This window comes from Lissotriton helveticus, chromosome 1_1, assembly GCF_964261635.1.
Source record: "Lissotriton helveticus chromosome 1_1, aLisHel1.1, whole genome shotgun sequence".
Classification (NCBI taxonomy): Eukaryota; Metazoa; Chordata; class Amphibia; order Caudata; family Salamandridae; genus Lissotriton; species Lissotriton helveticus.
In genome coordinates, this window is record NC_136057.1 from 1,211,317,774 (window position 1) to 1,211,461,952 (window position 144,179).

Here is a 144,179-nt window from a genome sequence, read left to right on the forward strand (position 1 = left end):
CACTGGCAGTTGTGAAGGACATCGGTACAAGTGGGCCTTTAGTGGAACCACCAGCAGTTCTATGTCCATAGATTGAACCAGTTGCATTCCTGAGAATCTGTCCAGGGCACACTCGAAAGTGCACAGTAGACAGCAGAAAACTGACTGCATGCAGTGAAGGAAGAAAAGGTCGAAAGGAAAGAATCAGTCATTGTTTAGTTGCTGGAGCAAGGACTGCATCATTCTCTAAGGACACAGGAGGAGATGTGGCAGTGCCATCCCCATTTGGCTACGTGAGGGAACATCCATTGCAGAGCAGATACAATAAAACGAGAGTCCGGACAAGTAGGAGCAGCCTCAGTCGTACGCCTCCATAAATGTGTCCAAGAAGGGAGAGTATAAAAGATGGAATAACTCTGAAGATCGTCTGGAAGGTGCTAACCAACCAGAAGCCAATTGTCTTTAAAAAAGTGCAGTACCCCTGCGGTATTAGAAATTTTAAAAATGTGGTACACCATTTCCCCAATGGGAAATTAGTGTGGAGTAACAACTGTTTCTCTGAAGAAACCTTGCAACTTGAAGAACAAACATCTTCCTTGCAGATGTTGCGGCCAAGTCCTTCTGAAACAAAGAGGCTTTCAGTCTGCTTTAAGCATTAAAGTTCACATTAGAAACCTTAATCAAAGGTCGAACTGTTGCAACCCTAGCTGTATGAGGAGGTGAAAACAGTACTTGTGCACCACAGAGAGTAAACTCAGAAACTGTTACCAGATAGGAAATGCCCAGTTTCATCCCACAGCTGTCCTGGTCGTTCAACATCAAATGCTGGACAAATTATAGCAAAAGAAAAGAAAAAATGGAAAAAGGAGGGATAAATAACGAAGTATTAAACAAATAGGGGACTACAGATTCTCCTATCTGGGTGGCCTAAGTCCACTATTCTAATACTGTTCATTTAAATAACCATCACTATACAAAGGGGAATGTGATTACATTTTTTATTTTCTGTAATCACAAACGGTTATTTTCCGTACGTTTTTTTTTGTCTTTCTATATCAAATTTACACACTATACACCATTATACATACATATGTACACAAATATATACATCAATATAAACACAAAACAACACATCAATTTGTACATAAAACAAATCACAGGTATTCTCTTCTTCACCCAGCAAAAAATACTGTTTTGTGTCCTCCTATACAATGTAGAAGGTACACATAGAGGTAGTCTGACACAAATGATTCCTAGCGTAATTCCACAGAACTCCTGGAGCCAATCCAATGGCGTCCTGCGTGAAAACTCACAATAGTGAGAAAATCTTACCAAGTAACTTGCTTCGTGTAGTTCAAAATACACAAAGTAGGCCGGGCGGCGGAGGAGAATGGGGGGGAAACCTTGCAGGAATCCTGCTCCAAAATCACACTGTCAATCAATGACCAACTTCACTCGAAAAAAGCTCCAGTTGCTTACTCCACAACGAGCGGGCGCCATTAAGGTAAATCAATTACCATCATGGACAAATTATAGCAGCTGGGGAACCCTTCAGATAACACAACAAGTTCACCTTGGATTCATTACTTGCGCCGTGAAGCATAACCTCCCTGCTAACTAGAGAATGGCCAATAGTATTCTTGCAGTCTCTACCACTAAGGAAAATCTCAGTGTCACCGTTCGTACATCTCTATGTGAAAAGTAAGATCCAGGACTTGTGAACAAACTCCTTTCCTAGTGCTTTATATCTGCCCACTAGATGGTGTTGTAAGCAGTATTTAAAGTGAAATGTTGTGACTGGTAGAAATAAACCGGTGTATTAACCAAACAGCTGATGGGAATTTCTGCAATAATAAATGGTAATTTCTCCAACATTTTTATCTATAACAATGTGTAGAATGTATCTTTCCTAGCCATCGTGGTCTGTTCTTTAGTTAGATTGTATGGTTAAAAACAAGCTACTGACGTTTAGGTTTTTCCATGGAACATGACTAGTGTGTAGTGCCTGTAGAGTTCAACTTAGTAGCATAATTGAAGTAAGTTGTGATTGCTAATACAGGCGCTATACGGACTGAGGGGACACCACGTCTGGGCTCATTTTTTCTGCTTCTATCACTTTGTTTATGAAACCTGGAAGAGGAATCATGAGAGACTGCCTTTGACTTCACGATAATTAGTCGTTAGGTTCATTTGGATTCTCTCAGATTGAGGTGCACATCACATGGTTGGTGCACCTCATATTCATACTCATTTCCATTTGCTACTGGAGTAAAATGTTACTCTCCTCGCAGTATTGATAGTTCATTCTAGTACTTTTCCAAGCCCAGCAGCATATACGATTTCATAGGATTGAATTCACTTAAGGATTATTATATCATACGCATATGGACAATTCATAACAGAAATTTACAGAGCGGACTGCAACCTACTGGCCTTTACACACCGCCAGGGATTTGTCATTCGATTCTTGCCCTGAAGAAGTCCCGTCTGGGACGAAACGCGTTGGCTGTTCATTTTCTTTCTGTTGATAAATAAACCATCCAAACAAAACGGACTTCTGGACAATCCTATTTGTGATTCCGAGATAATTGTGTTTGAGCACTTTTCTAATTTATGGTGCACCTGTGCTTTCATTTAACCTAAGTTGTGATTGCCCATGTTGAAAAGAGGACATGTCACCCTGCATGATGTCAATAGCAGACAATACAATATTACACAGAGAATATATTCTATTGGATAAGGTCATATCATTGTCTACTACTGCTAATGACTTTTCAGATTTGCTCTGTCAATCTCACACAGGCTCTCAGCATCTTCCTGCTGCAAACCTTTCCACACTTCATTGTATGTAGCAAAAAGAAAGAGCTGTTGATGTGGTTTTGAAGGAGAATGTAGTAAAAACTCCTGTAGACCCATGTCATCAAATAGAAGGGAAAAGTGCGGTTTCACCTCAAACAATGTGAACATTTTTAGCCACGCTAGGCACAACTTTCCAACACTGTATGCTGTTACTATCCCTGTGTGTTGAGTCTGCACATAACATGGGTATTGCATTTTAATCGTAAGCCCTTCCGTGTTGTCTCGAAAACATTCCTGACATCCATTAGTTTCTAATGGGCAAACTAACCATCCCTCTGGATTAGAACAAGAAGAATTGGATGTTCCATTTCTAAGCATGTTGTCAAACGTTTGCTCTATGAACTGTTGTCAATTCTTAAAATGTGCAAATGTGGGAATATTTTATGTATTTAAATCCTTTATCTTGGCTAGGATGAGTAAGGCCATGTGTTGCAGTTTTATTCAGGAAAATCAGTTGTGGTGGTGTGCAGCATGCTCTAAATAAAGCATCTTTCACCTGAACCTGCCAATCTTTTGTACGCCATATAGACTTTAAAGCAAAAGTGTCTCTCCAAAAGTCAAATCCTTGTGTCAACAACTTGGAAAATAAAAGATGCAGAATAAATCAACATTGTATTAGTGAGCAAAGTTTTCTTCGCAGAAGAAGGTGTTATTTTACAATAATATGACTCCGGGTCAGGTGAATCATGGAATGAAAAATATGGAAACTTTTGTCTAAATGTTTTTGAGCTACCCTGTGGTGGTGTAGGGCATTTTTCCCATTGTGTATGGGTAAATACTGCACGAGGAGTACTTGCCTCATGTAAATATTGCTGACCATAATGGTGAATACAGAACATTTAATCATAATTAGATGTACCATCATACATTTCTTCACTATTGAAAGCAGTATAGTGCTTTAAATAAGCAAGCATTTCATATACTGTATGAATGTCTCAATCATCAGAGATCGCACCATGAATAATAATATTGTTTACAGAAATACAGAATACATAAGGTATTTGCAAAGTTAAGAGACGTGTGGCTCAGGGGTTAGAGGCAGCAGACCCGGAAGCTGAGATCGGTCCTGGACCAGGGTTCAATTCCCCACCTCGGCGGGTCTTGGGCTAAAAATTCCACGGACTCGATAATTCTCGCCCCGGTGCCTCCTCGACTCACGGGTTCACACTCTGCGACTCTGGGCAATAGCTTGCTTAATCTCCACAACGGCCCCTCGCGGCGGGATGCCTGACTTTCACCTTGTGGATACCCTGCTATCTCACAGGGGAATACCAGGAAGGGTTCCCTAAGCAAGCGCCGGGACACCCACTGCGGGTAGCTGTGCGCTATATAAGCTCAACTACATTTACATTTACATTTTCAGTCGATCCATTCTGAAGCAAGGAAAGAAACGTGAAACTTACCATGACTTGCCACAGGGAAAATATAAATTTCCTGGATATACAGTTTTACATCAAACAAGGTCAGATACAGAGCACACTTTTTAGGAATGAGACCGCGTGCATTTCAATATTGCACGCATCCAGCGCACATCCCAGGTCTGTCATAAATATTATCCTGTTAGGTGAGATGACAAGGATCAGGTGGAACTGCAGTGAGGAAGAGGCATTCAAAACCCATATTAGTGCATCAAAAAAGAGATTTGCCAGAAGGGGATATACACACAGGATACTTGACAACGCTGAATATAGAGGTTGTAAACTAGATAGAGATGACACACTGAGGGACAAGCCACTCACAAGTACGACCAACAAAAAGCCAGATTTATAACCCAGTATACTACACACAGCAGCTTGATTTTTAACATCTTATGTATGAACTGGCACCTCCTCACAGAAATCCCAGGGCTCAGGGATGCTGTTGAGGTTAGACTATCCACTACATATAGGAGTGGAGAGTATTTAAGAAATTATCTTTGCCCTAGCTATGTTGTTACACCTAAGAAGACACCAACCTGGCTACCTACGCAACCTAAAGGTTTTTACTCCTGTGGGACGTGTAATGTTTGTCTATGGGGAAGAAATAAGACCGTGTCTTTCTGGAATAACTCTTCCAAACAATTCACAATTGGCCATTTCCTTAATTGAAACACCTCACATGTGGTGTATGTTCTTGGCTGCAGGTGGAGTATTGTTTATGTCGGCAGCACTATTCGCTCCCTTAAATTGAGGATACCGGAACATCGCAGGGCTATAAAATCCAAAGACAATAAGTACCCTATCACTACCCATTACTACAGTGAGCATCCAGATGATTTAACCTTTTGGTTTCATGCTATAGATCATGTCCCTGTGCAAACCAGAGGAGGTAATAGGGAGCATCTAGTTAGGCAGACTGAGTTCAAATGGATTTGCTGATTGAGGGCTACCCTTTTGGGGCATAACACTGATGGAGAGATGCATTTCTATTTGTACAAATGGATGATAATGAATAACTTTGTGAGACAGTCCTGTTTTGATACATCCATTTTGTTGTGCGTCTTATGAGTCCCTGATGCAGTTGACACTTGCTTTTCCTCTTACTACTCACAAACTTAAGGAGTTCTTGAATCGATTCTCAGACCTTACGATACAGCTTGGTGCTTTGTCAAACTGAGGCACTGTAAGGAGTTGTCTAGTAATACCTCTATTTGCCTGTGTGTTGATTTTTTGTCTCTCCTTCTCTTTTACTTATACACTGTCCACTCACTGTAACTGACTGCACATGGATTATAGCTTTTCTATACATAAGAAGTTACCTATATTGAGGACTAGTTTGTGCAACTTTAATTGGAACTTTTGAAATCATTATTATTTTTCTCATTAGCTTTGTGGAATGAGTTCCTGTACAAACAGAGAACCGACACTTATTAATTAAAATGGTATTATGTCTGACTTATTATTAATTGGCATATAGTAGCCCTATATAAATAAACAACTCTATAGATTTGTAGTACGACCAGGTACCAATCTAATTTGGCCTTATTATTATTATATTTTTTTTTACTTTGCCGCTTCATATTTAAAGATGGCGACTGCTCATCCACTTAGGCACTGATACATAGTGGTTTAGCCCTATGGTATACTGAGGCTAACTAGTTATAACATTCTAATTAGAGATGCATAGGGCAACTTATGACGTTACATAAATATATTACGACACACCCGCTTTGTTCAAATTGATATAGGAACTCCTCGGATATTTTTCTTTTCGACCGACATACAAGGCATATAACAAGTGTACTGCTGTATTTGGAATCTAATGGAATCTAATGTTAGCAATTTCGTCTAAAATAGTTGGTATCTGGTTTTAGTTTATATATAATTACGTGACCTTTATACATACAATTTTGGTACAAGATTGTGATCCAGGACACATTTCCAATATGGCGCCTGCTAAGTGGTGACCGTTGCTCGCCAGCAATTCGGCTCACTGCTCACAGTGTGATGTGAGGATGACACAGAGCTTGTGCGATTCGGCCCATGCCCCTACTTATCACCGCTTGAACATGGCGCCGGCTTTCGAAACTTCGGATGAGGAAGTGCTGCTGCTGTCGCTGTATCAGAGTAAGGTGAGCGTACACCATGCTGCTAACCTTTCGTGTTTGGCCATTGCCTGTGAGTTTTAGATGGGGTTTTAAGTTATCACCAGTTTTTAGTTACCACCAGTTTGGAAAGTTGAGGGTTTTAGTCGAAGCCCGGGGCAAGTTAGGTACCGTAAAAGTATATGCGCTGCCAATGTGCGCTTCACTATGAGGCAGCTCCACCGTGGCTGGGTAGTTGTTGAGGGTGCATTGTGAGTATTAATATGGCATCTTTCTCCTCGCTTTAACTATTCTCATTCGGGGTAACCCTGTTCTTTTCTAGTGCACCATAAATAGCGTTATTGCGAGTGTATACATGTGGTATCCCGGGACACTACTTTTTGATGACTGAATGTTTGCTTATGTATTTAGTAATGGTTGACGCCACATTGTAACAGCCTAATTGAGAATATGTGTCCCCTTTACAATAGGATACTGGCCACTACAGAGGCCACCAGAATTGTGGGGTGTTAGAGGATGTTACTCAACCCATAACTGCATTACAAGTGATGTCGAGGTAAGACTTTGCTTAGAGATTCATTGACTGTGAGGCTTTGTAAGCATTGTTTAACAGATCAGGATACTTTTTCTTTATAGCCATCTGTTCCAAATGGATATATGTTTCTTTGGTATGGCCTGCTTGGAATTATGGTCCTCTGATGCTTATTTATGATATTGAGTGTTTATCTATTTATTTATGGCTTGACTCACGATTTATGTGGTGTGAGAAGCGTCTAATGAAATTAAATGTCCCCCCATTAGGATTTGGGCCACTTTCAAGGTTTGCATGACTGTAGGGTACTGAATGAAGCCGCAGAATTAGCAAGAGCATTATAGTTATTACTTGAGATAAGACGCTATCCTGAGATTTGTTTTGGGATTGAGGTTTTTCGGGTGTACGTATGTGTGGGTGCTCACTTATGGGATGGGTACTGTATATGACGTCCCATACAATTGAAAACAAATCTTCTATTATTCTCCTCACTAGATCCCAGGATATTTTCCATTTATATGTTTTAAGAGATCTTTGGTTCAATTACGTAGGCAGACCGTGCCTGGATCTTTATAGCTAAGGTGAGAATCATGGTCTATTTCATTTGATCTTCTCTGGGTTTGGATGGTTATCTAATTGCAGTGCATAGTTACATATTTATATGCACGTCTAAGTTGGGATAATAGCCTTTTGTCATTGTTGTTTGACATTGTGTCGCTCCTGGATGTAGGTTTTTCAAACCTTACGCTCTCTCTTCTTGCTGTATTACATTTTAAATGTGTAAATATATATAGCGTACCTTAAATTGGATTTATATTGTACATAATTGATGGAAAATCTATGTCGGGTTTTTTACATAAAAGTATGTTGTGTGTCACGTTAAATTCATTGTGACACTTTTATATGTTTATTTGTTTACAGTATTGTCCTGTATTTTAGGATGTTTATATACATGCAATGTGAAGTATTTATTCTTTATAGTTTTGTCCTGTAACTTATGATGTCTTTACATATATGCTATGTGTAGTCTTGATTTTTGTGCCGTTCAGTCAATGTCATGTGCGTTCGTATCTTTAATGTATATACATATATATTGTTTATGTATATTAGTGTTCTTGTTTTGTGTTCAGTGTGATCTAAGTGTTGTTTTTGTAAATGTGTTTTTTCAGCCCTGATAAAGTTCTAGCTGTGAAACGAAACGCATTGGCTGATGTCCAATTTTTAACTTCTACGACAATAAAGATATTTGTGGATAAACTTGGAGCTAATTGACTTTGTCCTGGTGCACCATCCCTTTTGCACAAAGAAAATAAAAGTTACCAAATTCAACAAAGTAGCCAAAGGCTGCTTGTCCAAAATTGGGAGGCTTGAGGACATGTGCAGAACTGGTAGATGACTTTAATGATGGTATGTTGCAGTAGACATCATCCTCGTTTGTTTGCAGAATTGAAATCTGTGTTTCCGTACATGATGATAGTGTGGCATTTGTTGATGTAACAGGAAGAAATTATACTTCAGTATTATCCATCCCCAGCCAGGGAGAAGAAGCTTCATCATCGGTCAAAGTTTCCAACAGGACCTCCTGTAGGGTAGTTAGGTGCTGCATAGATTAGGTACATATATAAGGAGAGGTTTTCCCACTGGGTTAGCTCAGTGGCCTCTGAGAGCATACATATAGGGATCCAACTGGGTTCAGAGAGGCATAGAACTGACAAATTCCCCTGCAGTAGTGAGCCATTGTCCATGTTCTATTGCCCTAGGCAGGAAAGTCCATCAAGGTATTCATTAGGCTACCCTGGCTTCAGGATGGAGAGGGGGGTCATGTTGGAAATGGCCAAACAACCACAAACGTTTTGCCTTCCTCCTCTTTTTCAGTCCTAGTTTTTGTTGGCTTTAGGACTTTGAGTACTTTATCACTGCTGACCAGCGCTAAAGTGAAAGTGATCTCTCCTCTGAACATGGTATAATTGGTTAACACCTGTTTGACATATTTTGTTTACTTGTAAGTCCTTGAAAAATGATATACCATATACCCAGGGCCTTTAAATAAAATGCTACTAGTGTTGCTGCAGCACTGATTTTGCCACCGAAATAAGTAGCCTTTCAAAACTATCTCAGGCCTGCCATTCCAGAACCTGTGTGTGCAGTTTGCTGCCACTTCACATTGGCATTCAAAACCCCTTGCTAACCCTTCTTGAACTCCCAAAGCTTCCCCTGTGCCAGCTGTCAACTGTATCGGAATCTATATCCCTAACAGGACTAACCTCATGCCTCTTAGGTCTCTCACTCAACATACAATCCCCCCCCCATCTATTTTTGTCCCCACACAGACATTCTATCTGCAAGACCTTCCTTACCTACAAGTCCTCCATACACCGCACTTGGCTTCCCCACTGAACCTGGCCTCACCCCTCAACCCATGACCACCTATCTTCAAGCCTCTTTAGAATCTCGCCTAGACAAGATTTCACTTAACCTGCTCCATCTCAAGGATGAAATACAGAGACTTCTATCTATCACCTCAGAGTTATTTCTCAATCAAAGACCCAATGGATCCATAAGGAATCAGAGTAGTTCCCAAACCTTCACGCTGCCTGCCCACATACATCACACCCCTCATCTTAGTTGGAAAATTATACACACACCTAACGCCTGCTCTCAACCCAGGAGATTGATCGAGAATCTAACTTACAGTGACATCCACATCCTCCTCCTTACTTATATCCCCACTAAAGGTACCAACAAGGTCTGTCTGGGCCAATCCAAACCATTTAGGGTAATCCTTACAAAGAACCTAGTTACAACCCACAGTGTTAAACAATGCCAATCTCAAGCATATAAACCTCACTCGGTCTGACACAGTCAACATCAATACCCACCTGAAATGCATGCTCCTCAACTGCAGATCAGCGGTTAGTCATGTGCCTGCTATTTATGACCTGATCCTCACAGTCGAGTTTGCTCTCATTATCCTTATGGAAACCTGGCTAAACAATTAATCTGCTCCTCTTTTAGACATACTAGTCCCCCCCTAGTCACAACATCAATTGGCTGGAGTGAACTAACGGACCCGGTGGGGGAGTAGCATGCATCTACTGTAATAACCTCTCTGCAGCAGTTAGAAACTGCTGCTCTTACTCCTTGCAAGTATCTTTGCAACAATATTGCAGCAACAATAGATTCATTTGCCAACTTCACGTGATCTACCATGGTCATGGATGTCATCTCAACAAATGCTGATCAAGTTACCCAGATCTTCCTTGGGGACTTCAACCTTCACTAGAATGACTTGAATTGTCATGCAGTGAACAGCTTTGAATATTTTCTATCAGACCCTGAGTTGACCCAAATTGGAGGAAGCCCTACTCACAACAAAGGTGAGACCATAGACTTAATCAATGCTAAAACAGACAACATCAAACTGGAATCTATTTTACCCTGTGACTGAAAAGACCACTACCATATCACATGCCTCATCAATGTAGCTGTGATCCCTAAAAGAGCTCGACTAAAGAAATCAAAAAAATTGAAAAGAAGTTTGGGGAACTTAAACCTTAATGAATTATCTGCCCTAAGTAACAACTCCCTGACTCCCTACGTGGACATGGTAGCTGTTCACAACCTCACAGAGCACTACAATATTTTTATCTTGAACTCCTTGACTCAGTTTACCCCTACTACTAAAATAAATCCACCAAAATTTCTAAACCTTGGTTCAAAGAAAACCTTACTACCGAAAGACGCAATCTGAGATTAGCGGAAAAAGCCTTGAGATACTCACATTCCATTGAACACCTAAAACACTTAAGATCAGTGAAGAAGACTTACAACAAATGATTCAGAAGGTCATAAGTCAAGTTCTTTAAAACCCAGCTAGATCAAACTAAAAATTGACCCAAAATAGTTTTGAACTTGTCAAGCGACAATCGAATAATCAACCTAACCCTCCCTGTGCTTTGTCCAACACGCTACGAAACTACAAGAAATTTGCTTCCTTCTTCTTGAGAAAAACGGAATATATTGAAAATGATCTGCAGTCAGCAAGTTAGCTCCTACTGGATATTCTACACATCATTCCGCAACCCTCCCCAGATTGCCAATCCTGTTGGTCTCACTGGGCATTATCCCAAAAACAATGCCCAGCAGTGGTCATCTCGCCAGCACCTGATGCACCTGCTCAACTAGGTTGTAAGACGATAGTCCTAAGGGTGAAACGGCCTGCCCCACCCATGCTTTAAAGAACACCACTGGGTCATATCCCTCTGCGCTCTCCAGAAAGCCAACAACTTGTATATTGTTGCAGCATGACCTCCCCTCCGAGTCCTCCGCTCTTCTCTCTAGTTCAAGAATGTTAGCCATGAGGGCTTTGACACTACCTACAACCTCTGTCACCATAGTTTGAAGCATATTAAGTGCACCCTCAGCCTGCACAGCATGTACAGTAACCTATCTTTGATCATCTTGAAGCAGCCCAAGTTCCACTGACACAATGTCCACCCTGCCTCTCAGATCCTGCCGAGTATTAGCGATGGCTGCCAGGTTTTTGTTTAGCTTGGTGTCTGCATTAGCCATGTGTGTTCCAATCTGCAATGTGGGTGCTAGGCCTGGGCATAAAACTCTGTTTGCTCCGCTTGCGGAGTTTGCAGAATTTAGCAACTCCGTGTTCTGCAGAGGATGCAGAGTTAACGATAATATGAGTTTCTGTTGGTGCTTGTTACATCGTTTCACATGTGTGGGAAGCCCAACAAGACTTGCTGGGTACTCACGAGCACCCACAAGAATTTCAAGCTGCCTGCGAGCTTGCATAAGAGTTGTTCCTGCTAGTGTGGCTTTAGTCAACGTCAGCAACTTCTGGTGTTTGTTTTGTGTTGTAGGCAAGCGTGATTCAGCACGATTGACCGCAGCTGCAACCTGGAGAAGATTCTGTCCTCTAGAAGCAGCTAAATCCCCTCAAAAATACAATTTGCAGTTAAAAACGTCTCAAATGGACTGTTTGTGTTGGTTTTCTGTGCAAGGAGTCCTTTTTTTATTTTAATTTATTTTCAACACGGCTTCTCACAGTGCTTTGTCTACCTCCTGGTCATTTCTCATCTGGATCTGGAGATGGAAGTATCACTCTGTTCGTCTGCTGCATATATACCATTGGCTTTCAGGACCCTGATTTTGTGATATTACGAGTAAGTTAAAAAACGATAGTATAAGGGTGTTGTTTGTTTGATAGAGGGCATACACCAAGATTTATATGTACCTTTATTTGATTTTTAAAATGTATTGGGGTGGGTGGCCTGCATTTTCAGTAGGGGCCTAGTTTTCCCAACTTGATGCACATAAAGCATTCAGTTATATCTGTATGTTGTTGCTCTGTTGTATCTTCCCTGAGTATACATGAAAGTTTATGTTGGTGTGGTTGTACGAATGAATACAGTGTATTGCTGTTAACTATTTATAAACAAATTAACCACACTAAATTATTTTGTTTGTACTACTAATTCAACTGCAACAATGCCACATTCCACTGATGTTCTTCTTGCTTGTTTGCTTTTAGGTGCACAAGTTAAGAGATATCACCCACAGTACTGCCTACAGATGGCTTGTGTATGCTGTGATTCATGACCACACATCACAGACATCTCTTCAGCTTGTGAAGCTAAGTGCCACCGCCAACTGACAGCTTCAAGATGGCCCAAAGAAAGATGCTACCAACAAAGTGGCCAGTGATAAGAAGGTGCTTACCACCACAAGTATGTTGCCCATGACCTTTTGCAGGCAAAAACGTGTGCCTGCCACACTGGCCTCCAGGGAGCAAGCTAGGTGCGGAACTCCCACATCAGCAGCCCCACCCAACCTAGACCAAGCCATGTCTGGCCCAAAGCCAGACACACTAATCATGGCACTGCGGACGAGCAGCGACGTTGAATTGGAGTTAACTCTTTCGCAAACTAGCACTCAATCATTGCCGGAAACTCAGCTAAGCGGACAACAACAGCCGCAGTCAGCGACAGTAGTTCCTCCCAAAGTAGGAGCACTTCAAGATATTGAGCTACAAGCTGAGGAAGCAAAATAAGCCCCTCTTTCAGAAGATCCATTGTCTTCCAGATCTCCAGCAAGAAAGAGAAGGGTACTTCACATATTCTCCAAGCCTCCCTTCTGATGATCAAGACTCCACTTGGATGCCACCTCAGCCTGAGACAGGCCAGGAGATGCTAGTGAAACGGAAGGTTCCTGAAAGCCTTAGAGTTATGGATGAAGAAGAGGAGGAGGATGACAATGACACAGTCCTCATGTCTGTTAGCTCATCCCTAGTGGAGAGCGATAGTACCCCATATGAACCTCCTCTCAGGGATTCGGCACAGATACCAAGACCACTGGCTTCTTTATTTCCAAGGTCCCACCTGTGATGTCCATCCGCAACAACATCAGTAGAAGTAGGCACTGCAGAGAGGCAAATGTCAAAACACCCACCTACCTCCACTTCTTCCGACATTGGCAGTGGCACTAGTTTACCTCCCAAGTTTGGAACTTCTTCACTGTTCATTTCACCCATCCTTTCTCCTTTCATCCTTTTTTTCCCTTTTCTATCACCCTATCATTGTTAAAGTTCATAGTGAACCTTTGTTACTGATAGAAGATGCCATTAACTACTCAACTCCTACTGCATCTGCTAAAGCAGGGTGTTCACAAGTGAACACCCTTGCAGTGAGTATATTACTAATTGTCAATAAGCAAGCACTGTGACTTACCAACGCCCGTCCCTGGTGGGACACTCCTTCGATTGCCTCTGCCGTGTCTGCACCACTGGCACTCTCTCTGCTGTTCTCCAACAGTGGTGGTCTGTGTGACTAGAAAAATCATTACACATTTTAGGTGCCAGAGACACCTCTCCCTATTAATATGTTTAGCAAAAATACAACTACAATGCACCACTACATTTCAGTTACAGTATCTTCTACCAAAATATCACATTGGGCATTTTGTTGGTTGCCAGTGTTTACAAAGGCACAATGTCAAGCCAACCAAAAACTTCCTGCAATGGAGGGGTAGAGCTATGATGAATCTGAGTTATTGAAACACAAGGAAGGGGTACCATAATTGGTCAATAAAGGACAGATGTTGTAGGTTGGCAAATGCAATGGCGCCGTACTCCTCATACTTCCAGCAATGTTCCTCTGTCATCAACTGCTGGTTTACTATGATAATAATTAGGGCTTCCGGTTTTATGGTATTTATTATGTTGCCATGTCCGTCTGTATTTATCTGTATTTATTTTGTGCTTATCTTATCTGTATTTATCCATATTTATTTTGGGTTTTGTGGAAAAGTTAAGTTGAAACTAGTATATTTCCACATTTATTTAACCAATAAATATGCACTCTTTCTTGATTGTCTGCCATGTTTCAGTGCTATGAACACCTGCAGAAGATAAATCAGTGCACTCATTTGGAAATATGGAAATTTCAGTATCAACCTTATACATATCTACTGCTGTTAAAGCCTCTTTACTAAAATTCCTTTTTTTAACCCCCTTTTCCATTAATACACACATCTTTTGGCCTGGCAGTCATGGCAGACAGTATTTAGGATTACTCAAAAAGCAACAAAATTTCAGTTTGTATCCACATTTAAAATTAAATATAGACAAGAAAATGAATGTTTTCTGTCTGTATGTATCTGTAAAAATCAGTAAAAACGGAAAACAGGGAGCCTTAATAATAGTACATACACAACATTGGGGGATCCTTCATGACCATGGACACTCTCTTATTTTACTGTTTGAGGATGAGCAAGAAAAAGAAAGCCTTCTTAACATTCATAGAATACCTTACTTGAGCATGCCATCTTTACAGTAGAGTACCTGACCTAAAATGGGATTTCTGAGTCTTACAGTACCATCAGTGCTGAAAAAGCAGAAGAATGGAAGCTACAGATGGATTAGAACAGACAGTGTGTAGTCAAGTACAGAAACTTGAATTATAGAACATAAGTAAATAGGATAATGTAAGGATAATAAGAATTTAGGAAAGAGAATGAGGAGGAGTTGAAAATAAATTTGGAGATAGGCACAGTAAAATGGAGGAGCAGTAAAAGTTAGGGAAATAATAATAATATTAAAAACAGGAGGACTTACTGCGTCCACCAGAGCCATCTGCTGCAGCACATGTGGAGGCACCTCTAGATACCTCATCCGCCTCAGTGGTACCAGGCCTAGCCCTCTTGCCCCTGGATGCAATATAATAAATAAATTAAATTAAATTAAAAAAAGATTAGTGCTACAGTTGATAATCTCCCCAAACATATTTTAACAAGGAAATGCAAAGCAGTAACATTGAACTTTTCTATGTCAGATCGTCTATAGTACTAATATCACGAACCTGTTCCTAATTTCCTAAACCTAACCACTTTCCAAATGTTTTAAATTACATTTTGGAACTGCCTATGAATTGCAATTAATGATCCTTGCTTCTCATATCATTCTCAGTTTCTCAACCCCCTTTAAGGGGGCTACTCAATCTGCATTTTTTTCAATGCATAGATGCATGCATACTACACACCACTGGGGTATTGCTTGGAGTTGGGACTGTACAAGCTACAACAAACAGACAGGCAGTAATGCACAGTGAAGTGAGAGAATGCTAACTCAATAATACTAATAACAACCACTACCTTAGTAACAGAATAGAGAAATCTCTGCATGACTTCTCAAATATTCAGACCAAGCAAGTGCCAATTAGTAGGATTAGGTATCGCTGAGCACCTGTCTAGATGATGATCACATAATATTTGTAAGTGAAACTTAACTTACCTTCGAGTGTGAGCAGCATGCAAGAAATAACTACACAGTGCCTGGGGTACTTTCAAACTGTTAAAGAGGAAGGAAATGGAACATGGTAGAAGTACTTAGGGTCCAGGATCGTCGCAGACAACGTGCATCCTACCCGTTGCTCTGCTCAGCTGGACTGTGAGCGCTCTCAAGAGATCCATCATTTTAGTAGCGTCGGGTTGATATTTTTGGTGTGCTCCTAGAGCGGATCTAGGACTCTGTGTGCGGAGAACAATGGGTGCCATATTGGGGCTCGTGGAGATACAAAAACAGGGGTCATCTTGGAGTGGTGTAGATGGCTGGTGAATGTAAAAAGGGGTTGGGATGGAGATGGGGTTGTGTCAAACACATCAGCCTGATGCTACTAAAATGATGGATCTCTCAGGAGCGCTGACATTCTTGCCATTATTCCTCTAGACAGTACAACGTAGTGCGCAACTCCCCTTTGGCTTATTGTGGCCCTTTCCCTTGTCTCTAGTGGTAAGATACCATGGAGCTTACATTTGAATTACCCGACATAGCTCATGAGAGCTGTAGCTAACTGCTGATTATTTTGAAACTCACCACACCAGTGTGAATGTATGTGTGACGTTACAGCTATTACCACACTTTGCCATAGCCGCCATCATAACAGTGGCATATTTTCTGAGTAAGAACAAGCCTCCAGCTGGCACCTATGTTTGATATTGTTGTGCCTCAATGAGTTTTGGATTCCATCCTGTCCCACATAAGATCAACACTCTAAATTACTTAGCCTTTCTTTCATGACCGCCCACCAATTGCGATCACTCACCCATACCATCCACCTTTTGAAAGCGATCCTGATGCACTGCCAGACTAGCAAGGCACTGTACTCGAGCATGTAATCACCTGGCATGCTTACCCTATCAGGCACAGACACCGTAAATTCAGGGGCGGCTGGTGACATTTGAAAGTGGTGAGGCGTAAAAGTTTGAGTTCCTATGGCGAGCGAGTGTTTGATTGAGTAAGGTGGTCACTACTGGTTTTGGTGTTCTGGTGCTGTGTGGAATGGTGTGGGACGATCCCTTCCCGGTACTGTGTCATTAAGTCCATTGTTTTCTAATTTCTAAAGGCCGTCTATTCCCCCTGGGCTTGAACACGTAGAAAGGTTTATCCCATTACACTGTCTGAGACTCCAAGTCACTGCATTGACATATAGGTGCTTATTAAAATAATGTGGAAATAAATCAAAAACATTTCGTAACACTAAATGAAATCATCCTATTTATTTTTTTACAGTTTTATATAGCGCTAACTCGGCCCAAAGAAGGCATTGAAGCGCTTTACATGATCACCAGTTACCTGACATTATGTAAAAATACCTAGCTGAAGGTCACTTAACAACACATAGCAGCATGTAGCGCTCTGTGAACAAACATGCTTGCGGTAGTCATTTGAAGGTGAAAACCCATGATGTATAAAAGCCCTGTATATCAGTCGTGGGGAGAGAGGGGGGATGTCGCACGGGGGGGATTAAATATATAATAAAACTTACAACACCGCCGGTCCGGGTCTGCACCTCCTATGCTCCTCAACCCCTTGGCGCCTTCACATCGTCGAATGGCACTGGCAGCCCCTTGCAGCCAATCCTGGTGCTGCAGGGGGACAGGTTACTCTGCGCCCGCAGCACGCCCATTAGGAGCCCGAACTTGTGTTGCTGCCTGTCTGGTGACAATCATGTCAATCATCATGACGCCAGACCGCCCACCCCCTTCAGTCTCGTAAGGGGGTGGGCAGTCCGACGTCATGCTGACTGGCATGCATTGTCAGTTCTCCCTCGGCGTCTCCTGTGGGCGGCTGCGGGTGGGGGGGCTACGCCCCCACGCCCCTATGGACGCACCGCGGCCTGCGTAAATTGCATAATGCATGCACTACTGTTGTGCCTCTCATCCCTTTCCTCCCTGTGAGAAGTTGGCCTGGTATATCCTGTCCACTAGTTATAGTGGGCATCCTGTACCAGTCCAAACAACCCGTTTTGATGATTAGGTTAAAGACAACCTTTATTGAAAGCTATCCTAGTGGTAGCTATGGAGAGCATAAGTCTTGAAGGAATATAAAGCAGCTTGTTTTAACAGTCCATAGCCTCATGAATGACCAAATGAAAGGAGAACCACACACGGAATATAAAAAATACATGTATTTATTTCTAAACACTCTCTACTAACCTCTTTATGAGAGCAGAGAACCAGGCACACAATATTATAGTACTAGAACAACAGTAAATAGCACCATACACAGTCGGCCCCGGGGGAGACCAAACCATATGTTAAGAAAGTGGTATAACAACCACAACTTGACTAGACACAGTGCAAAGAGCATGTAGAATCGCTGGGACCCCAAGGAACTACCCAAGGTAGTGACACAGGGGACGCGTGCAGTGTGAGAACACAGCCGCAAGCTCTGTACAATCCTATAGGAAAGTCGTAGTTGGAATTCTAAAGATTAAGGACACTTAAGAGAGGACTTTGAGCAAACCCTTTCAGACATAGAAGGTTCTAAGGCCAGCACCCATGTGAGCACCGGAGTACTCATGTTACCTAACCAGGGAAGCCGGGTGCATAGGTGTCAAATGGTGTTGGGAATCTTCGTTATTTTTAGTGGGGAGATGCTGCAAAGTGCTGCTGCCGTGAAGATGAAAAGTGTCCCGCGTGATCCAAGCCTGGATGGGAGCTGAGAAGAACCTGAATGTAGAGGGGGACAGAGTCTGAGTCACTTGCCAGTGACCAGGTGCTCAGTAGACGAATGCCCACCGATGTCGGGTGCTTCAGGTGAGAAGTGGTGAAGCTTACTCTGTAGCCACGGGGACCAGGAGATGTCGATGACAACCAGAGTCTACAGGCAAGCTGTCCCACAAAGGTTGTTGAGGGCTGGGGGGGTCAGTGTCCGGATTGAACACTAACAAGCCTTGGCAACTGCAACCCATGCGGTCAGAGGAAAGACCCTTTGTTGAGGACCAGCAAGGTCCTGGGGACTCCCCAAGTGATGGAGAGTCAGGACACTTCTGGAGCAACCAGGTAAGCCCACAGAAAGTTAAAGTTGCCTTCACAGGGACCCTCAGGCCAGTGGACCAGGGATCGCAAAGGGACCTCAAGAGGAATCACAAAATACCAGCCCACGGGGTCTGGACTATAAGTAGCCCAAAGCACAGCTTCAGGGTTTGCCGGAAAGCAGATGCTTATGCAAATGGACATGGTGCCAAGGGGTACCGGTTGCATGGTCCCCACGAGGGATACGGGTCTCAGGTTTGCTGAGCACACTAGTCAACTTCGGGGAAGCTTGGAAACTACCCTTCAGTGCTGCAAACGACTTCGGAGTCCTCAGGAGCTTCGGAGTTGCAAAACGGTGAGATGTGTCTTTGGTGCCTGCTTAGCATGGGAGTAACTCCTTTACTCCAAGGGAATTGCTTCAGTCATCTAGCGCAGTGTAGATCATTAAAGTATTTGTTTTCTGTAGCAGAGTTTCGTCCAGGTAATCTAAAGTCCAGTAGCCAGGGGTTCTTACTTTATACCCAAGGAAGGGATGGGACAAACTCTGGGGACCCACCTATGGGAGGGGCAGGGAAGAGGGGTGGCTACATCCATATCCTTTGTCCAGTTTCGCGTGAGCTGGGGCTGTAGCCCCTGCAACCGGTCTGAGCTGGACTATGCACAGGGACACCAAATGTGCCCCCAGCGCAGACCTCAAAGCACTCTTGGAGTGCACCCACCCAACCCTAATACACTAAAGCCTGTCTGGGAGGTGGTTACACCTCCCTGTGACAGGAAATCTATTGTCCAGCCTTCCCCTGCCGGAGTTTCATCCAGCAGCAGTAGGGCAACTCGTGTCTGTGGCTGGCAGCATCCATCTTGTGATGCCAGGGTCAAGAAAGCTGGTACTGGGTGTGCCGGTGCTGTCATATTTCTCCCTCTAGGAGGGTGGAATCATACCTCCACACCAGTTACTGGTGTGGAGGTATGATTCCAGGGTGTTTGACACCAAACACGATAGTATTCTGTGCAGCCATTTTAAAGTTAGCATTTACACGAGGATATAATGCACTAACGAGTATATGGCATGGCTGCATCACAGAACAACCCAAGAGAATAGATTCCGAAGGCTGTACAGGGGCACTGCTCATGCATGGGCACCCTCTCACATAAAACCCAGCACCCTGCCTTCAGGATTAATAAGGCCTGCCATAGGGGTGACTGATAGGTATATTTGTGCAGTGATAAGGTAGATATAGTGAACCTATATCTAAGTAAGGGGTACATGCACTACCTTACACAGGTTGCAGTAGCAGACCTGTGGTGTCAATTTGAGTGGCCTCTCAGGGGTGGCATAATAAATGCTGCAGCCCTTGGGAGGCCTCTGGTGTACCTTTGCCCTGGATATATACTATACCATATACTAGGGACTTATGAAGGTACCCCAGAATCCAATCTGGAGTGCAACTAAAGTACATGCAATCAGTTTATAAGAGAAAGCAGCTGGCTGGGGTCCTGAACAGCAGGATCCCAGCCAGGCTAAGTTGAAAACAGTGAAACATCAGCAAAAAGTGGGGGTAACTATAAGAAGCAGATCCTACTCTCCTACACTCTCATCCTCTCTTTTTTCCTTCTAGGTCGGTAAATTTGTTGACCGCAATAAGGTATACTTTATAACATATTGCGCATGGAATAGCACAGCACTAAGTAAGACATGTGCATCCCCCAGAAGTAGTTTAGTTAGTTTCTTTTTCACTGTCCTGACGAATTGCCTTGATCTCTCCTGACTTTATCGGCAAGAAACATGTTGACCACTATCTATACCCTGAGATAACGTGGACCATTATATCCACCTATGCCTACACTTGTTTTTAACATAACATAGGGTTTAACACATTAAAACTTAATACAAATCCCTAAGAGTAATTTATTTAATTTTTAGTACTCTACTCACAAACTACTCCCTCACCGTCACACACACACTTCACAAACGGCAGCTGTAAAGAACTGCGGCAAAGAACCCCCTCGCGGGGCCCGTTGGGCATTGCAGCACCGGCCCAACGAGGAGCTGCCCAATGATGAAACATGAAACCCCTTGGGTGTGTGAGGGCTCTTGCTCCCGAAGGATCAGATCCCTCAGACTTGATCCTTCAGGACTCTACTGACTGACCTTTAATAGGAATTCCACACCTTCTTATTTCTAACTCACAAAACTATGCATAGCGGAGCAGAGTTTTTTTCACTTTTCGTTGGTCCGAATATAGCCTAACTATGTGAATTCCACCCAGGCCTAGTTGCTGCACAGTCCAGTCCATGGCCTCCGGTTTCCAGGTGTCCCACAGGGTGAGCGTTCCCAGCTATCCAGCAACCCATGTAGAATAAGGGCGTTGTCCTCAGTCCAGTTGTTCCCAGTGGATCTCAGGGGCAGCAGAATAAACAAAGGAGGGAGGGAGGGGACACAACACATCCACTATGCCAATTTCATTCATTGGTCTCCTATTCTCATGAACCTGCCTTTCCCCTGGTCCTGTCACCAGAACCAATCAGAAGGCAGCACAAGCAGCCCTGACAACAAAGGGGCCCACCGTCCGGGTGCAGCACAGAGGTCAGAGTGATATAGAGTTCTGTACAGACCAGTAAAAACACATCTGCATTGGGTTCTGGGCCTGCCTCACACCCCAGGCCAATAGGACCAAGGCAATCGGTCCGGGTGGGGGCAGGAGCAGTCCTGCAGCACCCGTGAAGAAGGGCTAGGTTCAAGTGGGGCCACTGCAGTAGGTAGGCAGTCCTCCAAGGCCTCTCACAGTCCCCCTATGCTTAGGAAGCACCCCTCCAGCAAAATGTTCAGCCTGGTCAGCCGGTATCTGTCATCAAGTCTGCACCTGCTGGATCCACCTCGCTCCTTAATAAATTATACAGATGGTGATGGTCCATAAAGGGGGAGGGCACAAGCAGTCCCAAAGCCAGAGCTTGACCTTAATGAGGAGTGAAAACTGTTCCCAGAGTATAGAAAATAGATTTGGTGTGGAGAAGTGTTTTTATCCCCTTGCAGGAAAAGCAGAGAGGTGTGTCCAGGAATTTATTTGACTTTGAAAGGAGCAAAGTTAGGAAAGTCCTATCACAAATAAATGTAACTGGAACCTGGAACAAGGTTAACCTGTGTCATTGAGGCTGACAGCAGCATGGCTGATTCCAACCCAGTGGAATTGGAACTGCCCCCAAAGCCAGTTTGGAGTGGACACATAGAAGAGACTGCTCATTTCCATTGTCATTGAATCTTGAATTGTTGGAATGAAGTGCAATGTGGAATTGTTTGCAATAGGGTAAACAGGAACTGATGAAAAATGGGAAAGGTTATCCATGGAAATATTTGCCATACTGGTTAGGGAGGAGCCAGGAGTCACCATCTGCAACTGGCTAATTCCAACCGTAAATAAGGCATCTCAAGAAACCCACTTCAGATCACTTTTTGAACCTGTAGAAGAATGCTGACCTTTGTTTGCTGCAGACTGAGATGTGCTTGTAAGAGTAGACCTGCACCCTCTTGCACGCAGGACAAAGAAGCAGACTCCAGTGGGCTGGGGGCTGACCTTTGGAATGGCTACAGAGACACAAGAGGAATAATACACTTTTTCATGGATGGTCATATGCCCAGTCACTTCTGGACTTGCACTGGGCCCTGCCGAAGGCCTTTGCTGCATGACGATCTAAAGTTCTGAAAGCCTCCGACGCCTAGGATCAAGAGGTGAAGATCTGATGAAAATTAGGCTTACCACTGCGAAATGTTGGCACTTAATATATTGTGACTTCCAGCCGCCGAAGAACTGGGACAGATCTACAAAGCTGAGCAAGCAGAGATGCAACACTCGCAGGCTGAAGAAACAGATTTGTCCTGCTAGGAGCTTCTCTGCAGCAGCAAATCTATTTCCTCAGACCGTCAGCAACAAGGCATCTGTCATTGCAAACCATTCTTCGGTTACAGCCTACTGCTTTTTCCAGCTGAAAAATTCCAAGCTCTGTTTAAAAGCCTAAGGGCCTAATTTATATTATGGCTGGAGGCCAGTGTCTCCATCAGGGAGAAGGAGTAAATTATTCCATTGCTCTGATGGAGGTGCCACCTGTTGTATTTAGAAATGCCTGCCAAGGTTGCTGTAATTTCTAAAGCATTGGAAGGACCAAAAATCAATGGCGGTTCCCGTCAGTGCTGTTTATAATTTTGTGCAAGGCTCCACCATGTTGATGGAGCCCTACACTAAACTGTTTTCATTTTGTATTTTCAAAAAGAAAATCCTGAAATGGGATATTCTTAAAAAAGAGAGAAAGTTCCTCTCATCATGAGAGTCCATTCCCATGGTGAGGAGGGAGAGCATTTAGCAGTATTCACTGCCTCTTACCCCTATGGTTTTTGGGCAGTGAAAATTGACCTCTCATTCCATCCATCTTAATAGTTAGTCTCTCTGTCAGCCCTAAAATCTGCAGGACAGTCTGAGGGGTTTAATCACAGTATAGACAAAGGAGTCTCTGCTGTGATGAAACCTAAGGCCCATTCACATCTAAATGTTGAGGGCGGACCATTATCTTCATGCTATAGATACTCTGTCACTGCTGCGCTGGAGCATCTATACCACCAAGATATGAATCGGGCCCTGAGTGCCAAGGTAGAAATCTTGACCAGGCGAATGTGCTCAAAGTTTCTGACTGACACATCAAAAACGCTGGGTGTGAAATTTTACTTTTCCCACTCAGAACGTTGCCAGTCAAATGCAATGACATGGAAGAACAGAAGAGGATGACCTAGGTTAAGACCCTGGGGGTCCATTAGTGACAAGTAGCCAAATCCCCCCCACCTCACCCAATACCTATGAGGCAGACCAGAAGTACATTAGAAGACATAGGCTCATTGAAAGCGGATATAACTTTCTGACAGAGTTGATTGGAATGAAGACACAGGAGTAATAGACTTACAAGTCCACAGTAAGGAACCCTTTCAACTTGGAATTTGGTCCTGATGAAGGCCCAGACCCTTATGGGCAGTAGGGGTTGAAACATGTTGACTGTTCGCAAGTATTATTAAGGATAATTAACACATCTGTATACCATCACTACTACACTTTCTTATCTTACCCCTGTATACTTCAACCATATTAAAGTGCCTATATTTAGATACAGGAGGTAATTTTGCACACCACCGCACAAATCTCACCAGTACTTTCCCTCGGAAGGAGGCAGTACTCACCTAGGGAAGCGAGCACCCAGGTGGGAAACCCAATGATGACCACGCCCAACATCACAACATAGTGGTGATCACTTACATCACCAATGGTAGAGATTGGTTGAGGGTTTCGGGTCATCACTGGAGATAGCCAGACCCTGGGGAACCAGCAGAGATCATTAAAAACCTTACTTAATCACTATCTTATTTCCAGCTGAGAATTTGTCTTCCATTTTGCAGAGTAAGTCCAAAGGTAAAATCCTTGATCGGGCCGTCCCGCTTGTTATATCTCACCTCAGGATCCTTTGCGGTGGGCCATCAAAGTGTGCCTAGGTCTCAGTCTAGTACATCTATAGCTATCATTGGTGCTTTTTGGTGCTAGTTTCACTCAAAACTTTTCAAACTCATATCGCTGATTTCTTTTTTTCGTGTAGCTCTGGTGTCATTTTGTTTATTAAAATGACTCTATCCTTTGAATTCAGTTTGGGATTTTTATTGTGCGGAGTTTTGCCATTATTACTGATTTGGTACTGCATAAATAATGATGTACACATTGACATATAATCTTTTTTGGCCCACCTCTACATTACTAAATAGTTAAAACAGCCACTGCTGATTGAATTAAAACACTTTAAACATGTTCCAAACTGATCTATGTTGAAGGAGTGCACAGGAAAAACCATTCATATACAAACAGTATCTGAACAAAACACTGTGGCGCAAGCCTCTAAATCATATCTATGATATGACGCAAAGCCAGTCTGCATGTCTTCATAGCTCTTGAGTAAGACAAAGCAGCACAAATTGCTGCCTTGCCTTACTCTGTGTCAAGGAGGTGCATTCCATGGGTGTGGCAGTGGGTTTTCCCATGCAACACTCATGGGTTTTGACGCTGTCCCAGATTTACTTAATCCTGTAAACCTGGAGCAGTGCCACACTTTTACGCCTTCCCAAAGCAGGCGTAACGAGGAGAAATATTTTTATTTCTCTGCGTTTTTTCCTCTTTCCATATGTGTTGCAATCTCCAGTAATCATAGAAAGAGGAAAATGCATCTTTGGATTGTTTTTGTGCAGGAATGTGCCCCCTCCTGCACAAAACCATTCCTGCCTACATTGACCCTAGTCATCAAATTGTGCGCCTGTGCACTGGAAAGAACAGGAATGCACCGTATTTCGTAAATACGGTGCATTCCTGCCCTTTCACATTGGTGTAGGGCAGTGCACCAAGACTTGCAGCTTTGCCCTACACGAATTCCCCATCAAAGAGGCTCTATTTGAGCAGCACTCTATACCACCATTAACAATGCAAGCGCTGCATCCAGTCAGAATGAAAGAGGCATTGCTCAAAGAAGGCGGGATAAAGTCTGCTTTGTATGGAATCCATCAAATTGAATCTGATTGAATGCACAATCACTCTAAATGATATATAGTTTATTATTATTCTTCCTTCCCAAATGCTTTCACAAGTTGATCTATTTACAATCCATTTAATTCTAATCCCCTCCCCACAGTTTGTGCCCTTTTTACTCATTACCCAGGCGCCGTTTTTTTGTTGATTTGCTGAAGAAGAATACATTCAAACAGGCCAAAGGTTATATTTCCAAATGGCTCAAGACCCCCTGACTCTACTCTCCATTACAAGCTTTTTAAGATTGGCAGTCAAGCTAAGAGAAACAAGAGAGATCTGTTGAAAGGAGCCCCCAAGAAAAATACGAGTAAAGACTGTGGGGAGGGAATTAGAATTACATGGGTTGTAAATAGATCAACTTGTGAAAGCATTTGGGAAGGAAGAATGTATATATACGATATTGTTTTAAATTGTACTTTTATGGTGTTTTCTAACGCCGAATAAAGCTTCTTTGATGATGATGATATGTAGTTGGAAAGTAAAGAGTAGGTTTGTGAAAATAAATGTGTTTAACCCAATGAAATACATTTAAATCTAGAACTTTTCATTTTTACCAAAGGCTGTATATTTTGTCCTAACAAAGTAGATTTTAAGTTGTATGCAATATACAGAAATATCGTCTGAAAAACATTTGTATCCCAAATACAATTTACCTACATATCGCCCCATTGGGTTTAAGTTTTATATTTATGCCCCCGAACAAGTGATATTTTTGCACAGTATTTTAAATGCAATATTTATGTCAGATGTTTTTCTTATTATACTCTGGTATCAAATCACGTTTTCAGATCCATTCTATATTTATACTGTAACTGGACAATATTATATGAATAGAACGGGTGAACTGACCACAAAAGAAGCCACATTTATTTAGTGAAAATATATTGCTTTAACATACCATGTACTATACAGGCAATGAAAGCCTATATATTGATACAAGATTATTCCATACTGTTGGTAACATACTTATCTCTGTGATTCAGTAAATGCAAATGGCCCAATTCAGAAACTGAGTTTTTGTAGTATGTAAAGTAATACTACAACAGTACTACTTACTACAATATGCAATTCACAAATCGAGTGTATATCTTCTCCTCCACCTCCCCGCACATAGGTACGTTTATTATTTAGCAGTAGATGCATGAGGGATGGGGGAGTGGCTTCAAAAGGGGTATACTTACTACTAAATGGAAGGGTTTGGAGAGGAGTAGGGAGGGTTTTAAGTTGAGACATGCACCCATCCCAAAAAAAGTAAGTCCATTGCTATTCAAAAACTTCACTTTTAAAGTTACTACATCCAAAAAGGACCCCGAACAATAGTAAAGGTACTTTAGCTCACACTTGACCTACCACTGGTACTGCAAAACCCTCCCATAGAAAATGATGGAGGTAAGGACTTAAAATAAAACCCAATAGGAAATAATGTTAAATTAATTTATTTAAACTAGTTAAAAATATAAATACATTTAATTTATTTCAAACATGAATCTAAATAAAAACGTACATATTATTATGGAGCGGCGTCTACGAGTGGATCCCCGTCCTCACCTATACATAAACCAAGCTGCTGTTCGCGTGCTACTCAAAGGTGGACACCTTCGAGCATTGATTTATACGCGGCCGTCCAGCCGCGGAGTATGCACCACCCCGGCACCCTGGGGGTCACTAAAGTGAAGCAGCAGTCGTACTTGGAATCGAGGACGGGCCCACTTGTGGAGTCCATACAGGACTTGATTGTGTGCTTCCCGGACCACACTTCCCAGAATGCACAGTCTCATTTGAGCCTCCCATCGGTGGGTGTGTTATATATTAAATGGGGAAGTGGGTCGGCGGTTGCGCACACCGCTTCCGTTAAAGCCCCTGAAGAGAAGCAAATGGAGCTTCGAAACGCGTCGGGCAGATCCCGTACGGAGCGGCGTCTACGAGTGGATCCCCGTCCTCACCTATACATAAACCAAGCTGCTGTTCGCGTGCTACTCAAAGGTGGACACCTTCGAGCATTGATATTATTTTACTGTAGCATATTTAATATTTTTTTAATTAAAAAAAGTATCACTCACTTTTGTAGGAATTTTTTTTTTCAATTCAATCTTCAGAAAAATAATTCTAATTTAACTTAGTATATTCAAAATTATTAAAGTTTACATTCAAAATATGCAGACTAAGTATGGTCTAAACAATATGGCTGCCTTTTAGTTTTACAAGGGCAAAACATTGTTTGGAATGGTGGTCAGACTGCCAGTGATAGGCCGTCAGTGGCAGTCCGACCGCCATCAGCATAGCAGTCTCACAGACGCTATAGGATGTGGTCAGTCCAACCGCTGCAGTCTGAGGAACCAACCGGCATGTTCGACATGCAGTTCGTAAACCATACAATAGAGGCGGTGCTTACGCAGGCACTGCCATACGGATAACGATGTTCCTTTCTGACAGCCTTTCTATGACAATACGACTGCCATGGAAAAGCTGTCAGAAAGGGACTTTGGGGCCCCTAGCAGGACCCCCAGCCCCCGTAGGCCTCAGCTACGAGGCTCAGGGAGGCACTTGTAAATGCATTTTATGACCGTCTGCACGGTGGTCGTATCCTAATAGGAAACATGGAACAGCCACCTCATAGTGGGATGGTTCCTCCTCCAAAAACTATGGCGGAGGGACTATCGTCCAACCGCCATCATAATTAGGCCCTTAGTCTGTGTTCTGGGCTTTAAGGGAAAATATAGTGTAGAACAGTATATGTTAAATCTGTACATCTTTTTTTTATTTCGGCAAGTCTTGCAGTACTTTTTGAAATATATAAAGCAATAAAATTACTTTTACCTACCTTTACATACTTAAATAAACTGAGTAACTCCTTCCAATACACTTATAAAACAGTTGTACAATATATAGAACACTTGGGGATGGTGAAATATTCTGTTCTGCTTGGGGAATTGGCTACATTTTGATGACTCGCGGTTAGTCTTGTAACACAGACTTCTGGCCAAATTCCACCAATCACCATTCTAATACACTGTACGACATGCCACCCTATGAATTGTCACTATACTTTACTGTATGACATGCTACTGCACTGTGTGCCACTCCACAATACCCTCCTACAATATACACCATTCCCATCTAAGCCACTCAACTTTACTCTGCTTTATGATAAACTACTCAACTCTATGGCAATCCACACACCTGAACTCTACCACACTCTACTACACTGTATGGCCCTCCACTGTGCAACACTCTATTTCAGTCCATGTCACAGTGCAACATTATACTCTACTCTATGTCACTGTAGGACACTCTACTCTGCAACACTCTACACAACTCCCTCAATGAAACTCCACTCCAATGTACTCCACTCTACTCTATGACACACTACCCCCCTCTACTCCACTCTACTCCTCTACTAAACTCAATGCCACAACACTCTATGACACTCCACTCTCCTCCTCTATACGATATTATCCAAAAGTGTATTACACTCCATGCCACTCCGCTGCACTCGGTGCCTGTACACTCCACCCTAAAACAGTCTACGCCACTCTATGCCACATTCCAACATATGCCACTCTACAACACTAATTCACTCTATGGTACTCTGCACAACTTTAGTGTATGGCATGCCACTCCACTCCATGACCCTGTACTCCACTCTATGCTATGCTACTCCACTTGACTCCACTATAAAACACTTTACCCCACACTGTGCCAGTGTATGACACTCCACTCTACACCACTCCACTCTACAGCACTCAAATCCACTGCATGCAACTCCAGTCTGCAACATTCTGCTACATTCTATGCCACTCTTTTACACTCTTGGCCCCTACACTCCATTCTTCAATGCCCAACTCCACTCTGCACCACTGTATGACACTCTACTCCACTCTAAGCAACTCTTTCTACACCACCCTACCCATTTTACTCAGCTATACTTTCTGACTCACTACTCCACTCTACTACACTTTATGGCACTCCAGTCTATGCCACTTGACTCTAAGACACTCTATGCACTCCATTCTATCACACACTCTACTCCAGGGGTCTTCAAACTGGGGTTGGGTACCCCCTAGGGGAAGGGCCTCAAGTGATCCCAGAGGGGCACCATGCTCTGTCCAAAAGAAGCATTATGCTGATAGTAGTGCTTTGTTTTAAGTTTAAAAGAATGAGCGGGAGTAAGCCACTCTGTAATGGGTCATGACTAATATATTTTGTTGTTTATTTCCAAGATGAGAGTATGTGTCATAAGGGAAGGGACTTCAAATATTCCTTAAACTCCCACCTACATTTCTAATAATCACACTGTGGATACCTTTATACGTAGTAAGGCCTGATGACCGGAATAGGAACATTTATATTTATTGCGTATGGGTTTTTTTATTAGCATTTTCAAAGACATACAATGCCTAACATGTAAAACAACATGCTGACCATAGTACAACAACATCCATCATCCAGTATATTGCAATTTGTCAATGTCGCCGCAAGCTGTCCACTGACATAGTATAGCTATTATGCACAGTTAATCAACTTGGTACGTATATAAGTAATCAACCAGGTAGTTCCAGTAGTCTCTGGGTTTGGAGCCAGTGGGCAATTCCTCCTCATAGGTTCGAAAGGCGACCTTGCAGTATGTCATATCTTGAACCCACTGTTTAATTTTGGGAGCTTTTCTACTACCCCAACATAGCTATATTCTGTGTTTAGCTAGAAGCAAAGCAATGATGCAGAATTTGCGCTTAGTAACGTGCACACCCGGAATAATACCCAACAAACAAGTACGAATATTACACATAAGGTTAATTTCCAACATAACACTCAGCATCTCGACAATTTTTACCAATACTCATGTATTGCTGCACAGTACCGTGGTAAATGTATGAGTGGGTCGTCTAATACCTCATTCCACTTTCTTAACACTTTGTGTGGTGCCAGCTACATCTGCTTGCAAAGTGGCATACAGTTTAGAGACCCTGTTCGTGTTGTGAGGTTCGGTAAGAATCAGCTGTAGCGCCAACAATTGTGGTGGCTCCACAGGATGCGACGGGTACAATTTCTTGATCGCACCCTGCAGTCTGTAATATGTAAAGCGAAACAGCAGTGTCTGGTTGCTAATGTATGCTAGTTCATTGGGTGTTCGAAAAGTGCCATCCTGGTACAGCTCCCCCATAGTGTCAATTCCCACCTGTTTCAACAGACCCATGCCTACCTCTTCTTGGGTAACTGAACGTTCTGGGTGATAGTGTAACAGCATTGCAGGGGCATCTAGTGGGAGTTCATGTGCCAGTGTACCCATCTTGCACCATGCTGCATTTGTCGCATCTATAGTGTTGATATCACGACTATGTAATGGAGATCAACGATGTGTTATGACAGCAGACAGTGGTATTGGAAGTACATCCCCTTCCTCAATGGCCACGTGAGCTAGATAGGGAACTGGGTGATACCAATAATGCGCGTATTGCACTTGCGCACATAACTAATACAAAAGAAAATCTGAGACTTTAAAGCCTCCGCATGAATAAGGTAATGTGAGAGCACGCAGTTTATTACGGGCATGTTTGCCTGCCCATATTAGTCGATTTACCATTGGGGATAGCCTGTGAAATACCACTGCTGGGGGAGTAATAGGGATATTATGAAAAAGATACAGAAATTTAGGTAAAATGACCATCTTGACAATGGCCAGCCGATCAGCCAACGTTAAGGGTAATTGAATCCAGCGTCCTATTTTATCCTCCATTATACTAATCGCCCTGCCATAGTTTGTGCGAATCACTACTTCTGGGTCCCGATGATACCACACTCCTAAGTATTTAACAGGTTCTGATTGCCATTCTAGCGGGAACTCAGTTGGGTGTGGATGTGTTGTGTCTGTCAATGGTATGATGAGAGATTTGGACCAATTAATTTGAAGACCAGATTGACGTCCGAATTTAATATATTCCCTGAGTAGGGGGGCTAAATGAGTCTCCGAATCCCGCACATACAGCATCATATCATCCGCATATAGCGATATATGCACTGGTTCCTGCAGGAATTGAAATGCAGAGTAGTGATGCTTTTGTCGGATCTTACGTGCAAGCGGTTCAAGGGCTATCGCAAATACCATGGGGTACAAAGGGCATCCCTGCCTTGTACCTCTTGCAATTGGAATGGCCTCAGAGATGTAGTTATTAACCTTTATACGTGCTGTAGGCGTAGTGTACAGAATCTTCACCCATTGTAAGAAAATGGGCGGAAAGCCCATCCGCCGCAAAACAGTGTGTAGATATGACCATTCAATAGAATTAAATGCTTTTGCAGCATCAAATAGAACTGCAACTGCCTTTGTATTAGGGGTGAAATAATGTGATATTGCGAATAGTGTTCTGGTGTTGTGGTTGGTGGCTCAAGAAGGTATGAATCCAGATTGATCCGGTAAGATGAGATTAGTCATCAGCGGTTGTAGTCGAACAGCAAGAATTTTAGCCAAGATCTTCGTATCTACGTTAATTAAGGACAATGGTCGATAAGATTCGCAACACTCTGGGTCCTTGTTGGGCTTTAAAAGGGCGATTAACATGGCTTCTCTCAAGGTGGGCGGTAATATTTGCTGGTCATGGGAATCACCATACATCTGAAGCAAATGGGGTGATAACTGGTCTATGAATGCTTTATAAAATTCACAAGTGAAGCCATCAGGGCCTGGAGCTTTACCGTTTGGAAGCTGTTTGATAATTTCAGTTACCTCTTCCACTGTTATTGGCAAGGATAAGTAATTTCTTTGTGTGTCCGAGAGCCATGCTATTGTCACATCTTCTAGATATTCCATGACTTCAGAGGGCTGGGCAGTGGGTTGTGACATATATAGTTCACCATATGTTCTTATAAATTCGCGCAGTATTCCCTGTGCGTCATGCAGCACCTCCCCATTGGCATCTTTGACTGCTAGAACCATTTGTGGTGGACGACTCATACAAATTTTGGAAGCTAATACCCTACCAGGTCGGCACCACTCTCCATAGGACCTTGCCATCTGCCGTTTCGAGATATATTTAAGTTCATCCTCTGCGAATGTCTGGTATTCAGACATTACAACCCTTATATTGCCCAATATTTTGGCGTCTTGTGTGCGCTCGTATTCACGCTCCAGGTTGTTTAGTGTGGCCTCCCATGTGCTGAGTTGCCTACGTATGTCCTTTAATATACCTACATTAGTGCTTATACATACACTCCTAATGGTAGCCTTAAAGACTTCCCAGAGTATGCCAGAGTCCTCAGTGGTGGGTTCATTTAATGCAAAGTACTCAGTGATGGCCTGACTAATAGTGTCAGTATACACCTGATCTAATAATGCTTTCGCATTGAATCGCCAGATATAGGGGGGCGGTCCATAATGTGGCACTATTATGGACAGCAATACAGGATTATGATCCGATAATGTTTTGGGTAGATGACATATATTTAGTGTCCAAAGCCATACATCTTCGGTGCCCAACCAGTACTCTATACGAGACCAACTATTGTGCACCGCCGAAGAATGTGTAGCTTCCGTACACCCCTGATTACGCGCTCTCCAAATGTCATGAAGGTGTGTTTCGGTCATAATGTCCTGCAACATTCCCACTGCCTTTCGGTGTGGTTCTGTTGTAGTCCCTGATCTGTCCAGATTGTCATTCAGAGCAATATTGAAATCACCCCCCCAAAGTACAGTAATGTCAGCCAGGTCATTGATTTTACGCCATAGTGTATGGTAGAACTCTGGGTCGTCTATATTGGGGCCATAGACAATCAATGCCAACCGCTGCCCCCTTAGTTTCCCCATGACAATAATATAGCGCCCCTGGTCATCTGTGATGGTATTGTCTATATGAAATCGCGTCCCTTTTTTGACCAAAATCATTACCCCCCAAGAGTATGAAGAGTATGACTAACTGTACATAGACTCCGCACATTTACGCCTAATGTTACTTTTGCAAGTAGGTGCAAGGTGTGTTACCTGGAGGAGGGCAATATCGATATGGTGCCTGTCAAAGTACGTAAATATTTTACGATTTTTTTTCGGGTTGCTAAGCTCCCTGACATTCCAAGTGATCAAATTTAAATATAATGGGCTTAATTTAGCAATAGCCATACTTAGTTATTAACATATGGCGTGATATATTGCTCTTCGCGTAATTTGTGCATATAGCGTTCCATATTAAAAGTCCAGCAACATTAAATATTGTGGTGTGAATCTGGATATTCGCGATGTTTCTCAAGTACCACAGTCAGCATAACATTTCCCAACCTGTTCCCTCCCACCCCCACACCCACTTCAGCATCCCAACAATGCCAAAGCCATAGCCTTATTTGAAAAAACAGTATAACGGAAACCTTTCTTGGGGAACTCTCGCCTAGGGGGTCCGCCAGGCGCACACAACTACATCCATCGTAGTGGATGTGGTCAGGTATACATTAGTAGTGCAGACCAAATATTACCGGAACAAAACCATCATTGCAAAACTTGAACATATAATAAGCATAGTTGAGTAGCGAATGAAATTAGGCAGCACCGGTTCCCCCTGCCCAAGTCATACATCATAACAAAACATTCAACGTGAGGGCCTGTAAGGAGGAGAATGCAAAAAGGCTATATCCAACTCCACCCGCTACTTGATACCAATAGAGCAGCACTAGGGTTCTGAGTGCACTGTTCTATGTCTAGTATCAATACATTCCCACCCACTGCTAAGGGCTTGCGTTTAATGCATCATGGTCCAATTGTATACCAAATACTGTCTACAGAGTTCAGTAAATACAGTTCACTGCCATTGATTCACCGAAACTCAGTGCCCATGGTCGCTGAGAAGTATGGCTCAATGGTTAGAGCGGCAAACCCTGATGCAGAGGTCTAGCCCGGGACCAGGGTTCAATTCCCCGCCTCAACGGGTCTTGGGCTAAAAATTCCAAGGACCTGATAATTCTCGCCTCTGTGCCTATTTCAATCATGGAGTCCCACTCTGCAACTCTGGGCAATAGCTTGCTTAATCTCCACAACGGACCCCACAACGCTAAGCATGCCTGGCCTCCACCTTGGGGGTGCCCAGGAGTGGACACCTCACAGGGAAAGCCAAGGTGGGTTCCACAGCGGTATTCGTACAAGCGCTTTGAGACCCTTGCGGGTGAGTAGTGCGCTATACAAGTATCAATTTACATCACATTACATTTACATTACATTCTTGTAACAAGACAATATATGCGTAGTTCACACATTACCACCTTGTGTAGACCGTGTTGCCACACACTATCCGCCAGTTGCTATACAGATACATGTCTGCCATGCATCTACATTGGTCCATTTGGGGAATAGACAGCGTGCCCATCCGGCCTCAATATCCCATGGGCAGCCAGCTACTACTAGTTCAATGCACATAATAGGAGGCATGAGTATTCCGGCGCCGCTGTAAGTTGCAATGGGTGAAAAAATATTAAGAATAACACAGATTATCTGATGTCCAAATCCAATGCACTCTGAATCCTGCTGTTTTTCAGTTCACTGTTGCTCTTTATGCTTACTAGGTATTTTCTTAAGGAACTCCTGTCCCGCCTTTGGTGTCTAGAGGATGGTAGAGCGACCACCCCATGTTACCTTCAGCCGGGCTGGGTAGAGCATTGCATAGTCAATACCTAAGTCACAAAATTTCTTTTCTACAGGGTTGAAGTCTTTTCGTGCTAGTTGGACTGACATGGTAAAAACCTGGGTAGAATGCTAACGTGTTGTCCTGGTAGTTGACTTGCTGTTTCTCTTTCTCCATCCTCAATACTACATCACAATCCCTATAGTTGAGGATACGGGCGACAATAGGTCTCGGAGCGGCGCCTGGTGGCGGTCTTGGAGCCAAGGATCGATGCGCACGCTCCACTATCAGGACCGGTGAAAACTTATTGGCGCCAAATACTTCACGAAGCATGTCTTCTACGTAGGTCTCCATCCGCCCCGTGTTTGTGGACTCAGGGACTCCTGTAATTCTGATGTTATTACGAAGGGACCTGGCTTCCAAATTCTCCGCCTTCTTTTTAATGACCTCCAGTATCTTTGCCATGTCTGCACACTTACTCGTGGTAGCATGTGATTCGTCCTCGACTGCAGTTATCCGATTCTCTGCCTCATCTAGACGTTCACTCCGTTTGTCTAGTTTCGCAGACATGTTGTCAACCCGCTGAGCAAGGGAGTTTAGTTTCCCATTGATGTCTTGCAGACTGCGATGTATGGCTTGCAGAACAATTTCCACGGCGTTGCCTGCCACAGTCTCAGTTTCCAATTCAGTGTCAGCGTGCGCAGTTGCGCCCTTGGTCTGTCGTTTCATTTCAAATGACAATTTTGCTTGTTGTCTGTCTGGCTTGCCCATTGTTATATTTGACACCACCGCCGAAGGGTTAGTACAGTGATGTATATGATGCCCGAACTAGTGGGGCGTGCCGAGGTATGTTGCATCTCCGAGTAACTCAAATTCAGTCTGGACCCCGCCACCAGTCCAATAGCACCGACTCCACAGTGCAAAGCACTATTAGCCAGTAGAAATAATGGGAGACAGCACACGTTATTGTATTTTGGCTGGTCTGTTCAGTTGCTTCATGGATGTCCAACAATTACACTGCACACACCACCTCACATTGCCTGAACAACAGAGGTACCGCCATCTTCACTGCAACCACACCAGACTGGCATGGCATTCCAACTTTGCAGAGAGTAACACATTAAGCGTAGCTGGGTTGATTATTGCGATATTTCACACGAGATGGGGTCCATGCGCTGTAGTACACTAGTAGTATAGAGCGCGGTATCTCTCACAGCTCCGGAAATAGCTGTGTGCACATGGTAGCATGCAGCAATATGAGCGATTGTTGCCAATCCTCGCAGCCAGATTACCTTTCCACAGCGTATCGCCGTTAGATTCTTACGCGCGGTAACACCTCAATCTGTGTCAGCAGTGATAACACACCTACGCTGTTGGTGCTATATAGCAAAGTGAATAGGCGAGCGGCAAGCTGACCCGTATGTTAGAAAAGTTCTGCTACTTACACGCAGTTAGGAGCTGAGGAGCTTAGTAAAGAGTGTCCTCCGTCATTCCTCCGTTTCTGTGGTCCGCCATTTTGTATGTATATATCATGCAGCCCGCTGATTATACCTTAGGATGTATTCGCCAGCGTATATGGGGCATTCCAGTGGGGGGTACAGCCTTCCGATGTTATGGGTGAACTAATTGTAGGCACAATCTACCACATCTCATGCGCTGTGGTGCAGTAACCCGGTCCACTCACGCTCTGAGCCGCCATCTTGTACGCTCCGGACTGCCCCAGCCGCCGATCTTTCAAAGCCGATTTTCTGGCTCCAGCAGCGAGTTACAGTTCCGCTGTTGCAGTCTTAGTGGGGACTGGTCGTTCCGATTAATAGAAAAGTCGACAGAATTTCATTTTATGTCCGCACCGAGTGTTTTATGGCCAGTAATTGAACCTGACCGGCAGTGCGCCCACTAGCCCCCCTTTATTGCGTTTGGTTAGTTAAACCTTTACTATATACAATGTGATAAAACCAATTCACCCCATCAAAATAGACCAATCTTGAATGTTATAAAAGTACGGTAAAAATAAATCCATAAAATACAAAATTTATATTCAAGTGCCTTCAAATACTAGCAGCAGTCTAATTACATCTAACAACTGTAGGAGGGAGCGAGAGCTTAAGTGTAGAAGCTAACTGGTCAGCTGAATGGGCTTCCTGGGGAGATATCTCAGGGTCTAAACCTTTTATATGCAAGATAGATACATTTCATCAATAAGATGTATAGAGCTGTATGTTCTGGGTTAAACGCTGCTGTAATGCTCTGCCGACAATAGGACTCCCAGCCAGTTCCACTCAGTCCGGAGACTTGATTTACGCATGTCCAACAAGGCAGGGCAAGTGCGCAGAATGTGCTCTAGGGATTTGTTGGACTTGCCACAAGCCTTGAATTTGGTTTCTTCCGTTGGACGGCACCAGTGGCCTAGATGTTTCAAAAATAGTCACTCACCCAGTCTGAGACCCATGAATCTTAGCTTGAAAAGATTGGAAAATGTACAAGCAAGATATGGGGAAGGAGAGGCTGGCTGCTACGAGTTAATGACTGCCCATGCATGCTTGCGTTTTACTAGGATTGCTCCGTCTGCGGGATAGGACGTTTCTTGATACTTAAATTAAAGGCGGATTGGGTTGGGTTTAAGTCCAGACGTTAGCTCCTGGACAATAGCTGCAGTCAGATAATAACAGTTGGTGTGACCCAGCTAGCCCGCTGGAGTTGACATAAAAAGGCCTCCAGAGGTCTCGCCCTGGCCATTCTCATCTTGTGGCATAGATTAAGGAAGCCACCGGCATCTACCGCTCAGTGGTCGAAGAGTCCAAGTTCCAATCTGATCTGAGCGGTGGATGAAGACTGTGGCGGCTGCAGGACACATTTGTAAAACCTTATTGTTTGTTGGTTCAATGCATTGCTGAACTTGCCAGAAGTATTTCAGAGCCATACAATAAAGCAGGAGAAATCGTGCCGCACATGACTTCCAACATCGGGACTAGGCTTGGGGCTATTCATTCTCAAGTAATGCAATCAGCATGTAGTCACTGGGGTCAGATCGGGTACCTCCCTTGTAGATGGGGTGCATTATTGCCCCACACCGTGAGTCAGGCATAGTTGAACTCTGCAAACAGTAATCGAGAAGACTAGTTAACTGAATGAGGTATTAAATTTAAAGAGGGCCTGTGGCAGACCATTAGGACCTGGAGCCCCATCTGACCTTGCCTTTGTTATTATCTGGACCAGTCTATTTGATGCAGGTTGAATTTCTGTGTTGGAACAGAGCTGATGACCTTGAGTTTGAGGTGGATGGTCTCCGGATATTGCTGATGTACTTGTTGTGGTGTGGTTCGGAGGGTGGTGCTTTCTATCCCTTGCATACAATTGACTGATGAGAAATGTGGTCCATTCTAGCTCTGTGATGTTTGCCATACCCAGGCCACGGTTTCCATTTGTTTGTTCACCAAAGCCCAAAAATATGTTGGCTGTTTACTTGCGCTTTAAAAAGTGCACCAGGACAGCTGCAAATGATTTTGTTTCTCTGTATGATTTGTCCATCTATAGTTTTTTGTGCTGTTTTATAGGCGGTGATTAACTCTGTGGCTCATTGCATTCTCTGAATCACTTTAAGAGCCTTGTTTCGGACTTTATTTAAAGCCAAGGTCTGTATAGAAAGGGAAATTGAATTTGAGTGAACGGACTGGGGAACATGGTGTTTGAACTTAACAAGTATCCGAGCAGCGAGATTTAACCAGTCTGTTGTCAGGGTACCGGTGTTAGCATGCGTTACATTTTAGACGCTTTAGTTTGTTGAATCGGACGCCGCAGTGTGTTGCCCTAGCTGATTCATGGTTGGTGGGTTAAGGGTAATAGTAATTATTTGAGAGCGGTAATCACTCTCTGTATGGTTATGGGAAGGCTTTGTATGGCCCATGTTTCCTGCAGGGCAAAGAGTCCTGGGTTGTTAGAAAAGCAAGTAAGTCTGGAGTGCAGTTTCTGTTGGAGACAGCAGATGTTCCAGGAACACAGAACTGGTAAGGGCTGTGTCAGGCTTTTGGGAGAGGTTTGGATTTTCGATTGGGAACCACTGATGTTCCAGGTGCACAAAACTGGTAAGGGCGACATTGTGCGTCTGGAGGTTGGATTATCGATTCAGGTTGAGCGACTATCAAAGAGAGCGGCAGGGAGACAATTACAGTCAGATTTCATGTGGGACATTGCAGTCATGATCTGAGGTCTGCCATTGGTGACCGCACGGCCTTGAGCACCCATTAAGATCGAGTATGGTGTGTTTGAATGTGGCTCGGGAGTAAATAGTGGTTTAACCAACACAGTAGGGTATCTAGTCCCGATGTGTGAGCGGATTTTAATGCCCCATTCATTGAAGGTTCCTGGAGAGGATAGGAGAATTTAAGCCCAGGTGGGTGAGTTGAACAATACCAGAGTGTTTTCTGAAGTTTGCAAACCTCTGGGGGGAAGGAATTTGATGTACACAATGTCACATCATTCCAGCGCACTAAACCCAGGAGTTGCTTTTAAGAGTCATAAGATATTGCTCCTGTTTAGGATGTCATGTGGGCCTTTAGAGTGATACTCCGTGATGAACAAAAAGTTGACATTTGCGGGATGAAAAGGTCCTTCCTGAAGCTGATCACACATCTAGTTGAGGATTGGCCTGCCAGTGGAGGCCTAGATACGTTTCCTGGGCTGTATATTTTCCCACCTTTGGACTGGTTGGTGTTTACACCAGTTGGCCTAGTGCATTGCTAATTGTAACTCTTAATGACTCTTCACAGGCCTGGGTGATACCTCTGAAAGCCTGTAAAGTGTGATGTTGTTGTTCCAATGAGAATATTTCAACTACCTGTGGCCCATGTGGGCTTGCGACGACATAGGAGATCCATGATATTTATGCATCTTGGTCTGTGCCCAGCTGGCTAGGCTGGTGAGTCTGCAGACTTTCCGTGGAAGTTTGTAGCTTCATTAAAACAGCAGTCAGGCCTCTGACTGCAGGGACCCTGGGAAGGGGATGTTGCTCTTGAGGAACACCACTATGTTCCTGTAGCATGTATGCTACATCTGTGTTTTTGTGAAATGCAGGTTTTGTTGCAAAGTGCTCTGCTCACAGCTGCTTTGACCCTGCTCTGTATGTGTTGCTGCAAACAGTGGAAACAATTTGCAAGAAGTGAAAGTAGTGTTGCCACTGAGTTTGTGTCATTGTTTTTGAAGACTTTTCTTTTCCAGTTACTGAGTGGGTGAGATGGTTGTTACTCACCATTAATGGTCAATTTAACAGCAGAGGGCTGGCAGAGATCCAAGATTACGTCGAATGGCCGAACTTAGGGAATCCTGTCATAATGGCTCGATTGCGGGTAGACTGTATTGTGATCCTCAAGTACAGAGATTGAACCATTAGAAACAGTGTTGAAGACTATGCTGTTGGTTGCCACAGGGCTAGAGTCCAGCTGCTGAACCAAGGGCCCCTGCCTGACAATTGAGGGACTGTTGTTATTTTTACAATCCTTTGTCAATGCGATATTACAGAAGAGGAGACCAAAGCTCTGTTGGAGCTGAAACCTGTTTCCCGACTTGGGGGCCGTACAAGATCTTTGAGAAAGAAAGATATCTCCAAGAGAGACTGATCATTAGGTTCTGTGATTCTGGATTGTTGTATGGGTTCCCCTATGCCTTCCGTGCTAAGTGATTTTGTGGGCAATAGTTGTATTATATTCCCAATCAGGGACCTGGCCCACTGGTGGACTGATGATATCAGTAACATTGGGGATGTTGGTAATGTTGACAACACGTGTTTCCATCGTTGGAGCAGACTGTGATGTGTTGACTAGTTTCCTATGGGTTTTACTTTGGGAGCCTTGTGATTTCTAGGTAAAAAGATGTGTGACCTGAACTCTGTTTCTGTAGAAGCAAATACAAGGTCTGCTCTAGTGGCTTGTATTGAGAAGGGGTGATTACCAGAGAGTGCCCAGGAAGGGAGGCTGTTTGGCGTTGAGATTGGCTTTGAGACTGTTGCCTTATGCTGGCCCGAGTGGACGTTTAAATCGTCCTGAGTTGAGATTAGACTGTTTTTCAGAAGTGGGTGTACTGTTGCCTCTTCTTTAACCCCTTCGACGCTCATGACGAGCTGGGCTCGTCATGCAGTAGCCTCCTGCTACGCTCATGACGAGCCCAGCTCGTCATGTAAAGTGCATCTGCTGCTTTTCCAGCACAGGGGAAAAATCCCCATAGCGTTCAAGGTGTTAAGCAATGGTAGTCTCTCCTCTAACAGTTCCAACTTGTGGGAGGGTTGGGGGCTACCCACTCCACCATGTTATTTTGTAAAGAAGTCCAAAAGAGTTTTTGACACTGGGTGAAAGGTGCCTATTGGACTGCTGGTATTCTGTGGTGTCTTCAAGGGTTTATCCTGAGTTGTAATTACGGTCAGACAGTCAAAAGTCGTCTAAAGGCCTGAGCCTAGTTCAGGTGATTGAGCAGAATTTTATGAAGGTAAGCACTGTAAGGTGGAGTCAAACTCATTTGGCCGGGTTCACTGTGTTGTCTCTAGTTCCCACTGTACCCAGTTTAGTTTTTCTGCCATTCCCTCCTAATTCTGCCTGATCACATTGCTCTTATTTGTGTGAAAAGAGACCAAGAGCACTGCCACACCTCCCCTCTGCCGGTCGGTCCTACTTAACTGCCCGAGGGAGGGGCACAAACATGCTAGTCATTGTTCCCTTGGGTGGACTTTACTACTGTGTGTAAGTATTCCGGGGGCGTACCTTGTTACCCTGATGCACTCTGAGGTACCTTAAGACACGGCTTGCATTGCAGGGGGCTCTAGCCCACCAAGCACCCAAAAACCTGCTGTGCTGCACTATACTCACTGTGCTCACTGTTAGTGCCAACATGTGCCGTGGTCCAAATCTGTCACTGAAGCTGAGGCTCCCGTGGATGGCTAAGGCTGAGTGCTGCAGGCAACTGGGGTGGTGGACGAATATGTAGCTTAAGCAGGAGTGTTGATGTAAGCCAAGTGCTGTTGCTGCTGTACAGGTGTACCCCATCGAGGGGGCGGCAGCAGCCTTCCTGGTTCTTCAGTGTTGAGAGGACAGGAGAGCAGGAAGCAGTCCTGCTAATGGGGCAAGCCACGCCCACCTAATGTTGAGCGCTACAGCAAACACAGGAGGCACCTGTGGCTCTAGCCTTGCCTGCCTCTCCTGCCTCCAATGCCCAGCCCTAACTCCAGCCAGTTATGCTCAGTGCCCAGCCCACAGAAGGAAAGAAACATGCCAGCGCCTGGTGGAAAAATGGGGGCAAGGGCGAAATCCAAAGGATGTGGACGGCACCCAAGCTGTCTGTCATGCTGCCACGATGGGGACTGGGGTCTTGAAATGAAATGAAATGAAATGAAATGAAATGAAAAAGGAACTTAATTAAGCGCACTGTGGCCAAGCGGCTTCCTGGCGCTGGGAGAGGAAAGGGGGGAGGGGGGGAAGGAAAAAGGGTAGGGAGGGGGAAAAAACGGATTCAGCACTGCAGACGATGGGACTAGCCGGGGAAGGCCTGGAGAAAGAGAAAAGTTTTTAATGCTTTTCGGAAAGCCGGGTAAGTAGGAATTGATCGGATGGAAAATGGGAGACTATTCCAGTACTGAGGGGCCAGAACCGAGAAACGGGTGCCACCAATGCGGGCTTTACGGTAGCGGGGAACTTGAAGAAGAAGTTGAGAGGACGAGCGAAGAGTGCGAGAGGGAGTGTAGGGAGTGATCAAAGAAACAATGAACAGAGGGGCAGAGTGGGTGAAGGCTAAAAAGGCTAGGCAGGCTAATTTGAAGGAAGAGCGAAAGCGAACAGGGAGCCAGTGAAGGGACTTGAGAACGGGCGTGATGTGGGAAAATTTGGGGAGGTGAAAGATGAGCCGGGCGGCCTGATTTTGGATGGCCTGGAGCCGGCGCATTTCATAAGCGGGGATGCCAGAATAAAGGGCATTCCCGTAATCAAGACGGGAGGTGATGAGGGCTGAAATGATAGATTTGAGAGCGTCAGTGGAAAAGAAGCGGGAAATTTTTCGGATAAGGCGGAGGAATAAAAAACAAGATGAAATTACAGCGCTAACTTGGGAGTGGATGGATAGATCACTGCTGACTTTAAGGCCTAAAGTGCGAACAGTGGGAACTGGAGTAGGGGGAGTGCCTAAAGAAAGAGGCCAGTGAGAAGGGGACCAGGGATTAGAGGGACCACCAGTGAGGACAAGCTCCGTCTTGTCGGGGTTTAATTTAAGGTGGTTCGTGATCATCCAGTCCGAAATGAAGACTAAAGTGGAACTAAAGAAGGAAGAAGAGTCAGGAGTGGAAAGATCAAAGATGAGCTGGAGGTCGTCAGCGTAATTATACACGGAGACCCCCAGCTCACGGAGGGAAAAAATGAGAGGGTAGATATAAAGATTGAAGAGTAGAGGGGAAAGAGAGGAACCTTGGGGAACCCCACACACAAGAGGGCGGGGAGGGGCGGAGAAGCCAGCAAGCTGGACTGCCTGGGACCTACCCTGAAGGAAGGACCTCAACCAGGAGAGTGCTACCCCCCTGATGCCGGCTGCGCTGACACGGTCGAGAAGAATGGCATGATCAACCGTGTCAAACGCAGCCGACAAGTCGAGGAGCACCAGCGCCTGGGGGAGGTTGGAATCGGCCCTTCCCTTAAGCTCGTCCAAGACAGCAGTGACGACCATCTCGGTAGAATGACCCGGGCGGAAGCCCGCCTGGTGGGAAGCCAAGAGGCCATGCTTCTCAATATGTGAGGACAGGCAGGAGGTGACATGGCTTTCCACAATCTTCCCCAAGTAGGGAAGGAGGGGAATGGGCCTGAAGTTGGAAGGTGAAGAAGAGTCCAGGTCTTGCCTGCTGTCTTGCTCCTGGCCCCCCTACCACTGATCACCAAGGGCTAAGGGACAAGGGCAAATTGCCGAGTGCCCCTTACTCTGCGCCAGGAGCCATTCGCTGAGACTTAGGTGTGTGACGTCACTGCTGTGCAACTGCTTGTATGACGTCTCACGGGAAGGAGTCTGCAAGGACCTGCATGAGAAGAGACTGTCAAGGGGGAAAGAGGCCCATCATGTCCCTTACCAGAATAGTATGTTTGGGAATCATGTATTTGATTGCACTTTTTAAAGGGGTAACCATACTTAAATCTTATATTTAAATAAGTTAAGACATAATAAGCATTTGCCAATTTAAGAAAATGATTATGAAAATTTCGGAGAGGTTCCTGATGATTTTTAGTTTTTCACTGGGGGGGCATGGCTTTAAAAGGTTTTAACACCACTAATCTACTCTATGCCACACCACTCTACAAAACTATACCCCACTTTACACTCACTCTGCTCTGCTACGCTGACCACAAGTTTAAGATTCAACACTCCATGACACTCTATTCTGCTCTATTTCACCCTTCTCCACTGTACAACACTTTACTCCACTATATGCCACTCTACAAAACTCTACACATCTGCATTTATGCCACTCCACCCCACTTTACTCCACTCTACTCTATGACTCATTACTCCAAGCCTTTCCACTACTCCTCTATGACACTCCACTCTACCACACTCTACCACAATCTACCACACTCTACTCCACATCCCTCCAGTCTGCAACACTCCACTTCACTCCATGCCACTCCACTCTGTGACACTTTTCAACACTCTACCACATGCCTCTCCACTCCACTGAATGACATCCCACTCCAACTTATGGCACTTTACTCAACTCTATGCTATGCGATTCCTTTCTACTCCACTACAATCCACCCTACTCTACTATACGACATGCCAATCCATGACACTTTACTCCACTCTATGCTTCTCCACTCTATGACATATCACTACACTCAATGCAATTGCAAAATACAACCCTCTACTACACTCTATGCCACTTTATGACACTCTACGCCACTGTATGTCCCTCCATTCCATGCCACTCTCCTACACTGTATATTACTCTACAACACATCACTCCTTTTCTCTCTAAGACACACCACTCCACTGTATGACACAGGACTCTGCTCTAGGACTCTTTCCTCCACTCTACTCTATGGTACTCCACTTAACGACACTCCACTATATGACTCTCTACTCCACCCTACTTCACTCAACACTACTCCACAACACTCTACTACACTCTATGCCACTCTACAATACTCTATTCAATGACACGCTACTCGTTGACACTCCACTCGATGATGCTGCACTCAACAACACTCCACTCTACAACACTCCACTCCACTCTAACACACTTTACTGTAGTTACAACATGCCACTTAACTCTATGCCACTCCAATCTAGAAGACTCCACTTCATTGTATTCCCGTCCCCTCTACACCACTATACTCTAGTCTATGACACTCCACCCCATTGTTTGATACTCCACTGTACTCTATGACCGGTCACTCCACTGTATGCCTATCCACTTTAGAAGACTCTACTTGACTATATGGCCCTCTACTGTATACCACTCTACTCCATCTCTACTTCATTCTACTCCACTCTACCACATACCAAAACAGCTTACTGTACGACACACCACTCTATAATAGTTCACTCTATGATACTACACTGTATGACACTCTGCTCCACTCTACTGTACAATACTCTACTCCAATCTGAGACTCTACTCAGTGCCACTCAACTCCATTACACTCTACATCATGACACTCCAGTCGATGACACTCCACTCTACAACACTCCACGTCATGATACTTCACTCAATGATACTACACTCAACTCTATGCCACTCAACCGTACTCCATGATATGCCAACCACTCTACAGCACCCCTCTTTAGAAAACTGTACTCCACCTTATGCCCCTCCAATATTTGTCACTATGCTCTACTCTAAGACATTATATGACACTACACTCTATGACACTCCACTATACAACACTACACTGTATCACAATCTCCACCACTCTACTTTATGACACTCCACTGGACAACACTCCACTTTACGGCACTCTGCTGTTCTCTAATCTACTCCAATCTTTGCCACTGCACTCTACAGCACTATACTGCGATGCCACTCTACCACACTCTACTCTACAACACTCCACTCAATGACACTCCACCCGATGATACTCCACTGAGTGACAGTCCATTCAACAACACCCTACTCTACCAATTAAAACATATTTTCATAAATGTAAAAGAAAATTGAAATTCAATTAAAACAATGGTTAAAGCTTAGCTATAGTGGGGAAAATGCTAATAACCTTCTATACAAAACCAACTTAAACTACACAAACCAAAGAAAGTTAACTTGCAGTTATAACTTGTGCCCTGTCCAATACTCATGCACCTCTCTACAGAGTGTTGTGAATTCTCCAGCCACACTGCATTAACTGTAGCTCATTTAAGAGGACACTGTGTGTGGTAGTAGACTGAGTTACACTGCAACCCAATATATCACTACATTTTTGTACCTTATAACTTTAAATGTACTGAAATAATTTAGATCTACTACCGTAAAGGACCCTTTCCACCCCAAAATTTGTATTCCTGCAACTTTTTTGCGAAAATCCGACTTGCCATTTGGTGCTAGGAAGTCATCACTGATGACATCATCCAAGCTTCATTTTTCACATATTCCTCTATAAATTAGTATGACATTAGTGGCCTGCAAGAAAGTACAAAATAGCTCAGAAGAAAATGCAAGCACATCTCCTTCAGCCACTCCACCGGACTTCATTGGATGAATCACAGCTGCGTCCACTTCAGCTTCAGAAGAACCACGACCCACCACCACCCGCAAAAGGTTCCTCGCAGGAGCTGGAGCAAGATCACTGCCGACCAGCTCACCACCTCCCTCAGCCTGAACCCTCCCGCCAGCGCAACGGACTCCAACGAAGCAGCCCGCACCTTCACACAGTGGCTCACCAACTGCGCCGATGACCTCACACCACTGAAGAACCCTCCCAGCAGACCCGGCAGCAAGAAAGCCTCCTGGTTCACCGACGAACTCAAAACATCCAAGAAAAACTGCCGCACCCTTGAAAAAGCCTGGCGTCACGACCAGACCACAGAAAACATGACTGCCCTCAAGAACGCCACCCGCAAACACCACCAGCTGATCCGCACCACCAAAAGGACAACATTCAAAGAACGACTGGACAACAACACCCACAACAGCAAGGAACTCTTCAGCATCGTCAAGGAGTTCTCCAACCCCAACGCCGGAAACAACGACATCACACCCTCGCAATACCTCTGCAACTCACTCGCCACCTTCTTTCACTGCAAGATCGCCGACATACACAACAGCTGCGGCGCACAGACCATGCACCCAACCACCGAACCAATCCCCCCACCACCACCCTCTGCAACTGGACCCCGATCAGCACCGAAGACACCACCCGCACGATGAACACCATCCACTCCGGATCACCAACCGACCCCTGCCCCCACCACGTCTTCAACAAGGCCGACTCCATCATCGCACCCCAACTCCGGGACATCATCAACATCTCCTTCAACACCGCCACCTTCCCGGAGAGCTGGAAGCACGCCGAGCTCAGCGCCCTCCTGAAGAAACCAACAGTGACCCCACTGACCTCAAGAACTTCTGCCCCATCTCGCTCCTCCCTTTTCCTGCCAAGGTCATCGAGAAGACCGTCAACAGACAGCTCGCCGCCTTCCTCGAGACAAACGGATCCATCGACCCTTCGCAGTCCGGCTTCCGAGCCAACCACAGCACCGAGACCGCCCTCATCGCAGCCACAGACGACATCAGATCCCTGCTCGACAACGGGAAACAGCGGTCCTCATCCTCCTGGACCTATCTGCAGAGTTCGACGCTGTCTGCCACCGCACCCTAGTACAGCATCTCTGCAACATCGGAATCCAAGGGAAGGCTCTGGAGTGGATCATCTCGTTCCACACCAGAAGAACCCAGAGAGTCCGCCTCCCCCCGTTCAGATCCGAGAACACCGAAGTCATCTGCGGCTTACCACAAGGATCCTCACTCAGCCCCACCCTCTTCAACGTCTACATGAGCCCCCTCGCAGCCATCGCACGCCAACACAACCTCAACATCATCTCCTACGCCGACGACACCCAGCTGATCCTCTCCCTCACCAACGACCCCGCCACTGCCAGAGCCAGCCTACACGAAGGGATGAAAGGCGTCGCCGAGTGGATGAAGAACAGCCGCCTGAAACTGAACTCAGACAAGACGGAAGTCCTCATCCTGGGATCATCACCCTCCGCCTGGGACGACTCCTGGTGGCCCCCTGCCCTGGGCACCACCCCCAAGCCAACGGACCACGCACGAAACCTGGGCTTCATCCTGGACTCCTCCCTCTCGATGGCCAGACAAGTCAACGCCGTATCGTCATCGTGCTTCAACACCCTGCGCATGCTCCGTAAGATCTTCCGATGGATCCCCACCGAAACCAGGAAGACAGTCACCCAGGCACTCGTCACCAGCCGACTGGACTACGGGAACACCCTCTACGCGGGAACCACTGCCAAGCTACAGAAAACACTCCAGCTCATACAGAATGCCTCCGCACAGGTCTTCCTGGACATCCTTCGCCACAGCCACACTTCGACCCCCCTGAGAGACCTGCACTGGCTCCCCGTCAACAAGAGGATCACGTTCATTCTCCTCACCCACGCACACAAGGCTCTCCACGACATGGGCCCGAAGTACCTCAACAGCCGCCTCACTTTCTACACACCCACCCGCCAGCTACGATAGGCCTGCCTCGCCCTCGCCGCCCTACCACGCATTCGCAGAGCCACCGCTGGAGGAAGATCCTTCTCCTACCTGGCGGCCAAGACATGGAACTCCCTCCCCATCCAACTACGGCTGACCCAGGACCACCTCTCCTTCAGGAAACAACTCAAGACCTGGCTTTTCGAGCAGTAACGGACCTCTCCCCCCAGCGCCTTGAGACCCTACTGGGTGAGTAGCGCGCTATACAAAATTGCTGATTGATTGAGGCATCATTAATTCCATCACAGACACAGCTCCCTTAGGTGTGGAGAGCATGGGGTATGTTTAACATTGACTCCAAACCTACAACATCTGTTTAGAGAGGCCAAGGGGGACATAATAGAATATTTGGTAGGAGCGGTGTGGAAAAAGTGGAATACTAGCAAGTTGGCACACTATGAATTCAGTGAGCGTTGTGGGAAGTTAGTGGCCTGGAAGAAGAGGGTAGATTGTGCTAGAAATAGAATTAAAGAAATAGAAATTAAAGAGGCCAAAGAACGCTGTTTAGAAGACCCAGATATTGGACAGGCCTTTGTTAATGTCTTTCAAGATGGATATGCTAATGACTCAACTGATCCAAAAGAACAAATAAATAACTAGTTAAAGTAGGATCTTCCTCCAACATTAAACTGAGATTTGCAACAGTATTTTAATCAAGAAATGAGTACAGCAGAAGTAGGCAAAATTGTTAGAGGGTTAGAAAAAAGTGCAAGTCATCAGGACCTGATGGCATACCAAATGAGCTATATAAAGTCCTAAAAGACGAAGTTACTCCTGTCTTGGCTAATCTAATAAAGTTATCAAGCAAAGTGGTTTAGGATATAACTTCCTCAAGGCAATAAGAACTATTTAAAATACACCAACCGCCAGGATATTAGTCAAGGGCAGCCTCACATCGCAGTTTCAAATAGGAGGAGGTCCACACCAAAGGGGCCCATTGTCTTGCTTAATGTTCAATTTATTCATTGAACCACTTGCTAGAAGGGTTAAAATAGTACAGAAGATCATACCTTTCCAATATCATGAGAGGATTAAAAAACAGATTCTTTACACGAATGATCTAAAGATTTACACTCAAGATTATATGGGCTCCTTTCCCGTAATTTTAAATATTCTAAATGAGCATTGGAAGGTCTCTGATTACCTAATTAACTAAGATAAAATTGCACTCATGACTTGGAATGGTCACGCTGACAATCCATTAGAAAAGAAAGAAATCAGCTATTTAGGAGTACGAGTGTTGAAAGACCTGGATAACATGGCACAAATACATTTCAACTGACTTATGTCCCCAACTTAAAAACTCCTGCATCTATGGGCCTATCTTCCCCTTTCTATTTTAGGAAGAACTAACTTAATTAAAATGATGATTTTTTTTCAATTCATTATCATTACACATCAGAGTAGAGTGGTTTTAAAAATGACAAGAGGAACTCGGTAGCTTAATTTGGGCCAATAATAACGCTAGAATCGCCTGGAAAAAACTATGCAAAAAGAAAACTGATGGAGCCACCGCCTTTCCAGACTTTCAATTATAATGATGGGCCTTCCAAATAAAAAATATCAGGATACTACTGACAAATGACTATTATTAGAAGTCCCCACATTACCATATATTACCAAAAGACCTTCCTGAAGAAGGCAATTACTTTCTTTTAAAATGTGGCCATCCAAAATATTTCAAAAAGATCAGATTTTTTCTATAACATCACTGAAAGCAACACCGCAAAATTTCAATTTACATTATTGATTACAAAAGTGTGCATGGCAGGGGTGTGCAATTTTAAGTTACTTTAAGGCATGAGTTATAGTTAATTGAGATAACTTTAACTCGTAAATGTCAGTGGTTACAATGTCACTGATATTTCACCTAGCTATAACATAAGCATAACTATAAAGTAAGTTCAACCTTTGTTTTTTTTTAGTAAATATATATTATGTATATTTATATTTAGGGCCATGTTTCCATAGGAAAAGCGTTTTTTGACTTGCCTATATCTTTTGGCGCCGTTTGGCAAATCTTCACATTCTTTCCCAAAGTGAACTTCCATAGAGATTTTAGACACAACTACAGCCCAAACCACTGGATGGAATTACAACAATTTTAGCAGAAAGGTAGCTCCTGGTCTAGAAAGAAAACCCATTTTGTTTTTTGGTGGAAATCCATTCAGTAGTTTAGGAGATAATATTGAAAATCAGTTGTTTATCTAGTGACTCGAAGGCTCGGCAAACCTTCCCTATCTCATGCTGAGATTTGATTGGCTGCGAACACTTCAAGCTGGAAGTGTTCATAGCCATCTTGTGATTCAGCTTCAGACAAGTGCCAGAAAAAGAACAACAGGTGGGCAATGAATTGTGCTCCGACAGCAGAGTTTGCAGAGTTTTGCCCACTCCTTGCTCCACGTAGAGCACGGAGTTCCGAAAAACTGAGTTCATTCTCTCACACAGGTGAACCCGAGTGTTGAAACTCATATGCTAGACCTTCTCCTGGTGAAATTTCTCAAAGCCGGCAGTTGTGGCAAGTCACGACTGCTCAAATTGAGAAAAATGCTGCTCGCATTCACTAGTTTTTGAGATATTAAGTGAGAAACAAATTTGTATATATGGGGACGTGTATCCTCTGTGATCCACTCACTAAGGATCCACAAACCCTCTGCGAGTGCAAGGTCCTGATTGGCTAGCAGCACCTTCACAGAAAAGTTGTGGCCACCATTTTGTTTGTCGCATCGGCTGGGGTGAGAAAAGAAGAGTGCAAAAAACAGATGAGGTGTCAGGATACACGTATCCTGACCCATAGGACACATAGAGGGAACCCTTAGGGCCCGCTCATGGGCAAAATATTCCCAACTTTTTAGTTTTAATTTCTGATCCATGGATAACGTGTGTGCTAAAAAAAAGTAGACATTTACTCGAAAAAACAAAGGATACAGGGACATTATAGTTATTCTTGAATTTAGATCCACAAAACCATAGAAATTCAGCAGTTATAGTTATACTTATATTTAGACTTATCTGAAGAAACTATAATTCATGCCATTAAGTAACTAAAGACAATGAGTCATCTTTTCTTAACAAAAATCTAACTATAAGTATAACTATAACTGTTGAATGTCTATGGTTTTGTTCGACTAGATTCAGAACCTAACTGTTATGCCCTTGTAACCTTTGTTTTTTTTCTGTGAAGATATATGTATGAACAACAACAGGGAAGTTAGTGGGTACATATATTGCATTTCACATTCGAATGTCTCTTGACTCTTATTGTAGTATCTTGAGGTTTTTGCAAGAAGGATTTTCGTCCTAGTTTTGCTAGGCATTCATTTTCTTCCATAATGTCCAATTTGAGCAACATGTTTGATCTTTAAAGGTGAAGGCTTTCTCGAGTGCCTGGTATTTATTGTCTGCATTACCCAGAAGACATATGCAGAAAAGGCTCTGAAGGGCACTTTTGCAGGATGTGATATTCCAATCTATTCCGTGTGCTCTTATTAAGATGTGATTTCTTCCTGAACAGCTAACACGACGCAGAAGACATCAAATCATTTGAGAACTTTGCCCAAGATCTACGGTGACCAGCTTTAACTCAGAAGTAAATGCTAACTGCGGTATTTAGTGCCAAAATGGTATTATTACTGCTGAGATAATTAATTTCACAACAACACCCCTGTCTGGAGGAGTCTTATTTTCCTGCTTCCAAGCCTAGATTTAATTTTCTTATCTTAATCGCAAATGACATTATGGAATTGCACTTTTTCATCATGTTTACACCTGCCATCCCTAATGCATTACCAGGTGTGAGATTTATGAGCGGGGCGCATGAGGCCTGCCACAGTTAATCACATTTGCAACCTCCCAGATAAAGCGCAGAACGCTCCCTCCATGCCACGCGCTCTACCGCGCGCGCACTGCAGAACTCTCGTCTTCAAAGAACGAGTCCGGGGATATTTGAGGCTGTGCATGGATCACTTATTGAATTTGAAGTCGTTAACGCATCATTAGTGTGAATTTTGAACAAACAGGCAAGCATTTATCAAGAGATAGCAGTAGTAATGCGGCCATTAGATTGGCCTCTGATTAGCTCCTTTCTCACAAACATTATTAATACGTTTTGATAATGTATTGCTTTACGGGAAACTGCACATATCGCTAACACACAATGCTAACTCCAAAGGAGGAATTCCAATATTTTAAAATATCTTCTAAGAGGTGGGGTATTTCCCACATGTAAACAGTTACTCATTTAAGTATTATTAGGTTTGTCACAAGGGATGCTTGTTTTGACTGAAAATAGAATGAGAGGAGCAAAGCTCTACAGAAGGCATTTCTGTTTACTTCGTGAAGAATGGAACTTTCCCTAAGGGTTCCCAAAAGGATTCTTCTCGACTGAAACATATGTCACTTATTTTAGGAGGGAGATTACATTCTAAGACTTGTTTGCAACCCTACAGGCAACAGCATTTTTGTCACCATGACCACTTTTAAAATATGTATGTACATTACTGGTAATGGTGTTTCAGAAAAAGAGACGCGGACCCATAGGCATGGAATTTAAGAGACGTTCCTTTTGTTAAAAAGAATATAAATGTATTTACTATTAACATGCAATGCTTGCTCAGTACTGGATTCACGAAGGATCTTCCAATGGCATCGTTGAAAAAAATAAATCTGCGTGGCTGCATGTAATTGAACAGTTTTACCATTATGCAGTGTAAATATCCCATAGACCTATATCACGAATCAAAATATGTCAGCGTTATAGTGGGCTTAAATGCACTTTCATTCACGGATGAGTGTTGCTTATGCATGCTTGAACTGTAACAGACAGGTTTGCTTCAGCTGAAGGTTTAATAAAAAAGAAGCCATGTCACAAGTCTGGCACGTTTTTTCTCACTCTGGTGTGGTAGACAAAAAACTTCAAATGATAGATTCACGTAGCTGTCTTTATGTTGCTCAACCACTTAGTTATAAAAAATATTGATGTGTTATCATTTACTTGGTTGACAGTGGTACGACCAGCTTCAAAAGTATATGTTTCTGCATGTTGATCCCAGAGCTTTGCCTTCCGCTGCTGAACCCGTTTTTCTTGGCATTAGGACACTGTTCACTTTACCCCTGCTCAGCAGTGCTAAATTGCTCATACTTTCTCCCTGAAAAATGGTAAAATTGGACAATATCTAATTGGCACATTTAGTTTACCTGTATGTTCCTGGTACATGGTACTGCATGTACCCAGTGCCCGTAAATTAAATGCTACTTGTGGGCAGCAGCCACCCACTAAAGTAGCATTTTAAGACACGCTCAGGCCTGCCACTACAGCCTGTAAAGCAGTTTTAAAGTGCTATTTTGACATTGCAATATAAACCTTTAACCAGGCATAAACCTGTCATTCTAATCCTAATAAGTCACCCTAAGTTAGATCCTAAAGGCCCATAGGAAGAGGTTGCACTGCATTTAAAAAGTAGGATATGTGTACGTATGTTTAATATGTCCTAGCAGTGAAAAACCCTCCTAAAGTCATTTTTTACTGCTGCAAGGCCTCTCTCCCATTGACAGGCTGTGAGTTACCTTATTACATTTAATAAATGTTAACGTCACATTGGAAGCAGATAGAGATATGCTGTTTGTATTCAAATGAGTGGTATATTTGAAATCCGCATTAAAGATGAAGCCAGATTTTAAGTTCTAGTTTTGAACACACCACCTTTAAAAAACTGTCATTTTCTTGCCCAAACCAAATGTGCCTTTCTGTCAGTGTCCTAGGTCACATGACTGAGAATGTCGTATCCGGTCTGTCGAGGAGCGTAGCTGCTGATTCTCCGATCGGGCTGGTCATCTGCTCGTTTTAAGGCCACTTATTTTTTATCATGCCGCCCTGAATCGAAAGTTTCCGACTCCCTGTAGTTACGCTGTTGAGGGTTCCGGTGCACTGATTTAATATGGTCCGGACTCTGCATTGACCCCTGGGGCCCTTCAGGTTTCGAATCCTTAGCTTCATCGTGTATAGCTGTCATTTTATCATTTCCTACAATTTGTCTGTACCCCTGGGTGATTGTTTATGCAGGACCTACGACAAATATTTAAGTCCTGACCGTCCTCATCATTTCTTTGGCCTTTCCGGATTTGAAATCCTGTCTTGTCCAGCTATTTGTGTGAATACTGAGTGCGAACTTTACTCGCCTTGAATATATATGACTTCTTGAAGGCCCTTCTTGCAGACAGTTTCTCATGATAAGTTTTGCCAGCCTTGATTGTCACTAGGACTCCTTCCCAGGATTGGGTTGTTGGATCTTGGAAGACCACGCTTATCCATTCCATCAGCACCTTGCGCCCTGATGAAGGAAGCCTGAATTGGCACTGTTCCGAAACGCGCGTCGGCGCTTTTCTTGGATGTTTCCTGTTTGAATGTGAATGTGAGTTTTTGTATGGGTATGATTTTGGGTTGACTGGAAGAGTGAATGAGCTGTGTGCCAATTTTTATTTTTTCCTTGTTGTCCTAAGGCTGTGTTTATATATCTAGGTTGTATTTATTACGATGACCTTATACAAAATTAAGACTAAGAAATGTACTGTATATTAAATTTCAATAACTGAATTTATTTTTCTATGTTAATAAAAAGAAACATTTGATATATATTTTAGGTCTTTTGTGGGCGTTTTTGGCCATTTTCCTTCATTTAGAGAGTTGTGAATACCTCCCCCTTAATATTGGGAACCCCCCTTCCATGTTTTCTTGACAAATGACTGAGAATGACACTGTTGTTGGAGTTTGTACATTACTTCCAGACAGTGAGACAAAAGAGGCTGAAGCGTGGACAGGATGAGCCATTCTAATAGGACTGCTGGGGAGGGGCTGTACCCAGTCCCACTTACAAATCAAAGGGTTTTGCCTACAGCACATACAAAGCAACCTGCCACCAGGTCTGTCCTGACTTTTTTCATTCCAGATAGTTTAGAGGAGCCTAGACTGTGGGAGGGGGAAGAGCTGACCAGAACACTTTTTGGGGGTAGAATAGGGGATTCCTCCCTCAAAAAAGGGTGCCACCAGTTATAGAAAAGGTGTCTTCAGAATCTCTCTTCACAACACTTTTTGGTCCTGTGGACGATTGAGAAGAAGGACACCCTGCTGTGGAAGGACTGCTCTGCTGTCTAAAAGAAGGAATATTTGACCTGCTTGCCATGATCACAGGCTACCCTGAATGACTCCGTGGGTAAGCTGGCTGACCTCTTGTGTGATGTACAGGGTGACAACAAGCTTCCAGAGACCTCTCTGCAACTGCGCAGTTGACCAGCACCAACTGGACCTGCCTGAGCACTGCTGTTGGCCTCTGCTGTGACGAGTTCTGATCCCCAAGAGATTCCCCACAGGGCCTGGATCCTTGGCTCACATTAGAGAGCATTCTCTGGCACACTAAAGGTTCCATCAGGTCTGATGCAAAGCGATGCACGACCCTGCAAATTCATGCAGCACCAAAGTGAAGGCTTCACCAGATCCAATGCAGAACATCGCAAAGGCAAGAAGAGCTGTGCCGCACAGGACCGAATAGAAGGCTTTATCAAAACCGGCCACCAGGGATGTTAAGCACTGCAAAACCTTGCCACACAGCTGAAAGCGTCATTGGAATGGACAGCGCGCAACACTAAGCCCTGCATAGCCTCACTGCACAGCTGAGCGCTTCATCACAACCAAAGCAGAAGTCGCAAAGCCTTTTAAGCAATGCTGTGAAGTCCTCACATCAAGGATATAATGTACAACTTCCAGTGGGCCAAACTTAATACTGTGCTCAATCAGTGCTTCTTTGTAGTCAGCCTAAAGTTGTGAATTTTTCCCGGTCCAGCATGACTTAATTCCCATAATTGGCAATTTGTGCTTTATGGTGCTATTTTACCTAAAACTTGAAAAATCAATATCCACAGTTATACTAATTTGGTTCTGTTAGTTTTGGAATCATTGCATCTATTAACATGTATTCTATTGTTTTTAAATTGATTTAAGATTGTATATGCATTGTGTTTCACTTTATTATTATTTCAGTGCTGCATAAGAGCTTTACAAATTGCCTCTAAGTTAATCCTCATCTTTTTGTGCCAAGCAACCAGAGGGTTTAGCATAAGTTAATTTAGTGACTTTTGTGGTTCACCCTAACAAGGATTATGCTTGTTGCTTGACTGTGACTTTCACCCCTCTCAACCAATAACTCAGTTTCTTACAGTCTCTCACACATTTCAAAATCCTCAGCTAGAGACTGAAATATCTGGAAGGGATCTATGACCTACTGACAAGCAAACAGCTGAAAAATTAAGTACTATTCAATATTTTAAAATTAGAGCAGGGGCAACAGTTGATCTAGTAAAAACATTTATATCCCACAGTAAATTAAATCTTAATGATCCTTTATTATCTGCAGATCAGTGAGACTTATAGTCTGGATCGAAATTGGTAATTGAAATTAATTGAAAGGAAATATGTGTGTATACTTGGATCCAAAGTAAGATCAGCATATGTCTCAGAGTACATCCTGCACACACACATATGAACACATATTTGCAGATTGCTGCCTATATAATTCATGGATTTACTGACAGTTAAAAAGTTATATGTCTCTCCATTGAAGAAAAAAGACAAGTCCACTGAACAGTATCAGACCCTAGTGGTTTGTTATCATTTTGCGCTAAGTATGAAAGGGATCAACATGTATTTTCTGTTGTAGTTGGAGAGTAACGTGGCTTGCCTTGATGAAGAAGATAAACTCCCTTCAGAACAGGACTCTGTTGCACCATCCCACCCTCAGTTGTGCCTTATGAGGTAGAAGAGGATGATATGTGGGTTATAGATGGCACTTGGGATGAAGCAGAGGAACCACACACGGAGTAGACAGTTTCGGACACCTTCACTCACTCTTTAGATGAGAAGAACTTGACAAGTCATTTTTTAAGTTGTATAGGGAAGCTATGGCTTTCTTGCTTGCACTCATTGGAGGCACCATTCATGGGGAAGCTTCTAACCTCAAAACGTGACAATAGGTACTCACAAAAGTGCAGACATTGAAACTGATCCATGCACATGCATTATGGCATTGTATTGCATGGAATAAGCATATGATGTGTGGAACAGAACAGAAGCAAGGCTTCTTAGTTGGTGGATGATCACATGACAAAATGTAATACATATTCTTTGCATGCAGCTGCAGCCTTACTTACATTTCGTAACAGCACACAAGTGTGGCACAAAAGTTTTTGTTCTGTGATAAAAACCCACAATTAAAAAAAGTCTGTTTCAGAACTTCTCGTTCTTATTAAAAAAACAACTATTTCTTACTTCAAGTGTTTTTTTATAAATATACTAGTATCCAACATGAAATAAGCTATTGCATTTAAAACCTGGCCTATTAATAGAACCAGCATTTACTCAATTAACTTTCGTAAGTACTAGCTATATGCCACAGTGATATGGGTGAATGCAGTGAACATTAGGCAATGTCCACATGAGGCTTTCCGCCTGGCCATGTGGAAATGGCCAAGAATGACACAGGCTTCTTTTTCTTTTTCTGTTTTTGTTTTTAGTCTTCATTCCTTCTCTAATCTCAAAATAAGCACCTTGCATGCTGTGGTGACCCTGGTGCCTAGCGGATTGGACATACTTCTTCAAGCAACAAAACATTGTTTATTGGGCTCCTTCTCGTACGGCTTGCTTCCTACGCTGGATGCAGTGGGAAGATGTAATCATTGGATCAGTCATTTTACCAAAGTACTCAGTAGGTCCCATACAGAACCACCAGCAGCACTTCTTGATTCTCTCTTGTCCACCTTTTCAATGAAGGCCACTGAGCTTCACCACTCCTGCCATAAAGGTGCAGAGCTTTGGGTCCATAAATTCCAGATTTCCCTTCTTGCTATGAGAATTAGGTAGAAATTCAAGTGTCTTTGTTTAAATTGACACAATCCATTTAAGTCTTGTTACCTTATCCCATTACCTTCACCTCAGTACCAATCACGTCAGAAATAGTCTTACCAACAGCAAGCCAAAATTCCTCGAACTTTGAACAAGTGGCAAACATATGCATGTCATCTGCATCAGCTCTTTCACACCGCCTACATTCGGAGTCATCATTTCTTTTAAGTTTTGCCAACTTTTTCAGAGTCCAATAGATGTGTGGAGAGTGAAACAATGGTTCTGCCTTAATACAGCGGATGTACCTATCATATAAAGTGTAGATAGAGATACTTGCCATAATTCTTCCAGCTCAGGACCTGGCAAGTATCCTTCTCATGCCAAAAAAGGCTCTCTCATCTTTTCGTTGGCAGCTGTAGGTAGATGTGAGAACCATAATGCCACTTCCTTCTTCCTTGCCTGTGAGTTTTAAAGATCCATTTCCATTTGATTTAGGCTTTTACTTATCCAGTCCCGATTTTTCATCCATGAATTTATTTGAAATATTTTAAATCTAGAGATTCTCTTCGGTCATGTAGTTCCAACACTCCCAAGTCTAGTTATGATCTTCTTCTAACATCTGCCCACATCTACTTATACCTCTCCGTCTCAAAGGATCTGTGAGGGAATCAAACATAAATTCTGGAGTGCCTGGAGAGTCCCATATATATAACTTGATGCATACCTAGGTTTCGGCGTAAGGAGAATAAATAGCTTTGTTTGAGTACAGTATATGCTGTGTCCCATTTTGTTAACTTTGCCTAATGTTTGTTTCAATCCACCCCATCAAAAGCTGCAGAATAGCGTGCAAAGTATTTATGCGGGTATGGGGGGATCGAGCAGGCAAAGAGGAGCTGTATGCCATGTAAGTCAGAGCAACAACATTAACTAACTTGGATGACTTTTGTCTGAGTCCTGTTCAGTAAAAAGTGATTCATTTCTCCCAATACGCCCAATCCTCAAGTTCCTGTAACAGACTTTTAGCATACGCTTTTTACTCAACGTCCAATCGGGCAATTAGCCAGTATTTTCCTGGATCTGGGTTGTTGCCCTTTTTGTAGATTGAATGGGGAATGGACCCTTGCCATGATTGTGGCACTTGAGCATTCAGCAAGCATTCCTGGTAAAGTAGAGTTAGCTAGGTCGCCAAACCTCTATATCCACTTTCAAAAGTGACTACTGTAGTCCTAGTTTGTCTTGATTACTCTTTTAACAGCTGCCTCATTAATTAAAAAGGTGTCATAGTTTTGGTTCCCCAGACAGATTTTATGGGCATTAGTAGCTGCGGTATTGTGTGTGTAGAGCCCTCAAATGTGATCAATCCACATCCACTTTACTTAGGGGACACTGTTACTTCTCATTAAAGTTTTCTTTATTTACGACTTAACGTATTGCCCAAATTTTGCCTGATTGTTGTGGCCTAGCAAGGTCTGTTTGTAGTGCCATCCAGCTTACCATATGTTTGGCCTTTGCCGCCAAAAGAGTTGTGTGGTATACTTCCCTTAAGTGTTTTACATGAAGCTCTGTCACCTTGTTCAAATTATCCTTGGTATCAACTCTTACTGCGGCTCTAAAGACCAACTTACTTTCTTTTACATCAAAGGTATACATTTGATCTATTCTAGGCACTGTCTCCCTCCTTGATGTTGTTTTCCAGTTATCATTTCCTTTTAAATCATTGTGTAGCGAGTTTATTGTTATGTCCAACTTCAAAATATTATTTTTGGCTGCTGATGGTTGACTTCAAGGATTTCTTTAGGGAAATATTTTTTTCCAAATGATGAAATAAGCTAGGGAGAACTTACTCCACTTTAACCACTTTGTTAATTAATGTTTTTCTCTCCTTCTGAGGTTCTTATTACCTTAAGCTGTTCTGATAATTGATAATCAGGTTGAAAGTGTGTTATCAGTGGGAAATGGTAATTGTTTGTGCATTGGATTACTGGGAAATCTTTCCATGCCTCAGAGAGGAAAACCCTCACGAACATGTAGTCCAGTGTTGAGATACTTTTATTGTTTATGTGCATTTTTTAATTGGTCACTTGCATTTTTGAAGTGCTTGTAAAGTGTTTAGGTTGCAAACTTGAGGGCAATTGTGGACATTTGTTGCACGGGTTTCCAGACCAACTAGCTGCAAGCAATTTATTTGCTTAGCCATATTGATCAAATTGAAAACACTTGTCAATATGTTTTCATATGTTGAAAAACTGCAAATTAAACATTGGCTTATAGAAGCCTTATACAATTAGTTTCCTGTTGGTTCTGTGCAAGTTTAAATATACACTGATGAGTAATGACAGTTTGATAGTACTACCTAGATAACATCCATTAATTATCATTGCTTGAAATGAGGGATGTTATAAATCTAATAAGGTTTTTGAACTGCTGTTCTCCAATGAGGGAGAGCTCAGGCCCTGCCCTGATTTTATCTCTTCACACCCAGGAAGACTTCCTTGGCTAGGGGTCTTCCTCAAGGCAGAATACCATCTCAGCCTACACTGTCCAGACTCCACAGCCTTCTAGCCCTATTAAGGATTTAAGGACACGTGTGGGTCCAGCAGGAGTCAGGGGATTTCCCAGCAAGAGTCATCCACAGGACTAGTACACAGAAGTTCCAGTAGAACCCTCTTCTCCAAGATCCCAAAATCAGCACACCACTCTAATATCGCCTAGAAGTCCTCTTTTCCATTTTCAGCCCTTGCTTCTCTCTCTTTAAAGAATTCAAGAGTCCCTGAGTCTTTTTCTCCAGCAGAAGTGAGGAGCCTTGTCTCAACCAGTTGGGCTTTCTTCTTCAGGTTCGGATTTCCCCAGACACTAGAATGTTCTCAAAAGTCTCTCCCTTGTTTAGGGGTTTTACAGTGGTTGTGAAAAGTTTCAGAAACATCCCAATCTAACTATGTCCCATCATCACTCCACTGCATCCCAACCCTCCTGCATAGAAATATAGTACTGTTCAAGATGGCGATTTCAAGTGTTCAGTGGTCACAGCTCTCTCAGAGGCTTATGTTCTTCCCCTAACTGACACAGAAGACTGGAACCTTCTCTCCAAAGCTTTAAAGAAAATTCCCAAAGCAAATTATATGCATGTATAATGACGAACAGAGGGTTGAGGAAAAAAGCAGTCCGCACTTGTCAACAATATCCGGGAAGTGAGAACTGGTGCTGGAAACCAAGGAGTACATCCCTCTCTACTCCATGTTTTGGAAAAAGTTCCAAGCCAACATAAAATACAAGCGGTCCTGCACTCAACAGTAAAGTTTGTAGAATTCAATTGAAGAGTAGTCTTTATCTATTTGTTGAAAAATTTCCAAGGCAATATAATGTCTTTTATCCAAGTAAGGTCTTCATTAATTTCACGTTCACAATAAGACAAGCCAGGCAAAATAAAATCCAATAGCCATGTGTTTTTCTGTAGTCCTGAAAAGGTTCCTTCGGGACAAAACGCATCGGCTACTGGATTTTATTTTGCCTAACTTGTCTTATCGTGAAAGTGAAATTTATAAAGAACTTACTTTTCAACATTTTTCGACGAATACATAAAAACTCCTCTTCAATTGAATTCTAAAGACTTTACTGTTGAGTGCGGAACCACTTTGTATTTCATATGCATGTATGTATGTGAAATATGCGTATTAAATCGCAGGAGACCAGGGGATTAACGATAATCACAGTGTTAATGGCTTGCAAAGGACAGAGACCACCATCCATGTCACTGCATTTCAATTTGTTTTTTTTTTAAAGAACCAGTTTTGCTTAAATGAATTGGTGCCACTTTAGATAAAAAAAGTTTTCCATTTTAGAAGCGTTCTGGAGGACCAGTCAGTCATTTTTCTGGCTCACTGCCTGCTCTCCCTGTATCTGCAAATCAGTTGCAACCTCTGATAAGGAGTTCATAACTGGTCAATGCCCTATGACTGCAATTTCCATCTCCTTTACCTAGGACACTGACAAATATAAATCGATCCCCACTCTGTCTCCCACATACCATGTGAAAATGTGTAACTGAAATTTTCTCTAAACACTAAGCTGTTTAGCACATATAACCACCTAAACTGTCTAACTGTCTTAGATACAGTAACTTACCACTGTCCCTCCAAAATCAGACAGTCAATACACAAACAGGCAAAGGCACACAGAATGGTTAATCAAGAAAATGCCTACTTTCTAAAAGAGGCATGTTCAAACCCACAATTTAAAACCATATTTACTAAAAGATGTGTTAAACAAATTCTGAGTTCAGAGAGCCTGAACTTCATTTCTCTATCTTGTCCCAATGGGAAGTTATACTTGTAAGATGTTATAAAGTATCTCCCATGCTATCCTATATAACAGATAGCCTTTCAATAGTGATAAATGACATTGGCATTATTTCACTCTCAGTACATGTTATACACATCAGTACCTGTCCTACCTCTCATATACACTGCACCCTGCCCATGGGGGTACCTTTGGCCTACCTGAGGGGTGTTTTACATGTAACAAAAAAGTGATGTTAGGGCCTGGCAAGTGGGTGCACTTGCCGTATAGACATGGCAGTTCAAGACTGCACTCAGACATTGCAGTGGAAGGTCTGAGTTACATTTGCAGGGCTGCTTAGGTGGGTGGCACAATCAGTGCTGCAGGCCCACTAGTGGCATTTGATTCACAGGACCTGGCACCCCCAGTGCATTTCACTAGGGACTTACCAGTAAATCAAATATGCCAATCAGGGAGATCCAATTGTAATAACAATTTGCATAGGAATCACTTGCACTTTGTCAATGATCAGCAGTGGCAAAGTGCCCAAAGCATCTAAGCCAGCAAAAATGAAATCCAGCACAGCATCAAAAATACAGGAGGTAGATGCAAAAAGTATGGGGAAACCACGCCAAAGATGCCAAGTCTAACAACATATCACTCCTGGTTTTCTAAAATGTGTTTTGAATGCTCTCCCTAAGAAACATTGTCTCTCCTATCACTTTTATCCCAGTCTTCAAATGGAATATTGGGTTGCCTTATAATTGCCTTGTAATTGATTTCACTGTTCGGCATAAGGGGCATACTATCACTAGGGAAGTTCAAGATCTGTGCCAGAGATGATATGAGGTATTTCTGTCACTCTGTTAGGATTTAATGGACAGCTTAGAAAAGTCAAGCACGAATTACAATTGTGAAAATTCCCTCAGGACGTAAATTGAGAAACCATAAAAGATTTTAACACATGCCTCGCAATACATCCCAGTGGAGATATTCATTACAGTGAGCGCCTACAGCTGGTATGAAATTTATTATCAAGGTAATTAATATACACAGTAATGTTTTTTGTATGTTATTCATGAATAAAAGCATGAATGGAGGAGGGGAACAGACTTTGGTTAGGTAAGGTGGGTGGACAATACATGATGGGGACACACACATACCCATGCACACACGCACACACGCGCACACACACGCACAAAGTCTCTCTCTTTCTCTCTCTCTCTCTCTCACTTGCTCTCTGTCTGTTACATTGGTCTATTTGGCCACTCGGGCGTCAATGTATTTAAAGCATATTAAATAGCCATCTTGAAATGTTGAAAAAGTTACTTATGAATCATTGTCTAAAAAAGAGCAGAAAGTTTTGACATAAATCTTGGTGCATATAACCTCACTAATGGTTCCAGAGATAAGAGAAGTAATGCATGATAGACACAGTTTGTGCAATTTTGGAATAGTCACACATTGTGTAATAACATGTCAATAGTTAGCAAGCGCTCATGAATCTAGCAACAAATAACATTTCAGAGTGTGTAACCATCTGTAGCATATTCTTAACTTTTGCTAAGCATTTTTGGCTATTAATATTTGACCAAATGTAAGACTTTTTATTACTTTTCAATTTTAGAAAACAAGATGTGGCAGCACTATAAAAAGAAATACCAAATGGCACCTCCTAGTTTAATCAAGGGTACAGACATAGCTGAAATGCACCATGGTAGGCAACATCGTGTATATAAACTGGACACTAGAGCGAATTCTCTGTGTCAGTGCCTTTTTTTGTAGCAGAAAAAGGACATTTTGGTATATTTATATATCAGCCGCGGTACCGGTAAGAGCAGTGTGGCCGGCTGGGGGGATTTTGACAGACGACCATGAGGGAAAATGAATTATTTACTTAATTTTCTCTTGTGATCGTCTATTGAAATCCCCTCAGCCAGCCCCACCGCTCTTAACTGCTGCGGCTGCTGTATATCTATACACTGCAATCCATACCGAACTAGAGAATGACAAACCCTTTTGCCACTTTTACAACAAAGTATCTTTAAGCATAGAATTAGCTACTGACATTCACGTTGAGCTAAAAAATAATACAATTCTTTAACCACTCCAGGCACAGTATTACAACTTTGGTAAATTACCATCCAAGCCAACTGGGAATGAATAAAAGCAACCCCTGAAGTGTTTTGCTATAATTGGAGCTAAACAGAGAGGTATGTATAGCTTTGTCCAGACACAAGGGACCACACAGAATAAGTCAAGACAATACCCATTTAGACTTAGAGTTTCACTTACATTATGCAAAAAAGGAAGTTAAGAACTCTGGGTAGTTCCCACGTTTATGTGGAGAGCAGCTCCTTTATAGAGAGCATTCTACAACAACAGCAACATATTGAATCTGCTTATCTCAAATATCTATTTCTCCAGGACAGTTTTTAAGCATAAGTTGAGCACAGTGCCATTCATGCCAAGCTAGAGAGTGACAAATGCTTTTGCCATCTTTACAGTAAAGTATTTAAGCACATGAATAGCAAGTGCCATCCAAACCACATATATAAAGGAAACTCCTTCCCAAAGGAAATAACATGCTCAGGTTTGCGCAATGTATGTTCATTTTAACCCTTCAATAGTCTGTGTCAAGCATCAGTGTGAGCCAATGCATTTCAACGAACGCTCCAAACAGTCTTCATCAGGGCCAGAAGGTCAAGGAGAAAGGAATAGCAGGAGACATGTAGGAGATCTAGAGTATGTCAGTCTTACTAGAATTGAACTTCAAAAAATCTACAGCTTGATGCATATCAATATATGTATATACCAAATTGAGCTGGATAGAAGGCACCCATAGAGAATCTCTATGGTAACTTCTATTGTGTAAATAGACTTGAAGAATTACCAAACCATAGCCAGGCTCTAGCTCAACTATGAAGTCTCTGAACAGTTCTTAGACAAGTTTGAGAGAATGTCACCCTTAAACTTAAAATTTCCTTAAAGTAAACTTCAGAGCCAAAATATTAATCAACTTGCTCACCATTGTAACCCAACACTACATCTTTCTGATAGACCTCAATTTTCAACTGGACGACCCCACTGACACCAACTCCACCAACATCCTGGAAAGATTGGACAACATCGGACTCAAACAGCGGGTCACTGAACCCAAGCACACATCAGGACACACAGTGAACCCCATCTTCATGTCTCGCAACAAACTCAGATACAGCCACACCTCGGTACTCAACTGGTCGGACCACTCCATCATACACTTGACCCTTGCTGTACCGGCCCACTCTGACCCCAACTGACAGAGCGCCCCTTCTTCAGCTGGTCCAAAGTCACCCAGCAACAATGAACTGATGCACTCAGCACCACACAGCGCACAGACAACACCAACCTTGATCAGGCAGTACAGAACTTCAACAACTGACCGAGTTGCACTGATTAAACAAGCCAAAATACATTGACCCTCCAAACAAGCCAGCTGGTACACTCCAGAACTCAGCACAGCAAAACACAGCTGCAAACAACAGGGAAGAAGATGGCGCACCAACAAAAACCACACCAACCAAGCCACCTTCAAATCAGCCATCTACAACTATCATTGCCAGATCAAAGCCACAAAGAAAAGGACTTTGCCCACTGGATTGAGACCAGAATCAACCAAGCCAAGGAGCTCTTTGCCATCGTCTGAAAATACACCTGCTTGACAGCCACCAAAAACTCAATCCCTTCTTCACAGGAACTCAACAAAGCCCTTGTTGACCACTTCCACAGCAAGATATCAAACATCTACAAAAATGTATACCCCCAACCCTCCAACCTCTTCATCCTCCGACCAACCACCACCCGAGCACCTGACCAAATCATGGGAACAACTCAGCACACCACACTCAACCACTCTTCTGAACTCAATCCACTCAGGAGCCCCCACTGACTCCTGCCCCCACCGACTCTTCAACCTCAGAGGAGACAAGATCAGCTAACAAATCACCACTGTCCTGCATGCCTCAATAACAAGTCACCTTTCCCAATGCCTGGAAACATGCAGAGATTAGACCCCTCCTCAAGAACCCCTCAGCACATCTCAGCAAACTTCAGAACTACCATCCCATCTCACTGCTACCTTTCCTTGCCAAAGTCCATAGGAAAGCCATTAACCTCCAACTCACCAAACAACTGGTGATAGACAACCTACTGGATCCTTCCCAATTGGGTTTCAGAGCCAACCACAGCACAGAGACAGTCCTAATCGCTGCAATGGATGACATCTGCACCGTACTCGACAGAGGAGTATAAGCTGCCCTGATCCTGCCTGACACCGTTTCCCACAACACACTCATCGATCGCCTTCACCAGATTGGTATCACAGATGATGCGGTCAGGTGGATTGCATGCATCCTTTATAACAAGGCTACCCAGAGAGTCCACCTCCAGCCCTTCACATTGCAAGCCAAACACACCATATGCAGCGTCCCTAAAGGCTCATCTATCAGCTGCACACTCTTCAACATCTACATGACCACACTCACTGACAACGTCAGATCGTACAGCATCAACATCATTCGATGACACCCAGCTCGTCCTCTCGCTCTCAGCTGACCCCATCACAACTGAGACCAACTTCCACAACTGTATGAAGAACTTCTCAGCTTGGATGAACGACAGCTGCCTGATGCTCAACTCTGGCAAGACTGAAGTCCTGATCTTCGGCAAACACACTGTCCTCTGGAATGTTCCTGGCGGCCATCAGAACTCGGACCCAACCCACAATGAATGGCCATGCCCGCACCTCAGTATCATCCTGACAGTGAACTCTCCTTGTTCTTGCTTTGTACGCCCTAAGTTGGCAGGGTATGCCCAGATGTGGGTCCCTTGCTCACTTTGCCCCTGGATTCAAGCTAGCCTGGCCGATGAGGGGTGTTACCACGAAAATGGTCCCAGGATGCTTGCTTCTGGTCCAGGGAAGACCTGGCTTAGCAGTTTGGGCTGGACTGTTCCCAAGAGGAACAGGTTCAAGACTGGATGTGACTAAGCTGGGGTGGCCAGTGAGCGATGATGAATTAAACTCAGGGGTGAGTGTCTGAAATATTTCAGCACTTCGTACATTATCTCCATGTGTTTACTTTTACTCCCAATGAATCACAAAGTCAACAGTGTCTCCTCAGCTTGCTTCTACATGTACGGCAAAATCTTCGAGTGGATCTCCATCAGCACCCGAAAGCTGGTAGCCCAGGCCCTCATCACTAACCATTTGAACTATGGCAACACATACTATGCAGGCTCCACCTCTGAACTTATGCAAATACTCCAGACAATCCAGAATGGAGAAGCCAGACTAATCCTCAACCTACCCAAGAGAACCTCCATCACCCAAAATCACCGAATATCTGAAGGACTTCCAATGGCTCCCGATGCAGAAGACAGATGTCACTTCAAAGTCCTAATCCACACAAACAAAGCCCTCCACAACCAAGGATCAAACTACATGAACCACTGCCTCCATTCCATCGACCTGCTCAGGAGCCTGCGCTTCGCATCCCTCGCCCTCACACAGATCCCCTGCATATGCTGTTGTCATGCCGGAGGATGCTCCTTCTCCCATCTCGCCACCAAAACCTGGAACATCTCCGCACCGCACCCTTGCTTACAGACTTCAAGGGGCTCAAGACCTGACTCTTTGACTGAAACCTGCAGCTAGCACCTGGACATCCAGATTAATTGATTAAATGCTTACCACAGAGAAGTGCAAAAAGAACAATTTGCATATGGCCAGGTCTAAACTGGGTGGCACGGTGAGCAGAGGAATGATGGATTGAACCCAGATCTCTTGATTTCGGGTGAATGTTTTGATTTGTTCTACATTCTGTCCATCAACTGTGTCTTTTGCTACCACAGAGAAGTGGTAATACCTATAAATAGTGTAGCGCCAAGAGATTGTCTGTACTGTTCCCATTACCTTTCTGAAGCCTACTTGGGCACTTATCAGAAAGTATACTTCCTGCAGCCAATCAGATATTGGAATAAAAGTAGCTTGCCAATGAGCTTACTGGTGGCTTCCAGAAGTGAGTGTGGCCAACTGCTGGAAGGAAGCTATTTGCACTTGTGTTTAATCCCTGTCTTGTGATCTGAGTGTGGCATATCTTGAGTTGCCATGACTGCATTTTTAACTTTCATCTTTGATAATGGTCAGATGCCTCTTGCTTTATTATATAGAACTCATTGATGTGATATGGGTTTGGGGGCTTTCCAAGTTACTTTAGCTTGATGTCCTAAGTAGGCTCTTTAAGAATTAATAGGAGAGTCATGAGAAAAGTACTTTTTACTGCTTTGACTAGTGCTTAGTAGATGGGTCACTATTGTACTGTTGGCAACTGCTGGGAGAGGTGGCTCATTAGCCTTTGATCTCCATTTTAAAATATACCAAGTAACTGAGGAATCCTCATTCTTATTTAGATATTTGTCCGTGAGTCCAATTCTTTATAGCAAATATATATCAATTATGTTGAAAGTGCCTTATATTTTGCACGGTATACAGACAAAATATCGAATCAAAAATATAGAATAGCACAAATATCGAAGTCAAAATATAGAATGGACAAAATATCGAATGGACAGAATATAGTCAACAAAAAAATCGAATTTAAGGTAAGTAATTCAATATCGATTTTCATAAATATAGAAGGTGAAAATATCGAAGTATATAATATAGGTATTAAATATATCGAATTTGTAATAATATCGAATTTAAGTGTTTTGTATGTTAGTATATGTGTGAAAAGTGTATATTTATTTTATAATTTATTTTAAGTAATGAATTTTAAGTTATTTAATTATTGCGTAATTAAATTCTGTAGCGGGTTGTGGGTTTATAGGGGAATATGGTAGGAAGTAATTTAATTATAATTAATTAAATATTTAAATGTATTTATTTGTATTTATTTTGAATTAATTGTTAATTAATTTTTAATTGGTAATTAATACAATTTTAATTAGCAATTAATTTTACTTAATTGTTTAATCGATAATTATGGTAATGTTATTAATTTATTTTCCCTAGAGGGTTGTAGGTTTATAGGGGAATAGGGTGAGTAGTAATTTAATTATAACTAATTAAATATTTTAATTTATTTTTGGGTATTTATCTTGAATTAATTGGTAATTAATTTTTGATTGGTAATTACATAAATTGTAATTGGTAATTATTTTTTATTAATTAATTAATTGATAATTATGTCAATTTTATAAATGTATTTCCTGTAGCGGGTTGTGGGTTTATAGGGGAATAGGTTGGGAAGTAATTTAATTGTAATTAATTAAATATTTTAATTTATTTATTGGTATTTATTTTGAATTAATTGTTAATTAATTTTCAATTGCTAATTAATTATTGTTTATTGGTAATTAATTTGTATTAATAGGTAATGAATTTTAATAATGAATTTTTATTTTATTTGTTAATAGATTAATTATTATAATATATTAAATTGTTAATTACTTTTAAATATTTTTTTATTGGTATTAATATTTAATTTATTTTTATTAATATATGAAGTATTTACTTTCCCTACTGTTGCACTCACTGGAGTGAGAATAGTAATGTTTACCCATACGCTATCCAACGATTTCCCTACTGTTGCACTCTCTGGAGTGGGAATAGTAATTTTTACTCCTACGCTATCCAACGCTTTCCCTACTGTTGCACTCTCTGGAGTGGGAATAGTAATTTTTACCCCTACACTATCCAACGCTTTCCCTACTGTTGCACTCTCTGGAGTGGGACTAGCACTTTTTACCCCTACGCTATCCAACGCTTTCCCTACTGTTGCACTCAGTGGAGTGGTAATAGTAAATTTTACCCTCCCGCTACCCTACAGTAAAAATATTGTATATGTTTTTTTATTATTATGTTAATATATATGTATATATATATATATATGTTTTGAAAAATAAAATTGTATGGTTTTTTAATATTTTAAATTAATTATTTAATAATTTTAAGGTTAAGTATTTTAAAGTATATTTTAGTTAATTATTTTTAATATTTCATTCATTTTAAATTATTTTTAAGACATTTTAAAAAATTCAATATTTTGACTTACTATATATTTTTAAACTATATTTTTGATTTGATACTTTTGTACTATCCAACGCTTTCCCTACTGTTGCACTCACTGGAGTGGTAATAGTAAATTTTACCCTCCCGCTATCCTACGGTAAAAATATTGTATTTTTTTAAATTAATATTATGTTAATATATATATATGTTTTGAAAAATAAAATGTTATGTTTTTTTGATAATCTAAATTAATTATTTAATAATTTTAAGGTTTTTTAATTATTTGTAATGATATTTTAGTTAATTATTTTTAATATTTTATTAATTTTAAATTATTTTTAAGACATTGAAAAAATATCGATCTTTTGACTAACTATATTTTTTAAACTATATTTTTGATTGGATATTTTTGTACTTACCTGTTTGTAGATAGGAATTCGATATTTTTGTATTCAATATTTTATCCTCGATATTTGTGTAATCGATATTATGTCAGTGATCCATTTTGCACATTATTCATTGTTGTTATATTTTTGGTGTGTGATTTGCAAAGTAGCTTTTGCAAGCCAACAACTCTTTTCTAAACAATGATAAATACAACTTGTTTTTTGCCTCCTTAAGGGATCTTATCTGCATCAATTTCCTCGTTAGTAATACATTTACTGTGTTTCCATTCTTTGAGTCTCAAGACAGCTGATAAATGGGTCCGAAGTAGAATGACCGCTTTTATATATACATTTTCCATTTACTTTGCAATTAGTCGATGTTATGTAGTCCATAAAGATGGTCCACCATTGCCCATCCTTGTCATTCCCACCATTGGCCGGTAGTTGCAATAATTATAATTTATTTCCAATGAAAATATTTACTGTGGTAGTTGCATTAATTACATCATAGGGCAAAGCTTACTTTTCCCTCATTTGCACGTTGAGGTCATTTATATTATTCCAGTATTTCACACAAATGAAAATCTAACAATTGTGCTCGCTCTCTTTAAAGCACAGAATCATGGGCGTGCAAGTATATGCGAGGGAAGTCTTCCATTGGGGCCCATCGGGAGGCGGGGAGGGGAAGAACCGACCGGACACAGGTGTAAGGTGTGATAAAGGCCGCTTTTATTGGAAAACAGGTGCATCCTGAAAACATACCCCAACCTTGGCCTTTGCCGTACAAAACTAGGCCTAACTAAATATACATATACCTGACCAATCCCCCCACCCCCACCCCTAAACAGTTCCCCGACAACATCATAAAATTCCTTATCAGTTACCCAAAACGCCTGCCTCAACTGTTTTAACATCTGCCATATATACACTCCCTCCCCTTCAACCAGTAAAGCTCCTTCCTCCTATCCTACCCCCCCCATTATAACTAGGGAAAAGCGCCATCCTACATAAAACTCTCCAGCACCTGCTCCAGCGACAACACTTTTCAACCCTAACACAGAAAGCACCTACAACCAACAAAAACCCCCTTAATTTTCCCAACCTTGGAGAGAAGAAAAGAAAGAAACCCCCCCCCCCCCATCCTAAGGGAGGGCGGGTGGGACAAAATTCTCCGAGCCCCCCGGCTGCTGGGTCACTGTCCCATGAAATGGTGACCAGTGACCCAAAATGGCCGCTTATTAACCCTCCCAGCCCAAAAGGAGCCCAAAAAACCGCCGCCCAGCCCAACCAGCCCAAAGTCCCTTCCTGTGTCCCATTTTATTCCTCCCCTCCCCTTCCTCCCGGTGCCCCAAAATCCCCAGGGGGGCGAGCCTCCCTCCGGTCGGCCACCCCCCGCAAAGCCCCATTGGGGCCCATCGGGAGACGGGGAAGGGAAGAACCGACCGGACACAGGTGTAAGGTGTGATAAAGGCCGCTTTTATTGGAAAACAGGTGCATCCTGAAAACATACCCCAACCTTGGCCTTTGCCGTACAAAACTAGGCCTAACTAAATATACATATACCTGACCAATCCCCCCACCCCCACCCCTAAACAGTTCCCCGACAACATCATAAAATTCCTTATCAGTTACCCAAAACGCCTGCCTCAACTGTTTTAACATCTGCCATATATACACTCCCTCCCCTTCAATCAGTAAAGCTCCTTCCTCCTATCCTACCCCCCCCATTATAACTAGGGAAAAGCGCCACTCGAAAGCCCCCTACCGCTTTCGACCCCCCCCTAGGACCCTTGCACCTTCGGATACCTTTGCACCCCTATTGCCCGATCCAATGCTTCCTTCAGTTGTACAATATAGAGCTCCATCCCGTATCTCGACAAATGTACCCCATCCTCCATAAAAAAGTAGACCGCCCCATACTTCAGTTCCGGATGCTCCATTCTACCTACCCCTTCCTTCTCACAAAAAGCCCTCATCTCCCTGTTAATCTTCCTCCTAGTCCTGTCAATCGCCCCAGGTCTCTCCGCTCCCCTCCAACATCTCCTAGGTATAAACTCCGACCAGATGACGTAACACCCTGCCCACTGCCTCTTGATCTCTAGTAAATCCCTCCTCATCTGCTTTACCAGTGCCAGTCCCTTACACTGAACCAGGTCGTTTTCCCCCAGATGAACCACCAAAACATCCGGGCACACCCCTCCCCGCACAACGTTATTCAACACCGGCACCAACTCGTGCCAACGCATGCCCCCTTTACCCCTCCAATGACACCTAAACAACTGCTCATCCAATTCAAGGTTACGGTTCCTGTATTTTTCCCACTCAGCCTTCTCCGCTCTCTTTACAAAAGAATGGCCCACCACGTATATAGACACTGCTGCCGCTGTAGGCCCCGCCACCGCACCTGGAAAGAAACATATATAAGCAGCAAATCCAAAATCCAGCTTAGTCCACCACTACCCCTCGCAACCTGACATACGTCTTATAACAGTCCGATTTCCACCGTCCCAACTGTTTAATTTCCTCCTTCCCCCAACCTTTCCGCGCCGCCTCCGTCGCCGCCCCGATGTGAAACGAATGCGTCCCGAAGTCTTTCGGATCCTCACCCATACACCGCAGGGCGTGCCGCAGGACCCATAACAACTGCGCAGCCGTCACTCGTCCCGCCTCTCTCCTGCCAAACACCTCCGCCCCAACCTGCACCCCTCCGTCCGCCAGCCGTCTCCCCCACTCCACTGGACACACCGCCTCTGTTCCCCCAGGACCCAGCAACACCCAAGTACCCCTCCCTCGCTGATCAGTCTTGGAACGTTGAAGCCGCACTGCGACCTCCCTGCCTCGGAACTCCACTTCCCCCCACGTCAGCCCCGCCCGCCTCTTCAAACCCACCAACTCCGACACCCGAAAGGCCCCGAAATACACCACAACATCAATGTGGAAAACCGCACCGTCTCCTCCCGATCTCTGCACACTACCGGTAAACAGCCCACCAGTCCTTCCAACATCGCCTCTGTAATTGGCCGTCTCCTCCGCACCTGAGCCCCTCTCTCTCTCTCCCAACCCTCCAAAAGACGCCCTCCCAATTCACCCGCCGAGGGGGCATAACCCCACCAAAGCTTGCCCATGAACGCCAAACCTGCCAGTTTACCCGCAATTGTCACTCTCGCCAGACCTTTGTCCATTAACCCCAGCACGAATTGCACCACCTGCTCTTCCCGACACCACTTGTCCCGCTGCCTTACCGCTCCAAAACGCAGAAACTCCAGCCAGGCCTGTTCGTAACTCCTCCACGTGGACGCTGCCATGGACGACCTCACCAATTGAACGACCCGCGCTCTCCCACCAACCACATCTCCTCCGGCACCTCCGTCTTGATCGCCGCCGCCTCCGTGGCTAGCCCATGGAACCTCTGCCACTGTTGACGAGACAAAGCATCCGCAATGTCATTGTCCACTCCCGGCACATGCTGAGCCCGAAACAAGATATTGTGTTCCAAGCACCGCAACACGAACACGCGCATCAGCTTTAGCACCTGGGGCTCCCTCGCAGACTGCCGGTTCACCACCTGCACCACCGACATATTGTCCACCTTGAACAACACGCGCCTGTGCACCAACTCATGCGCCCACACTGTCACAGCCACCACCAGCGGGAACAATTCCAAGAAAGCAATGCTTCTCCCCCCCGCCTGCCACTGCTCCGGCCATTGTTCCGCGCACCACCGGCCCGCCCAGTAGAGTCCGAAACCTCTGACTCCCGCCGCATCCGATGACATCGTCACATCCCACTCCCACTCTTCCGGGAGCGCCATGGGAACCCCGTTGAATCGTTCCAAAAAGGCCAACCACATGCACAGATCTTCTCTCGCGCCTGCCGATAGCCGTACGTGATGGTGAGGCAGCGACAAACCGGACAAGGCCAATCCCAACCGCCGACAAAAAGTCCGCCCCGCTCGCACCACGCGGCACGCAAAATTCAAATGCCCCAGCAACACCTGCACCTCTCGCACCCACACCTTCCGCTTGGCCAACATGCCCTTCACCAAATCCATCATCGCCGACCGCTTGTCCTCCGGTAGGCGTGCTTCCATGGCCGCTGAGTCGAGCTCTATCCCGAGGAACGACAGCACCGTGCTGGGCCCCTGCGTCTTCTCTGGCGCCAAAGGCACCCCCAGGTAATCCATCAGGTCCGTAAAACTGCTCAGCTGCTGCTGGCAGTCCGTCGAACCGGGGCTGCCCACCAGGAAGAAGTCGTCCAGGTAATGCGTAATCGCCTCAGAGCCTGTGCGCCAGGAAAAAGCCCACTGCAAAAAAGAGCTGAAACGCTCAAACAAGGCACACGACATGGAGCACCCCATTGGAAGCGCTCTATCGACAAAAATTAACCCATCCAGCTGGATCCCCAGCAAATGATGATCAGCTGGGTGAACCGGAAGCAACCGAAATGCCGATTTTACATCGCATTTTGCCATGAGCGCCCCCGACCCGCCGTCGTCACCAACTTCCTCGCGACGTCCACGGACGAGTAGGACACCGATGCCAAATCCGCCGAGATAAAGTCGTTCACCGACGCGCCCTCCGGCCATGAGAGATGTTGAATCAGGCGGAATTGACCTTGCTCTTTCTTTGGGACCACACCAATGGGTGAAATGATCAAATCTCTCAACGGCGCTACCTCGAAAGGTCCCACCATCCTCCCCTCTTTCACTTCCTTGAAGAGCTTCTCCCGGACGATACCCTTGTGTGCGTTCACGGACTTCAGGTTCTCCGCCCATCGAGCGATCCGCGGACCCTCGTACCCCAACCGGAAACCCTCCCTGAAACCCCGACGCAGCACCGTCGCATCGTCCGCCCGCGGATACACCTCCAAGAAATATTCCAGCCGATCCAGCCTAACGGGTGTACGAGCCTTTTCCCATGGTACTCGCTCCCCCCCTACCCCCTCCCCTCCCCCTGCCGGGCACGGGAGCCGGGAATTGACCCTGTGAGGGGCCTCCCCAAATCCCCCAGCATAGCGCCTCTGGGTGACGTTTTCCACAAGCGGAGCACTCATGCCGAAAGCGGCACGTCTGCCGGAGACAGGAACCCCTGTTAAAATCCCAGCATGTCCCAACGTCGGGACTGCTCCCGGCTCCCCCCGTCCCCACCCCCCCGCGGGTGGGGCGGGCCGAAAAGGGGGGAGGAGCCAGCGGCAAGCCACTGGCCGTGTAGATAGTGCGGCCAAATTTCGCCCCACTCATCGTCTGCTGGTACAGGTCCGCGTCCAACTCCCCCCACTTAGCCTCCAGGTCGGACGCCATGCGCGCCCGGAACTCCTCATCGTAATGCAACCAAGCATTGCCCCCGTAGGTCACTTGCGCCCGCCGCACCACATCAATGTATTTAAACAGCGCGACCGCCCTGTCCGGGTACTTCTCACAGTACACGCTCGCATAAATCAAGAAAGCCGCCGACCAATTCTCGATAGTAACCGGCACTTTCGGTCGCCTCGCCAATTCCTGCTCCTCCTCTTTCGAGCCTTCCTTGGCCATCAATTCCCGGTGGAGCAACTTCAAAATCTCCACGTACTCCCCCTTCCATATCTTCTCCCTAGTTGCCATCGACAAATGCGCACCCAATGGCTTCGCTACCCCCATGTACGGCAGCTTCTTGACCGGAACCTCGCAGCTCTCCTTCGCCCCGGCGCCCGCCGCCGTCGACCCGCCAGCCGCCACGCCCGTCCCCGAACTCCCGGACGCCGCGCCATCCGCCTCCGTACACACCCCGGCATCCATCACATACCTACTCTTCACCAGTCTCACCTCCTCACCACCCACAGCATCCGTCCCCACCGACACTTTGCAACTGCCATCCCTACTTCCACCCGCCTTGCCTCCATGAGGCGTGCCCAAGCCACTCCCCGACCCCGTACTGGTCTTACCTGGCGTCAAGGCTGGCGTCCGCACCGGATCCCACCGCCTAACCATTTTAGCTGGGGGGGCCGTCACTCGCGGCACCACTTGCCGGGGGGCATTCCTGCAAAACACTGCCAACAACATTACTGACCTCCCCCCGTCCTCCCGCAGCTCCCCCTCTTCCTCCGACTCCATCTCCGCACTCCCCTTTCCAACAGCAAAAACCCTTCCTGTGGACACCCTGCTTAGACCTGCCTTATCCCTACACTCCGTCATCAAAGTACCTAGGTCCACACTCACTCTCCTCCTACTCTCTTGGTGGTAAGCTGAGTAACCCGTCACATCGTTGCTCCATCCCCGTCCCCCGGCGGCCGGATCGACCCATCGGGAGGGGGGCATCGGAGAGCTATGGCCCATCCATCGGTCGTCTGTCCACACCAGGTCCCTCGTTGGAGCGTGACCGCCCGTACTAGGCAGAGCCGGCCCATCCACTCGGCGGGGTGGAGCCGCATGCTGCTCACCCGAGCCCCTACCCCACTGCTCCTGCCAAGAGAAAAACGGGGAAGTCCAGCATGCCGGGGCAAAACCCTCTCCGCTACCTCCCCATCCACCTCTCCCCCCTGCCGCAGAATGCCCTCCTCGCCACGCTGGACGCCCCCCCACCCGCTCTCCCCCCACCCCCAGCTCCCCGCCCCGCCCGGACCGTCCCCCGCGCCCCCCCCGAACCCCCCCACTCACCCCATCCCCGCATCTCCCCCCCGCTACCCCCTGCCGCTCCCTCAAACCCGCACCCCCCCGAACCCCCCCCGCACCCTCCCCCCTCCTCCGTCCGCCCCCAACCCTTGGTGCATTCCTGAACCCCCAGTCTGCCCCCGTCTGCCACCCCTCGCACCCCCTCCCCGCTGCACCCCCGCCCCCCGCACCGCGGAGAGCCCCCCCTGCTGGGCGGAATTACGTCGTCATCCTCCGAATCCCCCCCCTGCTCGCTCTCACCCCCTGCTCCCTCCTCATCCTCCCCCTCTGAATCTTCGATCATAAGCGGCGATTCCCCCCCTGCCCCTCCCTGCCCCCCTGTCTCCTCCTCCATGATTACTCCGCCAGCCCCCTCCCCAGGCACCCCTCCCTCTTCCTCCTCCGGCCCCCCCACCCCCTCCGCTTAAACCACCTGGCCCTGCACCCCTCCCCCTCCCACCCCCCCTCCCCCGTCACTTCGTTGTGCCCCGCGGGCTGCCATCGTCATGCTTGCATCCCCCTCCATACCCTCACCCTCCGCACCATTCCCAGTCGCTCCCCCACCCCCCCCCACCCCCCCAATGCCCCCGTCACCTACCACAAACTTCAAGGGCGCCTTCCTCCGGCCGCCGCGCTTCTTCCCCGACCCCCCTCCCCTTTTTGCCGCCCCAACCGCCTCCTGTCCGCCCCCGCGTGCCGCTCTCTTCCCTGCTCCCGCCCCCTTCCCCTTCCGCGCATGTGACCTCGGCGGTTCACAAGCCGCCACTGCCGCCGCGGCGCCATCTGCAGCGCGCCGCGGCGGCCTTACCCTAAGCTCGCTGCGGAGGAGGTCTGTCCTGCCTGCCTCACCGAGAAGGCGCAGCGCTTCACGGACCCTGGGATCCGCCAACGCGTCCGCCGCCATCTTCAGGTACCTCGCGTCAGCCCGCCGCCTCCTCGCACCACAGCCCGTCACCTCGCACTGCAACCTACTCAAAAGTCCGCGCGAACTGCCCCAATCACCGCCGCTATCTCCAGAAGCCTGAAAAAACACACGAGTGCCCTCCAAACTACCACTAAGAACGTTACCCAAACAAAATTCTCCGAGCCCCCCGGCTGCTGGGTCACTGTCCCATGAAATGGTGACCAGTGACCCAAAATGGCCGCTTATTAACCCTCCCATCCGAAAAGGAGCCCAAAAAACCGCCGCCCAGTCCAACCAGCCCAAAGTCCCTTCCTGTGTCCCATTTTATTCCTCCCCTCCCCTTCCTCCCGGTGCCCCAAAATCCCCGGGGGGGCGAGCCTCCCTCCGGTCGGCCACCCCCCGCAAAGCCCCATTAGCGAAGGAGAGGCCAGAGGCATATTTGGCAACTGCTTGGGATACCTGCAGGGTTTCTGCCGGTCCAGCATTATTACATATTTGAAGTATCGTTTTTCGAGTTTCCCACTCGTTTTCTCAATGCAAGCTTCCTGACAGGCCGTCAAGATGGCAAGAAGTGTTAAACACTCGCTGCTGGACTGGCCTTCATTCAGAGATCACAAATTCCAATCCCCACATGGTTTGTTCAGCCTTTCATCGTTCTGAGTTTTGAAAATTGTAATATTTTATTTTATTTCATTCATTTAGAGAGTATTCTAAAGTCCGACATGACCAAAGGGTGTCAGAGCACTTTAAAAACTAATCACTTCGAAATACATAGAGTGTATGAATCATTCTTTAGAGTATCTGATTGCTGTATGGGTAATCGTTTTAATATTTAAAAAAGAAGACTACACACTGAGAAATTACTAGGAGACTACAGGTGGCCGCATTTACAGACCATCGTTTAAAGGCTAACGTTTCAAAACGGCTACAATGGAAATGTTTACTAATTGAGTTGCAAAGATTGACAGCAAGATAAGTAAGTTTTGTTAGGAACAGGAATATAAGGTTGGATTGTCATGGGATGCAGGTAAAACCTCAAGAGTCCATCAAGGGGCATATCTGCATGACAGTAGCAAAGCATGTCGTTAAGCCATGAAGACACACTTCGCCACTTAAGAAACTCAGGGCTGCACCATATTTACTAGAATTAGGGTGCAGCCCTGTGTTCCCCCCTGTACTGGCACTACATGAAGCTGCCTAGCACCAACACAGGCACCCTTGAACCATAGTGCAAGGGTACCTGTGTTAAGGGGAAGTTTGTTTATGTGCAGAAGGTCCCCCTTCCTGCACGTAAACAATCTTTGAATGCTGTTTTGTAACTTCTACGTGTGATGCTTAATGCAGCACACATATAAGTAGCAAAACAGCATTTTTTTTTAAATGATTGTTTATGTGCAGGAAGGGGCACCTTCCTGCACATAAACAATCCTTGGCAGGAAACTGTGGGATGAAAATGTACGTGTACAACCTCACATCTGTGATGTAGTTCAAATGTCCACTGTCCCGCACCAAATAGTCAGCTCCTCCCAAACAGTCACAATGTACATTGTCATGCAGTCTGTATGTAAACTTGAACAATGTGTCAACATTCATGTCAACACAATGTTAAAATGCATCTCCCTTCACATTGCAGAGCGACAATCAACACCTCCTGCAGAGCAGACCAGACAACTCATCAGTGATGATGAAGAGGACCTCCACACCTTCGACACCAATGCCCTATAACAGCTCATGGTGATCTTAGGCTACCCACCTCCAGGAGCAGGGCAGCCCAGCTGCATTGAGGAGACCCCACCCCATGCACAGACCACACAGCAGGAAGCACCCACCACCACGGCTGGCTTCCAGCACCTCACCGAAGCACACATCGCATTCCTAGGCCAGGTGTTAGACTGCCAGAAGGAGGTGGCTGAATAGGTGCGGGTGGGGTTCAACCTCATGGCAGCTGAACTAGATCACATATGTGGGTGTCTAATTCCCATCAGGGACCACTTACACTCCCCAACGGACACCCACACTGCGACAGAGACTCATGCATGTGCATATGTCCAGTACTGAACAACAGCCAGAGCCCCTGTATAATCATTCACACCCCTATGCTGGACTTGCATACGCCGGCCCAGTCCAGTCCTCCAGGGGAATAGGGTAGGAAGTAATTTAATTATAATTAATTAAATATTTAAATTTATTTATTTGTATTTATTTTGAATTAATTGTTAATTAATTTTTAATTGGTAATTAATACAATTTTAATTTGCAATTAATTTTACTTAATTGTTTAATCGATAATTATGGTAATGTTATTAATTTATTTTTCCTAGAGTGTTGTAGGTTTATAGGGGAATAGGGTGAGTAGTAATTTAATTATAACTAATTAAATATTTTAATTTATTTTTTGGTATTTATCTTGAATTAATTGGTAATTAATTTTTGATTGGTAATTACATAAATTGTAATTGGTAATTATTTTTTATTAATTGATTAATTGATAATTATGTTAATTTTATAAATGTATTTCCCGTAGCGGGTTGTGGGTTTATAGGGGAATAGGTTGGGAAGTAATTTAATTTTAATTAATTAAATATTTTAATTTATTTATTGGTATTTATTTTGAATTAATTGTTAATTAATTTTCAATTGCTAATTAATTATTGTTTATTGGTAATTAATTTGTATTAATAGGTAATGAATTTTAATAATTAATTTTTATTTTATTTTTTAATAGATTAAATATTATAATATATTAAATTGTTAATTACTTTTAAATATTTTTTTATTGGTATTAATATTTAATTTATTTTTATTAATATATGAAGTATTTACTTTCCCTACTGTTGCACTCACTGGAGTGAGAATAGTAATGTTTACCCATATGCTATCCAACGATTTCCCTACTGTTGCACTCTCTGGAGTGGGAATAGTTATTTTTACTCCTACGCTATCCAACGCTTTCCCTACTGTTGCACTCTCTGGAGTGGGAATAGTAATTTTTACCCCTACACTATCCAACGCTTTCCCTACTGTTGCACTCTCTGGAGTGGGACTAGCACTTTTTACCCCTACGCTATCCAACGCTTTCCCTACTGTTGCACTCAGTGGAGTGGTAATAGTAAATTTTACCCTCCCGCTACCCTACAGTAAAAATATTGTATATGTTTTTTTTATTATTCTGTTAATATATATGTATATATATATATGTTTTGAAAAATAAAATTGTATGGTTTTTTAATATTTTAAATTAATTATTTAATAATTTTAAGGTTAAGTATTTTAAAGTATATTTTAGTTAATTATTTTTAATATTTCATTCATTTTAAATTATTTTTAAGACATTTTAAAAAATTCGATATTTTGACTTACTATATTTTTTTAAACTATATTTTTGATTTGATACTTTTGTACTATCCAATGCTTTCCCTACTGTTGCACTCACTGGAGTGGTAATAGTAAATTTTACCCTCCCGCTATCCTACGGTAAAAATATTGTATTTTTTTTATTAATATTATGTTAATATATATATATGTTTTGAAAAATAAAATGTTATGTTTTTTTGATAATCTAAATTAGTTATTTAATAATTTTAAGGTTATTTAATTATTTTTAATGATATTTTAGTTAATTATTTTTATTATTTCATTAATTTTAAATTATTTTTAAGACATTGAAAAAAAATCGATCTTTTGACTAACTATATTTTTTAAACTATATTTTTGATTGGATATTTTTGTACTTACCTGTTTGTAGATAGGAATTCGATATTTTTGTATTCAATATTTTATCTTCGATATTTGTGTAATCGATATTATGTCAGTGATCCATTTTGCACATTATTCATTGTTGGTATATTTTTGGTGTGTGATTTGCAAAGTAGCTTTTGCAAGCCAACAACTCTTTTCTAAACAATGATAAATACAACTTGTTTTTTGCCTCCTTAAGGGATCTTATCTGCATCAATTTCCTCGTTAGTAATACATTTACTGTGTTTCCATTCTTTGAGTCTCAAGACAGCTGATAAATAGGTCCGAAGTAGAATGACCGCTTTTATATATACATTTTCCATTTACTTTGCAATTAGTCGATGTTATGTAGTCCATAAAGATGGTCCACCATTGCCCATCCTTGTCATTCCCACCATTGGCCGGTAGTTGCAATAATTATAATTTATTTCCAATGAAAATATTTACTGTGGTAGTTGCATTAATTACATCATAGGGCAAAGCTTACTTTTCCCTCATTTGCACGTTGAGGTCATTTATATTATTCCAGTATTTCACACAAATGAAAATCTAACAATTGTGCTCGCTCTCTTTAAAGCACAGAATCATGGGCGTGCAAGTATATGCGAGGGAAGTCTTCCATTAGCGAAGGAGAGGCCAGAGGCATATTTGGCAACTGCTTGGGATACCTGCAGGGTTTCTGCCGGTCCAGCATTAATACATATTTCAAGTATCGTTTTTCGAGTTTCCCACTCGTTTTCTCAATGTGAAGGATCCTCTTAGGTTGATTGCAAGCTTCCTGACAGGCCGACAAGATGGCAAGAAGTGTTAAACACTCGCTGCTGGACTGGCCTTCATTCAGAGATTACAAATTCCAATCCCCACATGGTTTGTTGAGCCTTTCATCGTTCTGAGTTTTGAAAATTGTAATATTTAATTTTATTTCATTCATTTAGAGAGTATTCTAAAGTCCGACATGACCAAAGGGTGTCAGAGCACTTTAAAAACTAATCGCTTCGAAATACATAGAGAGTATGAATCATTCTTTAGAGTATCTGATTGCTGTATGGGTAATCGTTTCAATATTTAAAAAAGAAGACTACACACTGAGAAATTACTAGGAGACTACAGGTGGCCGCATTTACAGACCATCGTTTAAAGGCTAACGTTTCAAAACGGCTACAATGGAAATGTTTACTAATTGAGTTGCAAAGATTTGACAGCAAGATAAGTAAGTTTTGTTAGGAACAGGAATATAAGGTTGGATTGTCATGGGATGCAGGTAAAACCTCAAGAGTCCATCAAGGGGCATATCTGCATGACAGTAGCAAAGCATGTCGTTAAGCCATGAAGACACACTTCGCCACTTAAGAAACTCAGGGCTGCACCATATTTACTAGAATTAGGGTGCAGCCCTGTGTTCCCCCCTGTGCTGGCACTACATGAAGCTGCCTAGCACCAACACAGGCACCCTTGAACCATAGTGCAAGGGTACCTGTGTTGAGGGGAAGTTTGTTTATGTGCAGAAGGTCCCCCTTCCTGCACGTAAACAATCTTTGAATGCTGTTTTGTAACTTCTATGTGTGATGCTTAATGCAGCACACATATAAGTAGCAAAACAGCATTTTTTTTAAAATGATTGTTTATGTGCAGGAAGGGGCACCTTCCTGCACATAAACAATCCTTGGCAGGAAACTGTGGGATGAAAATGTACGTGTACAACCTCACATCCGTGATGTAGTTCAAATGTCCACTGTCCCGCACCAAATCGTCAGCTCCTCCCAAACAGTCACAATGTACATTGTCATGCAGTCTGTATGTAAACTTGAACAATGTGTCAACATTCATGTCAACACAATGTTAAAATGCATCTCCCTTCACATTGCAGAGCGACAATCAACACCTCCTGCAGAGCAGACCAGACAACTCATCAGTGATGATGAAGAGGACCTCCACACCTTCGACACCAATGCCCTATAACAGCTCATGGTCACCTTAGGCTACCCACCTCCAGGAGCAGGGCAGCCCAGCTGCATTGAGGAGACCCCACCCCATGCACAGACCACACAGCAGGAAGCACCCACCACCACGGCTGGCTTCCAGCACCTCACCGAAGCACACATCGCATTCCTAGGCCAGGTGTTAGACTGCCAGAAGGAGGTGGCTGAATAGGTGCGGGTGGGGTTCAACCTCATGGCAGCTGAACTAGATCACATATGTGGGTGTCTAATTCCCATCAGGGACCACTTACACTCCCCAACGGACACCCACACTGCGACAGAGACACATGCATGTGCACATGTCCAGTACTGAACCACAGCCAGAGCCCCTGTATAATCATTCACACCCCTATGCTGGACTTGCATACGCCGGCCCAGTCCAGTCCTCCTATGTATGAAGTGTGGGACGACAAAGTTACATGTCCAAGGTCTTACCCACTTCCTGAGGTGACATGGTTGCGTCCGCTGTTCACAGCACAATGCAATGTGGTAGGGCCCAGGGCCATACTGCATATGTAATGAGCACACGGACACACTTTGATAGTTAGTTGAACTGGTTATTGGCATGCACGCATGGCCACTTTTTATTACCAGGGTCACCTGACCAGTGACGCCTTTGCTGGATGGGTGTGGGGTGAGTGAGAGCAAGCCCTCAGGGAGTGGTTGGTGCTGGCAAAAACCTAAACTGTGATCACTATGAAAGCAGAAACAGAAAACACCAACATAACACAAACAACTACGAAGCATCATGCTGGTAGCTGGAGAAAGTACAGAGGTCACCGATTATGCAATCATAAGGGGCACCAGAGCTGAGCGTGCTCATGTGAAAAAATTGTCTAGGATTGTGTCCCTTTGGGCTATTCCTGCTGCAGCTGCAGTGGGGTGTGTTACACCTGCCTCATCATTGTCCCAGGTCTTCCCCAATGCCTGAGATGACATTGTTGCATGAGCTGTTGACAGCACAATACCCAATCAGAAAGGGTGCATGAGTTAGTGGCACCTGAAGAGCTGAGCAGGGCATCAAGCTGATGATGGCATCCAAGACAGGTGTGAGCAACTCTGATAGTCTGCCTGTAAAACTCTTTCGACTCTGGCAGTTGTTGGTTGGAGGTGGTCCTGGCGGTGGTGGCGTGTGCAGCCACCAACGTCCTGGCAGGTCAGGACTGGATTTGATGTGGAAGCCTTGGTGGACCGCAGTTGAGGCCGGAGGCAGCTGTCAGCGCAAGGCCACAGGCACATGGCGTTGATGACCCCCAGACCATCGATTCAGAGGCCATCCAAAATTCAATCAGACAGGGTCCATAACTTGAGCTGCACAGAGTTAGTAGCCCCGGATGCACTGTGGCCGGCACAGGCACACCACCATGGGACGGTGACTTGCGGTGCATGATGCAGAGGGCAGAACCAATCAGAAACAGGCAATATGGAGGAGATGAATGCTACAGACTCATTTTTAATACCAAGTCAGTATCAGCTACATAATGATGATGATGAAAACCCCCAGGCCATATACTCAGATGCCACCAAAGTTCAACCAGAGAGTGTTCATGAATTCGGGGCACAGAGTTAGTGGCACCAGAGCTGAAAGGGGATGCAGTCTGTGATGAGGCCTGTACAATGGTATAAACTCTGCCATAAATAAGTCAAGACTCAGTTCCAAATGTGTGACCTACTTAACCGCAATCTAGGCCAGAGGCAGCGGTTAGCAGGGGCCCACAGCCACGTGTCATTGGCTTGCGAGCACAGAGTTAGTGGCACCAGAGCAGTTGTTGGTAGTGTTTGATCACCTTCATAACAATGATCCTTTTTTCCTCCGGACTGAACCGCGTCTTCCTCTTCCTCCTCTCCTTGCGTACAATGATATGAACTGTGCCATAAAGAAATCAAGACTCAGGGCCCATTACGATGGTGGGCGGATAAACAGGACCGACCGCCAGAGGTGCGGCGGTCCCGCTAGGCTAGGCCCATTAGGATGCGACCCCCACCCTGGCGGTCGCATCCTGCATATTTTACATTGTGGTGGGCGGTGCTGTAAGCAGCACCCGCTGCAATGTAAAATATGCATGCATGGTGCCTGCCTCCTTGTGTATTCCAATAAGGGGCAACCATAGGTACCCCCCAAGTGCAGCCACCCACCCTCCCAGGAGCCCATAACGGGCCCCAAAATTATTTTCCGCCTGCCTTTCAATGGCTGCATGGAAAGGCCTTTCAAAATTCACATGATAATATCGATGGCATCATATTGTCTGCCTTTTACCCCCGGCCAGAAATCCGACCGGTGGTAAAGCGGTAGAGGGACTTTCCATCCGCCATGGTACCCCCTGCCATAGTAAGATGGCGGGGGTAAATTGTGCTGTGATGTCGTGCGGATTGCCACTGCCTGAATAGAACCCTCAGTCCCAAATTTGTGACCAACTTGACCGCAGTCTAGGCCGAAGGCACTGGTGGAGTACGTCAAGGAGAAAGAAGTGCTGGGGGCCTGTGTCGCGGAGGCTGTGATGGTCTGAGAAGTCTGACAAGGTCACAGGACTTGAGCTTGCACCGGCACGCGGTAGGCCCTCTTTGACACATGGCGGTGTCGGCAGGTGAGCAGTGAGGCCTGGTTGCGCGGGGGCGGCCAAGACAGGTCTGGGGACCAGCATCCTGGGGGGCAGCAGGCATTCAGGATCGCAGGCACCGACCCTCATGGCGTCGGCCTTGTGGCGGGCTGAGAGGCGCTGCCCTGGCAGACACGTTGGCCATTCTGGAATAGAACCATCCACAGGACAACAGGCTTTTCATTCATACCCCTAGGCTGGCCTGGCGTACGCCGGGCCAGCCCACTCCGCTCAAGCTTACAGGGGCGGAACGTAACAGGCTACATTTCCGTGATCTTACCCACGACCTGGGGTAACATGATTGCGTCCGCTGTCCACTACACTCCAAACACCAGCAGTGTATGTCGACGTGGACATGTCTGTGGTCTGCATACTGAAGTCTGGCCAGCACATCCACGCCACACTTGGCATTGTGTACATTCTCAGTCATGGGTCAACTGCCTCCTTCGCACATGCCTGGTTCCCACCTCTCACCACATTCTGCTATTGTGTTGCTGAGGTGCCATGATGATGGCTTGTGTATATGGCTAGCCCAGGTTACCACAGTAAGTTGTGCTGTTGTGTCTGGTAGGTGGGCATGTTGTTTAGCATGTTGTATGTGAGTTTGTAACATGTGCATTCCCAGAGTTGTGAGTTGCATGATTGTGGAGTTGAAGTGTCAGAAAATGAAGGAATCATGCACATTGCCTGGAGAGTTGTCGACGACATTGGTGAAGAGTCCTCGGTAGTCCACTATTGCCTGCACATTTATGGAATGTGTGTGCTTTCTGTTACGGTAATTGGGTGCAGTGTTGGCAGGGGACACAAGTAGGACATGTGCTCAGTCAATTGCCCCCAACACATGCGGGAAGCCAGCTACGGCATAGAAGCCTTGCTTGGTCTCTAGCTGTTCCTGCGCAGTGTGGGTGAAGTGCAGGTGCTGGAGTACAAGTTGATGATGGCATCCAAGACAGGAGTGAGGTACTTTGATAGGGCTGGCTGTGAGACTCCTCCGACTCTGGCGGTTGTTGGTTGGAAGGTCCCAGAGGCCAACAGGTGCAGCACAGCCAGCAGCTTTTTCTGCGGAGGGATGTTGGTTGTCGGCTGTGTTGGTACCCTCAGCTGTGGGCAATGATGGTCAGGATGCTGAGGACGGTTGCCCTTTTGAGCCTTCTGGTGTATTTTCTGAAGGTCCTCTCTCTTTGTCTGCGCTGCCTCTGTGGTAGTCCGGGGGGCGGGGGGTCTGAGGGGGAGTGGCGGGCCTGAGGGTGGTGGTGGTGGGTGTGGTCCTCTTGGGTGTCCGAGATACAAGATCAGTAGCCCCATGGCATCTGTTGTTCTTCAGTTGTGGCTCTAGGCTCCCTTTTATGGTGCATGTTGTCATCCGACTTAATACCAGGTAAAAGTAGGTGTTAAATCCCTGCTGCTAATGTGTCTTATCGCATGTTTTGGGATTATATCACCAATCTGGCTGGTCGTTGAGAATGTTGCAAAGCGGTGTTGTTACGGCTTTTTGCACGGGAACGCCTACTCTGCATATCATTAGCGTTAGTTGCCGCTGTCATCGCTGGGGATGTTTTTTGCGGCTGCTATCGCTAGAAAACTGGTGCTATCAGCTTTTAGCACCAGCTTGTGAATAGAGCGATACATTTATCACTACTTTGACTGCAATAAAATGCCGCTAACTCAGCAATAAGTCCTTGAGAATATACCCCTAAGTGTAGCGTGAAAGGGTGCCTTATTTACAAGGCAGCGTTAAGCCTTTTTAATTGGCTTAATGCAGCCTTGTAAATAAGGCAATGCTCCTATTGCCATCACAATGTCACTAAAAGTGACATTGTCGTGGCAATAGGGGCTTGTAAATATGCCCCCAAGTTTGCATAAGGAGAGGGAGAGACCAACATCTACACCTGGAAGTCTTGTGTTCTCGGTTGTGATCCTGGGGCTACCATTCCATGGATGCACTACAGCCTCCACCTGAAACAACTCTAGTTGGAGAATCCTATCATATTGGGACAGTCACTGTAGCAGGCCATTTGAGGTGTGCACAGATGGGGCAGATGATTAGATGGGGAAACATTTGGACATCATAATTGTTTTCACCTCCTTGTGAAAGTACTAGAATTGTGCCAGTTACTGGTGGCAGGGAGTTTCAGACTCTGGGTAATATACCAGTGAAGGTGCTGGCAAAGGTCCTACTTTTTTTACTTTTGAATGTTTCAGTAAGAGGGGACTTAATCTGTATAGTGCATGGCTGCCTTCTGTGGTGGTGAGGGAGCGAGCTAGATCTTTCAGGGCCCTGAAGTGTTGAGCTTTATGTGTCGTACATGCAATCTTCAGCATATGTCTGGCTTCAATTGGGAGCCACTGCAGTGACACTAGAGAGGGAGTAATAAGGTTGAATTGCCTGGTCCTTGTTACTAACTTGGTTGCTACAATGTGAGCTGCCTTGAGAAGGGCAAGGTGAGCTTTCAGGATTCCTATAAGGGTAGCAATGCCATAGCCTATTCTAGTTAAGACTAGAGTGTGAACTCCATTCTTGAAATCTGGTGGTGGGATGAACGGTTTCACCTTCTTGGGTAGACTAAGATGGAACCAAGAATATCATGTGGCTGCACTACTATGGGTTTGCATGGTCAAGTTTCTGGCTAGCGAGATCGCTAAAGATTTAGTGGAGTCAATGTTGGTTTGCAGTTGAGTGCGTCAAATCAGTTTAGTGTATCATGTATGGGAGGGTCTAATGGGAGCGGAGAATAGGAGAAATCCTATCTTCAGAACTTTCAGCTTGAGGTTCCGTATAAGCCAGGATTGGACCATGGCCAAAATATTGTTGAGGTAGATAATGTCCTCTATGGTACTTGCAGTGGCTAGGAATGACAGAGGTATGATGTGAAATGGTATGTAAAAACAAGTCATTAATATTATAATACCTCACTAAGAGATTGTGATGATGCTTTGGCCTTATTGCAAAAAATAAGTCCAGCATAAGTCTGCTCTCAGTTTATTAGTAAAAGTTAAACTCTGTTACTGTCACACCTTCCTGTTTGTGGTTTAAAGTATAGCTTTACTGAATGTATCTTCTAAAGTTTATAGTTTCAATGTGTAATCCTCAACATGATGTTTACCATTTGAATCTATGGTTTTGTATCAATGGAAAAGAGTATTGTATACCAGTTCGAATGCCATTATTATGAGGTAAGATGCCACATGGCTGATAGTCTGATAAACTTTTTGTTAATTTTTAATTTGTCTAACTGAATCAAAAATGTATAAAAATCTACACAAAACTTGGGTAAAAAGTCAAGTGAAGCGACCACGTGACATACCAGTGAACACATACACTGAATAACCCCCAAAAATTCAACTGGTTAGTGATTTACTCTTTGGAAACAAAACAAATGTGTGTGTCTCATCTATATTCATAACAGCGATACGCCAGTTGCATTTTCAGAAGAGATGTGCTTTTCCAGTTCTTCATTTAGCATGTATTGTACTTAATTATGAACCCCGGAATGAGTCAAAGGAAGGTGACATATAAGTGTCTTGTAATATTTCCTCTTCGATTGAAATATGCAGATTATATTCATATATGTAGAAATAAATGGGGGAAACACTGATTTCCATTTATTGAATTCAACAATTTGGGCGAACTCAGAAAAACAGTTGGGATTAAACAAAAACAACCCACTGACAACAAGAAACACAATTTTATTTCACAAACACAGCAGCACACTGCGTAAACAGCATTCCCTGGTTTCTCTATCGAGAACGGTGTAAGGATAAATGTGGGCTCTCAGGGATGTGTCATACAGTGAGGACTGGAAGTGATAATTTAAGACAGGTCTCTGGCAGCTTTGGGCTGACTGGTGTCTGAAATAGTTAAAGATCTAGAGCAGCACTATTGCTCGAATTTACTGAGTGATAAATGGTTGATTGTCACTGGAGGTTTGGAGGTATGTGCTGCTTTTGCCTGGAGATGTATCAGCATTTGTTGACGTAGCTGAAGTAAACAATAGAACACAAAACAATAACATAATAAAGCAAAGCAAAATAAGAGCACGCCTAAAACATGAGGGCACAACAAAACAGTCAAAACTGACTGCAACACAACAACCACAGTACAACACACCAACATCAGCAAATTCAATAATGCAGCACCAAAATACAAAAGCGCTAAATACAACACATCACCAGCACAACAACATAGAACACAACAAATATGCACAAACATTGTTGTTACATATGACTTATTCATTAATCTGCTTTCAAAATACATTGGTATTGGGTTTTTGCACTAAGCATTGCCATGGTTACCACCAGGGATATGAAGTTTCACTCTGAAGTAGCCCAAGTGTGTAACTTATAAATTAGCACAATGATGAAAAATCCTGTAAGTACAGAAAAGCATGTTAACTGTCCCCACAGGGATAGCCTCTGCAGTTTCTAGTTATTGAAATGTATAAAGAAGAATAAACTAGCTTGAGATCTTGCTCTACCATCTATGGGAAATATTATCAAGGGCCTTATCTCTGCTTTTTTGTCTTTTAAAGCTTTTCGCCCTATTTGCAAGCCGGTGCTAACATGCATCAGCAAATGTTATCAGCCGTTTTGCCGACGCCTCACTTTGCATCTCTAATGAGATGCAAAGTGGGCGTCACTTGCCGTACCCCTGACGGATTACATTGTAAATTATCTCTAAATGCACATCGCGATATTTATAAGGTGGCCCTCAGGATTTTAGCCGATGTTTTTGTCAAAAACACGGTTTTCGCCGAAAACTACATCTGCTAAAATCCTGACTATTGTATTTTGACAATGGGAGGTGGATTGATGTGTAATGTCCACAGGGTTGTATCATCAAGCATATCGCCGTTTTACAGGGAACATCGCTGGAAAACCAGTGATGTCCCTGCAAAACCAGCGATTTCCCCACTCTCGCTGGATTATATATCGCCCTTGAGTTATGCATTAATGATAACCCTCTAATTCAGCGATTTAATGCCGCGATAGCTTGCTTTGGGGAAATCAGCGCTAGGCGCGCTGGGCGATAATTATCGCCCCTCGTTGTTGATATGCCCCTTTGTTCTTGAAAATATGATGTTTAACTCTTAAAAGCTTTGCTGATTGAGGCCCCAAACACAAGAAAATGTGAAGGGCCTAGCAAACAAATACAACCCCAGCAATTATATGTAGCACTCTTGTTAGACAGCCAATAGTGTGGGCATAGTGTACTCTTATGATGGGCTGTTCAGGGCAGGGCTGGTAATGGGGTGTTATTCAGGTTAACAGTTGTGTGACAAAATGTCCTGACTGCATTTTTGGAATTTCCTTTTTTTAATGCGTGAGTAGAACTAAATTGGTTTATATTTGTGAACAGAATTGACTTGTGGGCTAGTTATGAAACCCACCCTTACCTGAAGCAGGAACAGAGCTGCAGCAGATGGGAGATCTGGCATGTTATAGGCAGGAACATTTTACCATGGATTGACTGGAAATTGCAATTCAGTTCTTCTGCCTACAATATACAGTGAGCAGCAGTGAATGCTTTATGTTTGTATGGAGCTGCGCACTGAGCCATCTTGCTGAGCTTTTCTGGACATCTGGGCAGTCAAAAAATGCAACATAGTGTGAGAAGCAACAGGTTGTCTTTGAACAAACATTCCAGAAATAGTGGAAAATTTAGCAAGACACCACCCTATGGAGTCTGCTTGAGATGAATACCTATGTTGTGCTTTGGTTTAACTAAGGTGAGTAGGGACTAGTTGTGATGCTACATGAGGTATGAGTGACTAATCAGCCCCCACTCCCACTCCCCACATTTTTTGGGCAAGCATATGCTTGCTGTCTAGTGTGGTTGGTTACGTCATTGAGAAAGTTCATTGTGAAGACAAATCGAAATTTATGGAGTCATCAAAGCACTGCATGGCAGAGACATACAGGAGTTCATAAATGAATACAAATGTAGATGAGTCCTTTGGTGCAAATGAATTGAGGCCAGCCTCACCTCACTACAACAGTTATGAAATATGATTTGTTGCTGTCAGGTGACACTAAGAATAAAAAGTTGAATGCCTCCTCAAGCATTGTGGAAAACAACGTTTCCAAGAAGAACTTTATCCCTCTGTATAGTGGATAGACTGTTATCTGGGCATTGTTAGGAGTTTTATCAGATATACAGCGGCCCTTTGACAAACTCTAACTATGGATAATTAACCCGTGCAATGTTTAGACTGTTTCCAGGACATTAGGTGGGCTTTCATCAGATATACAATAGGAGTGGGCATATTTCGCATAATTCTATGTAGTATTATCATGCGGAAATACGTAAACATTCCTCAAGATTATTCGGAATTATGAAAGAAGAGTAGTCTGGCACTCATGAATAGCAAGTGCGAGCAGATGCTAGCACTCGATAAATGTGGACTTGGGGTAGGTTTTACCTCAACTTACTCCCAGCATTTAGTGCTAATAAATTAGAGTACAATGCACACTCATGTCAAAAATGGATGAGAGGATGCATTTTGTGCTAACAAATAGTGCTAAAAGTAACAAAACACAAATAACAAGCGGACAATTGTGCTCTCTAATGGGGATATTCACAAGGAATGAACTCTGATTTATCCCTACCTTAACGCATCAAAAGTGGAGATAGCTCTAACACCCCATTCACAAGCTGGTGTAAACTGCAGTCATCGCCTGTATTCCCGCAATAACTGCCCCAAAATGTATCTCCACGGTGGACACCATCAACTAACCGAAATGAGATGCAGAGTAGGCATTCCTATGCAAAAACAGACGAAAAAACCACAACACCACTTTCACCACGAACTGCCAGATCTGCAATGTGAAACAAAAACAGGCGATAATTTGCGGTAGCAGCAGGAAATGAACACCTGCCTTTTGCTGGTGTTAAGTAGCACGACTACCTGCAGCATGAAAGGGAGCTCAGCCCAGAACCACACCTGAAGACCCAGAGATGCCATGGAGACAATGATCAAGCAGCTCCAATACCCATGAGGGCCACAACATTCCCTGCCACCACCCCTCCCCTGGACATAAACATACGTGCAAAACACAAGAGCCACTACAAACGCATGATGACGTACATAGCCAAAATAAATACACACATGTGAGGCCAGAAGAACTAGAAACAGTCACACAGCACTGAAGTAACAACCAAAAACGTTATTGAAACACAACACAAAACACCAATGCGGAAGACTCCTGTCGGGTCCATCGGCGACAATCTTGACGTCACAGTCTGGAAAGGAAAGCACAAAATCGAGACGTGTGTCATGCGCATATTAAAGGAGTGAGATACAGAGAAACAGAGAGAGAAAGAGAGGGAAGGAAAGGAAAGGAAAGGAAGGGAGAGAGAGCGAAAGAGAGAAAAGGAAAGGAAGGGAGGGAGAGAGAGAGAAGGAAGGGAGAGAGATTGAGAGAAGGAAAGGAAGGGAGAGAGAGAGACAGCGAGAGGGAAGGGAGAGAGAGTGAGAGAGTGAGAAGGAAATGAAGGGAGAGAGAGAGAGACACCACCGCCCCTGCGCACACAGGCCCCACTGTTCACCTCCTGCCACCAGTGTGTCCATACATAGGCACACCACGTGCCCTTGCAGGCCCTGGTCATGCCACCATGGCATGGTCCACATCATGCGGGCCGGCCCTGTGGCCCAGTAGGTCCCACACATGATGCTGAGTCCTGAGTCATCAATGGCGGAGACCACATCAGTGCACACGTCATCATCGAAGGCTGCACACCTGCTCAGCTATTACGGGTGCCTCTAACCCTGTGCAACACAAGCCAGTGCCACGTGGTGGTAGGCCCGTGATGGCCGCAAGGCCTCGCGTGCCACTAACCCTGTGCAACGCCAGTCAGCGTGACGTGGTGGTAGGCCTGTGACGGCCACAAGGCCTCAGGTGCCACTTACCCTGTGCAACGCCAGTCAGCGTGACGTGGTGGTAGGCCTGTGACGGCCACAAGGCCTCAGGTGCCACTTACCCAGTCGAACGCCAGTCAGCACCACGTGGTGGTAGGCCCTTGACAGCTGCAAGGCCTTGGTTGCCACTAACCCTGTGCGCAGCAACTCATGGGGCCTTTATGGTAGAGCACCATGGAGGTTCCGTCATCCAGTCACCACCGGCAGAGGGGAATGTGACGCTGTCGGTCCCTTATATTTGCAGGGTCACATGGCCTGTGACGCCTGTGCAGGATGGGTGTGGTGTGTGTGCAAATCTGCCCTCAGGGAGTGGCCGTGACATGCTGACAACTAGACCAGTGACCTGCACATCACCAGCGAGTACGCCTGTGACAGGTAGCTATGTGGGCCCCCCTTGGAGTATAAAGCAGAGTGGTATGGCCTGGTGTATGCCAGACCAGCGCAGGGCTTGCAACAATGACTCTGGGGCTCTGGGCGTAGTTCAGTGCATGTCCGGACCAGGAAGTGACTAATGTGTGTGTCCCTGTTGCAGTGTCCACGGCACCCGGAACACAATAGGCAATGTAGCACACGTTGACTGGCATCCCACTAGATGAGCATCATTCATGTAAGGGAAATCACGGTCCCTACTTTCACCCACACATTCATACATGAATGAAGAAAGACATGATGCAGCAGTGCGTTACTGGATGTTTATTGCACATGCAGTGGAGTTTTGCAGCTGGAGTGGTACAGGGCCATGCCAAGCAAACCACACAATATGGGCCCGGGGAGGGCTAGCCAGAGTCAATCCGGGGATGACAGGTACTGCAGAAGAGAAAGGGTACAGTCCGCAGTCTGGTTGCCGTGACATTGGTCATCAAACAGGATATGGCAGTCCATGTCACGGTCCAAGGTGAGTGCAGTGGAGTGTATCAGGGGTCAGTGGGAGGTCATAACACCATGTGTGGCACCAAGCAGAAACAGGCCAGGTAGCGGAAATGAATGCTAGTGCCTCCTTCTGACACCAATCCCATCCACGTCCTCGCATGTGTGCTCTGCCCCACCTGTGGGTGTTGCAGTACTGGCTGCGGCACTGTGTGCCACTAACACATCAGGGGCTGGTGGAGGATTGTCGGCCGCACTGTGTGGCAGTGACACATCAGGTGCTGGAGTGGATATGCCTGCAGCACTGTGAGGCACTGACACATCAGGAGGTGGAGATGTGGATGGTGTGGGGGCAGCAGCATTCATCAGTGCCACACCTTGTGGCAGCAATGCCATGATGAGGATCTGCAGGACATGGTAGATCCCAGCTACATTTCGCTAATGTGCAGCGGTGGCTGCCATCCTTTCCACCTCCATCCGCACCATGTCCTCCTTGAGCATCCGCATGTGTGCCAGCTCACGGCTCGAATCGCTGGAGCCAGCCTGAGCGGACAGGTTTTCTTCTCTCCGCTTCCTGCGATGTCAGTCAGGACTCGTTGGAGACCATGGATTGGGCCGTGGGTGTCTGTTAGGGACTGGAGTTGGTCCCTGATGGGACCTAGACACCCATGGATGGCATCCAGTTTGGTAGCCATGAGGCCGAACCCCACCGCACCTGCTCAGCCGTCTCCCTCTGGCCCTCCAGCACACGGCATTGGAAGACCATGGTTTGTTTCTGGGGTCTTGGGAGACTGCCGGGACTGTGGGTGCCTCCTGCTGGGTGGTTTGAATAGTGGGTGGGGTCTCCTTGATGCAGCTGGGCTGCCGTGATCCTGGAGGTGAGTTGCGGATGATGTCCATAATGTGTTGGAAGGCTTGGGTGTCAATGCTGGCGGTGTCCTCCTCGTCATCAGTGAAGAGTGGCTGGGACTGCTGTGAAGGTAGTGTTGATGGTGCCTCTGCAATGTGAAGGGGAGATGGTGTATTACAATGTGTCCACATGTATGCAGCTGTATTGTACATGTTGACATACAGACAGCATGGCATTGTACATTGTGACAGTGTGTAGATCAGGGCCATGACCCAGAGTCATTGTGGGTGTGCTCTGCTTGATTGTGCATGTGTGCCTTTGTGGGCATCTCCACCTGTCCTCCAGTTCCGGATGGTCACTTACCCTGTTGCAGTTGTGTTGTGTCCTGTCGAGCAGTGTCCGGTCCCCCGACTCCAGCCACAGTCTCCATACTGATGACTGTCGACACCAGCTCCTCCATGTCATCCAGTACGAGCTGTGGCACTGGGCTCCCACCTCCAGTCTGCATTGCTGCCTTCTGGTTGGCTGTGAGCTTCTCCTTGGTCTTTTGCTTGATGTCAATCCATCGCCTCTTGTCCCCATCCATTATCCTCTTGTGCTCTCTGACGGCATTCACCTTGTCCACAATGTCACGCTATATCCCATTTTTGGTTCCCAATGACACTTTGGAGGTGACGAACAGTTGTTGATGGTGTTCCATCATCTCCGTGACTAGGACCCTGTTTTGCTGAACTTCGTCTTCCTCTTCCTCTTGTCCTTGCCCTTCCCTGTCCCCGAGGTCCCAGGCTAGTCGCCCGGGGTGCTTGTGGGGTTGTGCTCATCCTCTGCACCTGCTCCAGCTGTCTCCATGGTGTTTGGGTGTTTTTTTCTACTTTTATTGTGATTTTTTCCACCTGCCATATGTGTATTGGAGGCCTGGCGCTGCTTATTGCTGATTTCCTCATCGCGCTTTGGCCCATCCCATGTTTTTTCGCGTTGCGGTTTGTGTTTTTATCTCCATTAAGGTGGTTGTATCGCGGACATTGCTCGCGGTTTCGGCAGACTATCGCATGCTACCGCCTTGTTGTGAATTTCACGTTAACACAGGGTTATTTTCCCGCAAGATGCTGTGATGTGTAAAGGTGCGTTGGCATTTTCTGGTGATGCTTAGCACACGTTCTTGTGAATATACCCCTCAATGTTCTCCCGCAGTAGGAACTTTCCCCCCAAATTGCATTGTTATTGGTAATTCTAGATGAAAGAGTAAGGCAGAATTACCAAAATCACGCTGATAACTTCAGCGTACTTACAATTCCGCTCAGGCCTAATATACACCAGCAGTTTGACAAACATGGATTCACTAGAGCAAATGTTTAATAGCATATAACACAGAACACAACAAACAATTCTATGTTGTGTGTGAGAATGTACAAATGATTTTAAAATATTTTGGCGATACCTTTTGGCTGATGTATCATGAATCAGTTTCCTCTGTTATGTAATAATAAGTTACTCTTCCTTCTTTTTCAATATTCTCACAAATATTTTGATAAATGTTTACCCTTTCCTCTAATGTGCTTTGGACATTTTTTAACCAGCACCAGTGGCATTTTTCCTGTCACCTAATTATTTCATTTTAATTCCAAATTCATAACAGAATTCATTGTTCCCTCCTGACTTGTTCTTTTTCAAGGAGGGCATGATTTTCCTCTCCAGCTTCTTTGATGCATACTGTGCGAGCACTATTTTATAGAAACGCTACCATGGCTCACACTACTCTTTTCATGATCTGGTCAGTGACAGACTGGCCGATAAACTAAGCATGTTTACCGCTTACATACTGTTCTTTTTTCTATTAGGTGACATTGCAAGCCTTGTTTTTTAGATTGAGTAAGCAACATGAGCATATGAATGTCCATATAGATTAAAGGGAAATATCAGCATCCTTTTAATCTTTGTGCTATTCTTCCTGACAGCAAAGGATATCTAGGTATTTTGGCACGAGTAATTAAATAATATTCACTGTGTGCCAGCAGCTCATTGAGCTCATATTTGACAACTGTTGTCTAAGAATCTCTATCTTATAGTATTTTCGCTTCATTTTAACACAATTGCATCCAATCACACTTCGATTAGCATTTAAATGTATTTTCCTCTCTTCCTGGTTGTGCTTACTCTTTTGGTTTCTTAAAGAACTGCTTTGTTTGCTAGACTTGTCATTCTTAGGGTGGTTTTTCCCCAATTTTTTGTCTGCTTAACTCCTCTTTTTACTGTATCTTTTTGTTGGTCTTAGGACCCTGAGAACTTTACCAATGCTAACTAGTGCTAAAGTGCATGTGTTTCTCCCCTGAATATAGTGACACTGGTGTACACACAATTGGCATAGCTAGTTTATTGGTAAAACCCTTATAAAGTGGTATACCATATAATCAGGGCCTGTTATTTAAATGTTACTAGTGGGCCTGCTGCACTGGTTATGCCACCCGCACACATAGCCTTTCAGTAGCCTTTCAAGCCTATCTCAGGCCTGCCACGGCAAGGCCTGTGTGTCCAGTTTACTGCCACTTCGCCTTGGCATTTAAAACCACTTGCCAAATCTTAAGCTCCTCTTTTATTACACATAAGTCACCCCTACGGTAGGCCCAGGGTAGCCAATAGGGCATGGTGCTGTGTATGTAAAAGGTAGGATATGTACTGTTAAGTTTTACTTGTCCTGGTAGTGATAAACAGCTAACTTTGTCTTTCACTACTGTGAGGCTTACTACTCCCATAGGTTAACAGAAGGAATTCTTTCAACCCTTTTAAGCTGTTATTCCTAATTAGAAAGGAGAAGCTGCATTCGGTTTCGTATATTTGGAATGGTAATGATAAATCCTCTTTACTATTGAAGTTGGGCTTAACATAACTGTTTTAGAAATGCCACTTTTAGAAAGTGTTTAAAAAAAAGGTGGGATGTCCCTGTGAAAGACAACTAGATAGGGCCTATCAACATTAGAAGAACAAATTATCTAGCTGTGATATTCGAAGCTGTATATTACTTACACAGACTCAAACCATTTACCAAATTCTTTGGTCTGTAGTATTTATTTACTCATCATTATAAATTTTAGAAAGTGAACATTTCTCTGCTCTTACTGCTCTGTGTGCCTTACAGCCTGTCTTCAATACATGTCTGGGGTGGGTGACAGCCACACTTTGTTTCCCTCTAGACAGTCAAATACACAGAAAGGGTGGGAGTGACAGAAAACTCATCTGTATTAATCTGCAATCAGATAGATCGTTATGGGCATGAAGAGAGTTGGGGAGCTGGCACTTATACCTGAATAGGTAGTTTCCTGTTTTGCACACAAAGGGGCTGATTACCCCTCACTAGTGGTCTGGAAAGAACGGGGGACTGGTGCACTTTAAAGGACTGCTTTGAACTACCACCACTTGAAATTCACAACTGGATATAAGTACTGGGGCTCTGATGAAGGAAATGGCCCAAATAGTGTCACCCGGTTCACTCACTACCACCTCTCAGCCTTCCATACCAAACGAAGAGTCGGTCAGACAATAGAGAATACAAACCAATACATGTTAATTCAGATACACTCAGAGTGGAGCCCCGTCTGCCCGGTCGCTTAGGAGTGCTACAGAGGGACTGACATCAGCAAGCATAACGATACAATATGTACATTTTGAAACCACTGAAAGCACGCCCACCATGGAATTTTCCAAGCAGATGCAGCTGGACAGTAAAATACAAAGGAGTACGTTTTGATTCTGAGGATAGACATACATTATCTATTATGCAAGTTCGCTCTGCCTGTGCCCACCTCTAGAGTAGTGGAAGAAGGTCTATATCTAACAGGAAAGGTATGAGCTAATAAGAACAGTGCATTCATTAGTGTAGCAGAACTTAGCCTCGGAGAAACAAAACTTAATGCAGGCCTTTTCTTAGAAATAGCAAAAGATTTGTTTCAATCATGATATAAAATAGCGGCCATACACAAAATGGTGCCGCAAATGATAACTTATGTAGGACAATGCAAAAGTATATTTTTTAAATTCTAACAGATCCTCCTTTTGGCATGAGCTAAACATTTTGTATAATAGCAAAATACATATAATTCAATAAATTATTAGTAAAATAGTTTAGGAGCATTCCATGCCTTCAGCATCAGGGAGGGAAACAGTAAGGAGGGGGGAAGTCTCAAAAATGCCCTCATCTATTTGCATGAGGTCCTCTACTTCGTTCTGAATCATGATTGTTGTATTAGTATCATGAAGCGATACTTTCTTTGGAGCGAGAAGGGTGGTGCAATAGGAGCAACAAAAGGGGAGACACTGAACCAGTACACAGCAAGAGATCAAAATCACACTGAAATAATTCACCTTTTCAAGGATCCAACCCCAATTGCCAAAAAGAGACCAACTCCATTTTCCACTCTCTATTCCGTTAACTTTTTCTAGGATGTCTAAAATGTGTTGGGTAATGTTCTTTTCCATATTGGTGATCCTGACTACACACTCATCTCCTACTACCACGCACACACCACCGCTCTTGGCTAGAATAGATTCGACTGCATATCGAGTCTGCTCAGAATATATTCGCATACTTTCCAGTTGGGTGGTGATGCCATGCAAAGATTCTACTGTAGAATTAGATAGTATTTGCAGCTTACATCTAAAATGTTCTCTAGCTCTTTCCTCTCTGCCCACAGCAGTACCACCAAAGGTAATAATAGAGGAGAGAATATACCCAAAGGTGATACCATTACTATAATTATTGACTTCGATGGCCGGTTACTGCTTTGCAGAATGTCTTTTTCAGTGTTCTTTTAACCCATCTTACCTTAGGCTTTGCATGTTTACAAGGCACACCTAAAGGCAACACCATCTCAAGGGCAACATCATTGGTACCATTATGCATATTAGAATAGGTCCCATTAGATAAAAAGAAAAAGCCAGGGTGTGCATAAGTAGGCCTATCATAATCTACAGCCGAATACCTTGAATTCCACCCAAACGTACTGGGGTCTTTTGGATTTACCATGAAGTACGTACCGTACACACAACAAAAATACAGAATGAGGTCAGTAAAATTAACAATTGGACAACATGCAGGGTAATAACCAGCTTCTCGAGGAACTATCAATTCTTTTTAATGCCATCCCACCAATGTTACATTCTTTTTTTCCATATGGAAGTTATCACTCTAAATGTTGTTGTTACATCCTGGATAACCTATGCCTCATGGCTTTCGGTGGTTGGACAAGGGTCTGGATAACCAAACCCAAATGCTCCTTGTACTTCTACAAAACCATGGAGTCAGGTATAAATGTAATTAACAATTGACAATGGATATGCAGTCCATAAACTAGTAACAGACTCAGTTGGGTAGCAAGCAGTAGCAAGCAGTACCTCCTCCAAAAGATCCTTTTGAGAGTATCTAGAAATGCCCTACCTGAGCTCTCCTTTTTGTACGGATTTGAGAAGTAACCTTATTCTTAGTACATGACGGTGCATCCGGATCACGTTCTAAAACCCAGGACACCTCACGCAGAATCAATAGTAGCATAATCACAAGAATAACACATAATATCTTTTTCTTTGTAGACCAAAATATATGTGTGTAAATGGGGGGAATCATCAGCAACCATTCTGCCAAAGGGATGCATAGCAAATGGTGACATAAGGGGGAAAAATGCCAGCCGAAGAATTATACAAGTTCCCAGTGTGCATCAGAGCCTCACTGGTACAGGCTCCTATTATCCATCAAAAACGTTGGCGCTCTTGAGCACCGGTGGTGGAGCTTGCTCCGTCCTAAGTTCAGGTTCCCACATCGACCAGGATAATGTACCCCCAAGGGGAAACCTTTGATCTATCCTGTCCAATATGCAAACAGTGCACAAATCTCACAACACCCTAAACTAACACTGTTGGTACTATAGCAACATACACCCTAACTTACACAGTCCATCCCTAACTAATCTGACTTCTCCTTTGGTGCACTGTTCTTCAGCCGAGGGCGCAGATTGTACCTAGTGACTCAAGGCACAGAAGGATCAATGAAAAGGGGCTCCTGAATAGCTTGTATTTCTGGAGGAACTGCTGCATTTAGCACTTAATCATTTTCCTCATCTGTCTTTGTCCAGGTCAGCCTGGTGTCACTGAAGGGGACAAACTGAGGCATCGTCTCAAACTCGGAGTCCCCTATGCCATTCTTTACCCATTCGTCATAGGGCAAAGGTAGAGGTATCCTGCAAAAGTGAGTCACATGCACCCAGTTCTTTCGGCCGGCGACTTTAACAGCTGTGCATGTAGATAGGAGGACCTGCTCTGGTCCCTTCCACCGTGGCTCCAAACTATTTTTCTGCTAGAAATTATTTAACAACATGAAGTCACCAGGCTGAATATCGTGTCCAAGCCCCTCTGGTGCAGCTGGCAGGGCTTCCCGGACATGTTGGTGAATGGAATGTAAACTTTCAGTTAACTGGCAGAGATAGCCAATCAACAACGGATACTCAATATCGGAAAACCGTTGAGTGCATGGGAAGCCCCAGACATTTGCTGGGTGTCCAAACACTACCTTGTACGGTGACAATCCTGTCCTAGAATGTGCTGTTGTACAAAAGAGCTAATGATAAGCATCTGGCCACTGTAACCCTGTTATCTCCTGAATCTTTGCCAATTTGAGTTTGAGAGTACCATTGTACTTCTCAACCAAATCTGCTGACTGGGGGTGATTGGCAGAATGGAACTGCTGCTTGATACTCAAACCATCACAAATCAATTGAATCACTTTGGCATTAAAATGATTTCCATTATCACTCCAGATCAAACGAGGCAAGCCAAAATGAGGAAAGAACTCCTTCAGGAGTACCTTTGCAGTCATAATGGCTGTATTTTCCTTGGTAGGATAAGCCTCAACCCATATACTGAATGCACCAACAACCACCAAGACATACTTCAAATTATTGCATATATTCAGTTCTATGCAATCCATTTGAGGGACCTCAAAAGGAAAAGTGGGTAGTGCAAAGTTAGCGGGTGGTGTAGGAGTACCTTATCCAGGATTGTCCATCTTGCACACCATGCAATTCTTCACTAGATGTGCATCACTTTTTGGTACATTATCATTCTGCCATACGTGGTCTAACAGCTTGCAAATTCCTTTAGCACTAATATGGGCTGGGCCATGGATCATAGTGACTACAGGAAGAACATATACATCTGGCAACATCCATCTTTGCTTCCCTGACCTGTCAATCCAACATCCCTCGTCATTCAATAGTGCCATACTGTCTTGCCATACCGCTAACTCCTCTGTTATGGCCTCACTTTGTATCTCTTTCACATTCTCAAGTGTATCCTCAATCATTGTAACTTCAGGCACCCACCTAGTGGGACCTGCTACAGACATTCTTTTCATTTTAGTCCAAGCTGTATCCTTAGCTGTCTGATCTGCAAGCACATTACCCCTACCCACATCATCAGTAACTTTCCGATGGGAACTACACTTTACTATGGCCAATTTCTTAGGACCTGTCAAAGCAGACAAAAGCCTCAATATAAGGTGCAAATGCTGAATCATAGTGCCATGTGAAGTAAGAAACCATATCTCAGCCCAGAGTCTCCCGAAGCTGTGCACGACTTCGAAGGCATACTGGCTGTAAGTTAAAATATTGACCACCAGTTCCTCACTCAATTCGCAGGCTTGTATCAAGGCAACAAGCTCAGCAGCTTGGGCTGACTGATAAGGGACTTGTGATGTCTCAACTACTGTACGCAGCGTAGTAATAGGAAACACAGCAGTTGTAGTGCCATCTGGTAATTTTAAACAAGAGTCATCAACATATCGTTCCCCTTGTGGGCCAGATAAGGGGAAATCCGTCAAGTCTACCCGTCCTTTCGTCTATTCTTCCGTCCGGAAAATACAATCATGTTTATCAATCCCATCAATCCCAGAAGGGAGGGGCAGTAACGAGGTTGGATTCAGAGTGGCACATCTTTTCAATGTAATGTGTTTAGCGAACAATGTTAATTCATGGCCCGTCAGACGTGCTTTGGTGAGGTGCAGTGTCTTTGTCTTATTCAAAAGGGTATCCCTATCATGAGATACCATAACGGTGAGATCAATATCAAGTACAAGTCCAGCCGATTGTCCTATTGAGACGGCCACAGCCGCGACCGCTCTTATACAGCTCGGGAGGCATCTTGTGACAGGGTCAAGAACAGCAGAGAAATAGGCACACAGCTGTGGCTTATCTCCAAATGTTTGTGTTAGAACAGAATGCGCGCAGCCAGCCATATCATGGATGATCAACTTGAACGATTTAGTATAGACAGGGTTGCCAAGTACTGGAGCTGAACAAAGAGCCATTTTCAATTGCTAAAAACACTACTGACATTCAGGCGTCCTTAGCAGGGACTCATGCACGTCTTAAGTTGTTAGTACAAGCAAGTGTTTGATTAGTAAGGAGTAGTTAGGTATCCACTGCCTAAAGTAGGAAGTGATACCTATGAAAGTGCGCACATCTTTCTGAGTCTGTCGGATGGGCATTTTAACAATGGTACTGATACGCACCATTGTGGTAGTCAGGCAGAACTTTGGATTAAGCCGGTCCCACACTTCCTCAAGTAACTTCTAAGTGCCATTTTCTTCTAAGCACTGCATTTTGATTTAGTCTTTAAAAATTCATAACTCTGGTTCAACATGTTAGATTTGTATTGTTTTGATTTTGTTTTACTCATAAAAATATTATCTATTTTTCTAACCATGTATGGAGTATTTTGCGGTGCTTTGGTTGTGTTAATGTGTGTGTGTGTGTTGCACAAACACTTTACACATTGCTTCTTTAGATCAGCCTAACTGTTCTGAGCCAAGCTACCAGAGGGCGAGCACGTGTTATCTTTTAGTGTGTATCTAGCTTACCCTGACTAGAGTGGTGGTTCCTGTTTGTTCAGAGGATCATACCTCTACCACCCAGAAACCTCATTTCTAACATTATTTTTTCCAGATTGTGATACTGATTCATACTTTTTTTATACTATCTTTATTTTTAGAATGATTGGGTGCTTTGCATTTTTTGTCCTGATGATGAGCTTACAAATCATTTAGTAGTTGAAACATTGTTGAAATAATAAATGAAGGGTCTATACTCATACTAATTAGTTGAGAGATTGAATTGAGGAAACCAAAACTCTTTATAGTCCAATGTTATTTTGGGAATTAAAGTTATATTAATCGTTTTACTCACACTATTAAGCATTTTTCTATTTGCGTTTACTCATTTAGTCACCTGGGGGCGCTCAACACTGGACTTGTCATCCTAAACTTTGAATAATCCTTTTTACTTTGTTCTTTAAATTATAGATTAAAATCTGACTGTTCTTCCATAGCTTTTCTTCTATATACTTAATTGATTGTCTTGGGAATTGATTTATCCCAAATAATTCAAAAACTGAATGAGTTTTTAAATGGACCATTGTTTTTTTCAAAGCCCCATATGCATGGGGTAATAATCCATGACACAGGCATGTGAAGTGGGTCACAAACTCAGGTAATCATGAATTCCCCTCAATTTACACTTGCATTGCAAGCAAATAATTTGCAAAATCACAACCTCAGCACATGTGTGCAATTATCTTGTTCACTAGGAATTGAGATTTTTATAATAATTACATTGGAATGTGGGTGTGGTTTCAGAGTCATGACACAATGTTCTGTCAATAATATGGTCCTCTATAAAGGACAGGTTATATCTGCCGCCTTCTTTTTTTTTGCACTTTTATATTCTGCAGACTTGTCATGAAGGTATTAAAAAGCTTTACAAGAGCATCAGTTACATTGCACAAGGTAATATTCACTTTCTAGGTATGAGGGGATTAAGTGTTTGCCCAAAATCACAGGGTGTATTGAGATGTTTTTGTTGTCTTGGTTGCATGGACTGTTTGTTTGTGACAAAACTGGCATACCAGGAGATCCCTTGGATTTTACTTCTGAGGAGAGACTCTTTGAGTTTACAAAAGTTAACTTTAAGCAGTTAGCCAATGACACATCATCGCACAGGCATCTAAGATTATTAAGATCACAACATTCCTCATTGCACTATATAAACAAAAAAAAAGTTAAAGTTGTATGAAAAGTTAATGTATATACTCTTTTAAAAAATAATGGTCAGTCAGTCAAGAAAAACATAAAGTGGTGATCTTCAGCCATTTTCTGGCCAGGGAAAGATAAACAATTTTACTTGCCTAGCGTAAACATATTTAGTGCAATACAGCCAGGATCTGCTTTGGTACTTGTGGAGAGCGATCGGATAAACTTTCTCTGTTATTGGGGTTAAAACCGGGGTGTGTGCTTGCGTTGCTCCTTTTTCTGCTTTATATAAATAACTTCAACCCAACACTTTTCAAGGCATGCCTCAATGTTCCCATGGTCGATAAGATACCTGACCCCGAATATTTACATGCGAATGATGCAGTTCTCATTGCTCATATTCCTAAAACACTGTTCTGTCTTATCAATACATTCATCCAGTTCATGGCCGACCTGGATGGACTTGGTATGAATTTTGGCAAATGACACTTTAAGGAATACTGTCCTAAATGCATGAAAATGAGCTCACAAACCATTTCCAATCACAGACTGGAGCAAGTTCACAGCTTCCCTTATTTATGGGTACTCTTTGATTCCTCTGGGAGCTGGACATATCTAAAATCCACAATTGCCGACTCAAATTGAATCCATTTGGAGTGTTTAACATACCTCGACCAAGTGGGGATGAATCTAACTACCTTTACTGGAAATTTATAAGGCTCAATGCATTCCCACTGCAGTTTATGGTGCGGGGGCATGCTTATTGCTCTGCACTTCAAGTAGAATGGAACACATTTTGCAGATGACTTCTTGCTGTGCCACTCTCTACTTACTGTATATCTCATGAGGAGTTAGATCTTCCTTATTTAGAAGAGTCGGTAAAATGGGGGCCTATCTCTCTGTGGACATCTGCCTGGATGCAACACCACATCAACCAACAATAAATGATTGCCTTTCATGTGAATATGGGTTTTAAATACCATGGCTTATCTATGTAAAGCAAAGCCACAAAAGGATTGGACAGCCCTCGATCTTTGACACGCCATCAGCTGTTCGACACAAATGTGGCCTAGCAATTGTTCTTTGAAAAGTGTGGTCGCACCAGGGAAAATGCAGAGTTACACACGACTACTGTCAGTTCTTATGCCCCCCTTAACACCTGTCAAGGTTTGGAACATTACCTCCTGATCATAACAAGACAATGGGGAAGTTATCTTTTATTCCATTTCAGAGCAGGTATTGTACATTGGTTGCTTAGATTTTCACAAAGGATACATGGCAAAGATCTTGGCACCTGTTTTGCCCAGATGATAATGTGTTGACTCAGAAGCTTTTGCATTTTACCTTATTTTGTAAATGTTATAGAAATTTTACTAAGCGATTCTTAGTTCCAATTTTAAAAAGCGTACATTTGCACAGTGTTTTCGGCAATTGATATATGAGGAGAATGTTAGTTTTAAAGTGGGATAATTTCTTAAAGCTGCTGTGCACAGCTGGAAAAGATGATGTTCTGAAAATACTTTGCATTTTACCTTGCATTTTGCACTTTACCAATGGCAAATTGTGATTTTAAATGTTGTGGTGTGCATTTTATAATACTCTTTGGAAATGTATGGGCTTTTATTTGAATATGTCTCAGACATTCTAATAAAGATTAATTGAATTGACAGAAAGTGGCGATCTACAGCCACTTGCCTTATGACAGGGAAAGATAAAATGTCTCCATGGCCATTAGTACAATATCACTTGCCTATCTTAAGCATATTTAGGTATTGAAATATTTCTGTGCAAGCTAATCTATTATTCCAGATTAAAAATCTGGAGTCACTTAACCTTGTACGCAGCACCAGGAACAACAGCACAGCCCTAGGGAACTTGTGTGCAAAACCTTACCCATAGAAACAGATTTCTACAAGAATGATAGGAGGTATCAAGGCTTAGGTAGAGTAGCCATATATGTACCTGAAAACGAAGTCTAAAATGTTCTCCTAGCACCAGGGACTGATACATTGAACAAAGGGAAAAATGTCCATGCCCTCGTAAGCACTGAAAAATGTTAGGGATTTAATCAACAAGCAAAAAGCGACTTTGAGGTAAATCACTTAGTTTTGGATTACATGTTTTATTTCATACTACTGTCCCTTAAGGAAATTTTCATTCACCATGAGAAGCATCTCGACGTTTTTTTTATTTTTTATTTGCTATAGCGCACGTATCACCCGGGGGCATCTTGGCACTGTTGCAGATCCTAAACAGAGGAGCAGACCAAACGAGTTTAATATAGATAAGCTTATAGTTGTTTCTTGAATTTACTGTATGTGGGAGTCTCTCGGTGTGCTATAGGTAGTTTGTTCCTGTACCGTGGGGCAAAATATGAGAAAGCCTTATTCCAGGTGTGGGTTTGACGGATTCGAAGCACGCACAGAAGGGATTGGGTACTTGATCAAAGACTTCGGCCAGGGACATAGGTGATAAGTTTTTTTTAAGATAGCTTGGACGTTTGCCTCTCAGGGCATTATACGTGAGGTAAAAGATTTTGAAATGGAAACGCTTCTTCACTGGGAGCCAGTGCAGTTCCCTCAAAAGAGGCGCTGAAGGAGTACCTGCAGGGCAGTTCAGAATTAGTCTTGCTGCAGTGTTCTGGACCACCTGCAGCTTTGTGAGCAGGGTGTCAACCACTTCAGCCAGCAGGACATTCCCATAGTCCAATCTACTGATCACCATAGCCTGGACCAGGGTTTTACCGGCATTTTTGGGGAGGAGGGCAAATATTCTGCGCAGGAGACGCATATTGTAATAGCAGGAGCTTGTGGTGGCAGCAATATGGTCTTTCATTTTTAAGACTTGATCAAATTTTATTCCTAGGTTTTTTACTTTTTGTTTGGGCACGGGGATGGCACCCAATTGGTGGGGCCACCAGTCGTCCAACCAGATGGCTTGGGCTTTCCCAATAAGCATAATCTCTTTTTTTCCGGATATAGCTGGAGACAATTCTCAGTCATCCAGTTGGAGATTGCTATCATTCCAGCCGAGAACCTCTTTTTCTCTGATTCTAGGTCTAGGCCCATGGCAAACATAAGCTAGGTGTCGTCAGCGTATGACATGATCTCAATGCCAAATTGCTCTGCGATCTTTGCCAGCGGGCCACATATATATTGAACCTTTTAAGGGGCTCAGCTTGTGATGGATCAAGGGATATTTTTATTTATTTATGTATTTATTTGTGCACTTTATAAGAGCGCACAAATACCCGGAGGTGCAGAACAACAAAGCAGAGTGGATAAGATAGATCATTGGCTAAAGAGCCAGGTCTTTAAGTAATTCCTGAAAACAAGCAGGGAAGGGCTAGTCTTGATGTCGGAAGGCAGCCTGTTCCAAAGTTCGGTGGTGGCATGTAGGAACGATCTGTCACCCCATGATGCCTTTGTGTCCGTGGAACGGTAAGAAGATTAGTGCTGGATGATCGGAGTTGTCTGGAAGGGATATAGGGGCAAAGAGATTGCCTGAGGAAAATGGGACCCGTCAAGTGGATAGATTTATAGGCAATGCAGAGCGCCTTGAACTTGGCTCTGCTTCTGATCGGGAGCCAATGGAGCTGGCGAACCACTTTGGAGATCGAAGCAAATTTGGGGGTGCCTGTCAGGAGTCTCGCTGCCGCATTTTGAATTAGTTGAAGTTTGTTATACACTTTTTCTTGTGCTTTGATCAGCAGTCCATTGCAGTAATCTACTTTGGCCATTACTAATGAGCTTACCAGTGTTTTAGCAGCTGACGCTGGGGGATAGGGAAGGAGTTTTTTTATAATTTTGATAGAATGAAATGCGGATGAGACTACAGAGTTGGCATGATGCATAAAGGTAAGTTTGGTGTAGAAAATGACTCCCAAATTTCTTACTTTAGTGACTGGGAGAGGGGTGGTCCCAGATCGGATGGCCACCAAAGGGCTGATCAGGCCGGTGTAAGCTTACCGAAGATCATGACCTCAGTCTTGCTAGAATTCAGCCTCAGTGAATTAACTGCCATACAGGAGCTTATAGCCAGCATTCCATTCTGGAAGTTGGCTGCCACCCTATCACTGTCATTGTGTATGGCTAACACAAGTTGGGTGTCATCAGCGTAGGATGTAAGAGGCAGATTATAGGATTTGATGACTCTCGCCAAGTCCAGCATATAGATATTAAATAGTGTTGGACTTAGCGAGGATCCTTGAGGGACCCCACACGGGAATGAGAATGGGGAAGATGTGAAAGTACCTAGCATAACCGATTGTGAACGATTGGCCAGGAAAGATGCTAGCAGGGACATAGCTTGCTGTCCAATTCCTAATGCAGTGACACGGTTGATCAGAGTGGCATGATCGACCGTGTCAAATGCTGCTGAAAGGTCCAGTAGGACAAGAACCGCAGCTCCTCCATTATCCATTATTTTCCTAATTTCATCTGTGCGGTTTCAGTGCCATGTCCCTTTCTAAAATCGAATTGCGTATCATCAAGTAGATGGTTTTGTTCGATGAACTGAGTTAGTTGAATGTTCATCACCTTCTCAGTAATTTTTGCTGGGGGGGCAAAGAGGCAATCGGTCTATAGCTAGATGTTTCAGCTGGATCTAGATTAGATTTTTTGATAAGAGGCTTAATGATTGTCTTTTTCCATTGAGTAGGGAAGATTCCAGACTTGAACATAGAGTTGATTATGGTTGCCAAATTGGCTCCAATAGTATCCGAGTCAAACTTGAGGATAGCAGGAGGGCATGGATCCTCCGGGGACCCTGATTTTGATGATGATATGAGGGGCAGAATGATATCGGTGGTCACTACGGTGAATTCATCAAAAGTTGGGGTCTGGACACCCAGGGAGGTGTATTTTCTAGCATCCCCTAAGGAGGGGGAGATGTGGATTTTTGATGCACTGATCATATATGAGCTCAAGTCAAGTATTTTCTCAAGTATAAAGTGGGGGAGAGGAGCTGTGTTTCCCCAAACTCTCCATCAATATGAAGCTCTATGCAGGGAACGTACAGTGGTCTTGGTTCCCACCATCTCTATGCTCTTTCTTGCTGCAGCACAACAGAGTTATCCATGTACCCTTGCTATCTCCATTGAAAAATGATGTTCACTGCCTGGTCTCACTAAACTCTATGATCTCACTCTTCCTGCAGGCACTCTATAAAAGCTTATCAAAACAAATAAAGGTACCTTCCACCTTCCTGATCCATTACCGCACTGGTGCACCATAAAAGCTACGATCCCTACTCCCTTGCTCTGGTGTGATGTTGTTTCTGTATTGCAGGACCCTGTGCTCTTTGAACCCACTGTGTCTGCCCCCCCCTTTTCCTGGTCCCGTATGCATCTCATACATTTGGTTAATTGTGCACTTTGGTCCCACCCTCTTGGTTACTTATCCCAGCAGAGGCCCACCAATCATATTTAGAGATCCCTGCTGAGTCTGCAGGAATTGTTTTGATGAAAGTACTCACACTGAAGAAGCAGTAACACTTTTGTCAAAACCTGAACTCCAGCCTTTCAACCAAGATTACATTAGTATTTTGTTTTGCAGAACCAAGCCCTCAAAGTGGGGGTTTCTTTTAGCAAAACTAAAAATACATGGCATTGACATGAAGTTGTTGATCAAAATGCCTAGGGGACATTGATTGTTCTGCCTTTCATGGTAGTCCTGGAACATTATGTTTTGGAAGGTTCGGCATAAAAAGAGCAGGCATTTTGACGTACAGACCTGTTGGCCCTGTGGTAGATGGGGCATTGTGTCAAATTTTTCTGAAGTTGGTGCAAGCTGCAGCTCTGCCGTCAGAAATATAGTGGTTCATCCACTTCCGAATAAGGTAGGGAACTGTGAGTTTGGCAGACCTGGATCCCACTGAAATTTATGGTGGGGGTTCCAAGCCCAGCCATTATCCGCCTAGCTTTACTATATTTTCTTACTTGCTACAGAAAAAAGGATGTTGGAAATAATGATAGTAATATGTTGTCATCCCTGCTACTATTCATTGGGGCATCCAAACCTGACCAGAGAGAATTGTTTTTCTTTTACACAAAGATTGAAATCAGAGGAGTGCAAAGAAGGGTACTCAAACAGAATATAATGTTTTGAAAAATATAATCAGAGATACAAATTGTAGCTAGAATATTCACTAAGATAATATTGTGAAGATAGATAAAAATAGGCAAGGGCAAATGTACATACATCTCTTCAAGGTGCAAACATATATACATGTACCGTAATAATAATGTGGCTGTCAATATTCTGGCTACAATATTTTTGTGGGGACTTATTTATTTTGTACACAATATTCTGACATACTATTGATAGGATTTACACAAAAATTGACCAATAGCATTAGTTCAACGTCCTTTATAAAACAGATATAAAAAGCCCTTGGATTTACATTTGACTTTAAAATGACAGTCTTTTTAAAAGCCAACCTATGGTTAACAGTGTAGAGCTTAGTATTAGTAACCGGGAATAGCAAGATTCTAGCTATACTAATATACCAGCTCCAAAAATCTGCAACTTTCATGAAACATTCGGTTCAGGAGATGGTTGTAAGCCTACTATGGCACCCCAGTGAAATTATGGGTCGCAACCTATGCCATTCTGGGAGTTACACAATATATTTGTAACTTAAAAATGCTTACATTTTAGCATGACTTGGCAGGCCTAAAATTTATTAGAACATTGGAATGTTGAACTTGCCATTGAAGACAATGGAGTGCTCTGGGCTTCTAGTGGCTGGTAGAAGCCCGGAGCATCAACATTGCAATATTTATTCACAGCAACAGCTGTGAACAAAGGCCTTGCAGGGCCCAAGGGAATTTCAACCCCCTCAAGCTCCACAAGGCCTTTGTGTTGCAAATTAATAAATTCTACTCTCTAGGGGCGGAATGTTCTAATAGCCTTAGAGCCCTCCATAACGGGCTGTACCGGTCATCAAAGGCCTGCTCGATTGTTAAAGGTCCTCGCCTTTGGCTCGGTCCTTTAACAATGGAGCGGACCTTTAGTGGCCTTTAGAGCCCGCTAAGGCAGGCTCTAAGGCAATATTCTGGACCCAGAAATTCCTGAATGTGTGCTTCTTAAATGTTATTTGTATTAGGTGAGGGTGAAGCCTGATTGTTGAACAACTTGGAACGCTGTCAGGATCTACAATTCTTGTTACGAGGAGATGGGTATTTTCAGCAATTACTAACTTCCATGAGCACTGGGAATGGACCATTGAGAGTTGGCCAAACATTCAGCATGTTCAATTTTCAAGCTGCATTTAATGGTACAGGACCAGAAAAGGAACTTTCTATGTTGGATGAGCTGTCATGAACCCTCCTGCTTAATTTGAGCTGTTGGTTGCTGGTTGGGTCCACCAGCACTCATTTTTAGGACTAGCACTTATTTCTCCTGATCGAACATTTCCCTAGAGCAAGAGAGAGACCAACACACATAGGTGAAAGAAAAAGTAATAGAAGAAAAAGGACAACGTAAGAACCTACACAAGTGAGATAAAGGGAACAGGATGTCTGGTAGCGGATTAAAGAAGCGCAAGGTGGATCCAAACGAAACTTTGGTATTCGGCATGCAGACATTTATTAGCATCAGACGCCAGCTTCTGAGCAGAGCTTTGGGCACTGACACTCATTATTTTACAAATTAAGCACTGAATGCTATGTGCTGTGAGCATTTAACGAGCACTACTGGAGCATGAGTAGCCTCTCACCTGTATACCCGCCTCTTATCTAGAGGCTGACAGTTATCATCAGCTGACTGCACTTATGGGGAAGGAAAGATTAATCAGGCAAAGAAAAATAGAAAAAATTAAACACACTGCACACTTTTTTCTACTTGTCTTTGGCTGGTGTGGCATGGATCAACGATTGCGGTGAGAATGCACAAAATTTCAGGACCTGTTCTGCCTACCACGGACGATGAAAGGCAAGGACAGCCAATGAAATGCCCACTAACCAAAAAGTGAATTGTTTGTGGGCAGTTTGGGCTATTTGCTGTTTGTACCGGTGATCCGGCTGAGAGTCTTTGCGAGAAAAGAGCGCAACAACATCCACAAACACTCAAAATCTTTCCATTTCTAGGGCACACCTGTAGAGCAAAATGTGTTAGCTTTTATTGGCCAATTGAACGAGGAGTATTGAGAAAATGGGCGACTTTTGACCATTTCCAAAATAGCAGAAATGTCCTGGTCGCCCCTATTTACCAGAATCTCGTGGTTAACTGTACCTAAAAATTCTTAAAAAAACAGCGCGAGCCAACAGGAACCTCCATCGTTCAGCACAAAACTAGCTTATCCCGCTAGCTGATTAGTCGTTGAAAAAAAGTGAACCCCACCACATTTACAGGCATCTTCATTGCTATAAACTACAGCACACAAATACTTCACAGCTGAGAATATAAGTGTATACCACCCTTCTTTAAAGCAAAGCTTGTTTTGGCTTTGAACATGCAGTTATTGAAATCCAATCCTGTATTATACTGGAACTAATACTTGGCCAATTTCTCGTGATCTGTCTATTAATTCACATAAATACTTTTGAGTCAAATGCAAAAAGTGTGTCACTGTTGGATTTAAATTAAAAAGAAAAGCTCACTTTGGATGCTTTACAAACCCCTATGAAAGGCCTGTCCAGAAGGCTTACAAGTTCCCAAGCCAAGGAGCTTCAGCGATTGTTGGACCGCTCCCACGTCGCCTGTCTGGTTGTGTTTTGTATGTGTGATGCATAGTCGGAATCTGCAGTACTCTATATCCGGGACCATACTATATGTCTTCTCTTATTCCTCTACTTTCTCTTTTTCCTACTGGTCTGCTTTCTGTCCTTTCCCTCTTCTATCACTCGCCTAAGAGTAAACCAGTCTACCGCAAGTGATGTCTACGACTGTTTGTACCACTGATAAAATTCCAATAAAAACTTTATAAAAAAAAGAGATAAAAAATGCATTCTTTTGCTTGTAAAGTGTATACGAAGGGGCAGATTTACAAGAAAGTGACACATCTGTGAAGATGCATCACTTTCCCTGCGCCACTTTGAGAAACCGTTGTGCCACAATGAATGCACCATATTTACAATACAGCGCACCATGGCACAAGGATTGACAGATGCGTCAGAAATTCTGACTCATCTGTTGACGCAAAAGTCACGCATTGCTGGAGTCGTGTCGCAAGCACGACCCAACTCCAGCAATGCAGGAGGAGGCCTATCATTGTGCTGCGTCACTCCTTATGCCTGCTTCAAGCAGGCGTAAGAATTTGATGCAGAGGCATCCTAAAATTGGCGCAGTGAAATCTTGTAGATTTCACTGCGTCACTTCAACGACGCTTTTTTGCGTTGGAACGCCCACCCTGCATACATTATACCTGACGCAGATATAATGTGAGGCAGGGCTTTACAACGTGACGCATCTCCCTAGATGTGTCACGTTGTAAATGGGCCGCATTTTTGTACTGCTGCTGCGTCACAAAAAGTGACGCAACTGCAGCACAAAAACGACGAAAGGGGCTTGTAAATCTGCCCCACAATTCTTTAAAAAATACGATTACCACATAAATTTTTGCAAATAAATTGCGATTATCTATGTCTCTTAACCTTCATCATTTTAATGTAAAATTGAAGAAAAACAATAAAAAGTATACAGTCACTCTATAAAATCATGAAAGGTTGGTTGGGAAAAATAGACAGGGCCGGGTAACTGTCTGCTGAACACTCCTGGCAGGTGTTCTTTACATCGCACCCTTGTGGTAATTGTTTTCCATCAGCAGGTGCTTACCGTCGCTACAATGATATTCAACAAGTAGGTACAGCAGGCAGATAGGTATGTTCTGACACGGAATGCGCTGTTCATTACCGCCACCTTGGAGTGTTCCAATATTGATTATTTAAATATCTGCTGCTGTTCTGTCTTGAGAAGCGTCACGCTGACTGGCAGATCTCATTACGTTATCTGCAGAGGAATCCAGATTTGTTAAAGTTATGAAAAACAGCCTTGTGTGCGAGTCATCAATCTTGCGTCGTTGTTAACATTGCGCTGTAACGGAGACAGCTGGCATTTCCTTGACATGTGGCACGGTGTCCCCAAACCTCTCATCTTTCCGAGGCTTGACAGAAAGAAAATTAATCGCAGAGAAAGTGATTTGTCATTTCGAGGCTAATCCAAGAGTTGGAGAAGCAGCAGCGACGGAAGCGGGATTTCCGGTGAAAATAGTGTAGCCTTACTTTGGAGACGGTGGCATTTTGGCGGGTTGCTGTCGACGATTGCTAATTGCCCTTTGAAGTAGTGGGTATATATTGGTAAATAACATGGCAACGGTACAGTGTAAAAGCGTCACCCCAGTGACCGCCTCCAGGTGGCAGTAGTGCACTTCACCTGAATAGAAACTTGAGACCAGGGAGATTAAAAAAAAATCAGCTGTTCAGAAGCTGATATATTTTTGTGTACAAAAACGATATTGAATTTACTATAACGGTGCCCTTGGAATATTTTTAGGGCATGGAAAGTTAATAAGTTGTTAAATGTAAAGTTTAATGATCTGCTCTTGGTGATAATACAGAAGTGGCGTGATACTGTATATCATAGAAGGGAAAGCTGCCTGGGATAGTATTTCATGTCATAAAAATGTGACACCTTTGATTTGAGCAATAGCTGCAGTAGATGGGCTGCCGCGGCTCGATATGGACTCTCAGCGGCAAGATGTATCTACTACTATTCATATCTACAACTGCAAGTGAGTTCTTGCCCTTACGAGAAGAATGTTAGGTACTGGCTAATTACACCAGAACACACATTTAACTGTTGGCATAGCGAGTTATGTATAAACACTGATGAATCCGCTGGCGCGCGTTTCTATCTCTCCACATATATTTTCATAGAGAACGAGGAGCATATATTAGGTTTGAAGTAATTTTTCTTAATGTCCTTGCGTTCCTTAAGATTATTTTCGTCATGAATTCTACTGTTTACATTGTGCTGTCTCTTGAATGACCAAGGGCCTCATTTACAATGGTTTGGAATAGGACAGCACCACTAGGGTTTTTGCTGCGCTGCCCTATGCCAAATCAAAAGGGCAAGAATATATTGGGGCAGATTTACAAGCCCCTTGCGCCACTTTTGCGACACTTTTAACATGGGAAAAGTGACACAAAAGTGACGCAAGGTCTTGTAAATCTGCCCCATTATATTTACAAGATAGGGTACATTCCTGAGCTTTCAGCCAGAGCCAGTGCACAGTATGGTGCCTAGTGCCAACGCAGGCACCCTTGCCCCCGGTACAAAGTTGTCTGAGTTGTTGGTAGCATTGTTTTTGTGCAGGAAGGGACACCTTCCTACAAAATAACAATCCATGGAGGCGTTCTCCTTTTTCTATGTGTACTATCACTTGGCTTTGCATGGCCATGTAGATGTGAGTCTACACTCTGAGCTGCAACAGCATCAAAACAAATGCTGCACCGGCAGAGCAAGGGACTTGTAAATAAGCCCCCAAGTGTTTAGCATCTTATATTTAATTTTGGAATCTGCACTATTTGTGGAATGTTGAGAGTCTCAGACCACCAGGAGGCACACACTGTGGGAATTAACCGGATTGCATTGCATGCACTTTAAATTAAAGGAGCTTGTGGGGTAAAGAAAAAAAGCTGGTCGGTGGCAGGTTTAATTTCTGTGTGAAAGGCAAAAATAGAAAAGAGAGTTTGATTGCGCACGTGTTTCAGTGTGTTTACTACTCTTACTTACTTACTATTTTCTCTTGTTTTGAAGACTCTACTATTCTCCAACCCGTACTTTCGTAGCAGACAATTAACAGCAGAGGGCAACATAACTTAATTACTGCACTTTTTGAAATGCTGGGATTGCTCAGCCAATCAGAATACTTAAGCAGACAACTCCCTGGCATCTTTGCGCTCAGACCATGTCACAGTTCCAGGACACACCTTGACGCGCCATAGCTTCTTCCTGCCCTCAGCTCAGTTACCCCTATCTGTGCACTGCACGCTTCCTGTGTGTAGATGTTACTGGGCCTCATCATTCGCTAGAAACTTTCCGCTTCCTGGATATCGGCACTCCCAGCATGCACCAGGGCTTCATCATTCAACACATTCCAGCTGTCCCCACTCCCAGCGATACAGATTTTTCAGTGCTTCTAAGTGCCATAGCTGCTCTGTCAGGTCACAGGCCTTCTTCATCCCCAAACCACCTCTACCTCAGACATCAGTGCAGTCTTCTGAGGTTTCCCACAGTGGAGCTCAGCCCATGCAGCCTTACCTGAGCCTGCACGAACTTTGCACCAGTGCTCTTGTCTGTAGGGGGACCTGGCCTCCCTGTTAACCCTTCTCCTTCATAAGAACAAGCATGCACGGTCAGAGTCCAACCCAAAATGAAGGATTTCCTCGTCTCTGACCACCCCAAGAGGGACGTTGTGAACACTGGAGTTACTGCAGACAGTAGGAATAAGTACCTTTACTTGCTTTTTAGTGTCCAACAATCTACAAATCTGCTGCTTTCTTGTAGATTGTTGATCAGTCATGGACCTTCAGTCTCGGCTTCTCTAATGATGTCTCTTTGATTCCTGCCTCTGGATTTGCTGGGACTGGTCTCTTTTGGGTCTTGGTGAGGGAAACTATGGGGTGAAAGTAAACAGTGCTCCAATCCTCTGAGATTCGAAAGTCGGATTACATTGCCATCATGTACGAACAGTGGTCATATTATTTTCCAAATTTGGATAAGATCGGACATATGGGTGTTCTCTGACTTCAGCCAGGCATTAACAGCCATTAATTGCATTTTTCTTAACGATGCATCTTTGTCCTTGATTTGCCCCATAGTTGAATGCATTAACCACTATTTCATTCTTACTAGGAGAGGTAATGCAAAAACGTTTGGTGCTAGTGAGCTTTCATACCATATCCTGCAAATCATACAGTCTCAAAGACAAAAAACATGCAGGTCGGTGTGAGGGGACATTCAGAAAAGTGACTACATTGAATCAGTCTTACGATAAATGAACCTTTTTTTCTGATTATGCACTGAGTCTGCAAAGAGATATTTATCATATTGTTTTGAAGGGCATAGAAATACATGATACTTTGGCTCAGGCTATGGTTATCACACACGTGTGGCCTGGCAGAGCACACACAAGCAGTTAATAACGATAACCTTCCCGAAAGTATTTCACGCTGGACTAATAACCAATTAAAATGTATCACTCTTGCACATTGCATGAAGCTGTTTCACAGGGTTTGTCTCATTCATATCTATTTGTAGTAACAGCATAGAACAAAACACTCTGTGATCTGGAGAAATATGGCCCGACACGAACACAACAAAAAAGGCAAAAGTTAAAAACAAGTGGTATAACCATTAAAACTAAAACTATGATATGCAGGATTAACTGCACTTGAAATTTGGATTCAAGGAAGTGCCCCTAGGTATATATGTTGCTTGAAAATACCAAATGACGTCATGTCACGGAGCATAGCAGGATCAGTAATGGATGGAGAGGAAATGGAGCTAGCAGAGGAAGATTCAGAATAGAGGAGTAGAGCAGGTAAGTAGCACTTGAAGGGGGACAATGTGCAGAAATGGACTCCAGGAGTTGTAGGGTCTGTTTTGCACCCAAAGCGTAAGGGGAGTCTCCCACATTTTCTATATTTGCTTTGATTTCACTTCACTCATTTAGGAGAGGAGCTACTACTGGTAATATCGTGGGTAAAAGCATGAGTACAGGGGATTTCCCAGACTACTTACCTCTATTTTCCATTACAGTTTGGTATAGTAATTTCAAATATTTTTAGAAGTTTAAAAATGAGTTTTATTTTTGAATCTACGTTTTTGTAGGATGCATATATGCGAAGGATGCCCTCACAAACAGACATATGTTTATTTCACGTGTTGCAAACCAAGGCCCATCCTCCTATAAAGAGTGAGGCAGATACGCAAAGCTATTTACAGGAATATGACAGGCCTGGGTCGAGGAAAGGTTGCAACTTTACCTTAGAATTACAGGGCTTGCATGTCTGAAAGGGTGACTGGAAACTGTTTGAGACCGAGGGCATTGCAAAACGCAAGCATGCATGGACGTTGCGCCCTGGGGGCACTATCTGTAATGTGTCCCCAAGTATGAATTACAGGACCTTTCAGTTTTTCTCAAGCAATGAAGGAAATACAGTTCAAGGACATATTATATGAATTAAAAAAATAATCTTTTCAAGATCTGTATTGATTCAGGGCACAGAAGGGACGGCTTGCATTAGGACACCAATAAAAGTAATACACAGCTTTAGTATTAACACATTATATGCGCTGTTTCAATAAGGAGGGACAATCGCCTCAACCGATTAGCCACTATCAATGTAGAAAAGGTAATAAATACATAATAAAAATGAAACACATGAATAAACATGTTTTCATACTGTTTCAACTATTAATATTGTACAGTAGATGTAGGCACCTAGCAAAAATGTTTTTTGCTTGCACTCGAAAATGTGATAATTTTTAAATGAAAGCTAAATCGGTTTGAGGCTTAGGATTATTTAAATGTTGGTGACTCCACACTCTTGGTTTATGCTATATTTAGCTACTGTTTTTGTACCCTATTTGGGGTATATGTTTATTGATATATTTTCTGCAAATTATATCTTTGCATTTATCATTGATAGTGGCTTTTGTATTATGTGAGACTCATGAGACATACCTGAAATAAGCATTGATCGATGCATTTCTTAACCCTAAGTGTAGGAAACGGACTTAAGTCAGCAAGATTAGTAAATATCTAAATATAAGGATTGAATTGATAAAAATGGTCTATTTAAAACATGCACAAATAGCCCGGCAATATTTGGGACTCTGACAAACTCTTATATATTAGGTTAATACCTTGGCATAAACTAGCCAAACCACAAGTTACACATTTTTAGGTCGAGCCTAATGTTGCAGTGCATGTGCTGCTCCCTTTGTGAGGCATGCAGTAATCAGTAAAGCGTGGAAGCTTCGTGGAAGCTCCACCTACTCTTCGCCCATCTTTTTCATTGGCTTAGGTCCTAAAAGCTGCTTTCCGATTGGTTTTAGGCTTGTTAGTCCCTCCTTATGAAGAGCATGTCGTCCTTTGTATCCTTCCATGGCTACTGGCCTCTTTACCTTCAACACTATTTTCTTATCTGTCTCCACCCTCCCCTCCCACAGTCCGTGACGTCTCAGCCCACTCTAGCCCCCCCACACCCATCCATGCCTTCATGCACGCCCGCACTACCGTTTCCAATACAATAGGTCTAGCGTAAATGCGAGTCCTATTGCATTGCAAATGCTTGTTTAAGTGGTTCCTGGGTCTGAATAAGACTAAGGAATTCATTTAATGTTTGGCGGAATTGACCATCTGCCAAAAAGTCTGATTAGTTTCTCATTTGCCAACCTTGTGGTTCTCTGAGCCCAATAGAGGCAGAAGAAACACATGGGGCCTCATTCATGAAAAGTGTTGCATCGCTGGTTGAAAACAGCGATGCAACACTTTTCATTGTGCCCTCCTTTGCGGCCCCTTGGATATACCGTATGTCCAGTACCGTGCTCCACGTTGAAAGGATTGACCAGAAAAGCCAGGAATCCTGATGTATTTGGTGGCATAATAATGACGCATAGATGGAGTGTGTCGCAAAACAGATGCAACTCCAGCAATGTGTCATAACACATAGGTGAGTCCCAAGTAAAAAAGCCTCCGGCTGCGAAACAGGCATAAGGATTTAACAGAGTGAACTTGTAGACAAGGCACAGTGAAGACTCATAGATTTCACAGCGTCACTTCTACGAGCCTTTTTTATGGGGGATTAACCACCCTGCATGCATTATACCTGACAAAGATATAATGTAGCACAGGGGTTTACACACTGATGCATCTGCCTATATGCATCAATTTGTGAATATGGTGCAGTGCGGTGCATTGTTTACGCCGCCGCAGCATCACAAACAAGGGACGCAATGGCGGCCTAAGGCCTCATAAATAAGGCCAATGGTTTCTGATGGTGAAGCCTGAGCTGGCTTCACCATTTAAATCCCTTCTGATAGCCTATACCCCACATGGCTACCAGGTGACAGTGAGCTCTTCTTGTTTAGGGTAGGGTGAAAGCCATTCACTATTGCTGTTATCTGCTGCCATGGGAGGTATGATACACCAAGACAGGCAAAACTTAAAAGGGATGTTCCGCACATGGAGTAAAACTCTCTACACATAAGGAGTTACTATTTTTCTGGTTTCCACAAACAAATTCTTGCTTTAAAAGAAGTTTGTGCTAAACAAAAATAAATTCCATGTGAATGAAAATACATAGCCCCCACTCACCATTTATCTCTGCAGCCAGTCTGTATCCCACACACACTGAAGGCACAGGTATCCCTGGCAGGCATGAGGTGATCTTTAACTATGGCAGGTGGTCCTCCACCAGGGAAGTGGAGACCAGGGAGCATGTTACACAAAGTGCCCCAAGGACTCAGAAAGATTTGTGCCCACTTTGTGCACCCCTGGGGCACTTCGGTGTTACAGAAGGAACCACAGATGCTTGTGCAGCCCCTGCTGTAATACAGATAGTGCTGGCTCACATAAAACGCCAGGGCTATCATCTGAGGTCATTTCCTCAATTTCATGGGGCATGGCCCCATGCAAATGAGGGAATTTCTTTGCCTCTGTGCCCTCACCGTATTACAGATGTGGGCGCAAAGGCAAATAAACTCTCAGGAGGTGCACTGAGAGTGCGCCACACTTCTGTAAGTAAAAATCCAGCCTTCTAGTGGTCTTTGTTGATTGGTCAGCCTTCACAGGCTTAGCCAGGCTGATTTGATTAGGTGATAAGTGGCCTGGCAGGAGCTGAGGGTATCTGATGGAGAGCACCACAACTGGGGAGGATGGGTCCCGCACATGGGGCTGGGTAAATTAAACTAAGCCCAAAGATAGAGAAGATTGGTAAGGAATGCAAGGCTAACTTCCCCACATCCTGTGCCCCAGCCAGATGGCATGATTAGAACAGGAATTTGCAGAGGTCATGGAGAACAGAGCTAATGGAACTGTATCGCAGTGGGTTGGCTCAGCTAGCTCATTCTCCTCTGGAGAGTAATCATCTATTTTAGATTTTGGGAAAAAGCTCCATAAGGTGACCGACCTGACCTCGAGAGTCAAGACGACTATCATCAACCGTGACCTGGACCCTGAAAGCCCCAGAGCTCTGGACTTCCAGAATTTGCCCAGAGACTCACAGAATGTCAAGCTGGCGAACCCCCTCCAACTCCAGCCAACTGTAGAGGTTCGAGCTACGTCAGATAATATTTTGACGGGGGCTTCCTTCTTAGTGTATCCATCCACTGCTCCATCACGGTCAGCCCCAAACCTTTAGGTTGCCCCGGTCAAGCACAACCAGATAACCTAGAGTGGTGCTAAATGTTTTTAAGCATTATAAAGAGGTTAATCTTTCACATTTCTATCTCCAGTTCACTGTTTGTTCATAAACATATGGCCTATTTTTATAAATTGGTGTGGGATTTTTATTGTGTTTTGTGTCTTACTTACATGATGTAGTGGTGTTTTTAAATGCTTTACACACCTGTCTCCCGAATTAGGCCTGACTGCTCATTGTCAGCTACCCAGGGGCTGATTTATGAAGGCCTTGCGCCGCCGGTGCGTCACTTTTTCCCATGTTAAAAATGACGCACCGGCGGCGCAAGGCCTTCATAAATCTGCCCCCAAGTGTTGAGCAAGATGCTAATTTACTGAGACCTTTACTGGACCTTATACCGTGTTGGTGGCCTTATTACTAGTGGAAGGTGCCTACTTATTCCTACCAATAACCCACATTCCAATAGCAGCCCTCTGGATGGGATCAAGGGGTTCCTATGGACTGGCCAGATATTCCATTGCAGGCAGGTGCAGTCACTCACTGCGCCTGGCTGCAAGTGGATCTCTCTCCCCTCTTAAAGGTGCAGGTGGGTTACTGCCTATACAGTGGCTGTTTCAAAGCTGCTGCATATTTCACTTGAATGTGCTGCCTACATGCCAGTGCGAGTTCCCAGAGTCCCTGGGGCAGCTCATTCATCCTAATATGGTGCACTCTCCTTGTTTGCACAGGGCGCACCTTTTGAAAGGTGAACCATGGTGCAAACAAAGAAGATGTGCCATATTTGTAATATGGCCGCAAAGCCTTTACTGGTTTGGCAGGTCGGCTGATGTCCACATCACTGTAAATGAAGTCCTTAGTTTTTATGACGTGCCAATTTCATAGTGTTAGTGAAGTTCCATCAAATGGCTCTGAAGAAGTAATTGTAATAGGTAGAACAAACTTTGCCCAATATGATTAAAATCCAAACAGCCATTACAGTATCTTTAAAATTCTGTGAGTGGACAGATCCCTAAACAAATAAAAGTACTTTTGCAAAAGCAACATATAAAGAAAGTAATTCATTTTAAAATGTTCATTTAATCTTTTGAACTAAATCAGTCTAAATGGCATTTCAAAGCATGAAAAGATATTGGTGCATAATAATGAAAATGTGCTAATTAAATGCTTTCCAGACCATTTCAGAGTCAGTTAAAGGTGATCTACATCTTCCATTAAGAAATTTGGGTTTGGGTGAATCTGGTGGCAATTTGAATGTGCCTAAGATTCTCTATGCCTTGTGAGAATTGAGCAAATCCTGGAAAAAATTATATTTGTTCCCCAGCATCTTCATAGATGTGTTCAGAACGTTAATAATGAACACTTGTATGTGAAATGTTTCCACATACTGATATATCTATTTTCTGCACCCTCTCCAGGGATCAAGAGGGATCTGATGAGAAGGCTTGTCTTAAATTAGCATACATTTATGGAGTGAGGGTCCTGTTGCATCACAACTGGTAACAATGTTAGTCGAAGAGAGCCTCACTTAATTAATCAGCCCCACGCCTGAGAATTGAAAAAAACAGAGACTGTAGCAGGTCCTTACTGGAGGCCCTCAGAGTTATCTTTTTTTGTGGACAATGCAGCGAAATAGCACATGGCTAACTGAAAGATAAAGAGTGCCCCATTACAATGCATCTGGTAAAAATAGTGCAATAGCACTGCAAGTGCTACTGTCATTACTGGCCACAATTACCACGTCACCACCAGGTGATTACACGCTTTGCCCTAGAATGTAGAATAACATGCAGGATGCTTTAATACTGCACAACTTTACACTTTTTTCCCCTCAATTACTAGGGTCTTCTCCAGGCATATATTTGACTGCTTTTCGCAGGAGCGTGTGTGCCCAATTCACATGTAATAATTCACATTTGAGTTACAATTCGAAGGAAAACTCCTGTTCCCACCTAAATCAGAATTAAAAAGCAACTGACAATGAAGACCAGAGCTGCAGCAAACAGTTATAGAGTAGAGTGGTGTAGCGTTGATTGCAGAGGCATAGAGTGGAGTGGCACAGAATGAAGTAGAGTGGCATAGAGTGCAGTGACATAGAGTGCAGTGGCGTAGAGGTTCTGGAACCCAATCTTCGACTGTCAGCTAGTGGAGTCGACTCACAGTCTCAGAAATATGATTACCACCCCCCCCCATCCAAAAACCACTCTGAGCCAATCATTCAGGTCCACCTGCAGCTTAAGGGTTTTGTTAAATGCCCCAGCTAACTCAGAAATACAACAAAAATACTATTAAGAGAAGTCAAATTGCTCTGTTATAACTATATGAAATATCGCCCTCTTTGTAAAGTGCTAAATATATTGTAAATAACATGTTCATTTTGTAAAACACAAATGAAATATTCCACCCTGGAATGCTTAATACAAAGTGTACAGAAACACAGATTCTTTACATCCCATTTTAGATAAACCCAAAGGCATTTTTGAAAACACACTAGCCTCCTTGATAGAGGTTGTTAAAGCCATTAGCTGCTATGTTTTGAAGAATGCCATTCCATTCTCTGTGTACAAATCTTTTTAAATGAAAGCTTAGCCAGATGCTCCTGTAGCCTTCTCTCCTTGTTAATTCAGCAGTATTTCAAAATGAAAAAGCCAACACGAAGAAACATTTAAGAAGAAAAATGAATTACATTCTAAATATATATCTTTTCGTTGTTAGCTAAATAGGCTGCCTTGTTAAGGGGTTACAGCAACTTTGAGTGTTCAGATAAGGGTAGAAATTAGAGAAAATATCAGGGTTAGAAGCATGTTTTAGATGGCACCCTAATGAACATTAACTATTTTACTATATGGAAGATAATTTCTGGACTGACTGGTGTCGGAAATTAGGAATGTACATCCCTACACATAAAGGAAAGAACTTGTGGATGACAAGGCATTATTTAGTACTGCTTAACGACGGAGAATGCATTTTGGTGCCCTTCCATTCGTTCGTTTTTTATCTATCACTACTGCCTGCATTGAACCAATCAACTACTACAACTTGTATCTATACTTCCCGTGAGGACACCCTTGCTTATATGACTTGCTCGTACTTGAACTTGTTCCTACTGCACCCAACAAATCATTTCTATGACCATTTTGCTCTCTACAGAACCTCATATTCGCCACATATCTATTCCTCGGACCCTACGAAAATGTTTTTTTTTCATATACTTGTTTTGCTCTGTATTGTAAATCACTCTGATACCCTACTCAGGTTATTTTTTGCACTATAGAAAACACTTAAAATAAATAAAATAAATAAAAAAAGGAAGGTGTGATGCACTGTATGAGTAGATTTGTCTCTTTACTAGTGCAAAAAAAGAATGACCTGGAATGAAACAGAAAGTAGCCATATTGAAACTGGGGCATGATTGATAATCACAGCTAAATTTTTAACTGTATAGTGAAATTGTGAAATTGGGTATAGCTGGTATGGCCTCAAGACAAGACTACAACAAGAATACCCACCTGCACCCCCATGCTAAATGTAGAAATGACTACAAGTCCCAAGACAATTATGAGAGTGCTGAGCATTTTGGAGAATGACAAAAGTTAATGATAAACAAGTGCTTGAGGAGAGAGATGGAATTTTGTAGAGCTAGGGGATATTGAGTAGAGCCATTGTAAACAGGGCAGCCTGTTGTGTTATCTCTGGTCAAATGCCTTCTAAGCAAATCATCCAGTATAGAAAAGCTGTGGAGCAGAGGCAGCCAGAAAGGCGAAACAGTGCAAAGACATCTGCTCTTGGACCAGCACAAATAAGAGTATGCTCAAAGGACTGTGCCCTACATTTCAGCCCAAAACTATCATGGTGTTTTCAGGAAAAGGTATTTGGCCTGGCCTAAGGCCATGTCATGCATCGTGAGTGGGATACATGTAAGCCTACTATTGCTCTGTGAGTAGAATGTTCCCCGCACCAGGAGAGCGAGAATTCACTAGAATGGCTGCTAAGGATCTTCCTGGCTTGACGCTGCTGAGATGCAATGCTGCAAGAGAAAACTAACACTGTGGGGAAGATTTATGAAGGCCATGCGCCGCCGGTGCGTCATTTTTAACATGGGAAAAAGTGACGCACCGGCGGCGCAAGGCCTTCATAAATCTGCCCCTGTGTTTTTCTCCAGGAAGCCCAGTATGTGGGAAACACACCGTAGACATGTCTAACTAGGAAGGGGTGTGAACATAACAAACAGGTGCACAAGTAACATAATCTTTGCAGTCAATCAACTATTCCCAAGCTCCCAGAGAGGTAAAGAGTAACATTTCACTTATGCAAGGTATTTAAGCTCAGAAATAGTCTTTCTAGGCCTAAGAGGACCCATCAATCTAAGAAATATGGAATAGGAGCGAATGTCTAGCAAAATGAATTGTGAAACACCAGGTAAAAGTCCAATGCACAGTTCTAAGTTTGAAAGGAGTAATTGAGGTAGGTATGTAGGTAGGGTTGTAGATGACAACCTGACCTTACCTCCAGGTTGATTGTATCGCATGGGAATGCTGTAATTGATTTCTCTGCCTATCCTGTGCCTCCTGTCCGTTTATAACAAAGTCTGGCTTAATATACGGGTTGTCATTCCTCATGTACAGATCTGATGCCAAGCTAGAGAGACACACATCAGGGTAAGCTCAGGGACGAAAGCTGCAACTAGCAAAAAATCCACAGAAGTCAGTAAAAGAATTCACTGAATTGCCCAGGGGGGGCTTCTCCGCTATGGCAGAGGAGCGCCACCTTACTGCTGTTAAGCAGTGAACTGCAAAGGAAACATAAAATGATAATAACTTTGAGTTATTATCATTTCATGTTTCCTGTTGCTTTGTGGGCGGGTGGGCTGGGCTGCTCTGCTCTCGTAGCAGGGCATGGGAGGAGTGGTTTGCCCACGCCTAAGTGCGAAATGACTGTTTGGTCGGCCCAAACCAGTCATGCACACTTTCCCCGTTCTCTATGCAGCCTGCATTAAAGCTTGTGTGGAGAACTAGCCCATTCCCCCATTCCCTAGTTGAGCGATGAACCAGGATTCTCAAAACCAATCACAATGCTGCATTGCAGCGTTGTGATTATTCAGGGGAGCCTGAGTGCTAACCAATCACAATGCTGCGTTGCAACGTTGTTATTAGTCAGGGGAGCCTTTCCTGTGCGTCCTGTGCCTCAGAGAGCAGGAGCAGAGACGCAGCACCGGCGTGGCAAGGTAAGTGTTTCTTTTGTTATTAGAATTTTTTTTACCGCCTCGACCACTCCGTGATGCCCTGCACCGCAGGCCCACACCCACCGTGCTCCGCCACCCGTGAACCATGCCAGCTGCCACTGAATTTGCCATGGTCATATTCACCAGTTGTCAATAACAAATTCCATTTTGAACTGCATTGTTAAAACAGCAAGACACTCATCTAAATGTCGGATTGAATCTTTCATTTTTGCCCTTTGTGCGAGGGTGAAATCCTGAGGAAAGGGCACTTTGAATTCAGAATTCCTATTGTTGGGATCACATGTTGGACACAATTTTGAAAGGTAAATCAAAGAATTCAAAAATATCATTGAAAATATAGACATTATAATATGCACATTTGGTGAATTATTCAACTGTGACCATGATGGTAGAGCATTAGCTGAGGATAGCCGCTTTCCAATAAAATCAGTGTGTTCCTAAGTTTTTGAAAATGCCCCCTTTTCCATGATCACCCCTATTATTGGCTGACTTTTATTGCTGGTTTGTAAACCCTGTACACTAGAGCACTGCGGTCCAGTGCCCAGTTGCTCTGACCCCTAAAACATGTAGAAATATGTAGAAATTGGCTAATCCGTGATTGCCTTATTGAATGGTCTTATATAGCCGTAGTATATGGTCCAGAAAATACACATATGGCATAGAAAGTTAAATGTCACCTGTGGACTGAATCACTTATTGTGCCATCCACTAATGTGATAAAATAAAACACAGCTTCAGGTCTATCAGAGTTGCTGCAGTTTAAACCTGCAGCCCGACTTATCAAAATAATGTTTTTGAGAGTGGAAACCCTTTCTTTAAATAATTAATAAGTCACCCCTAAGTAGGCCTTGTAGCTCACAATGTAGGGTGCATGGTAGGACATGTAGAAATGTAATAATGATGTATAATAGTATTATGTCCCTACAGTAGCAAGGCTATAAAAGCTATTTTTACGGTGAAAAGGCTCTAGCTTCTCTATGAGAAGTACTGAAGTCCGCTAGAAAAATAATTCAACCACTCCTTTTGATATTCATTAAATGTCCAATTCAATGGTTGAGTTGGATTTGTAATACATATTTAGGAAAAATGGCTTTTAGAAAGTTGCCTGAAATGCCTGGTGGCTAATTTACATGAACTCTCCAGGAGCTGCAAATCAAGTGCTTAACCTAAATAAGGTGTGAACGTCTGCTCAGGAACCACGCAATAGACCACTTTGATTAACAAGGTGACCCGAATGGGCAAAGGTGACTCCACTGAGCTCAGCAGAATATTCAAGGTGGGAGCTGTTGCCATCCTAGTAACATAACAGTGTCAAATACTACCTGACAAGCCTGTGTGAAGCATATGTTAAATGTTTGCACCATTGTATGGGATCAAACAGGATCAGATAATTTTCGTGTATCCCCTATCTGGTTCCTGAGGGGCCCTGCTTTTGTCCTACCAGACTTCTGTCTCCTTTCTGAATACGGGTCTAAGGGATTTTTCAAACTTGATTTTAATTTAAGATGCAGAAGGACGCTGGCGATTTCCAAAAACACCCTAGCTCTCAGAGCCTATGTTTAGTGTGACTGAAGACTTCAACCATCTTGACATTGCCATGTTGTAGGAAATTGGGTTACAGGTGTAGGGGGTTGAAATCCCTCCTCAAACAACAACCACAATCTTGTCACAGTGAAACACAAGTAACCCCAAATTAACCTGTGCTTAACCCTCTGGTAGCCTGGCACAAAAGCAGCCAGGCTTAACTTAGAGACAATTAGTAGAATATTGATACAACATGCAATCAATCAAAAAGTGAATACACAACCCAAGGAAAATACCATCAACTTAGAAAAATAGAGTGAAATTGATTCAATTATTTGACACCAAAACAACAAAACTTCTATCCGTGGAACCGGAGATACGCAATTTCAAAGATTTGGATAGAAATAGTGCTTAAAAGCCACCAGATAACTGTGGTTATCTGGTGGGACCAGACTGGGACAAAGTCACAAGTTCAGGCCGACACTGACAGAGCGTGGGCCAGGTGGAGGGACCGGGTTAGGCCTGTTGAACGTAAAACCTATAATATTGGTTATTGAGCATTACATCAATGATGCATTGTGCAGTGGCAATTCCGAGGAACTGCTATGTGAGGTCCTGAGTTGAGGCAGCAGAGGTTCCGAGGAGCTGTGGGGTCCTGTGCTAGAAGCAGCAGCAGTTCCAATGCAGTGCAAATGCGTCATGCTGCATCATTTTTGATAAAGCATTGATCCGATACAGATACCTTATAAGGGGGTGGTATCTGATTCACAAAGAGGAAGATGTCCCTGTAAAACATCATCCTCCATGGAACTCATGATAATGGCCTGCTCTCCCTGTGGCCTACTCCCACTGATGTCTTCTCTTACAGATTTCTTTTATTTTAAGTACCAGTCCCCTTAATGGGCAAGGGGTGTCTGTAAAAAGAAATATATTTTTGGAAATGCAAAAGGTCTGCTGATCCTTGCAGGCGACCATCCCTCCATTAGCTGAAGCCCTTATGTGAAAAATGGTCCACCTCTCGTGGAAACGGACTAGCCAAATGTGCTGGGATCACTTGGCAATATTTTTGTATATGATGTTTAGGACATGATAATTATGTCAGATGATATTTTGGCAAGGATTATCTGGTAGCTCACACCAGGATTAATATTTCCTTTGACAAGTCATGCATACTATGAAACACATGTCAGGGATGTCAACCTACAGCTCTGCACCTTTTTTATAGTGATTACTGTACAAATGTGAATACATCAAATATTATGGATTTCTAGTGCAAACATGTCAGTGTGTGAACCAATCCTTTTGGAAAATGTAAAAAGACTCCACTCAGGAGCGGGGGTGATGTTGTTGGTTGTCTGACGTTAATGCATCAACTACATGCAGTATGTTATGCACAAGCAGAGTGGCTGCTCTCCTCAGATGAGCCACGGCGCCCTGGTGCTCATGACGTGTCTGCTTGTCATGAGCCGTGGAACGCTCACACGCGGGGATAATTCCTCTTCTGTGCTGAGCGTTACACAAGCACCGTGCCTCATGACGAGCTGAGCTTGTCATGAGCATGGGGGCGCTGCTCACACCACCCCCCCGCCTCCCAGCACAGCGGGGAAATTACCCTCGCACAGAAGGGGTTAAGGTCTTCCATCACAATCAGTTGCCATGTTGTCAGTTACGGGGGCTTGTGTAACCCGAGTATGTAGGAGAGGGAGCATAGAGCTTGTATAAAGAAAAACATGATAAAACATGTAATTTGTAGTCTACTAAGGCACCTCCAGGATAAACGTTAGCCCATTTAATTCCTGATTTACGATATATTCCCTTACTGAATAAAAAGCGGGAACTGATTAAATTGAGGTTTATCAGTATTTGCGCGAAAATGCATGAGTATTTTTTAATACCTGTGCTGTAACATGCGTATTACCTACTCTTGGTGAGTTGTAATTGTTGAAATTATTGGCTGGCTGAATAAAAAACATTTTATAAATAAGACGCTTGAAAATAAGTATTAGTGATTGCTAGAGCAGAGGGCTGTTGATAAAATATTAAGACATTGCATTTCTTGGCAAATACTAAAATTTAAGAATTATTCAGGATCATCAATTTCTTTGTATTCTTAAAAGATGTCCGGCTTATACTCCACATTTATTGTGATCCCATGTCTGTAGGCCCAAAGATTGCTCTGGGAATGGTATTCTAAAATCTATGGTCTCTGATTATTCTGTTTTACATGTGCCTTTCCGTCAAGCATCTAATCTTGATTGGCACAAGCTTGCTCCATAAGGTATTCCGATGCTTATTTGTGAGGTATTTCAGTTCATTACCAGGGCTTAGGTATGGAAGACTGTCAGATTACTGGGGTTGTAGAAGCACTCTCTGTGGCATATTCACAAGGAGCGGCGATACCTATCGCAAACGCCATTTAGCAACCGTTTTTTTATTGCCGCCTAACCCAGAAAACTATCGCCATGTTAGCAGCATATGAACAAGCCGTCGCTACATGGCAATAGTATCAGGGAACGGCGGTGAAAACTGCCGCTAACATCAGCGTGATGGTGATAGGAAATCCTGCGTTAGCGAGCGATACCTAGCGATAGGCCCTTTAGCGGCAGAAAGGTGCTGCTAACGCGGCGATAACTACTATTGAATATGCCCCCCATTACTGATGGCCTTCATAACTGAAAAGACTTTTCTAAAGGTGCTCGTTAATTCTGTCTCACTCCTGGCTGCAATACAGAGCCAGTTCTGTAAAGCATTTGTCACTGCTCTTCATAATGTAGCTCGCAGAAATAATCCCCAGTGCACTGTGCACAATAGTAATCTCTCAAACAAATTAGGGGCATATCATCAAGAACCGGCGATAATTATTGCTAAGCACACTTAGCGCTAGGATAATTATCGACGGGTCACGTGGAATTTTATTGCTGAGATAGCGTGCTATTAGCAACGTTTATCTCAAAAGCGATAAAATTCCAAGCGCTAACTGCCAAATGTGAGATTATTGCTGGAAATCCAGCGATAATCTCACAAAGTTTGGCGATAGCTTGCTGATAGGGCAAGGCGTACTTAGCCATGATATCCACCTTACAAAGGATATCATGGCTAAGTCAGTCTTGTAGCATGCATAAGGAAAGTAGTGATAACAAAGGTTATCGCTACTTTGCTTGTTGCTCTGCAGGTTAGCGTGCCCATTGATAATTGGAGAAATGTCGCTTAGCGACATTTCTCCAGTTATGTCAGGGCAGGAACGCTCACTTTGCATCTCATTAGAGATGCAAAAACTGGGCGTTCAGAAAACAGGTGCTAATGTAAGGTTTCACGCGATAGCGTGACCTTGCTGATTAGGCATTAAAATTATCGGCGCTTTTCGTCCGAAAACGGACGCAAAAGCGGCGATAATTTTTTATCGCCTCGTTGATGATATGCCCGTCTATTTATATGCAGTGCCAGGGGTGTCAGTGCAATTTGCCTCCCCAGCAACTCTTGCCCTCCAGGGCGGTCTTGCCAGAATTGTCATGCTGCTTTCAAAGCGCTGCACATTTCATGTTGTATGATGCATACGTGTAAAAACGCGCACACACATGTTGTTTATGTGTGCCACATACAAACAAATATACGAACATACAAGTGAAAGTTGCTTCATAGGGTAATCATACAATTCAAAAGCAAACCTTGCCACGCGATGATGGAATAGGAAGAGTCATGGCATTACAAGGCATTTACCTGTTTACAGAATAAGCGATTTATCTGGCTGTCATTGCCATTTGATATGTTAATGAAGAACGCGTTGTTGGTCTAAATTAAGGGCCGGAGGGTACTTATAAAAACAAGCAGTACACCTGTCTATTGGGTGGATGTGCAAAACACACAAGATGATGGACGGAATGTTGCACAATGGCAAAACATTCACCCCCAGTAACAGATCTGGGTTTAATCCATCGTTATTTTGCTCACCAACCCACCCCAGTTCAGACATGTCCATATGCAAATCAGTCTTGACCCTGTGCCTCATGGGAACAGTCCAGCCCGAACTGTGAAGCCATGTCTTCCCTGAACCGGAATCAAGCATCCTAGGACCGGTTTCTGGCTATCAGCCGCCTTCAGCCAGGATAGCTTGACTCCAGTGGCTTAGTGAGCACGGGACCCACGTCTGGGCATACCCTTCCCACATAGGATGAACAGCAAAACACACAAGATGATGGATGGAATGTTGCACAATGGCAAAACATTCACCCGCAGTCATAGATCTGGGTTTAATCAATCGTTATTTTACTCACCAAGCCACCCCAGTTCAGACATGGCCATATGCAAATCAGTCTTGACCCTGTGCCTCATGGGAACAATCCAGCCCGAACTGCCAAGCCATGTCTTCCCTGGACCGGAATCAAGCAACCTAGGACCGGTTTCTGGCTATCAGCCATCTTCAGCCAGGATAGCTTGACTCCAGTGGCTTAGTGAGCATGGGACCCATGTCTGGGCATACCCCTCCCGCATAGGATGAACAGCAAAACACACAAGATGATGGACGTAATGTTGCACAATGGCAAAACATTCACCCCCAGTCACACATCTGGGTTTAATCCATCGTTATTTTGCTCACCAAGCCACCCCAGTTCAGACATGGCCATATGCAAATCAGTCTTGACCCTGTGCCTCATGGGAACAATCCAGCCAGAACTGCCAAGCCATGTCTTCCCTGGACCAGAATCAAGCATCCTAGGACCGGTTTCTGGCTATCAGCCGTCTTCAGCCAGGATAGCTTGACTCCAGTGGTTTAGTGAGCACGGGACCCACATCTGGGCATACCCTTCCCACATAGGATGATCAGCAGAACACACAAGATGATGGACGGAATGTTGCACAATGGCAAAACATTCACCCCCAGTCACAGATCTGGGTTTAATCCATTGTTATTTTGCTCACTAAGCCACCCCAGATCAGACATGTAAATGTAAATGTAATGTAAATTGATACTTGTATAGTGCACTTCTCACCCGCAAGGGTCTCAAGGCACTTGTACGAATACCGCTGTGGAAGCCATCCTGGCTTTCCCTGTGAGGTGTCCACTCCTGGGCACCCCCAAGGTGGAGGCCAGGCATCCTTAGCGTTGTGGGGGCCGTTGTGGAGATTAAGCAAGCTATTGCCCAGAGTTGCAGAGTGGGACTCCATGATTGGAATAGGCACTGAGGCGAGAATTATCAGGTCCGTGGAATTTTTGAGCCCAAAACCCACGGAGGCGGGGAATTGAACCCTGGTCCCGGGCTAGAACTCTGCTTCAGGGTCTGCCGCTCTAACCATTGACAACACAACAATGATGGACAGAATGTGGATCAATGTCACACATTCACCCCAGTCCAAAGATCTGGGCCCAAATCCATCGTTTTTCCACTCCACACCACCCTGGGTTAGACAATGGCGATATGCAAATCAGCGCTGACCCTGTGCCCCATGGGAACAGTCCAGTCCGAACTACAAAAGCCATGTCCTTCCCAGAACGGAAACAAGCATCCGAGGACCGGCCCGGTTTCGAGGTAACACCTCTCATCAGCCCGGCTAGCTTGATTCCAGTGGTGTGGAGTGCCTGGGACTCACGTCTGAGCATCCCCAGTACACTTAGAGCGGTAATTGCAAACACAACAATGATGGACAGAATGTGGATCAATGTCACACATTCACCCCAGTCCAAAGATCTGGGCCCAAATCCATCGTTTTTCCACTCCACACCACCCTGGGTTAGACAATGGCGATATGCAAATCAGCGCTGACCCTGTGCCCCATGGGAACAGTCCAGTCCGAACTACAAAAGCCATGTCCTTCCCAGAACGGAAACAAGCATCCGAGGACCAGCCCGGTTTCGAGGTAACACCTCTCATCAGCCCGGCTAGCTTGATTCCAGTGGTGTGGAGTGCCTGGGACTCACGTCTGAGCATCCCCAGTACACTTAGAGCGGTAATTGCAAACACAACAATGATGGACAGAATGTGGATCAATGTCACACATTCACCCCAGTCCAAAGATCTGGGCCCAAATCCATCGTTTTTCCACTCCACACCACCCTGGGTTAGACAATGGCGATATGCAAATCAGCGCTGACCCTGTGCCCCATAGGAACAGTCCAGTCCGAACTACAAAAGCCATGTCCTTCCCAGAACGGAAACAAGCATCCGAGGACCGGCCCGGTTTCGAGGTAACACCTCTCATCAGCCCGGCTAGCTTGATTCCAGTGGTGTGGAGTGCCTGGGACTCACGTCTGAGCATCCCCAGTACACTTAGAGCGGTAATTGCAAACACAACAATGATGGACAGAATGTGGATCAATGTCACACATTCACCCCAGTCCAAAGATCTGGGCCCAAATCCATCGTTTTTCCACTCCACACCACCCTGGGTTAGACAATGGCGATATGCAAATCAGCGCTGACCCTGTGCCCCATGGGAACAGTCCAGTCCGAACTACAAAAGCCATGTCCTTCCCAGAACGGAAACAAGCATCCGAGGACCGGCCCGGTTTCGAGGTAACGGCTCTAAGTGTACTGGGGATGCTCAGACGTGAGTCCCAGGCACTCCACACCACTGGAAGCAAGCTAGCCGGGCTGATGAGAGGTGTTACCTCGAAACCGGGCCGGTCCTCGGATGCTTGTTTCCGTTCTGGGAAGGACATGGCTTTTGTAGTTCGGACTGGACTATTCCCATGGGGCACAGGGTCAGCGCTGATTTGCATATCGCCATTGTCTAACCCAGGGTGGTGTGGAGTGGAAAAACGATGGATTTGGGCCCAGATCTTTTGACTGGGGTGAATGTGTGACATTGATCCACATTCTGTCCATCATTGTTGTGTTTGCAGTAACCGCTCTAAGTGTACTGGGGATGCTCAGACGTGAGTCCCAGGCACTCCACACCACTGGAAGCAAGCTAGCTGGGCTGATGAGAGGTGTTACCTCGAAACCGGGCCGGTCCTCGGATGCTTGTTTCCGTTCTGGGAAGGACATGGCTTTTGTAGTTCGGACTGGACTGTTCCCATGGGGCACAGGGTCAGCGCTGATTTGCATATCGCCATTGTCTAACCCAGGGTGGTGTGGAGTGGAAAAACGATGGATTTGGGCCCAGATCTTTTGACTGGGGTGAATGTGTGACATTGATCCACATTCTGTCCATCATAGTTGTGTTTGCAGTAACCGCTCTAAGTGTACTGGGGATGCTCAGACGTGAGTCCCAGGCACTCCACACCACTGGAAGCAAGCTAGCCGGGCTGATGAGAGGTGTTACCTCGAAACCGGGCCGGTCCTCGGATGCTTGTTTCCGTTCTGGGAAGGACATGGCTTTTGTAGTTCGGACTGGACTGTTCCCATGGGGCACAGGGTCAGCGCTGATTTGCATATCGCCATTGTCTAACCCAGGGTGGTGTGGAGTGGAAAAACGATGGATTTGGGCCCAGATCTTTTGACTGGGGTGAATGTGTGACATTGATCCACATTCTGTCCATCATTGTTGTGTTTGCAGTAACCGCTCTAAGTGTACTGGGGATGCTCAGACGTGAGTCCCAGGCACTCCACACCACTGGAAGCAAGCTAGCCGGGCTGATGAGAGGTGTTACCTCGAAACCGGGCCGGTCCTCGGATGCTTGTTTCCGTTCTGGGAAGGACATGGCTTTTGTAGTTCGGACTGGACTGTTCCCATGGGGCACAGGGTCAGCGCTGATTTGCATATCGCCATTGTCTAACCCAGGGTGGTGTGGAGTGGAAAAACGATGGATTTGGGCCCAGATCTTTTGACTGGGGTGAATGTGTGACATTGATCCACATTCTGTCCATCATTGTTGTGTTTGCAGTAACCGCTCTAAGTGTACTGGGGATGCTCAGACGTGAGTCCCAGGCACTCCACACCACTGGAAGCAAGCTAGCCGGGCTGATGAGAGGTGTTACCTCGAAACCGGGCCGGTCCTCGGATGCTTGTTTCCGTTCTGGGAAGGACATGGCTTTTGTAGTTCGGACTGGACTGTTCCCATGGGGCACAGGGTCAGCGCTGATTTGCATATCGCCATTGTCTAACCCAGGGTGGTGTGGAGTGGAAAAACGATGGATTTGGGCCCAGATCTTTTGACTGGGGTGAATGTGTGACATTGATCCACATTCTGTCCATCATTGTTGTGTTTGCAGTAACCGCTCTAAGTGTACTGGGGATGCTCAGAATTGAGTCCCAGGCACTCCACACCACTGGAAGCAAGCTAGCCGGGCTGATGAGAGGTGTTACCTCGAAACCGGGCCGGTCCTCGGATGCTTGTTTCCGTTCTGGGAAGGACATGGCTTTTGTAGTTCGGACTGGACTGTTCCCATGGGGCACAGGGTCAGCGCTGATTTGCATATCGCCATTGTCTAACCCAGGGTGGTGTGGAGTGGAAAAATGATGGATTTGGGCCCAGATCTTTTGACTGGGGTGAATGTGTGACATTGATCCACATTCTGTCCATCATTGTTGTGTTTGCAGTAACCGCTCTAAGTGTACTGGGGATGCTCAGACGTGAGTCCCAGGCACTCCACACCACTGGAAGCAAGCTAGCCGGGCTGATGAGAGGTGTTACCTCGAAACCGGGCCGGTCCTCGGATGCTTGTTTCCGTTCTGGGAAGGACATGGCTTTTGTAGTTCGGACTGGACTGTTCCCATGGGGCACAGGGTCAGCGCTGATTTGCATATCGCCATTGTCTAACCCAGGGTGGTGTGGAGTGGAAAAACGATGGATTTGGGCCCAGATCTTTTGACTGGGGTGAATGTGTGACATTGATCCACATTCTGTCCATCATTGTTGTGTTTGCAGTAACCGCTCTAAGTGTACTGGGGATGCTCAGACGTGAGTCCCAGGCACTCCACACCACTGGAAGCAAGCTAGCCGGGCTGATGAGAGGTGTTACCTCGAAACCGGGCCGGTCCTCGGATGCTTGTTTCCGTTCTGGGAAGGACATGGCTTTTGTAGTTCGGACTGGACTGTTCCCATGGGGCACAGGGTCAGCGCTGATTTGCATATCGCCATTGTCTAACCCAGGGTGGTGTGGAGTGGAAGAACGATGGATTTGGGCCCAGATCTTTTGACTGAGGTGAATGTGTGACATTGATCCACATTCTGTCCATCATTGTTGTGTTTGCAGTAACCGCTCTAAGTGTACTGGGGATGCTCAGACGTGAGTCCCAGGCACTCCACACCACTGGAAGCAAGCTAGCCGGGCTGATGAGAGGTGTTACCTCGAAACCGGGCCGGTCCTCGGATGCTTGTTTCCGTTCTGGGAAGGACATGGCTTTTGTAGTTCGGACTGGACTGTTCCCATGGGGCACAGGGTCAGCGCTGATTTGCATATCGCCATTGTCTAACCCAGGGTGGTGTGGAGTGGAAAAACGATGGATTTGGGCCCAGATCTTTTGACTGGGGTGAATGTGTGACATTGATCCACATTCTGTCCATCATTGTTGTGTTTGCAGTAACCGCTCTAAGTGTACTGGGGATGCTCAGACGTGAGTCCCAGGCACTCCACACCACTGGAAGCAAGCTAGCCGGGCTGATGAGAGGTGTTACCTCGAAACCGGGCCGGTCCTCGGATGCTTGTTTCCGTTCTGGGAAGGACATGGCTTTTGTAGTTCGGACTGGACTGTTCCCATGGGGCACAGGGTCAGCGCTGATTTGCATATCGCCATTGTCTAACCCAGGGTGGTGTGGAGTGGAAAAACGATGGATTTGGGCCCAGATCTTTTGACTGGGGTGAATGTGTGACATTGATCCACATTCTGTCCATCATTGTTGTGTTTGCAGTAACCGCTCTAAGTGTACTGGGGATGCTCAGACGTGAGTCCCAGGCACTCCACACCACTGGAAGCAAGCTAGCCGGGCTGATGAGAGGTGTTACCTCGAAACCGGGCCGGTCCTCGGATGCTTGTTTCCGTTCTGGGAAGGACATGGCTTTTGTAGTTCGGACTGGACTGTTCCCATCGGGCACAGGGTCAGCGCTGATTTGCATATCGCCATTGTCTAACCCAGGGTGGTGTGGAGTGGAAAAACGATGGATTTGGGCCCAGATCTTTTGACTGGGGTGAATGTGTGACATTGATACACATTTTGTCCATCATTGTTGTGTTTGCAGTAACCGCTCTAACCATTGAGCCACACTTCTCCACATGGCCATATGCAATTCAGTCTTGACTGCAACAGTCCAATCCATGCGCAGGGCACAACCACATTTCACGTTGTGTAAAAAAAATGATGCACCATTAGATAAATGTTTCTAAATCTAAAATCTCACCTTTTAATGACCATTTAAACATAAATGCATTGAAACTTGGGACACAGTGAGTGGCCTTGGGGTCCCGCGTCCTGCAAACACCGTACCAAACAAGAGGAGGAATCCAAGGTCCACTGCTACCATCCTCTCAAAAAGCAGGGTTGCATGAGAGGTGGACTATTCTTCTCTAGCCCAGTTCCTGATAGGGCAGAAGGATGCACAATTGACAAGCACTTCAGCTCCTCTAGCTGATGTGCTGCACTACCTGAGGTTAGAGCAGCATGTCACCAATATATTGTTGTGGTTGGGAAGCACCTTGACACCTCCTATGCAAGCTGCCATTGACTGTTAACTACATGTGGCTGTCTAACCAACAGAAAATGTTTCCTGTATTATGGAAATAAAACATTCTGTGACATAAGCCAGTAATTTTGTGCAATTGGGCATACTTCATGCACAAGCATAATGATCACCCAATATGCAAATTGTTAATTTAAACTACACGTTAGTGCCAGACCAATACTGATATCACGTTGTAGTAGAGACCTGGAGTTTTCACATCCTTCAGGTATTTTACTACTCAGCAGAGTGCGACCAGTGCTTTCATGTCTTTCTAAAGTGCACAATTTATGTGACTGGAGAAGGGAGTGCTCTCCTGAGTAGATCGCACTTAATTGTGCAAGCTTTGCCAAATGCTATATGATCCCACTGTTGCTATTGCATACATTTTGGGCCTCTTTTATGAAAACTGTTGCATCGCTTTGTGAAAATAGCGATGCAACAGTTTTCACTGCACCCTCCTTGCGACACGATGGATGTGCCGTATTTAATGTATGGCACTCTATGTTGCAAGGAGTTACACATACATCAGTATTTCTGACGCATCTTTAGGCACAGTAATGACACATTGTTGAAGTGTGTCACAAAAAATGACCCAACTCTAGCAATGTGTCATTACACATGGGCAAGTCCCATGTAAAATGTGCCTGCGTCAGTCTTACTCCTGCTGTGAGACAGGCGTAAGATTTTGATGCAGGGGTGTCCTAGAAGTGGCGCAGTGAAATCTGATAGATTTAACTGCACCACTACTACAAGCTTTTTTGTGGGGGAACGCCCACCCTGCATACATTATACCTGATGCTGGTATAATGTAGCAAAGAGCTTTACAAAGTAACGCTTCTGCTTAGATGGGTCACTTTGTAAATAGGGCGCAGCATGGCACATTTTTTACGCCACAGTTGCGATCCAAAAAGTGACGTAACAGCAGCGCAAAAGTGTTGCAAGGCCTCATAAATAAGGCCCTTGTCTTTTTACCTGTCGAGACAGTCATTCCAGTTGGTCTAAATCTACACACCATACAGTGTTCTTTCTGGTGTTCACCACCTCACAGCTGTCCAGCTCCCCCAGCACTTCTCAATGGTGGCCGCTGTGCGCCCATGCACAGCGAGTGTACCACTCATGTGCCAAAGGCACATACGTAGTGCGACGCATGCCATAACATTGCATTCTATTCCAATGCATACTAATACTAGACACATCGCAACAGTAGAGTAGGTGTTGAATAGCAGAGACATAAATATCACTGTTCACACTTCAGTGAGTGCAACCCAGAACTAACCTTTGCACCGGAAACCCAACCGTGAACCCTGGGATACCTTTGTAAGCCCCCGAAACACACCCAAATTTCCATATTTTACCCCAGAAAACACCCATATATCCATATTTTCCCCCCAAAAACACCATTTTCATAATTTACCCCAAAACACCGCCCAATTTTTATGATTTACATCTAGAACACATATTCACCCGGATATCTTTATATCACCCCATTGCTGACCTCACAATGCACTGTAATCAAATGCAATGTAAAGGCACCTGCATGGTCAAAGTTGCATTGTTTATAATGTACACCCTGCATTGTGATGGTCAATTCCCGTGCCAAAGGCAACTCATAGGCTACTCCATTTGCGTTTGTCTGCCCCTGGACCGCACTCAGCACCAAGGAGCATTCATCTTGGACACTCCACCGCTACAATTCCAGCACACTCCTCGCCATCAACCCTGGATGCCACCTCTCTTGTCAGGACCAACCTCTGCTCTGGACAGGACATCGCCACCACTGACGGCTGCAGTATCACCCACAAGGAGCTCCCCAACCGTCAAAGAGGAGGCATTGCCAGCTCCTACAGAGGCACACTCCGACTGACCACGCACACTAATGACCCAAGGGTGACCATGGACCACCTCAACTCCCAGATCCGGACCAAGCCCAAGCACTTCCTCTGTGGCACCATCATGTGCAGGCCCATAGGGTCATGGCCACCCATCCTCCAATACCATTGTAAACCTCATTGCACCCCAGAGTCACCCATCAACCGACGACATCCTACTCGTTGAACTCAAGTTCCACCTGGACAACCCCAGTGACAAGGACACCATCTCCTCCTGGGGAAGGTCCCCTACATCAGATGCAAGCAGCAAGTCATCGCAACAAGCAACATAGCAGGACACACACGGTCAAGCATGTCACCTCCGCCACAACACCAGACTCTCCTGGACCGACCATCATTTGATACATCACGTCTTCACCTTGCCCATTGGATGCCACCGCCATCATCGCATCCCCTCGCAGCAGGATCAAGGCCACGAAGAATGTCTCGTCAACTCCCTCCGCACCAACACTCCACCACTGCTTGCAAACAATGACACCACAGCACGCAACCACCACCAATGGATCTCCAACAGCGCCGAAATTCGGGCACCCCTCATGAACGACATTGCGTCAGTACCTTCTGCCTGCCTAATGGCAGGAGTGGGGGTGACGCAGAGCCACAGGAATAGGCTGGCCCCATGCATTGCTAGAGTTGCGTCATGGTTGTGAATCGACTGCAGCAATGCATGACTTTAGCGCAGACAGATACGTCAGGATTCCTGAAGTATCTGTCATTACTTGCGTCATGGAGCGCTGTCCAGTGAATACAGCGCATCCATGCTGTTGCAAGAA